This window comes from Hippopotamus amphibius, chromosome 1 (assembly GCF_030028045.1).
Source record: "Hippopotamus amphibius kiboko isolate mHipAmp2 chromosome 1, mHipAmp2.hap2, whole genome shotgun sequence".
In the NCBI taxonomy this organism is placed as follows: Eukaryota; Metazoa; Chordata; class Mammalia; order Artiodactyla; family Hippopotamidae; genus Hippopotamus; species Hippopotamus amphibius.
In genome coordinates, this window is record NC_080186.1 from 150,715,585 (window position 1) to 150,840,807 (window position 125,223).

The following is a 125,223-nucleotide window of genomic DNA, read 5'->3' on the forward strand; positions in this document are numbered from 1 at the left end:
TGCAACCAACACTGGAATGTTTGCCAGAGGTGGCATGGCTGGGACCAAAAATCCACAGTTATGAGACATTTACCAGGGCCCAGGGAGGAGACAAAGGTGTGGCCATGAAATCACAGACAATATTCAAGAGCCAAGGAAGAGGGGGTGACAGGTCCTGGGGAGCAAATGCTGACAATTCTGTTCCCTCCAGTAGAAGGTGTGAGGCTACTGTGCTTAGCCCAAGGCTGTACACTCTATATATCCAATGAAGGATGAAGACTCAGTGTGTGTGTTTCTCTTTTTCAGTGACTGTACCATCTGCGGAAGTCAGGAGTGTCATCCCCTTCTTAGAGGAAATGAAACTAAGGCTCAGAGAGAGGAAGGTCTGGACTAAGACAACAGAGTAAATTAGCACAAAGAAAGAAACCCAGGGCTTCTCCCTTTATTCTCTCTTGACCAGACATGTCCCCTGCAGCACCCCGCAGGCCCAGACAGGCGACCATCACTCAATGGACAGGCGGCTGGGAAATCCCAGCCATCTGGCTTCTGCCCCAGTGTGTCTCCAGCCTCTGCAGACAAGCACACCACTTGCAAGAAGGTTGGGTGCCACCATCTGCACAGAGCCTTAATGAGAGGCCTGTGGTTTCTTGGTGTCTTGGTCAAGCTGTTTGCTGGTCCCAGCAAGCAAGCACCTGTGGCCTAACTTAACAAAGAACTTTAGCCCCTGCACGGCCTAAATAAATCACCTGCACTCTTCTCATCTGCTCTGTAATGCATAGCTTCCTTGGTCCAGGAAAGACTTTTTAAAAGTCCTGGCAGCAGGAAAAGAGTGGAATAAACCCTTCAGGGTTTATGGGTTTGAAAGGAAAACAGTCGTATCTTGGTCTGTCTCCATACAAAACAAGATTTTTAAATGCCCAGTCTCCTGGGGTCCCTTTGCGGTGGAAGCTAGGGATGGTAACCCCACTCCAAGGGTCTGCGTTGAGATGTCCATGGGGAATGAGGAAAGCATTGAGGAAAGCAGAGAAGGAAAGCAATTCTTACGTCAGTGAAAGCCCACTAACAGTGAATGGCCTTTGTTCATGGAATGGGTTGGCTCCACAGGACAAAGAGTCAAAAGGAGGCTGAATCTGTTGGGGACCCTGCGGCAGATCCTCTGTGGCTAGAATTAAGTAGAAGCCTCAAAGACCCATCCAAATCTTGGATTCTGTTCCCTTGATTCTTGGAGGGCGGCAGTTCAAACAGCACAGATTTTAGAATCAGGACAATGCAGTTCAGTACTGGCTTTGCTATTTGGAGGCTGTGTGACCGTGGGGGAAGTGTTCCTCGTCTGTAAACCGTGGCTGAGCCTTCCTCTACCTCTCTGGGTTATCAGCGGGGGTGACAATGGGGGGAGGGTGTGCCTACAGCCTGCGGGCACACAGGTCCTCAGCAGATACTAGTTCTCTCCCTCCCTCTGAGGGAGCACACAGAATTGTAAGCTCCCCTGATCCTGACTCATAACATTTTGTAAAGTCTGATTCCAATAGAAATAGGACAAACAAAAGCACTCTCTCAATAGTACTAAGGCGATCTTCTCCCCAAACTTTGAGATAATGCCCATGTTGATTTTTGTTTCCAAACTTGTAACTTGGCATCTTGCTCCAAGCTTCCCCCCCGCCCCACTTTTTCTTCAAGTGACTTAGGCTGAGCTGTTACATGAGCCAAAAAAAAAAAAAAAAACAGGCTGAAGGCTGCACCCTTCCCTCCAGAAGATAAATTATGTTGGTTTTTGCAGTGAGTGAATTAGGGCAGGAGAGAGATTTCACTAGAATAAAACGTTCTGGCTGAAGAGGTGACGTGAAGTAGATCTGCTTTGTTTGCAGAGGTTCCCAGACCCCTCTTGATTTCCTGGGATTGCCACCCACCTGCAGGCTGTCCAGCAGGGCCTGGGGTGAGCCCTGAAGCCTTCGAGCATAGGTGGCCCTGGATGGAGGGGTCCCGAACATCGGCAGCTTGCCCCTGGCCTCTCCCCTCTCTTGGGAACAGAGCTGTAAGAGGAGACAGGAAGAAATAAACCGTCCTGTTTCTTTTCAGAAGGGAGATAGCTTTTAGCAGGATTGTCTAAGATACCACATCCGAGGGGAGAGAAGGCCTGCTTCCACTGATTCAGCATTTTCCAGTCAGTGCAACACTCGCTTTGCGGGGTGCAGGAGACGATGTTAGGTAAGACGCGCACACAACATTAAATCACACTGAGTCACTGAGCGAGGAAGGCATTTCCTCTCCAGCTCTCCTTAAAACCTTCTCATTATGGAGAAGAAAGCCTCCGTTTGGTACTAGTGTGTCTTTAACACTCTTCTACCACGTCTTAATCATCCTTTGCAAAACAAACAACAAAAAAAAAGCAGGCCCTGGCAGAGGTCCCTTAGGCAACAGTATCTGCAAGAATGTAATTACTTTTTCTATTTTCGTTATATTTACTTTCACATCACCTATTTTTTAAAGCAAGTGGTAATGGCTTCCCATTTATTGTAGTGTTATAAAGATCCTTGTAAAATAAATATATGTATGTTTTTTTAAAGGGGACTGCTTTTTAAAAAAATATTAAGTAAATAATAAAGCTGGTTCACAGATATGGCAACAATCATAAAGCTAGAATGCAAAACACTAAAATTGAAGAAATACATGCAGTACAACTTTTTTTCCTCCTTTCTCAAATTAAATAATATATCTTGTTGCCTTGTTTTTCCAGCTGAAATGAAATCTGGGGCTCTTCCACTTCCTTTTCCCTTTGTTTTCCCAAGGCTTCCTTAGCAGCAGAGGTATATGGAGAGAAATATGACTGTACCATCTTCCTTTCCCTCAGATTCTAGGTGAATGCCTTGAGCTGTATAAATACACATGGTACTCATCTATTTATTCATCCGTTTGATAAACATTTGCAGATGCTCACTCCCTTCAGTCCTGCACCCGATAGAGCAAAGAACAGGAAAGGCCAGGTCCCTGCCTTCCTCAGCCTTCTAGGCTAGATGGGGAGACGGACACTAACTACACAGGCAGCTGCCGTGCAGGATCGCAAGGACTGGGGTGGCGGGGGAACACCACGACACTCGAAGCACCAACAGGGTGTCACGGAGAGCTTGCTGGGCAAGGGGAGCTTGAACAACACGGGTTTGAACGGTGTGGGTCCGCTTATTTGCAGATTTTTTTTCGATAGTAAATACTACAGTACTACACAATCCAGGATTGGTTGAATCCATCAATATGGAACCCTGGATGCAGAGGAAACTGGTATATGAAGAGCTGTATATAATTTACACACAGATTTTCAACTGTGTAGAGGGTTAGCTCCCCTAACCCCATGTTCAAGGGTCAACTGTATATTGTTACTGTTCAATCTACCAGCTCTAGTGTAATCAGACATGGACACAAGTTCCAGCACCATCCCTTTCTTGCTAGGAGTTCGTGGGCAAGTGACTTCAACCTGAGTCCCAGTTTCCCAGTCTATTACATAGGGGTAATAATGTCATCTTCCTCTTAATACTATTGAGAGGATTAAATAAGACAATGAATGTAAAATCCTTTAGCATAGCACCCAGGATGCAGTAAATGCTCAATAAATGCCAAATAATTTCTTTCAGCATCTTTCATCCAAATACTATCTCTTATACACACACACACACACACAATTTTATGCAAATATCCCCACCTGAGCAAATTCTATGTGAAAAGGCAAAGAGAAGTTGAGAATGTTCTTAGAGCACACAGCAGATTTAGGATGATACCAAGTAGAAATAATTTCTTGCTTTGGATCTGATAGAATTTCTTCAAACACAGTTTGGTCTGGAGGAAGCATCCTGGGTTTGGGGTAGAGTTGATTGCAGTGGTCAAGATGAGGGAGTTCAAAAGAAAAAGCAGGGAGGGAGTGCTTCTTTGTTACAAGTGAGAGAGAAAAAAAACTGAAATAGTGGGAAAAGGAGAGATAATTAATAAATGTTAGAAGCAGAAAAAAAAAGAGAGAGGAGAGAAAATAATCTCTCCTTAGCTTAAAAATAGAAGACCTCCAGATTCCATTAGAAAGTATGAGGAACTGAAGCAGGTATTTATGAGTACACACTGCCTTTCATAAAAGTTAGAAATATTGAAGGAAATCAAAATGTCTCATTTGTATAGCGCTGTCATGTTTATGAAGTGGATTCACATGCATCCAATGCTCACAACAGCCCTAGGAGGTAGGTACTATCATTAGCTCTGTTTATAAATGGAAAACTGAATGTGGGAGAATGGGTTTGATTTGCCCAAGGTCACCCAGTGATTCAGTAGAAATGCCAGGGGTCCACGCCAGGTCTCCTGACTCTAGGCCTGGTGAGCCTCTAGAATGGGGGTCTGAGAACTTTTTCTGCAAAGTGCCAGACAGTAAACACTTTAGGCATGTGAGCTGTGCCATCTGTGTCACAAATGCTCAACGCTGCCCTTGTGGCGTGAAAGCAGCCATAGACTCAGCCACGTAAAAAAACAGGAGTGGCTGAGTTCACAATAGACCTGAAATGTGAATTTCACATAATTTTTGTGTGTCATGAAATACAATTCTTTTGATTTTTTTTCCCAACCTTTGAAAAAATGTAACAACCATTCCAAGCTGGTGGGCCACACAAAAGCACAGAGTGGATCAGATTTGGCCTAGGGATGGTAGCTTGCCAACTGCTGTCCTAGAATATCTCAGAGATGAATGAAGCATAACCCCTGCCCTCCCAGAATTGAGAGAAAGAGGAGGCATAACCAATTCTACTCCTACGGAATTAGTTTCAGTTACATTTCAATGAGTGTGGTACAACTTCCATGATACTTGCCTCATCTGCAAGGAACTTCTATTATTTAATCCTTTTTTTCTCCATCAACTCATTTTCCTTAATTCCCATATTACTGGCCAAAATTAGAAGATGAACCTAAGTAAAAACCATAGAATTGCTACTTCCCTGGTGGCTCAGTGGTTAAGAATCTGCCTGCCAATTCAGGGGACACAGGTTTGATCCCTGGTCCTGGAAGATCCCACCTGCCACAGCGCAACTAAGCCCATGCACCACAACTACTGAGCCCGAGAGCCACAGTTACTGAGCCTGTGTGCCACAACTACTGAAACCTGCATGCCTAGAGCCCATGCTTCGCAACAAGAGAAGCCACCACAATGAGAAGCCCACACACTGCAACAAAGAGTAGCCCCCACTCGCCACAACTAGAGGAAGCCCATGCACAGCAACTAAGACTGAAAAAAAAGAGCCAGGAAAAAAGAAATCCAAATAATTAAATGAGTCCTATTAAATTCTAGTTACTTACAACCACTCTGGGCCTGAGGCCTGCTCTGTCCTCTGCCCCTATTTGAAAAAAAAACTGGCAAGTGACAAAAAGGTGTTAAAGTCATAGTGGCACCAACAGGAGACCTTCTTCTTGGTATGGTCAGAAATAAGAGAAAACAACTTCCTCACCACATACTTCACTTCCACATCTTTGTCCATGTAACAGCGTCTTCCCAGATACCAGGCCCATCAGGCTGGCATTCTGGAAACTGCTGTAACACGAGCCAAGTCCCCTAGGTTCATACAAGCCAGAGAGAACCATCCAGACAGAATGCAGGAGCAACTGTAGAGAGGACATGGCCTTTTTCAGCAGGACTTTGAATAGTGTCTAGCGTTTCATTAGATATAAAATTCAGGATGACTATTTCAGACTTAATGGAGTGAATGGAGATGGGATGAAAAAGAGATGTGGTTTCTAAGTTGCAAAGGGCCTGGAACAGCACACCACAGCCTATAGATATAAGACTTCTCAATGTTCCCCAAGCAATGGATGCTCAAGGCTATATTTTTAGGTTCTTCTCTGAGAGGGAGATAAGGAGATGCAGGCCAGGGTCTCTAGAGAACGTCCATGGGGACAGAGAGAAAAATTCAGACTAGCAGCTCTTGACTTTTGTACCATTTCTCATTTACCCTCGTGAATTCCTGCCTTCAAAAATACCTCAGTGATTCAAGTCCTACATGATTTAGGTCTCAGTGATTGTCCTGTTTGCTTAAACAATGACATACATTCTTGCCAGTTACCATGACAGACTGGTATTGACCATACTCTAATTCCAGCCAAACTGGAGGGGAAGTTCTGACTGGGAATTAATTGGGGTGGTATCATTTGGGGGCTTGTACTGAGGAACTCTGTCTGGCTCCAAATGAAGTGGTCTCAACACTGGACCCCACTGTCCTGCTCTGAGCCCACATGCACAGTATGGATTTAGGGCCAGCTCTCCAGGGCCACCAAACGTATTACACCATACAGAACTGGCACGAAAATGGAACAGTGTTGATGGTAATTTTTAAAGAGAAAGAAAGAAGAGAGCATCATATGCTCAACTGCTTGCTCGCACTTTCATTTGGAAACCCATATATAAATATGGGAACTCTTCTCCTTTACAGACTGCAATGTAATCACAGAGAACCAAATGCAGTTTGCAGGAGCTGCCTCCCACCTGCAGGGCTCCCAAAATGTTCAATAACTCGATAACCTCACAATTGGCCAGTGGAATAACAGTGTAAGGCCATGTGTCTGCAGTGCAGCTGCAGAAAATGCCCAGCAGGGCCTCTCCCAGGAGCTCCCATGGAAGCAGCAGGACTGGCCCTCGGCAGGAGCATCAGAGAGACATGGACCTTCCTGCACCCCCTTAGAGATAGTCACCCCGCAGTGCACACTGGGCTTTGAGGCTTGTGGAGGGCTCCCCATATCTCATTCCATATGCACAATCTCTTGGGAGAGAAGTGGGGCAAGACAGCTGAGACCCAGAGTGTGATGTGAGACGACCCCAAACTCCCACTCCCGAAAATGACCCCTCCTGACTCTGCTCACCTACCTGACATTCAAAAATGGTTCATATTCCTCGTTGCCTTCCCACATTCTATCAAACACTTGCTGTGTATGCGAGCTCCCACCTTCCCAAGTCTGTATTAATTTCTAACTCAACTTTGCCTAGCTTACCTTCACCCTCCTTAAGCTGCTCGTCAGCATTTTTGCAGTTTGGTCTTCACTTTGCTCTTCACCTTTATTCCCCACTGCTATCCTCCAAACTCTCTGCTGAGACCCACAGGCCATCTCTCAAGGAAGTTCTGCCCCCACCCCTGGCCCCAGCTAAGCTTACTCTCTAGAACACCCTCCTCTCATTGATCTAACATTCACCCATCTCCAAAGTCTGAATTCCACCTCCTCCAGGAGACAACAAGTCCCTCTGGAGCACGCTCACAGCTCCCACTGCCCTCTTCATGGCCCTCATCCTCCCGCCCCATGTTATAAGAGTCGACTTCCCAGTGGATGAATTCCTTTTGGGCAGGGACTGTGCCATCTTTGCCACTACATTCCCAGAACTAGATCCAGTATCTCTCCCAGTGGAAATGTTGCTGGACTGAATGAATCACTCCTCAAATTAGAGAGCGAACACAGGCTTGGGAGGCAGGTATAACTGGCTTCAAACCTTGACTCTACTGGTCCACAGTCTTTAGGGTAGCCATATGTCAATGAAAGACTCAGACTCTCCAGACCTCAGCTTCATCATCTATAACATCTGTAAGAAAGCTAGAATACCCTCCTCATGGATAGTTGGAATATTAAATGACTTAATGCACACTAAACTCTTAGCACATGCCTGGAGCAAGAAAAGCATTTGATAGATGATACCCACAGACACAGACCTAGAACCTTAACTTTACACCAGGTCTGGAAAAAGGCACTGGAGATTCTATAGTTGTTGAAATAAGAATCCCTGCTTGGTATCTGAATTACTTTATGTGTAGGTCTTGTCTACCTAATCAATGGTGCTACTGTTTACTTCGCACTTACTGTTGCATTGTGCTCAACAGTTTATGTTAATTATCTCCTATGATCATCATCACCATAGCCCTATAAATTGGACACATTTACTCGATTAGGAAACAAGGCTGAAAAGACTTAACTAGCCTGCCTACGGTCACTCAGCTAACAAAGGGCCACGCAGACACTTGAACACACATTATCTGAGTCCAAAGACTGATCTCATAACCTCAACCTCAAGCTCTCTCCTTGTCTCTAAGAACTTGCTGTTGACATTCTTCTATCCTCACAGTGACCTCTTTTACATAGAGGTAACACTTTGGGTTATCATAAACTTAAATGTGTATCTATAAAACCCAATTATTTATGAGCTCTGAGGTCCCTGAGGGGTAGAATATGTACCAGTAAATAGGTTTGGGAAAGAAAAAAGAAGTGGGGAAATGAGAGGTAGAGCAGGATAACTGGTTTTCAGGTAAACTCTTCTCTCAGCAACTACCTGGCACACAATGTGTGGACTGAATGAATGACTAGGGAGGGGAGGCCCAAGGAAGCACCAGACTAGAGACCCCGAATGGTCAAAAGAAACTTAATGACTCAAGGGACTGGGAAATTGGGCAGAAGAAAATACAAAGCAGAGGAGAACCAGAGCTGAGTTTCGCGTAAGTGAGAAGAGCTGGCTCTAACCTGCCTTGCCTATTGGTCTCCTTGTCTGACATGAGGCAAACCTCCTGGCCTCAAGCCTGTTATTACCAAAACAGGGTATTGAAAGCCTGTCCTGCCAAGCTTGGTGGATCATGGCGAGATTCCACGAAGATTCCTTAAAGTGCTTTGGGAAAGCTAAAGAAGGTATAATTTGAGGGTGATTTTTAAAAACATTTCTTGGAGGGCTACAACTGTGATGTGATGGAAAACGCACCACCCAATGGTTTAGGAAGCAGTGTTTGCATCCTGCTTCGCTTCTTTGGGCTATTTTGCTACATTGAGCAAATTCCTTCACTTCCTGGAGTCTGCTTTTTCCTACCTATAAATCAAAGATATGAACATTGATGCCTTGGAGTTGGCCTGAGTGGTGAACATGAAGATGTATACATTAGCTCATTGTACGTTCATGTTATCATGTCTGAGGTTTCTACAACTGTGCTTTGTTAATTTGTTAAATTGATTATATAAATAATAAGTCCTCCCCTATAGCCCTAACAGAGACAGCATGATTCAGCAAAAATGATCCAAGTTTTGGGTGCCAGTCTTAGAGTCTCAACTCTATCCCTTACTAGTTGCACGGGATGAGTTACAGTGCCTCTGTGTTTCTTTATGTTTAAAGTAGAAGTGAAAACACTACCTCATTCTTCTTCTTTAAAATGGAGATGATATTTTGTAGATAAAACATTTATTAAGCACCTACCGTACATAATAATTTCTTATCAAGGAGCTTATATAAAAGTAGAATTATGTAAGAGAGTCTTTGAGTCAATTTTGTTCCACCCTTATTAAATCTCAAAACTCTCAGGACAGAGAATTACTCTGGGAGCAACTTTGCTCTCAACCAAAGGATGAGCTGGGGACCTGAAATCTCCTCTTGCCATTTTCTAAATAACCAAAGGACAAGAATGGATTTTCTAACCCCAGAGTACATGTTTTGTTGATGCATTAATAACCCAGGCACCAGAAATTCAGGTCAGGGATTTGGAGGGAAACTGAAGAAACTGCCATCAGCCTTTTGGGAACCCGATGCTAGACGCAAAGCTTTTAAAACAAAAGAAGGACACATTGCTTCTGAAATTCAGGAGAAAACTGCCTTTAATGAGTGACGGCAACAAGGATCCCAGGAGATAGTGGAGAAATATTGTTTTTATCTTACATTGTTGGCTTTGGAAAGCAGTTGGAGGCCTCAAAGCCTCAGATCTCCAGTCTCACAGTCAGCTGTCAACTGACTGCTCAGAGGCACAAGCTCTGGGGCTTCTGGGAACCCTGCCTGGACCTCTTCTGCCTGAAGCCTGAGATGCTACGAGGAGAAAGGATAGACGCAGCCCCCAGGAAGTGCAGGTCACACTCGCAGGCTAGGGATCATGAGAGAGGGAGAGTAGTGGTAATAATAATAATAATAATTGGGTACTTTCTCTGTGCCAGGCTAAGTGGTTTTTTATGCATGACTACACAATATTCCAATGAGGTCTGTATTATTATCACCACAATTTTACAGGTCAGGATACTGAGGTTCAGAGGTGTTAAGCAGATTTGCCAAGGTCACATGTTAGCAAGTAGCAAAGCCAGAATTTAAACCCCGAAGCCCACATTCCTAGTCATTGTGACTACTATCTACATGTGTGTCACATGAGTAAGGACTATGAGTGTAAGTTTTTCTCCCAAGAGCATTCCACAACCAACCACATTGAAGATCTCTTGAATACGACTATGTGAGTAGGAAGGAAGCCTACAAGCCCAGCCCCTGCTAGGATCCTGCAATGCCCTCTGCCCTATCCTTGTCATCACCCAATATCTGCTTTCATGCCTTCAATGGCATGCATTAACTACCTTATAAAACACACCCATCACCTTTCAAGAGTTTGGCTACAGAAAATACTATATTGAGCTGAAATCCTATATTGAGCTGAACATAGGGAAATCTTATGTTCTCCTGAAATGTTTACCCACTGGGCTTATTTCTGCTTGGGATGGCACAGAAAAATTCAACCCTCTTCCAACTAACACTCCTCCAGGTAATTTGGAAACAATATCCCTGCAGATATACCACCTTCCCTCCCGCCACCCTTACAAAAAAAAATTAAGGCATTTATTTATTTGTTCACACTCTCAATAAGCATTGCCTGAACACCCACCACATATCAAACACTCTGCTATCCATGTGCTGAGGGGAAAATGGAGGTTAAATTCTCAGAAAGAAGATAAAAATATAAACAAATGATTATATAACAAGGGAAAAACTTACAAAACCATAGGAATACCTGGAATATACTATTATATATATACATTATTAGATATAGATATGTACACTAGTAGACATATGTACACTATTGGACTACATATACACTGAGTACATATACACTATTAGACATATATATACACTATTAGACTATATATACACTATTGTATATACACCATATATATATAATACATATGTGTTGTATACATATGTATTGTACACATATATATTGTTGTGTACATGTGTGGTATACATATATATTGTTGTATACATATGTGTTGTATACACATATTGTTGTATACATGTGTTGTATGCATATATATTGTTGTATACATATATGTTGTGTACATATACGTCATATACATATATGTTGTGTACATATATGTTGTATACATATATATTGTTGTATACATATATGTTGTATACATATATATTGTATACATGGCTTCATCCTTTTTGTCTCCTTTTAACGGCGGTGGGGGCTGGTAAGAGGAGTAGGCTCTCCTATTTACATCCTCAAGGCATTAAGTCTAATTCACTGTGATCATGTAGATTTGGGTCATATGTTTATTCCTGAGCAAGTGGCTGCTCAGGGGCTGGAGTATTTTGATTATGCAGTCCTGTGTCAGGCCCTGCCACCCCTGGATCTTGGACTAACCCCACCCAAACCACCTAGAGTGACAGTGGGCGAGGTGAGGGGGTGTCCTCAAGTAAAATCCAGGTGCTGTTACCAGAAGAGTGATTAATGGATGCTGGTCAGGCAAAAACAACAGACACCTATTCTCAAAACTCCTCTGGTGCAAATCCACAACACAGCCATATTTTCGTCATCAAGGAAACTATTATTTAGTTGAGAGGAAGCTGCCACATGTAAAATTAATAGAACCCAATTGATTATAACAAATAACCTGAAGTGTACACTACAGATCAGAAGTCTCAAAAATGAAGTTAGGGGTTAAAAGTACAGGCTTGGGACCAAATTCTAGTACCACCAATCACCTGCTATAACTGAACAAGACACTGGATCCCTCTGTGCCTTAGACATTATTCCTCTATAAAATGGGGGCAGTAGAAGATTCTCTTCCATAGGGTTATTGTGATAATTTAATGACAGAGTTCGTCAGGAGAACAAGCACAGTGCATGTCATATAGTAAAGAAACCTTGTAGGTTTCCTCAATTCGTTTAATGCTTACTACTTGCCAAGAGCTACTATAGGCACAGTGGAGAAGAAGAAAGTTCCCACTATTGTGCTGCTTATATACTAAAATGAAAAAATAGATACATAAATGAGCAAAAAAATTAGATAAGGGTAATAACTATGAAGAAAACAATTAATGATGATGACAGGGGGCGGGGCTTCAGAGAGGATGGTCAGGGAGAGCTTTATTGAGAAGGTAACATTTTAACTGAGACACGAATGATGAAAAAAAACAAATTGTGTTAAGATCGGAGCTCAAAGACAAGTGGGAAAACATCGGTAGCTTGGTGAGATAAGGGGGAAAAGGCATGAGGTGCGGTCAGAGACAGAATTCAGGGCTGATCATATAAGTCTGTGGTGAGGAGCTGTGTTTCATTCTAAGAGCAAATCGGATTCAATCCAAAGATTTAATATTTTAAAGATTACTCCACTACTGTGTGAAGAATGGACTATGAGTTGGTTGTAAAAGTAGAAATGAGAGCTAGTAGAGAAAAACTGCTTGAGGGAAGAAAAGAAGTAGAAGAGTAACAGCTGATCCCTAAGGAAATCATCAGGTGAGAAAAGACAGGAAGATGGGCCAAAAGCCAGCCAGCGGAGGGAAGCCATGTACATGATGCAGAGCGGTTGTGGGAAGACGTCGGTGGCTCCCTATTGCCTCCTGGCTATGAAGAAATAATCTGTATCTGACAAACCCTCCTACTGAGAACAACTATAAACACTGCATCAAAAATAAAATCAGGAGTTTGAAGGCATTGGGGAGCAACAAGGCAGCCGTGACTTGAAGGGCCGGAGGAAAGGAAAATATATTGAAGTTGGTCCTAAATTGGTGCTTTCTCCCCTCAGGGTATTTTCTGATTCTCATTGCAGGACAAAAAGGCAAAACAGAAAACAGGGGCCTCACAGTTCCACCGGGCTGCAAGGACAAAAAAATTAGCTACAAGCAACCAGAAATTGAAGAGCCAACATCCTAGAGAAAAATGAACCACAGTAAAGTGAGCTTAATATTTTGCATGCAGTTTCTCAGTGCACTTGCCAAAGTCTCAGATACACAGGTATGTGGTGAGAGTCTGAGAGGCCAAACAAACCTAGCTGATAACCTCTTCTAGGAGGTGGACCTCACTTTCCAATCCTTGAGTAAGAGCTGGACTTAATGATTTACTTCCGAAGAACAAAGTATGGGCATGGAAAAATAGTAACTCTACAGTGGAGGAAGCTGCCAGACACTACCTTACTCAAATGCTCAAGGTTAACATCCACAGTGATAAATCATGGTGATATCATGAACCTGCTGATATCACGTGACAAGAAGGGCACTTCACCACTCTGATATTCTTCCAAAAGCTCATAACCTCAGTCTACACATGAGAAAAAAATCGATCAAATTCAAATTGAGTGACATTCTCCAAAATACCTGACCAGGACCCTTCAAAACTGTTAAAAGTCAGGAAAAACAAGGAAAGACTGAGAATCTGTCACAATTCAAAGGAAACTAAAGAGACGTGATGACTAAACGTGAAGTGGCATCCTGCATTGGCTCCTGGGACAGTAAATGGACAATCATGTGGGAAGACATTCAGGAGCCTTTCTGAAACCTTGAAAATGTTAAAGTATGCGGGCCGAGCGATGGGATTCAGAATGTCCTGCTTGAGCAGTGGAGGAGCTGAGGGTGCGGGGCGTGGAGACTAATATCACCCTGTTTGGTCCTGAAGGATGGCTGGTTAGCCAAAGATGGGTAAGATTCCTCAGAGGAGGAACAACCTAAGACAGGCACAGCCGCAGAGGGGCCAACAGGGGTGGTGCATAGAGCCTTCCTTATATCACCCTGTTTGGCCCTGGAGGATGACTGGTTAGCCAGAGACGGGTAAGATTCCTCAAGGGAGGAACAACCTAAGACAGGCACAGTCGCAGAGGGGCCAACAGGGGTGGGGCACAGACCCCCAATATCTGAGAGAGGTCTCCTGCCCCCAGGGCTGTTTTGCTCTCCACCCCCAGCTCAAATCCACACCTGCTCAACTCGGACCCAGGAAGTAAACAAAGATAATTGCCTCAGTCATGTGAGGCCTTTGATTGTTTATGAGTGTAACCTGAGAATGTTAGCCCACGAACTCAATAAAAGCAACCTGGGATGAGTCAGCAGGGCTCTTGATCCGAGAGGTCTTGAGCCCCCGGTCCCACTTTTCTCTTCAGTCTGTGTCTGTGTCTTCTTCAAGCTTGCGGCACCGTCACTCACCTCGAGTCACCGAGCTGGTCTCGGCACAATCAGGAGAGGAAAATTTTTTAAAAACTAGAGAAATCCAAATAAAGTCTATAGCTTGGTTAATAATACTGTACCAATATTTATTCCTTAGTTCTGACAAATGTACCATGATATGTAAGATGCTAACATTAGGGAAAACTGAGTAAAGGGTATATGGGAATTTTCTGTAAATTTTTTTTTTTATTTATTTTATTGGCTGTGTTGGGTCTTTGTTGCTGCACACGGGGCTTTCTCTAGTTGCTGCGAGCGGGGGCCACTCTTCATTGTGGTGCACGGGCTTCTCATTGCGGTGGCCTCTCATTGCAGAGCACGGGCTCTAGGTGCGTGGGCTTCAGTAGTTGCAGCACATGGGCTCAATAGTTGTCGCTCATAGGCTCTAAAGCGCAGGCTCAATAGTTGTGGCGCATGGGCTTAGTTGCTCCACGGCATGTGGGATCTTCCAAGAGCAGAGATCGAACCCGTGTCCCCTGCATTGGCAGGCGGCTTCTCAACCACTGCGCCACCTAGGAAGCCCTTTCTGTAAATCTTAAACATAAAACAAAATGAATGATAGTGATGGGGTTACTACAGGGAGGATGGTCAGGGAAGGCTTCATTACAAAATAAAATTAAAAGATTGTTTTTGAAAAAGCAGCTGCAAAGAGGTTTAAAAAAAAAAGCTAAGCAATATTTTTAGCAGTCCCATAGATTTGGGGAAACAAAAGTTGGAGTTTAAGTCCCACCAAAGAGAAGGTACTGGTTTTCAGTTGAGACCCTGATAGGTTATGCCCAAAGATAAAGGGAATCAAAAATAGGCACCCCTCACAAAGCCTGAAACATAGCTTCAAATCATCTCAACCCATGGCTGTATCAAGGTGAGCTGTCCATACTCTGCCAGCCACAGGAAATTTAATCCTTCCTAGAAGATAACATGATTCAAAGCCACTATAATTTTTCATAGACAATTTAAAGTGTTTACTGCAAAAATACCAGGCATGACAGTATACAGGCACAAATGACCTAAATCCAATTTTTAAAATATCAGGCAAGAGAAACAAAGCAATAGATAACCCAGATTCTAGAATTATCAGACAGGAACTGTAAAATAATTATGAGTAATAAGTTCTAGAAAATACATGAAAAGATGGAGAATTTCTTCAGAGAACTAGAATCCATTTTTTAAAAAGAAAAAAGAAGCAACTGGAAATGCCAACCTGAATAATAAAACAATTGAAATTAGTTCAATAGATGAGTGCAAAACCAGATTAAATACAGAAATGAGAAGATTAATCAAAAGAGTAGAAAATATCCAGATTGATACAGAGAGAAAGGGAAAAAGAATAGAAAATCCAGGGACTTCCTAGCTGGCACAGTGGTTAAGAATCCACCTGCCAATGCAAGGGACACGGGTTCGACCTCTGCTCCAGGAAGATCCCACATGCTGTGGAGCTACTAAGCCCGTGAGCCACAACTACTGAAGCCCACATACCTAGAGCCCGTGCTCCACAACAAAAGAAGCCACCGCAATGAGAAGCCCGTGCACCACAATGAACAGTAGCCCCTGATCGCTGCAACCAGAGAAAGCCCGTGTGTAGCAATGAAGACCCAATGCAGCCAATAAATAAATAAATTCATAAATTTAAAAAACATGCAGAGATAAGCATAAACAACATAAGGTACATAATGAAAAGGTCTAACCTGCGAAATTGGGATTCTAGATGGACAGGAGAGAGTAAAGAAGCAATAATTAAAGAAATATTGACTATTGATGAAATATATCAAGACACAAATTCAGAAAGCTCTGAGATCCAGGCCGTATATTCATAAAGAAAGCCTGGAGAGGATGTGGAGAAAAGGGAACCCTCCTATGCTGTTTGTGGAAGTATAAATTGGTACAGTCACTGTGGAAAACAATATGGAGGTTCTTTAAAAAACTAAATATATAACTACTATATAATCCAGCAATCCCAATCCTGGGCATATATCCAGACAAAACTGTAATTCGGAAAGATACTTGCCCCTCTATGTTCGTATCAGCACTGTTTACAGTAGCCAAGACATGGAAGCAACTAAATGTCCATTGGCAGAAGAATGGATAAAGAAGATGTGGTACATATACAGAATGGAACATTACTCAGCCATAAAAAGGAATGAAATAATGCTATTTACAACAACATGGATGGACCTGGAGATTATCATACTAAGTGAAAAAAGTCAGAAAAAGAAGGACAAATAGCATATATCACTTATATGTGTAATCTAAAATATGACACAAATGAACTTATTTATGAAACAGAAGCAGACTCATAGGCATAGAAAACAAACTTATGGTTACCAAGGGGGGAAGGGGGGAGAGATATATTAGGAGTATGGGATTAGTAGACATAAACTGCTATATATCAAACAGATAAACAAAAAGGTCCTATAAGCACAGGAAACTATATTCAATATCTTGTGATAAACCATAATGGAAAAGGATATGAAAAAGAATAAATAGCTATAGATATAGATACAGATATAGATAGAAATATGAATCACTTTGCTGTAAACCAGAAACTAACACAACATTGGAAATCAACTATAATTCGAGAGAGAGAGAGACAGACAGAGAGAGAGAGAGAAAGAGAAAGAAGAAAGAAAGAAAGAAAGAAAGAAAGAAAGAAAGAAAGAAAGAAAGCAAGCAAGCAAGCAAGCAAGCAAGCAAACATAGGCAGCCATTGTGGACGGAAGCAGATTGAGGCTACAGCAGAGGGAGATGCCGTCCCAGTATTACAAGGACAAGCTAGAGGGCAGCTTATGCCCAGGCATGATAAAGGACCTAGGCACATGTCTGCTTCAGTCAGACTGTGTGCTCAAGGAAAGGAAGTACCTTGGGAAGTACTTGGGAATTAACTTGTTTGAAGGAAGGAAACTGCAAAACTTGAAATATCCATTTTTCTAATGTAAATGATCAATTTTGGATGCCAAATCAAGATTCAGAGGAAGAAAATGATGTTGATACCATTGTATTGAAACTAAGATGAGTACAGCAAAGGATCTTCTCTGGTCATTAAAACAAAGAAGGCAAAATAGGAAACATAGTTATTGCTACAGCTATGTGGTTGGACCAGTTTTTTCCTCCATGGAGAACTGGAGAAAATGGATGAGTTCTGTTTTTTTAGTATGAATAAATTATTCTCTTGCTGTAAGTTATTTTTAGAAGAAAATTTTAATTGAACAGTTATGGGCTAGGAGCATAATAGGTGTGTTTTGAAAATTATTCTAAAGCACACAGAATAAAAAAGACAGTTATTTTCAAATCTGACTCTTCAACCAAATGACACAATTTATACATCCTTTGTGAATGTTATGATGGACACTGCTGGGACTGATACAATCAATAACCCTCAGCCTGGTGAGAAAATGTCTATTGGGAATGTTTAGGGTAAAATTTTCATTTAATCAATCTGTTCTATTTAGTTCTAAAATAAATTGTGTTTGGCTTTTCAGGAGAAATAAAAAGAAAACCAAATGTAGGCATGCCATATAAAACTAATAAAAACCTGGAGAAATCATGCTGCCTGACTTCAGACTATACTGCAAAGCTACAGTCTTCAAAACAGTATGGTACTGGCACAAACACAGACACATAGATCAGTGAAACAGAATAGAGAGCCCAGAAATAAACCTACACTCTTACTGTCAATTAATCTACAACAAAGGAAGGAGACAAAATATACAATGGAGAAAAGACAGTCTCTTCAATAGGTGGTGCTGGGTGAAAACTGGACAGCTACATGTAAAACAATAAGATTAGAACATCCTCTAACACCATATACAAAAATAAACTCAAAATGGATTAGAGACCTAAATGTAAGACCTGAAACTATAAAACTCCTAGAAGAAAACATAGGCAGTACACTGTGTGATATATTGTCTTAGCAATATATTTTTGGATTTGTCTCCTCAAGAAAGAGAAACAAAAGCAAAAGTAAATAAATGGAACTTCATTAAACTTAAGAGCTTTTGCATAGTAAAGGAAACCATCAATGAAATGAAAAGACATCCTCCTGATAGAAGAAAATATTTGCAAATGATATCACCAATAAGGGATTAATACCCAAAAGACATAAACAGCCCATACAACTCAACATCAAAAAACCAAACGACCCAATTTTAAAATGAGCAGAAGACCTGAACAGACATTTTCCCAAAGAATATTTACATATGGCCAACAGGCACATGAAAAGATGTTCAACATCAGTAATCATCAGAGAAATGTGAAGCAAAGCCACATAAAGGTATCACCTCACACCTGTCAGGATGGCCATCATCAAAAAGACTACAAATAATAAATTCTAGTGAGTTTATGGAGAAAAGGAAACCCTTGTACACTGGTGGTAGGAATGTAATTTGATGCAGCCACTGTGGAAAACAGTATGAAGTTTCTCAAAAAACTAAAAACAGAACTACTATAAGACCCAGAAATTCCACTCCTGGGTATATATATGAAAAAAAAAAAAAAGAAAGAAATGAAAACACTAATTCAAAAAGATACATGTACCCCAATGTTTATAGCAGCATTATTTACAATTGCAAAGATGTGGTATCAACCTAAGTGTCCACCAACAGGCGAATGGATAAATAAGATGTGGTATATATATTCAACTGAATACTACTCAGCCATAAAAAAGAATGAAATTTTGCCATATGTAACAACATGGATGGACTTGCAGGGTATTATGCTAAGTGAAATAAATCAAACAGAGAAAGACAAATACCATATGATATCACTTATATGTGGAATCTAAAAAATAAAACAAACTAATGAATATAATAAAAAAAAGAAAGACAGATATAGAAAATAAACTAGTGGTTACCAGTGAGGAGAGGAAAGGGGGGAGGGGCAAGATAGAAGTAAGAGATTAAGAAGTACAAACTGTTGTGTATAAATAAATAAGCCACAAGTAAGCCGTATGTTGTACAATACAGGGAATATAGCTAACATTTTATAATAACTATAAAAGGAGTATAACTCCTTTTCATAATTGAAAAATTATGAATCGCTATGTTGTACACTTGAAACATAATATTGTACATCAGCTATACCTCAATAAAAAAAGCTGATAAAAACCAAAGACAGTAGAATATTAAAAATCACCAGGAAAAAACTATGCATTATCTTTAAAGAATCAAAAATAAGAGTTTTAGCTGACTTTCCGAATACACAATATAAGGCAGAAAAAAAATGGAATGATATCATTGAACAGCACACTTCCAAATACTTCTAAGGATTTAATGTTTTAACTAGAAAATATTTTGAACTGAATAATATTGAAAATATAACAATTTGTGGGATGCATCTAAAGTAAAACTCAGGAGAAAATACAAAGTCATATATATATAGTTATATATATATATATAAATTAAAACCTTCCACTAAGAAACCATCAGGTCCAAATGGCCTCATCAATAAACACTTCCAAACATTTTAAAAAGAAATAACACCAATCTTATATGAACATTTCTAAAGAAGAGAAAAGAGGAAACATTCACAATTTGTTGATGAAGCCACCACAATCTTTACACCAAAACCTGAAGTCATTTTTAAAAAGGCAGGTTATAGGTCAAGCCTTCTTGTGAACACAGATGATTTTAATTAGACAAAAACAAGCAAATCAGAAGTAAATAGAAATTAGAATAGCAGATCTCTTTGGCAGATAATGACTGGGAGGGGATAGGAGGCAGGCTTCTAAAGGGCTGGTAATGGTCTCTGTCATGATATGGATAGTTTCCATTTTGTTAATAATTTATGTACTTTATATGTGTATATTTCTAATGTAAATGGTTTTTAAATATGCAGTACAAGAATCTCTTTCCATCACCTCCTCCCTTCAAGCAACACTGTTTAGGCTCTTCTTGTTTTACCATTTGCTATAGTTCCTAGCACTGAGAAGGTACTTAAATATTTGTTAAAAACAGAACAAATCTTTTGTTAGACATGTAAAACCTCAGCACAGTGTTAGACACACAGCCAGGATTCAAAACACATGTCCTTTGCAAACAAATGAATGAACCACTGAGTGAAAACTAAAATAAAAGAAAATAAGGTGTATCCTCTGCTGAACTTTCTTGATGTCAGAAGTCCTTTTAGAGACAGTAGAAGATGAGAGACCCAATAAGAGGACCAGACTGAATAAACATGAAATCAGAGTTAAGGGCAGACTGAGAAGAAAGCGGGAAAAAAAAGAGGCAGAGATGGCTTGAGGGAAAGAAGAAAATGAAGCACAAGGAGGTAATAAAAAGTCTCACGTGGATGTCAAGCTGCTAGAGCCCAGGGTACAAGTACAGACCTGGCAGAGAAAGTCCAGGAGTCTTCAGGCAGAAAGCCAGGGTCTGATTAGCCGTGATATAAAGCTTTTGTCCTCTCTCATCCTACCTTCTCTTCTTTTATTTTAGGTCTGTGAGTGAAGGGGTTGGGAGCCATAACTTGAGAGATAGGAATCCTGAGCTCTAGATTCAACTTTGGGGTGACACATTAAACCAGTCACGCTACTTTCCTGGCCCCTGGGTGACTAGTCTGTACAATGGGAGGAAAAGTCTCTCAGTATTTTATCATCTACTCCTTATGACAAAAATTCTCTGGTGCCACTGAGATTTCCTAAGTAGCTCTGAGTTTCCTTCTTTAAAGCACAAAGAATAGACTATTGCTTTGCAATTAAAAAAAAAAAAGTGCAAGTTCATTCTCTGAGTTGGGTTAGAAAAGGTTGGCAGTAAGCCACCAGCTCCTTGGAGGAAAGGCTTTTCCATAGTCCCATTTTCAGACCCATATTCATCATAATACTTCAGCACAACTAGGCAAGCTGCTTAGTTGCTCCAAATATCCATCTCTCTTTACAAAGTATCACCGCAGTCTGTCAAAGCAGTGTTGAAGCCTCCAGCACTCTCCTCTGTGAATGTCATTTTGGACAGAGGCTTGCCATTGTATTAATTACATTAGCTGGCTCAGGACAACACAGTCTCACCTGATTAACACTATTCCTTCCTCCTCTTTTCCTCCCTTCAGGCCCTCTGCTTGAATTTTTTTTGTTCTTCCTTCATTTATTCACTCATTTATCCTTGCAAGAAAGTTACTGAGCACCTGTTATTTGCCAGGCACTGTGCCAAGTGCTAGGTATATATCAGTAACAAGCCAGATAAAGCTCTTCCCATGTATATTTCTTTAACCTTCATCTTAGTTGGAACAAAAAACAGTGGAAAGATCTTTCAGCCATAATTACAGTACTAGTCTAAGGGGTAAGTTGCTTAACCTCTCTGGATATAATTTTCCTCTTTGGTATATAAAAGAGTGGAACAATAGCAGTCTCTAAGAATCTCACATGGACCTTTTTTTTCAGTAGTTCCTAACTAGTCTCCAGCTTTCCTTCTGCCCCTTTCTTCCCCATACATTTATTCTAAACACAGTAGCCAGACTAATCTTGTTTAAATGTTGTCAGATATTATTACTGCTTTGCTCAAAACCTTCCAATGGGTCTCATTCAAAATACAACCCAAAGTCCTTACTATGCCTTGGAGGTAGAACATGCTCTAGCTGCTAACTACTTCCTAATCTCTTTCCTGGCACTCTCTCTGTCACTCACTCCATCCAGGCACATTGGCCTCCTTGCTGTTTCTTTCACACTCTAAGCATACTCCCCCCTCAGGGACTTTGCATTTGCTTTTCTGCTGCCTGGAAAGCTCTTCCTCCCCTCCCTGAGGCTCACAAGCCTCATTCCCTCATTTCCTTCAGTCATTTTTTCAAACATCTCTTTTTCAGAAGGCATTCCCTGATCTGACCACCCTATATGAAATAGCATCTTTGTATTAGTCTCTGCTTTTTACCCTGATTTACCCTGCTTTTTTCTTTTTAATCCTTATGATTGCCTAATATACCATAATTTACTTGTTTATCTTCTGTCTCCATCTGCTAGAAGATATACTCCATTAGAAGAGGGAATTTTTGAACTTCCCTGGTGGCACAGTGGTTAGGAATTCACCTGCCAATGCAGGGTACACAGGTTCAATCCCTGCTCTGGGAAGATCCCATATGCCTCAGAGCAACTAAGCCCATGCGCCACAACTGCTGAGCCTGCATTCTAGAGCCTTCAAGCCACAACTACTGTGCCCGTGTGCCACAACTACTGAAGCCTGTGCGCCTAGAGCCCATGCTCCACAACAAGAGAAGCCACCGCAATGAGAAGCCTGCACACCCAAATGAAGAGTAGCCCCCGCTCGCCACAACTAGAGAAAGCCCATGTGCAGCAGTGAAGACCCAACACAGCCTAAATGAATAAATAAATAAAATTTTAAAAATAAATAAAAAATAAATAATTGTTAAAAAAAAAAAAAGGACAAAGAGGGATCTTTACCTGTTTTGTTCTCTGCTGTATCCCCAGTGCCTAGAGGAGTGCCTGACACATAGTAAATTTTCAATAAATGTTTGCTGATTAATGAAAGAATGAGTCTCCTCTAGTAATAAAATAAGTCTCAGTGCATGTCATAATTTAGTCATACTTAGGAATGTTCAAATCTGGCTACTGGGGCTTAGAAGGGACCTATCAAGTGTTGGAATTAGGCTACAAAGGATGCTTACCAATAGAAATGGACCACCAGCTGAAGCCAATCCGTTCCATTCCATTAAGAGTTCTGTTTCATAGCATGGTAGTCACCCTAAGATTAGACCTGAATGCCATTGCTTCTCTATAGCTTCTTGTGGGAAGAAGAGTGCACGTGACTGTCTTCATTTGACGTAGGCCAGAGAGGTTTGGTCATTTATTCAATGTCAGTCAGGCTTTTTGAGGCAGAGAGCAAATAAGAATATAAATCCCTGATCTCCAAGCCTATGGTTGTTTATTTTCAAAAGTGACCTACACAAGACAGGAAGACCTGGGTTTACTGTTTATAGGCATAGGAAACATGTGAGGTAAAATGTGAGAAACTTTTCCCACTGGATCTCTGAAGTGACCGCCTGCTCCAGAGGTTCAAAGTACTATTTATCTTATGTACTGTCATATCCCCAATACTTGGCACATGCTCAGTTCATGTGTGCTGGTTAAAAGTAGCAGATTAAATGCCTCATTAAATGTCTCAGATTAAATGCCTACTAGAAAACAGGTAATAATTACTCTCATCTCCTGCACAGGCCACAGCCTTAGAGCCATTCACATCCACAAACAGCACCACAAACACACACACACACACACACACACACACACTCGCAGCATCTCTTAAAGGAGAAGAAAAACTAACCCTACACACTGCATCCACACCTGCCTACACAGGTGCTTCCTACATAGACGCCTATATGGACAGAAACCCATTTACAAACCCAAATGTACGAATGTATATATGCACTTCACATTCACTGCAGAATTAGTCAGGTGTGGCAAGCCAATTTATACACACAGAAATGTGTCTGCTTGTCTTTCCCAAGCAAACTCACAAATGTGCACATACACAAGTATACAAACACATTCACAAAGATAATATTTACCTCAAGGTGTGACTGTAAGAAGTAAATGAGATTATATGAAGTGCACAATAGTGCCGGGTACATTGAAGACATGCTAATAAAGGTAAGTGATAGATAAATAGACAGATAATATCATCATTTATATTGACTATAAATTTGTATCAAACGCATGTGAAAATTCACCTTCAAAGCAAAATTTCCTTCTCAGTCACTATTCAGAATCTCACGGAAATTCTAAGCAACCCCTCACTGTTGTGGTGTGTGGGAGCCAATAAAAAAGGAAATAATGTGTAGGGTATGCCGTAGCATTGTGGGGGGTAGCAGGTGAATCCCTGCTGATAGGAGGTTAGTGAACAAATATTTCCAGACTTCTTTGCTGGAAAGAGAGCCTGGGCTTGGAGAGAACTGAGGTGTTAAGAACTAGTCAAGGGAGAACCAGACTCCAAAAACTCAAAAGAAGGAATTCATAAAGCTACTGGGTGAGAGGGATGGGTTATCCCCTTTCATTCGGCTGGGAGAGAGAGACCCCATTGTCCCAGTCAGTTCAAATCAGGCAGAAAATCCTGCAGAGGCTATTAATCCACTAAAGTCCAGTAGCTTGGAGGAAATCTGATTAACTTCACCTCCCCAGCTGGGCTCTAGAGTGAAACGTATAGCTGGTTTCTGAGATTCAAATAAGCTGGGAAAACAAGCAAGAAGAAGGAAAAACAGGGAGTGCGAGTGGTAAGTACTAGATACCTGTATGTAGAGCTTGGCACTACAATTATTTTGTAGCAAGCCACAGCTCTCTAAGGCTCTGTTTCCCAAGCTTATGAATGTACATAAAACTGTCTCCTGTCCAGTTAAAAGAGGGCATATCTTCCTTATCTTCCCAAAGGGTGCCAGCAGTGAGGCCAGGACTGCTCCCTCTTGACCCTGGAAACTGCTCAAGGAATTTCTCCTCTATTTGTCTGCCGCAGTGGCCCTGGGGAGGGAGAGGAGGGATCTTCCTTTATAGATCAGACTTCTTTTTGAAACCTCTCCCCTTGTTTTCTGGAGCCAAATATTACTACTTCAGAGATCTAAAGAAACTCAGGGATCTGGTCAATGCTTCTCTTTTAAGATGATAAACTGAGCCCAAAAGCATGTCTGAACTGGGACCTGTGGTGTTTATTTTATTCACATACAAACTACATTCTTTAATAATAAAGGCAATATTTTGAGACCTCGAGAGATTAGCTCCATAACCTCACCCACTCCGCCAGCTTGCAGTGGAGAGGGGAGACACGGATCTCATCCAGCACTCTAAGCGTTAAACTCAACCCAGAGTCTAATACTCGATTGGCCGAACACAGGGAAAAGATCTGGTTTTCGCAGCCGCGAGCCAATGAGCACCTCTAGTGGGAGGGTTTGAAGATACTAAGGAGTTTTTCCCCCCTTTTTTTCTCTCCACCCCCTCCCGTAGGCCATCGCCTGCCCCCGTCCCCCCTTAATCCCCCTCGCCGCCAGTTTGTTAAATTAATGCAGTAAGAAAGTCTGAAGATCTGAGGGAGTCCTGGCCAAAGGAAGACGGGCGAGCTCAGAAAACCGAGATGCATCTGAAGCCTTGGGCTCCTGAGCCCCGCGGGGTTGCCGTGGACCCCGGCAGCCCCTGAAACTTGCCCTGAGCTCTCTCACGCCTGCAGCCCCGAGCAATGGGACACGTTTCCTGCAGCGATCATAACTTATTCGGCGAGGACCAGAGAACAGGGATCGCAAGGCAACAGCAGACGGGTACGCAGGCAGGGGAATGAGATTCCGGGACTCGGTCGCGATGCGCCAGCCTGGCACATTCTCTGGGATTTAACTGAAGGCAGCACCGTCAATCGCTTCCCCTCGCCCGTAACCCCCTCAGGCCAGTCCAGGGGCATAAAGCCCTGCTCTCCCTACCCAGGATGCTCCCCCAATTTAACGGTCCGAGGCCAGCGCTCTGATCTCCACAGAAGATTTTTTTTTCCTTTCACGGGGCTGGCCGTTTAAACAGAAAAACAGGGATAATAAAGAAAATATACCCACCCCCAAACGTGCCTCCCCAGCGCCGCAGGGAGCCAACAGACACGCTGGAGTTTAAGAAACAGCAATACTCTTCGCGCTCCTGAAAAGCAGGGCTGGACGCTCTCCGTGGTGCTGAAACGTTTCGAGGCTGCCTCTGTCCGTTGTACCTAAAGCCCCTCGCTCCGATTTCCCCTGGGGCTCTCCCTTTGAGCCCCTGTTCCCCACCTCCCCTTCGGATCTGGATTATTTTTTTCAACAGCGTTCGTTTGTTTTGTAAGTGCCAATTTGAAACATTTTTGCCCCCATAACTCGTGGACTACAAAGCACAAGGACCTGAAAAATGTACAGCTTCAATACTCTTCGACTCTACCTTTGGGAGACCATTGTATTCTTCAGGTATGCAATTTTCTACTGACCACATCGCTCTGATGGAAATGGGGGAAAGGAGCACGGAGGCTGACTCCGTCCGTGATCCCCTCTTTTAGGGGGGAGGAGGGTGCTGTATACCGCTGCAATCGGGTCCTTCCATCCCCCGCTCCCTCTCGGCCCACCCCCCACCCCCCACCCCCACCCCCCCGCCGCCCGCAGGGTGTCTGGCTTGTGCGTGGAGGTCTGAGACAGTCTCTGCCCTGGCAGCTGTTTGCCTGTTTCTTGTGATTTGTTTGTCCTTCTGCCTGCTATGCCCCCACCCCATCACTGGCCCCCAACCCCCCCTGCATATTGGCTCTCACTCGGCTGAGGACTTTAAGGGGAAGCTTTAGGAGTTACTCAGTTTAATTAGGACTGCATTCTCTCTAACCGCAGTGCCGAAAACCTCAGCTTTCCCGTCTGGGAGCCAAGTGACAACTAGCGGTGACAGGGAAGGTTGCACTCCAACTCGCTGGACACAGAACATATCATTTTCTCTCCTTTTTTGTTGTTGTTTTCTTTTGCTGCGGGGTGGGGGTTGGGGGTGTTGCTGAGGCTCAGTGCTTGGAAACAATAGTGTTATGACCTCAGGTTGTAAAGCCCTGAACGTGGGTGGGCTACTGAGTGGATCTACTCAGAAACAGATTCCGGGAAACATTTCTCTTTTGAAACTTTGCCTCCATCCTCTCCCCCATTCTCCTTTCCAAACTCTACTTGCTAGCTGCAAATCCTGAACTGATGGACAAGTCTCGTTTGTTTTGTTTTTTAATTTATGTCTATCTCCAACTCAGTAACGGAGCTCCCCCACCCATGGTCTCCCAGGTTAAAATTTTCTGCCTATAGGCTTAGCATTCTTATGTTAGCACAAGTGAAAAGTGAAAAATCACCTCTTCAGGAAGTATTGAAATATACAGTCTTTTTGTAAGTGGGTGAATCATGCCATCTTCAGAGATTGTTATGATAAATTCCATTTACATGAATTGAAAAAATTAGTCTTCTTCTAAGACCTGCAGGGATCATTAATCTTCTTCATTGTAGATGTCTGACTCTCATGTTTTACCATGGCTTTGGATTAACATTCATTTGAAAAACTCACTCTAGGTTGTTTTTAAAAATAAGTAACCAAAAATAAATAAATAAATAAATAAATAACCAACAAATATTAGTCTCTCCCATCATAAACCAGCAAATAATTCTTCGGGTTTTTTTTCTTTCTTACATTATAGAGAACTCTGCATATGAATAGTTGGTTTAACTAATCCAGTGGTTGGTTTATTAAATGAATGACACCTCTCCAGATTGTAAGGGTCTATATGTGAGCCTTTCTTCATGTCTTTCTCTTGAGATGAAGAAAAGACCTTTCTCCTTCTCTGAGATACCCAATGCTAAAGCGTCTAATCTCCAGTTCAAACAATTCTTTGATAGGCCATAGTCCTGCCCACAGCTCAGAATACAAATAGTCAAGGAGTCAGATAGAATGAAAAAAGTGCAACAATCCAGGGCCTTGTGAAATGTAGCTATTTATGGGTGAAAGGGCAGGAAGTATCCTCTTAACAATATCAAATCTTTTCTCCTCTACATACATAGTAGAACAGTAAAATGCTGTGGAGGTGGGGGTACTTGGTAATATTTAGTATGCAAATTGATTCTCTGTTTGGCTTTCTGAGACAGAACTGAACCAGAGAGATTAAAGAGCAAATTAATAGGACCAAGCACATCCTCCCCTCCAACTCTTTTTTTCTTAATGAACAGTATGTAATGCTTGATTTTCTTCTCCCAGACATTGTCTTTTGCAGAAGGGAGACAGTCCAAAAGGTTTGCATTGTAATCATTTTGATAAGGTTATGAATCCACTGTGTTAATTCTTTAAGTTATTGTTGGTGGCCTATCAGGAAGCATCACTCCACATCTCCTTCCCCTATATGCGTCAAGGCAGACATGAGCTACAATGGATATGGGATATAATGCCATGTGTTTATAAGGAAAGAAGAGTCATGACTATGGAGAGCTCGAAAAGGAATGGTGCTATTGTACTTTCAAAATATAGAAATGGCTACATCATTTGGGGAATAAATGTTGTTTTAGAACATGAAACATAAAATAATAAAAATAAGAACTGAACTGGAGAAATACAATCAGCAATTTTTCAGAGATGAGAAAAAAAATGTCACAAGGAAGGAAAGTATTGCCTTTGTCTAATTGGCATTTTCATTACTAACTGTCTCATTTTTTTAAGTTTAGGTGAAAATATAGAAGCATTAAAAACTGGGGGCTCAATACAATGAGGGGTAAATGGAGACTGGCTCCCTAGAAAGTTCCACATGAATAATCCCTTCTCCCCCAAGGGACAGGCACCGTGTTGGAATAAGCCAATCCAATCATCTCAGGCACCCAGGTACTCCTTAGATTAAATGAGGCCAGCTGCTCACCTGGCTGGGGAAATCTGGGGGCTAGAAAGGGAAAGCCTCTCGATAACAGAAGTGCTGCTGCATCAGCACATAACCAGCAAAATGGCAATAATGACAGCAAAACAAACAAAACAACAATCCAAGTGAGTAAGGGAAAAACCTCATACAGTACCAACAAAGAGAATGAGTTGAGGCCTTAGAAACAGCTGAGGGGGAGAGAGAGAGGGTACTGGGGGACAAACAGCATTGCAGTGCTCACCAACTGTGTCCCCACAAGTAAAATGAGGTGACTTGGCTGAAGTTCTTGCTCTGATATTTTAAAAGCCTGTGTTTCTAAAACTCTATGAGTGATATTCAAGTATTCAATAAACTAAATTTTGTCCCTGTTTTCAATTAGGAATGGGGCTTTATATCCAGACTGGTCAAAAATAATAGGCAAAGATATGTTTTTTATGGAAGCATATTCCTTTCAAACCTCCTTTCTAGTCAAAGGGAACTTGATTTGATTCCCAGAGCCCTTACACTGGCTTATGGCTGGGAAGGGCCCAGGGTGACCCCCCCAAATTTTCTCACCTTCTGAGTAACTCAAATAGATCCATGGTATATAAGCATGTTTCTCAATCTTGGCACTACTGACATTTTGAACATTTTGGAAAATTCTGTGTTATGAGGGCTGAGCCATGCATTATAAGATGCTTATCAGAATCTTTGGCACCTGCCCCAAGTCAGGACAATCAAAAATGTCTCCAAACACTGTCAGAAATCGGAGGAGGGGTGGTGTACAAAATTGCCCATGGTTGGGAACCACTAGTATAGAATGACCAAATATTTAACCCAAGGTGCTGCTGAACCAATTGTAATGAGGAAGAAAGTCTTGTTTTCTTGAGAAAATGCCCCATGGAACACACAAAGCACCACAGTGAGGCAAACAGAGACCTAGCTTGTGCTTGAGAAGAGAATAATTCAGAGGAGATAAACCAAGTCTAACATACGGATGGTTTTCCCAAAAGATGATCTTTATGTGCTTTTCTTGATGTGTCATTTCCATCTGCCAACCTAGTAGATGTTTCCTTGCAGAGGGTTTTGTACTGAATATGGTAGTCACTTGCTAAGAAAGGTCATCAAAACCTTGAAGGAAAGATGTCTCTACCAGCACTAGGGTCAAAAGGAGCATGGCAAGTAGGTTGCTTCATATCTCTGTCCTGAAAAACCACCCAGTTGAAAGGTAAATGAGCTTCCTTCTGAGGTGACCCTCCAGCTTCCCATTCTCCAAGCTTGCCAAGAGGAGCAGATGACCATCTGGATCTATTCCTCCTGGTAGCACAGCTGTATTCTTCCTCAAATCTTACCCACTGCATTTTGGGCACTGCGGAGTGTCTAGGAGCTTCTGGAGTGGGCCAAGGACATTTTCCTAAGGAAAGATTCCCCCTGGGCAAGTTTGCATTAGGGCCAGTCAAAATGTCAGTCTACTATCTTTTGGGGGCTTAGGAAGCTTGAGAAAGAGGAAAGAAACCGTTTTTTTTTTTTTTTTTTTTGTTCCCAAGGGACATTTTGGACAAGAACCTTAGGCTGATAAATGGAGTTATGAATCAGCATGTAACTTCTGAATATTTGCAAAACTGGTAACGACCTATCAGGGGAAATGCAGGGAGTTTATTTTTGAGACCACTTTATGAAAGAGGTTGCGACCATGCGGTGTGGAAAGAGCGGTTAGGCTATGATCTGAGAACCTTCCTTGTGGAGTCAGCTCTGCTCTTATCCTGCAGCATGGCTTTGACGAATCTCTTTCCTTCATTGGGACTCAGTTTTCTTACCAATCAACTGAAACAACTGACTCCAACACCTCTAAGTTCCCTCCATCTCAGATAAGGTCTACATGAAAGACAGAGGCCCATACCCATGAAGGCTCAGGCTGAATTTACATCAGTGTTGATACTGCCTGCATTTCTATGCTGTGCGTTTATTTATCGTGTGTTTACATGTCCAGTCCAAAATTAGGCACTCTGCAGGGGAAACAGAGGTAACAGATGCCACAGTCTCTGTCCTTGCAGAAAGGGGAGACACTGCTCCCTTTAAAGTTCCATAATAAACCTTTCTCTTTCTTCAGAGGGCCCGCAGCGCTCCCCTCCAGTCTGTGTGCGCAGCCTGCGACAGCATCACATTTATGTGGGCGTCATTAACTTTATTTCCTTCATCAGCTGGCAGAAGCCAGAATGATTTTTAAGATGGATGGTGCTGTCTCCTGCCTGGCCATCTTGACACCATTCTGCAGGTTTTCTGCCGCTTTAGGCAAAGTGGCCTTGGCCCCAAGGGCAGAAGACCTAGGATCCAGAATTTAGCTAGTGGCGTGCCCTTGAGAGGGTCTCATGACCTTTCTGGCCTCAGTTTCCTCAGCTATAAAATAAAGCAAGTTGACAAATCACTGTCTCTAAAATCATTCTTACCTGTGCCAGTCAAGGATTATTGCCTCCCAATCTCCTTCATGACAGAACAGTTGTGGTTACAGCTATTGCAGTATATTTCAATTATTATAAGAATTATATTCAGGTTCAAAGATCTAAAAGAATTGAGGACTTCAATAAACAACTTCACTCCCTGGAGAGTTATCCCAGTCTGGACACAATTATGGACAGATCCCATAAATATGTCAGTTTCCCCAGGAAATGCTTTGTATGATGAGAAAACATATCTGGTCGTCACAATCCTCATAGATCTGAAGAGAGGCCTGAGAAAAAGACCAAAGGTTTCTATACTTTTATCAGTGATTCTGTTTGGTTTTTTCCTCCCCTATAAGGCTATGTTTTTAAAATTTTGTGTACCAAACCCCATTCATCATTAACTTGTTTTCCCCACCTTTATCAACCAAAGGCATACATAACTGTCAGAAATACTGAACATCATGGGATAAGTAATGTCCCCATACTGAGTTAACCTAAGAAAAAAACAAAAGAAAAAGGTGTGATGCTTTTTTGTTAATCCATAGGGTCTTGTCAGAAGTAAACATGCAATTTGTTAGTCTCTGAAGTGTTTAAAATGGATTCTGAATCCTCATTGCTATTTCACGAACCTCTAGGTAGCCAGGGACCCCATTTGGGAAACATTAGATTTGATTTATTCTATATGGCTCCAAGAGAAGAACTGGAGTAAATAGATAGGTATATTTTTAATGTGTACACACAACTTCTATTTTAATGTAATTCGGAACCTTCTGGCAGATCTGTCAAATGTGCACCGGCTGCCTCCGCGGTAGTGAGGGTCCCTGTCAGTGGAGGTGTGCAAGCAGACACTGGAAATCCACCTTCCAGGAAGCATGTAAAAGAAATTCAAGCTACTTTTGTGCACTGAGATTCGTAATTTGCTGCAGAAAAGTAAGTGAAATGCAGGTCAGAGAAAAATCTTCACGACACTTACATTCCCCCCTTTCCTGATCCCCAAATTACCATCTGATCTTTGTAAGCTCTCTGAGTCATGCCATAAACACACACTCACTCATGCCTTTTCCACCTCTAAAATGAGTTGGATAATAAACTGGGCAATGAACACGCACACAAACACACAAACTCACGATGCGACAAAGGATTATTAAAAGGAAATCACCTTGGTTATGTGAGAGTCTGGTTTTAAGAAATGAGAAGGGCCTCAGAATAAGAAAACATCAGAGCCAGAGAGACGACCAGGAAATGCACTGGTCCCCAGACAAGTCCTCAGGCACAGATGGTGTTCGCAGGACTGATGGCCTGTATGGCTAAAGGCCTCTCAGCCTTGAACTCCAGCTGTCTCTCCTGAACCAACTCCCTGTTAAGCCTAACACACAACTGAAAACACCATCGGGCCAGCCAGGGAATTCATTCAGAAAGCACATTAGAAGGGAACAATGCCCTACGATGCTGAGGAGAGGGCCTTATGCGCACAGTGCCTATGCTTTGTAATGTAAGCCCTAATGAGGGGTGCTGAGGCCCCAACGCTTTTGAAATGCCTTATAAAGGATCCCTTTGTGGTTTTCTGGAGTTGATATTGTCCAAGTCTCCCGAGGCTACTTCAGTGCAATTAGATTACCACTCTCTGCCTTTGAATTCGGCTGTTTTCCAGTGTCCGTTGCTAAACGAGTTTAGTGTCTTAACAGGGAGCTGCTGACAGTCATTAATCCCAGCTGTGAAATGGGCAGCGTTCTCTTGCCTCATATACTGGGCAACACCAGGCACCTACAGAACAAGTCTTGTCCCCTGCTCGCAAGGTCCATTCTCCATCTCCCAACCATTCACCCACAGAGAATCGCACTTTCCTTCAGGGGGTCTTAAGTACCAACAGAATCATGGAAATTTAGGGCAGTTCTATAATTCAACAGCTCTCAAATCTAGCTGTGAGGGGTTTGTCAAACGTATAGCTTCCCACATCATACTAGACTACTGAAACAGAATCTCTCAGGATGGTGACCCAGAAACCTCTACAGGTAACAAATCTCTAAGTCAGTGCTTTTCAGATTTCTTTGTCTGTATGAATCACCTGAGGATCTTAAAATGCTGATTCAGATTCAGAAGGTCTGGGGTGGAGCCTAAGAGTCTGCATTTCTAACAGCACCCAGGTGATACTGATGCTTCCATGGACCAAAGGTTTGGGTAACATGGCCCTAAATCATTCTGACTGGGGATCCCGGACATAGATCAACCTTTTCGTTTTGCAGATCAGGAGAGGATAAATGACTTCCTCAAGATTATAGAGTGAATGTCAGCGCTCTCAAAGCCCTACACAATTGTGTTCATCCCCCAAACTTATTCCCCCAGCCCACGTTCCCTGGACTCTGCCGCTGTGCTTTCCTTCCTTCAACACTTTCACAAACTGTGCTCCCTCATAAACACAAACACGCACCTCAGGAAAGGTTCCTCGGGGAGTTATCCCCGTCTCCAAACTGGGGGGAGTCCTAGTGCACCAGAAAGTTCTCCTTCACATAGCTGGGAACTACAGTTGTGTGACATCTGGATAAAGAGAAGAGGTACCTGAGGAAATGGCTTTGAATCCTGGCACCAAGGGGCCCTGGGACACAACAGTGAGAGTCTATAGGGATTGATGGAAGAGGTAGATCAAAGGTGATCAGAAGGAGGGAATCCGTGGTTTCTTTCTCCAAAGATGATCTCACTGACAAGTCTTCCTGTGCACACTGTACTATCAACTCTGCATAACTGGAGGCTTACTTAGGACTCCCAGATAGTCAGGGACTGCTGCCCCATTCTGCCATCTGTCTAACCTCAGAACCATGTCCTTCCTTCCTCTCTCCCCCTTTGACCTGTCATCCTTTCCAAAAAAGATATCAGTATCTTACACATCAAATAGAGTGACTGTCATGATCTTCAGCCTTTGAGAGCTGCATGTTTATTGCTGTGCGCTCAGTTCTACAACACTCCCCAGCTCCAGAGGAATGTGGCAAGGCTGCTGCAACCCTAGCTGCCAGGCGGACTTGCAGGATTCTCTTACAAGAGCACTTAACAGTTTACAGAGTGTTTCTCATCCGCAATCCCATGTGAGCTTCCCCGTCATCCTTAAAAAATAGATACAAGATATACTACCAACTGTAAAATAGTCAGTGGGAAGTTGTTGTATAACAAAGGGAGTCCAACTCGAGGATGGAAGATGCCTTAGAGGACTGGGGCAGGGAGGGTGGGGGGTAATCGAGGGGGGGGCGTCAAGGAAGGGAGGGAATATGGGGATATGTGTATAAAAACAGTTGATTGAACCTGGTGTACCCCCAAAAAAATAAAATAAAATAATAAAAAAAAAAAAAAATAGATACAAGGCAGTGGTTACTATCCCCATTTTAGAGTTGAGAAAACTGAAACCTGGAGAATAAATATATACTGCCTCCTTAGATATAGATATAGATATCAATATAGGTATTCCTTCTTTATATATTCCTCTCAAAATCACAGCCCCTGTGAGCTGATACAGATACCAGGCTAATAGCCCTCACCCTCTACCAGTGGGCCACAGGGGTAGAAAAAAGCCTCTGAGCTGGGAATTACCCATCAGGGTTTTGGTTTGACAGAGTCATAGTCTTCCGACTCTTAGCCAGAGAGGTATTTCTTTCTCTGTTCTTTATCATTTTTAATTATAGAATATATGCATACATTCTCTTTTTTAAAAACTCTAATACTAGACTTAAACTTAAAATCCCCTATGATGATGATCTCCAGGTCCCTCTCAGCTTTCATTTATTTAAGGGGTATCAATACACACACACACACACACACACACACGTGAAATGATAGTATATATATATTTCAATAGTTATACACATACATTGAAATATATATTGAAATCTATTGAATTATATATACTATCTATTGAAATATATATACTGTCATTTCATGGAATCAAATTGCCCATATGATTCTGCAACTTACTCTGTTAACATAGCAACATGTCTTGGAAAGCTTTATTTGTTGAGGCATACATCTCCACCTCATTCTTTTAACTACTGCAGCACATTTTATGGTATGGATATCCCGTTGTTTTCCAGCCATTCCCGTATTGGTGGGCATTTCTACTTGTTCCTGGTTTTTCCAGTGAAATCAGTGCTGCAATAATCACAGTACCTACATCTTTGTGAACGAACACAAGACATTTTTCCAGGCAGAAAACAAGAACAGAAATGGTACTGCTGGGGCACAGAGCATGCGTATCTTTTATGTTAACAGATACTGCAGGCAGACATTCCTTTCTTCCCTCCCTTTTTCCTTCCCTTATGATGCTCCCTCTCAGCCTTGACTGCAACAACTCGATAATAAAAATTGTTACTGTTTATTGAGTGTCTATTGAATGCTAGATACTGTACTAACATCACGTGTCACGTCTTAAATCCTTAGACTTAAGTACTATTATATTCCCATTTTACAGGTGACCAAACTGAGGCATAAATAGGTTGTGTAGTTTGCCCAAGGTAAGACAATTCATAAGAGGCAGAGCCAGGATTAAAAAATAAGTCTGACTGCAGAAAACATTCTTTTAACTACTGTACTGCCACTGTTATTCCAAGAATGAACCCGGGAAGGGGAGGAGAAGGAGGGAGGAGACTGAACTGGATGAGGAAGATGGAGGCAAAAAAGGGATGAGTTTGCCTCTTCAAATAACCAAGGACTCATCTCCTGCAGGTGGTTCTAGATAATAGTAAAGTTAACGTACATTCATAAATAGATGTGAGTTTTTGATCTCCATGCTTCACAGAGGAGGGATATTGCACTACCTTCCACCCCCAGCAGAGAGTATGTGGTTAGAGCTCTGTCTCCAGGTAGAGACGGGTCCCTGCAGCACATCTTTTCTTCTTTGTCCCCAAATGACTTCATTGAAAGAGCTATCAGGGAATATGGAAGAGAATGTCTATCTGAGTGGGTATGCAAGGAAGAAGGGCAGCATAATCTCTGGCCCATTTTTTAATTTTTTAATTTCTGGTCCCTAGTACTCAGACCATAGACCTTTCAAGCCTCACACTCTAACCCCCAAACACACAAGACTGAGGGTAAGAGTTTCCCTTCATCTTCTGTATGGAAGGTTGGAGAGGCAGCCTGATCTCCACATTCGGAGATCTCATCACAAGATCCAGATTTGCTGCTCCCAAAGCAGACCCAAAGGGCCTCTCAGAATACCTCTAGGCCAGGAAAACATACCTAGGCCAGGAAAACATACTCAGTCCAGATGAGGGCGGGGGAGCAGAACAGGGAGAAGCAGCAAGGACTGAGCTAGCTCTCCTTTATAACCAAGAGCATCACTCCAGACAAGGCCTGTGGGAAATCCAAACAATGCTGTCTCAGACACCTGTTTCCAATAGCTATCTGAGTGACACCAGAGACATTTCTGAATGTGTTGCTAGCAGGCCTGTTGCTAGTAGAAGAAGAAAATACAATAGAAATAAAGTCTCCCAATGTCAACTTTTGAAATAGACTTGCTGGTTTGTTTGTTTGCATTATAAACATTATACATTTGCCATAAAATATTTAAACCACATAGGGAGATGTGTTTAAAACTAAAAGGCACAGAAATCCTACTCCCTAAGGTAAATCACTTAACGATTCAATATTCATCTTTCCAAACAATTTTTTTATCTTTATTAGAGTATAATTGCTTCACGGTATTGTGTTAGTTTCTGTTGTACGACAAAGCGAACCAGCCATATGTATACATATATCCCCATATCCCCTCCCTCTTGAGCCTCCCTCCCAGCCTCCCTATTCCACTCCTTTAGGTTTTCACAAAGCATCAAGCTTATCTCCCTGTGCTCTGTAGCAGCTTCCCACTAGCTATCTGTTTTACATTTGGTAGTGAGTATATGTCAATACTACTCTCTCACTACTACGTCCCAGCTTCCCCTCCACCCCCCAGTGTCCTCAAGTCCATTCTCTACATCTGCATCTCTATTCCTGCCCTGCCACTAGGTTCATCAGTACCATTTTTCTAGATTCCATATATATGTGTTAGCATACGGTATTTGTTTTTCTCTTTCTGATTTACTTTACTCTGTATGACAGACTCTAGGTCCATCCACCTCACTACAAATAGCTTAATTTCATTCCTTTTTATGGCTGAGTAATATTCCACTGTATATATGCACCACATCTTCTTTATCCATTCATCTGTTGATGGGCATTTAGGTTGCTTCCATGACCTGGCTATTGCAAATAGTGCTACAATGAACATTGTGGTACATGTATCTTTTTGAATTATGGCTTTTCTCTGGGTTTATGCCCAGTAGTGGGATTACTGGGTCATATAGTAGCTCTATTTTTAGTTTTTTAAGGAACCTCCAAACTGTTTTCCATAGTGGCTGTATCAATTTACATTCCCACCAACAGTGCAGGAGGGTTCCCTTTCCTCCACACCCTCTCCAGCATTTATTCTTTCTAGATTTTTTGATGGTAGCCATTCTGACCAGTGTAAGGTGATACCTCATTGTGGCTTTGACTTGCATTTCTCTAATGATTAGTGATGTTGAGCATCTTTTCATGTGTTGGCAATCTGTATGTCTTCCTTGGAGAAATGTCTATTTAGGTCTTCTGCCCATTTTTGGATTGGGTTGTTTGGTTTTTTGATATTGATCTGCATGAGCTGCTTGTGTATTTTAGAGATTAATCCTTTGTCAGTTGCTTCATTTACAAATATTTTCTCCCATTCTGAGGGTTGTCTTTTTGTCTTGCTTATGGTTTCCTTTGCTGTGCAAAAGATTTTATGTTTCATTTGGTCCCATTTGTTTATTTTTGTTTTTATTTCCATTATTCTGGGAGGTGGGTCAAAAAGGATCTTGCTATGGTTTATGTCATAGAGTGTTCTGCCTATGTTTTCCTCTAGGAGTTTTATAGTGTCTGGCCTTACATTTAGGTCTTTAATCCATTTGGAGTTTATTTTTGTGTATGGTGTTAAGGAGTGTTCTAATTTCATTCTTTTACATGTAGCTGTCCAGTTTTCCCAGCACCACTTATTGAAGAGGCTGTCTTTTCTCCATTTTATGTTCTTGCCTCCTTTGTCATAAATTAGCTGATCATATGTGTGTGAGTTTATCTCTGGGCTTTCTATCCTGTACCAATGATCTATATTTCTGTTTTTGTGCCAGTACCATAATGTCTTGATTACTGTAGCTTTGTAGTATAGTCTGAAATTGGGAGGCCTGATTCCTCTGACTCTGTTTTTCTTTCTCAAGATTGCTTTGGCTATTCTGGGTCTTTTGTGTTTCCATTCAAATTGTAAAACTTTTTTGTTCTAATTCTGTGAAGAATGCCATTGCTAATTTGATAGGGATTGCATTGAATCTGCAGATTACTTTGGGTAGTATAGTCATTTTCACAATATTGATTCTTCCAATCCAAGAACATGACATGTTTCCCTATCTGTTCATGTCATCTTTAATCTCTTTCATCAGTGTTTTAAAGTTTTCTGAGTACAAGTCTTTTGTACCCTTTGGTAGGTTTATGCCTAGGTATTTTATTCTCTTTGTTGTGATGGTAAATGGGATTGTTTTCTTAACTTCTCTTTCTGATTTTCCATTGTTAGTGTACAGGAATGCAAGAGATTTCTGTGCATTAATTTTGTATCTTTCAACTTTCTCAAATTCATTGATGAGCTCTAGTAGTTTTCTGGTGGCATCTTTAGCATTTTCAATGCATAGTATCATATCATCTGCAAACAGTAACAGTTTTACTTCTTTTCCAATTCATATTCCTTTTATTTCTTTTTCTTCTCTGATTGCTGTGGCTAGGACTTCCAAAACTATGCTGGATAAGAATGGGGAGAGTGGACACCCTTGTCTTGTTCCTGACTTTAGTGGAAATGCTTTCAGTTTTTCACCATTGAGAATAATGTTTGCTGTGGATTTGCCATATATGGCCTTTATTATGTTGAGGTAGGTTCCCTGTATGCCCATTTTCTGGAGAGTTTTTATCATAAATGGGTGTTGAATTTTGTCAAAAGCTTTTTCTGCATCTATTGAGATGATCATATGGTTTTTATTCCTTAATTTGTTAATATGGTGTATTCCAAATAATTTTAATAACATAATAATGACAAGAATGCTTACTATGTGCCTGATGCCTTTCTAAAAGTTGAATATGTATTAACCCCTGTAATCTTTAGAACAGTCCTCTGAAGGCTATACCATTATTCATCCTATTGTATAGATGAGGAAACAGAGAAGTTAAATAGCTTTCCTAAGGTTACCCAGTTTGGAAATGGCAGTGCCAGATTGAAATCTAAGCAGTCCAGCTTCAGAGAGTCTTTAACTGCTGTGCTACAAATGCAAGCTATTTCTGTTTTACAAAAATGGGGTTATACTAAACACCATGCTCTGCAACATCCCTTTTTTCACTCAGCAATACTGTGTCAGTGCACATGCAGATCAATCTCATTCATTTGTGCCTTTACGCTGCCCTTCACTGAGAACACCAGACTTTAGTATGACCCCACTCTCAGCTTGCCACAATACAGCATGCACCTCCACTTTCAGCTCCTTCACATCACACAAATCAAATTTCACCTCAGATGAATTTCTCATTGATCTGTTACATGCCCATTGGTCTCATCTCTGTACTTTTCTCACACTGGTCCCTATCCCTGCATATATCTAGAAAAACCACCCCCCTCATTTCTGCCCTGAAAGGCACACATACCAATCCTGGATTCAAGCTCATTTGATTTGAATCCCACCTCTGTCACATCCTTGCTGTATTATCTTGGCAGTTTGCTCAACCTTTCTGAGCCTCAAGTTTCTCATCTTAAAAAAAATGCAGATAACTTTACCAAAAGATAAATGCAGTCACCTGTAAGCACTTTTTCTGAGCAGAGCACAAGCCCTCAGTAAATTCCCTCTCCCTTTTCTGAGATCCTATCCATGCCTCAAGAGCCACCTGTACCCACCTCTAGCTTCCTCCACGAAGCAACCCCAGACTGCTACTATCCCTACCCCCAAGCGGGAGTGGACTCTCCTTCCTAAATCCTCTTGGAAATGTAGGCATTACCCTCAGCACTCAGTTTGTTTAATGTGGCCTTACATATATTTGGGTGCCCTTCTAACTTTCCTGCTGGATTGTAAGACCTTCAAAGACTAGGAACTTAATAGATTTCTTGGTTCATATAAAAGGCCAACAAGAATACAGGGAACACATGCCCTGATGCTTCCCAGAGTTTTCAACTTTCTTCATTCCCCCTCATAGATAGTATCACCCCAGTGGTTCATGTATATTAGATATTCAGTGCTTGTTAAATTGAATTGTTTTGTCCTCATACGTCTACTCCCATCCTTCTCTTATTGGTTCTGCAGAAACCTAGTACCAGAAGGCTTCCAACCAGCCAACCCAAAGCACTGCTATGTCTCACCATGACCCCTTTTTGCTCCATGAAATGAGTCACAGTGAGAGTGAGCTAGACATGCAGCTCAACCCTGGCTCAGGAGCTGTTGCAGTGAGTTGTTCAACCTTAGCCTTGCTGTCTGGCCATGCATGTCCAAACGCTGAGCCTCTCAAAACATCTAAGCCATCGCAGATAAGGCTGCTTTCCACCATGACCCGGGTCTGCAGAAAGGCCCCTTCCATAGGACGAGGCAAACTTTCTAAAGTAGTTTCTAAGTATGCAGAAAGCACAGACCTTACGGAAGATAGTTTTCTTGATGTGACCTAAAACAGCTAGTAGAAAAGAAAAACTTCACAGGAGCCAAGAAAAGACTGCATCATGTGCAGAAAGAAGGGGCTTAGAGGAATTCGTTGAAAATGCCTAGGAACATGAAAAGCTACACTTCCTGACAAAGAGGGTGACAAGGTTCAGTAAAAGATTCAACCCCCATGCTACCTCAAAATTGGACAGCCTACAGATTAGGGGAAGATTTTCCTCCCCTTGTAAGCCCTGCTCTGACTTTGTAACTGAGTCTCAGTTCTTCCACCCCTAAAATAAGATTGGACTGCATAAAGACTTTAGGTCTTTCCAGCTGTCACTGAATAATTCTTAAATTAAGTTGACTCACAGAAGACTCAGCTGTTAAAAACTTTAGCCTGGGAATCAGTCAAACATGTTCCAGAATCCTGGTTATACCACTTGCTATGCTATACCACTCTATGCCTTGGAGCAAGATTGTTTTTAAGATGTCTAAGCTTCCATTTTCCTCATCTGTAAAATGGCAATGATAATTATCATCTTCTGACAAATCACCCTAATAACTCAATAGGAGAAGGCATGTAGAGTGTTAGCACTGCTTACGGCACATAGCAACCGTGCAAAGTGGGAAAACCATGATTACTATTATTAAAAAGGGACTGGTGCAAAGCATTATGGGAGCAAAAAGAACAGTCTGGCTAACTCTGCCTGGAGGTGGGGGAACAGTACCAAGTTAAAGACAATTTTAATAGGAGTCAGGACACTTAAACTGGGCTATAAAGAATGACTAATTCACCAGGTGGCAAAGAGTGCCAAGAGAGGATGATGCAGGCAGAGGAAAAGGACTTACAGAGCAGGCAAGCTGGATGATGTGGAGTTCAAGGACACTGAATAGGCCAGCTCTCTGCCATTACCTAGGCTCAGCCCAGTCCTGCTCTGCCCTCTTCTCTCTCAATGGGCCTTTTATCAATTGGAAGCCTGGCTAAGCATGGATAGTTTCTTTACTATCCAATAAATATTTATTGACTTTCTATAATAAGCCAATAATCTTTCTACGTTCTGGGGACAGATACGGTGATGGGCAGAAGAGACGTGGTCCTTGCTCTCATACAGCTTAACTTCTAGAGGTGGGTACAAACAAAGAAACAACTTGGGAATCTACAGAATTTCAGGCCACGGTCAGTGCTCCAAACCCAGTCAAACAGGAGAATGGGACAGAGAATAGTTCACTGGAGTCCATCAGAGGGTGCCTACACTTTCACACATGCCCACTATCTCCTTTAAAGCTTACATCACCGGGAGGTGGGCAGGTGGGAAAGGACGGTTTCCTTTTGCCAATGAGGAAACTGAAACCCTGAGAGGAGCAGTGATCCATCTAGTCTCACAGCCAATAAGCGCCATGCAGAAAAGTCAAAAATACTGAGGATGAAAGATTAAACAGGGGAAAAAAGCAAGTAGCCAAACAGTATGTATAGTAGGATCCTGTTTTTACTCTTTTAATGTTTTATTGTTCTCGTGTGGGGAAAAAAAGTCTAGAGAAATGGACCCAAACTGTTTATAGTTGTTACTATCTCTTGAGAATGAGACTATAGGGGACTTTTATTTCCTACATTAAATATTTTAGTAATGCTTGGGTGTTTTATAACAATATATATTACTTCTGAAAGCTGGAAAGTTTCTTTTCTTTTTTTTTTTTAAAGAGGATATCAGAAAGCATGGGCACAAAATCAAACTCGGAGCTCACTTTAATAAAAGACAACCTACACCAGGTAGGGAAAATAGACATCTGGAGAGATCAGAACCAGCGCCCATTTGATTGGTGTCCTCCAAGTAAAAATGAGCCTAGGGGCTGAGACTGTTTGGTGTTTTTGGAGGAATTTTCCAAGCAAATGGAAGTTGCTTTTCTCACTGAAGTCAGTGTGCTGGAAGCAAAACATCACTGGAAAATGGAAGCCAGAGTTACTTTAGAGACTTGGGTCTTTACAACAAGTGATAGATGGAATATATTTTCATCAGGGTGACTAGAGCCCTACCCAATTCTGTACGTAATTTCATAACATCCTCCTGGTCATTAAAAAAAAAAAAGTTAGACAGGGAAAGAATTATCTGACCCTACCCCTTCAATTCCCAGGGGGGAACTGAGGCCAGAGGGAAAAGTCTGCCATGAATTAATGCCCAGCCCAGACAAGGAGTGAGGCCTCTAAGTCTCTTATCACCAGGACAATTTTCCCTAAAATTTCATGACTGTTCCACTGATAGTACACAACATAAATTTCAATGATATAGGATAATTTTATTTTACTTATCATGAATTTTATTTTACTAGGTACTGAAATTTACCAATTTCATTATAATACTGAGAGTTTATTTTAAGCTAAAAAATCAAACTAAAAGTAAATTAAATAACGTATATGAATTGAGCAAAACTTGTCATATGATATGCAAGCGATCTGGGTTTGGAGAATACTGTACTCTACCATTCTATTCTTGTACATTGCCATTGTTTTAAAATGGAAAGTGCCAGAAAGACTTGTGCAACTGGGTCAGTTCTGAGCAAAGTCTAACTTTACCTTTAAGTTCCAAACAGCTTCTCAGTGTAAATCATAGACATGGGCTGCTATGTGAATTCAAATAGTTGGAAAAAGATGGCACATTTGGGTAAAAAGTAGGCATATTCAGCAGGCAGAGCAGAGCGGGAACAAGGTCACCAAGTATCTATTTAAGCTACATTCATAGTTTTCCATTCCCTTTGTTTGTTTTTGTTGTTGCTGTTTGTTTGTTTGTTTGTTTTGCCACACCACATGGCATGTGGGATCTTAGTTCCCTGACCAGGGATTGAACCTGTGCTCCCTGCAGTGGAAGCGCAGAGCACAGATTCTCAACCACTGGACCGCTGGGGAAGTCCCCTCCGTTCCCTTCTCATGTTAGAATATCTGTGACTCCCAACCCTGTGCCTGACAGACAGGAATTCCTCTAAATAATAACATTTTTATAAATAATAATATTAATTATATTTATTATTTATTAATATTATAATATTTATAATTAACATATATTTAGAACCTACTATATGCCAGGAACTTCTCTAAAAGCTCCATATGCATTAACTATTTAATCTTTACAGCAATCCTATGAAGTAGGGTTATCACCCCCATCTTGTGGATGGGGAAACTGAGACAGTGACCTTCCCAATCTGGGATACCTGTAGGCCACCCTGCCAATCCGACTCAAAGTCTTCATATGCAGAAAGACATTGTACAAACCTCTCCAAAGACATGGTGGCGGGGGGGAATAGAGTCTCTGAGGAAGAAAACTGAGAGGCGTACTTCAAACCACCATCTTTCCCAGTGAGAAAGGGAGGTAAGAAGAACCTAACAACATGCTTCACCTCAGTCCTGCTACCCAAGATCCTGATTTTTTTCCCATATATTACCATGGGATTTATGAAGAGATTAAAGAAAATAAGAAATAATTCTGGGCAAGAAATAAAAAGGGGGAAAAAACAAGAAGGGCGAGAAAAAGAGGGAGACGAGCAGAATAATAAAGAGGAAAGAGCAGCCAACTCAAGTCTACTTTGGGTTCAACCAAGAACTCACTGTGGGAGTCTCTTTCCCTCCCTGGACCACAGTATTCTCATCTGTAAAATGGATGAGTGGACTGTACTAGATGACTTTTAAGACCTCTCTCAGCTCCATCATTCTAAGATTTAGAAACAAAAGAAGGGAAAGGGAGAAGGTAAAGGACCAGACGGGGAGAGAAATGTTGGTGAGAAGAAGCAAATGCTGAGGAGGAATAATGAAAGGAGGAGGAAACGAGGAGGGAAAAGGAAGGCATTTCCCAAAGCAGGTATAATCTGCTTATTTTGTTGAAAGAGGAGAAGGAAGACTTTCAGATCAAGAATTACAACAATGAAAGCTTTATTCTCAGGCAGCCAACTCCATGTCTCCCGTTAGTGAGAGTCATGGCTGATGTTGGTGGGGGTCATGGTTGATACTGGTGGGGGCAAGGCTGATGCTGGTGAGGACCATGGCTGTTGTTGGTACGGGCATGACTGATGCTGGTGGGGGCATGGCTGATGCTGGTGGGGGCCATGGCTGATGCTGGTGGGGGCCATGGCTGATGCTGGTAGGGGCCATGGCTGATGCTGGTGGGGGCATGGCTGATGTTGGTAGGGGCCATGGCTGATGCTGGTAGGGGCCATGGCTGATGCTGGTGGGGGCATGGCTGATGTTGGTAGGGGCCATGGCTGATGCTGGTGGGGGCCATAGCTGATGCTGGTGGGGGCATGGCTGATGTTGGTAGGGGCCATGGCTGATGCTGGTGGGGGCATGGCTGATGCTGGTGGGGGCCATGGCTGATGTTGGTAGGGGCCATGGCTGATGCTGGTGGGGGCATGGCTGATGCTGGTGGGGGCCATGGCTGATGCTGGTGGGGGCATGGCTGATGTTGGTAGGGGCCATGGCTGATGTTGGTGAGGACCATGGCTAATGTTGGTAGGGGCCATGGCTGATGTTGGTAGGGGCCATGGCTGATGTTGGTACGGGCATGACTGATGCTGGTGGGGGCATGGCTGATGCTGGTGGGGGCCATGGCTGATGCTGGTGGGGGCATGGCTGATGCTGGTGGGGGCCATGGCTGATGTTGGTAGGGGCCATGGCTGATGTAGGTAGGGGCCATGGCTGATGTTGTTACGGGCATGACTGATGCTGGTGGGGGTCATGGCTGATGTTGGTAGGGGCCATGGCTGATGCTGGTAGGGGCCATGGCTGATGTAGGTAGGGGCCATGGCTGATGCTGGTAGGGGCCATGGCTGATGCTGGTAGGGGCCATGGCTGATGTTGGTAGGGGCCATGGCTGATGCTGGTGGGGGCCATGGCTGATGCTGGTGGGGGCCATGGCTGATGTTGGTAGGGGCCATGGCTGATGCTGGTGGGGGCCATGGCTGATGTTGGTGAGGACCATGGCTAATGTTGGTAGGGGCCATGGCTGATGTTGGTAGGGGCCATGGCTGATGCTGGTGGGGGCATGGCTGATGTTGGTGGGGAGCCATGGCTGACGTCTCAAGAATAAGGGCCTAAAGGGAGCCCTGGAAGGAGGGAGGATGTTGCCGTGTTCTCTGTGTCTAAGAAGGAGGACATCCCCTCCCTGACAATGGGCAACAATGATTAGCATATTCCCATGTTTTGGGAGATGTCTTAGGGAAATGACTAGAAAATATGCCCAAGGGAGCTACAACTGCAACATTACCACATTGTACCTGCAAGGATGCAATCCTGAGAACCATTAAACAGAAAAAATCGCAGGCCAGAAAGCGATCTTCCAAGGTCATTTCTTTCCAACCTCCTGCCTCTAAGCATCCTTTCCCTAACTGCCCTGTGCCAAAGGACTTAGCATAAAATGACACTCAGTCCTATTCTCTAAGCTTTTCATAATTTTCTGAGCCATCCCAGGCACTGAGGCCCTTGAAGACAGAGTGCCTCCAACTGATTAAATATACCCTTAATCCACATGGCGTATGCTAGGCACACAGTGGGCTCTTTTTTTTTTTAATAAATAAATAATTTATTTATTGGCTGCATTGGGTCTTCGTTGCTGCACATGGGCTTTCTCTAGTTGTGGTGAGTGGGGCCTACTCTTTGTTGTGGTGCATGGGCTTCTCATTGCGGTGGCTTCTCTTGCTGCAGAGCATGGGCTCTAGGCATGAAGGCTTCAGTAGTTGTGTCACGTGGGCTCAATAGTTGTGGCTCGCAGGTTCTAGAGCACAGGATCAGTAGTTGTGGTGCACGGGCTTGGTTGCTCTGCAGCCTGTTGGATCTTCCCAGCCCAGGGCTCAAACCCGTGTCCCCTGCATTAGCAGGTGGATTCTTAACCACTGTGCCACCAGGGAAGCCCACACAGTGGGCTCTTCACATCCATCTGATAACTGATCGAGGATAAAATGATTCTAATTTCTCACTCTCTCAGTAATATATATTCTGTTGCTTAACATTACAGTCTAAACATCCTTCCTTTCCTTTACACCACTGCCCCTGTTCCAAAGTCAACCTGTCATTTGCCTGAGGGGACAGAGCCTGGCAGATACCTGCCTCTGCAGAAGTGAGCTAGAATACCCACTCTGCAGGTGACATCTCCAAATCTTGAATTGACCTCAAGGAAGAAATGAATAGACAGGATCTCTCTATAAAATGAGAAGCGCAGGTGCAAATAAATTTTTTAAGTCATAGATAATTGTTCACTTAACATATAATGAACAACTTCGGTACACCAGGTTCTTGGCTAAGCAATTTATCTGAATTTTTTACTATTCCAACAAACCTAAAATTAGAAGTAAGTACTTCTAGTTTACAAAAGAAGAAACTAAGAGTCAGAGAGGTTAAGCAACTTTCAAGGTCAATTCATGATTCTAGTCTACTCCTCAGCTGATTCATCCTTATGATCTACTACTAAGAGTTCAGCCTATATGTGAACACTTCCAGAGACAATAAACTCACCATCTCCTTAGGCAGCCTCTTCCATTACCGGGTAGCTCTCATGGGAAAAATATTCTTTACTCACATGTATCAGGCAGTCACCTCCGTCTTTGAAAATCCCATCTGCCTTCCCCAGTCACTTGGAACAAGTCAGGGGACTATAGTTGGTACCTAAACTATGGAACCAGAAAGATCTGGTTCTATTCCTACCCTACCACCTACTAGCCATGTAACTTTCAACCAAGTCACTTCTGTCATCTGTGTCTTGGTTGCTTCATCTGGGTGATAGGAACACATGTATATACCTCATACGGTCTTTTGGAGAAGAAATAAATAATATTTGCAAAGGGCTTATTTCAGTGCCTGGCAAATAGTAAATATTTAAGAATATTATTTTACTAGGTTGAGTCCCTCTTCCCCAAGACAGCCTTACAGAGATTTGTAAAAAATGATCTCTCTATGTTTTCTCTGAGCCAAACACCCACAGAGTCTTTAATTATTCCTTACAGGTCAATTTCAAGTTTGTTTACCAGCCCAATTGTTCCTTTCTGGACCTGCTCCAACCTGTTAACTTCCCTCTTAAGATGCAGGACCTATGATGGAAAGTAACAAATTAGCCAAGATTTGGAGTACAGCCCACATCCAGTATTTCCTGTCATACCTGCTTCTTTTAGTCTTTAGGTTTTTCTGAAGTTCTTCAGAATTATCAGGTGTAGCCTAGACTAGCATAAAATTTTAGTAAAGGGACTTCCCTCGTGGCACAGTCGTTAAGAATCTGCCGGCCAGTGCAGGGGACACGGGTTCAAGCCCTGTTTTGGGAAGATACCACATGCCACGGAGCAACTAAGCCTGTGCACCACAACTACTGATCCTGCACTCTAGAGCCTGAGAGCCACAACTATTGAGCCCACGTGCCACAACTGCTGAAGCCCATGCACCTAGAGCCCATGCTCTGCAACAAGAGAAGCCACCACAATGAGAAGCCTGCACACCGCAAATAAGAGTAGCCCCCACTCACCGCAACTAGAAAAAGCCCACACACAGCAACGAAGACCCAACACAGCCAATAAATAAATTAATTAATTTATTAAAAATAAATAAATAAAATAAAATTTTAGTAAAGAATATTTAAATCTTACGAACAGAAATTTTTATTTTTACTTTTATTTGTAATAATGGCTAGGATGTTAAGTGGTTTCTATCTAGCACTGCATCAACACTTGATTTTCTCCTTTAACTCCAGCAATCCTAGGAGCACTATTATTACCCTTATTTTACTGATAAAAAAAATTAATAAAACAGATGTGAAGAGGTTAAGTGACTTGCCTAAGATCACATAACTATATGGCTGAATCAGATTTGAGTTCACCATGCTATCCTACCTCCTGTTTCAAGCGTTTATGGGATACTTATTATATATAAGTACTTTCAGGGATAAAAATGGAATATGACACAGGCAGAAGACGTAGGCAGGACAATTTAATAGGAAAGGAAATGTATGGCACCAAGCTATGTTGGACTTCCTAACTACATGGTCACAAAGATCTCTCCTTCTCTCCTCCAGCACATTCCAATGTCTATGGCTTCTTGGGCAATGTGAGTTAAAGGAGAAAAAGGGGGAAAAAGCAGTCACCTCTCTTCTTCAGCTTTCTCTTACTCACCACTGCCTTCAGCCCTGGCCCCTAGCAGACTTTGCCTTATGAAGGATTCATTTTCAAAAAGGAGCCTAGCTGCTTGTCCTGGGATGGGGCAGGGCCCCTTTACACTGGTAAAGCCTTTCTGCCTTAGAAATATCCAGACCCTCTGACTCAGCAATTTTACTTCCAGGGCATGGACAGAGGTTTGTGACCAAGGGGGCTTTTCACAGCGTAAATTATAATAGCTCAAAACTGGAAATAATATAAATGGCCATCAAAGAAGGACAGCTAAATGAATGCTAACACATCCACACGCTGACATATACAGTCATTTAAAATTGTGTTTCTAAAGGTTTAATAACAAGAGAAAATAAAATTCTCCTTTAGAATCTTCAGTAAAAAAGCAGGAAACAAAACTGATTATAATCTATAGAGGGAAAAAAAAACCTAAAGGAAATTTACTAACATGTTAACAGTAGGTATCTAGATAATAGGATTTCCAGGTGGGTTTTATTTTTTTCTTTGAATCACGTTGTATTTTTCCAATGTGCATTCATTGCTTTTATCATCAGAGGAAATTTTTTTTTTTTAAAGGATTGAAAGAATCTGGTCTGAGAGCTGCCAGCCAGCTTGTGAAGAACAGTTTTTGCCACTGGACAGTTTCCATCTGTGCAGTAGCAATTACTACTCAGTTACCATCAGATCATCTTAATCCTATTGATTGAAATGCCAAAGTAATTCTATTAATTTACTACTTAAGAGATAAATTACTAAGAACAGAGCAGAAGAATTACCAGAGAGTGCTATGGTACTCCTCTATGTGTGAATGTGGGTGGTCCTTGTAGATTCAAGCATAAAATGCAAAGAAGCCTCTAGAAGTTTATATATTCATTCCCTATCATAGAGCTTAGATCAACCAATGAAAATCTGAATCAATAAAAATTGTATTGAACATTTACAATGTTCCAGGCACCAAAGAAATCACCACAGCAGAATTATTCATCCTGTACCACAACCATGTGAGCAGCAAAAACTATTACCCATTTTACTGATGCAGAAACAGAGATGGACAGGATAAGCAACTTGTCCAAGTGCAAATAGCTAGTAAACAGCAGAGCCTGGATTTGAGGGCAGAATTCGTGTGCTTAACCCTGGACCATGCTCCTGTTTCAATCCAGAAATGAGTTCTTATTTGTGTAGCATCTTATGTTCTCTTCAACATGATATCTTTTTTTTTTTTTTTAATTTTTTTGGCCACACCGCACACAATGTGGGATCTTAGCTCCCCAACCAGGGATCAAACCCACGTACTGGACCTCCAGAGAAGTCCCACATGATTTCAAATAGTGATTTATAAGTTAGGACAGGAGGGATCTACACTCTATGGATGAGGAAAGTGATGCTTCAATATAATAAAGGACACACTCACGACCATAGAAGAAAGAATCGGAACAGGTAGTAGTCAAACCTAGGACTTCTGACTCTACACCCATAGCTTGTCCCATTTGCCTCTGAGCCATGAAACAAGAAACAGGGCAGTGGAATTTAGGGCCCCCGTTTGGTTCTCCTATGAGCTACAGGGAGGTGACCCTGCTGGAGGACCCTGAAGGTATGGGGTAGAAAGGAAGGAAATCCCAGAAGGAAAAGAAAGTCTCAGCAATGACCCTTGCCATCCTTTCACCATTCCTAAAACCAGGAAGAGACACTGGCCAAGGACACAGCACCTTGTCCTTCCCTTATCGTCCATCTACCTTGCTTTCAGCTCACTGAGTCCCTGAGGCTTCACTGACACGTCTTCTCCTGAACACTCCACAGTAAATATTCCTTATAGAAGCTTATACTAAACTACAGAGGAGTGGGAACGTAAAACAATGCATATTCAAGTTGAGTGAGCTGTGTTGGCCCATTTGAACAGCTGCTCCAAAACATATGGCAAAATTCCACTTCAATTAGATTCATACATCAACTCAGTCACCAAATTACCTTGATGACATCATTTAACCTTTCCAAGTCTCGGTTTCCTCAAGTGAAAACAAGAGACGATGGTATCCACCTCACAGAGTGGATGGGTGATTAGAAAGCATGTGCAGGGCACTTAGAAAGCGTATGATCATTGGTAGCCAATGCTATTATTGTTAATCTCTGAGTCAATTTCATCATCTGTAAATGAAGATGATCATCCCTACTGACATTGCAGAGCCGTAATATGCAGTCATTAATTTATAGCAGGTGCTAAAAAATATCTTTTTTTTTAATGCACAGGATGTCCCAGTCCCATAATTCTATGACTCTTCTACCCACTTCTTCCCTAAGACATTGGAACTTGCTAAGTGAGACAAAGAAGTTCCACCTCACTAAGCATAGCTGCAGCTCTCTGTCTTAAAGGATTCAGGGGAATCAAGGAGGGCTATTTAGAGCGTTATTAGAGCCGAGGAGCTTCCGTAAAACTCTGTATTTACATACAAATACCCACTCCAACTAAACCCTCTCAACTCACAATTAAGTGTTCTCTTTCTGCAGACCAGTCACTCAGTTTATTAAAAGCAGATGCAGATTTTAATCCAAGCTGCTTTTTCTACAATTTGTCATTTCTTTCTCAGTAGCCAATAAAGATTATTTATTATTTTCTCAACATCCTCCTTTGAATCACAGTCTCTTGGATGCTTGAAGACCACACACATCCAAGCTTCACTCTTATGAAAATCTGTTTTCTCTGGAACAAATAGACCTGATGCCTTTCCTATGGGTTCATTGCAATTTGGCTATTTTCTTCTATGGTTTTGAACTAGTATAAATCTGAGAGGGAAAAGTGATATATTTTCTAATAGGCTCAGATATTCAAGTACTTATTTGTCTTTATATAGGTTTCCCTCTATTAATTTGGGGGTTCTTGGAAAGCAAGGGCTATGGTATATCTATTACTGAGATACTTAAAAGAGAAGACTCTGGGGTCAGCTGTGCCTAGATAAGTTATTTGACCTCTATGCACCTCAGTTTCTTCATGAGTAAAACGGGGGTAATGATATCTAATCCAAAGGATTATATTCAGGATTAAATATTGCAAATAAACCTTTTTGTGTAAGGCCTGGTACTTGATAAACACTCAATCAGCGCTGTTATATTTTTATTATTTATATTCTGCTCAATCACCTAGTACAGTCTCTGACATGTAGTAGGTACTTCATAATTATTTTAGATAAATAAATAAATAAGCGAAGTAATAAATTAATGCCATGTCAAATGAGGTGATGATTATCTCAAAGTACCTAGTGAATGGAAAAAGTTCACTGACCTAAGGAGGGAAAGAGTTTATTCCCACAGCATCTTTAAGCACCATGACCTTTGCCATTCAAATGGCACCTGCAGCTGATAAAGGCAGGTGGTATTTTAAAGATGAGTGAACTGAGAGAGAAAAATAAAATGAAAGACAAGTTGACTACAGAGAAATTCTGAGTGACAATTTAATAAATAGTCAATAAGGGTTTATCCATCCCCTTCCTGTCTTTTGGGATTGGCCAAATAGTCAAGCAGAAGATGTCCCAGACCCTGGTCATGTTAGGTCTCTGCCATCTGAGACTCTGAGAAGGTCTCTTAACCTTTCAGTTGATCCTCAATGTCATCACCTGTACATGGAGATGCTGTCACGGGGTGGCATGAGGATCAAGTGAATTGGAAGTTCCAAGCAAACTGGAAGTGTTATTTGTGTAAAGGGGATCGTCATATTCCTCTCAACCCATAATTTCCAATTCCCAGAGCTCCATGAATTCTCATTCATAGTTCCAAAGAGTCATACAAACATTCCTATTATAAACCAGAGCAGCTCCTCAGAGCAAACCCTGCAAATCTCTATCACTTGGGAGAGTCAATAACATAGTGTGTGCTTTAGATAAAGACTGGAAACAATGATAAGGAGTATGAGACATTCCCCCAGCTGACTATTGGGCTCTGCCACTTACAAGCCACATGACATCTGCTACATTTCTGAAAATGCAAGCATCAATTTTCCCCATCTGTAAAATGAAGGTAACGCTGTCACCATCATAGGATTTTTGAGAAGATTAAGTACAGTAACATATGTAAAGTACCCAGCACATAGTAAGTACTTAGTGAGTAGTAGCGATTAGTATCATTAGCTAATATCACGTCCTTATCTGTTTTTATCATATTGCTATTTCTCCTCAATATTTACACTCCTGGGTCTTTGCAATATCAAATGACCATTACCTGCTGATCAATGCAACCTTTTTTCCCAAAACTTTTTGTCTAGAATCCCTAAGCTCCATTCTCTGCAAAGACATACTTTTCCAGTGAGGTGTATCTGATTAAAAAGAAAGCTGCACTGAAGGTAATGAGAGCCATTTGCTCTCCTGTCTGACTCGTGAGATGCATGCTGATTACCCAAGGCCTGCTAAGAGCTTTGATTCAGGCAGAGGAATCCCCACAGGCCTCAAGTCTCTGAAGAATCCCCCCACTGAATTCCTCACATTGTAACTCATCCGGGAGGCTGCTTGATGCCTACAGACCTAAACCAAGAATTCTTTAACCATGGAACCAGATTGTGGAATGACACTGAAGGTCAGAGGCACAGGAAAACTCCCCTAAGTGAGACACACAGGGACAGTCAGGGCAAAGTGAGATGGTTGCTATAGCATTATCATTAGTGACCTAAGGGAGGAGAAATGCACAGACATAGGTTTGACCCAGGACACTGATGTGAGTCATTCTGTGGGAGGGCTGTAGATGCTCCTAAAAGAAGAAGGGATGGCTTCTTCTATTTTCCTACACTGGATTTTCCAAGAGGACATCAGATGTTTCCCCAGAGGTTGATTAAAGATATCAGGGCCAGAATTCGGGGCTTTTTGACTCCAGTCAAATCACACCATTGATCCCAAGTACCTGCACAGCTAAATTCCACTTCTTCTGAAGTGCCAGGCGTACAATTATCCACTTAACAAATGTTGATTGAGCCCTGACCATGTGCCAGGCTCTGTACTTCATGAAAACCATGTGGAAGAAGCTTACCAAAGTCATGCTTTCAGGGTCTTGTCCACATAACACCTGATTGCCCCAATTCGGGAGAAAGGAGGGTTAGAGAGCTGAAGGTTGAGCTTGAACCAGAAAACACCAAGGGCTGGCATGACTCCAGCCTTGAAATCTGCACATGGGGTAAAAAGAAAGGAGGTGAGAAAAAAGAAAACATGGACATAGTTTAAACAAATGCAGTACAGCACACCAGAATTAGACAATCAAGCTGCACGCTCCTTAAGCCTTTATTTTCTTATTTGTATAATGGGGATAGTCATCCCTACCTCTCAGGCTGTTTAAAGGATAAATTGTGATAAAATATGTAATGTTGTTTTTTGCCACTGGACAAGAAAAATTAAAATGAAGCTTTCTGAAATTAAAATGAGATGCTGTGAGAGGTAGACACTCCTTCTCCAGGAGAACACACTGGATTATCTTCAGGACACTCTACCCTAGAGTAGAGTTTCTACTGGGTTTGAGGAGCTATGAGGCTCAAAGGGAACCAGGACTGGGGTGAAGAAAGTGAGGCACCCAGAGTAGAAAGTTTAAGGAGGCACTCACTCTTAGGGCTCTGCAAGTGCAGGGTTGGCACATACACAGCCCTGAGAGTGAGCTCCTCCTTAAATTTTGCCAGGAGCCTCATTCACCTCACCCTGCTCGTGGGGATACTTAAATAAAGCAGAAGAGTTTGGGGAGGGAAGGCTATCCAGAAGAACAGACTGGAAACAATGATAAGGAGTATGAGACATCCTTAGAGAATCAGACTTCTCTAGGGGCAGGGGAAGAACCAGATGGAATCTCGAGGTTCCTTTCAGCCAAGGATCCAAGATTTTATCTTACTGCAGAAAGAATCATGTTCAAATACTTGTACTTCTTACCCAGATAAGTTCCTTATAAGAGGCAGATACAGCTGTAGGAGGTGGGACAGGAAGGAGGAAGGGTGTCTTGTTCTGTAAGACCTTGGGGAGAAGTGGGTTCAGGGCCTGCCAACTGTGACATCCTGGTCCCAGGGGTGCTTAGCAGATCATGAAGAGAGACTAATAAAATGTCAGGCAATCCTGGGCCAGCCTAAGCCCCTTACTGCAATCAGATAAAATCGGACTGCACAGCTGGCCAGGGGAAGCCAGCTGTTGACCTGAGGATGCAACCCAGGCAAAGCTGACGGTGACCAGCAAGGCCCAAACCCCCTGTGTCAGAGCCACAAACAGGAAACCAGTTCAGCCCATAAGGCCAGAAAGCGCCAGCCTCACTCAGCCCTGCTCCTTCCCAGGAGCCTAGGACAGCCAGCCCTCCCACCTGCTCTCCATTCCTTTCCAAGGACAGCCCACAGGCAGAAGAAAACGTCCTCCCCCAAAATACACAACATGGATAATGACAAGTGTCAGGTCTGTCCAAAAACGCACAGAGGCACAAATTCATAAAACTCAGAAAAATTCTGATTCCTGTCCCCACCTGCCTTCAAATACTGCCTTTCTCCTCTGAATAATCATAGCACTCCAATTATGCCCCCTAGGCTGGGTGGCAGCCTCTTGTTTATACATACCTAGCCTAGTCTATCTGCTGAACTATAAACAACAAGAAGGCAAAAGCTACTCATCAACAAATGACTATTGGGAATTCCCTGGTGGTCCAAGTGTTAGGACTCTCCAGTGGTTAGGACAGAGCTTTCACTGCAGAAGGCCTGGGTTCATTCCCTGGTCAGGGAACTAAAATCCCACAAGCCGAGCAATGTGGTCAAGGGGGAAAAAAAAGATCATTGACTGCTACTACCTGCCAGGCACTGAACAGGACAGACACAAACCCAGTCCACATGGAGGGCTTTGTCTACAGGCAGTGACATATTTGTCTGCATTTCCCCTACAGTCCTTATTTATACAGTGGGTGCTTAATAGATTAGAAGGATCAGAGGACTGCAGAGCAAGAGGACCTGCAGAAATCAGACAAGCCCTCACTCCAAAATCTAGTCCCTTGACAGAGACTGATAATCCACTCTGCTACCTACCCTCCCCTGCTGCATCAGGACCCATCTCTTAGCAACCACTCAGAGTAAAACTGTACTCTTACCATTGGCTGATCTAGTCCAAAACTTCCATTTCAGAGAAGAAGAAACTGGAAACCATCTAAGAAAAAGAATTGGCCCAAGACCACAGAGAAAGTTAGAAAGTTAAGACTATACCAGGTTTCCCAGTTCCACCTTCATGTTTTTCCCTCTATTCCACTGTGACTTTTATAATTGTGTGTTAAGTAAACGCTCGCAGAAACAGAGACAGACCTTCAAACAACATCTGACTAGTTGACTTGGTACTTTCTGCACGAAATAAGTACCAGCTCATTAGATTACCACCCTGCCAAGGCAAAGGGATGTTCTGGCCCAAGTCAGAGGACACATTGCCTGAAAACCAAGTTGGACACCCCCCATTTGGAGGTGTCTTTGGAGAGTGCATTTCCCAAGCCTGGTCAGGCCACAATTCAATTTAACCAGAGAACAGCTGAGAAATCCGGGTGGATTATTTGTCCTGTAAAGGCATTGAGGAGGGGCAATCTTCCTTAACTTTCAGACGCACCATAAGGACACAGAACAGGGGGTCCAATCCTGGCTAATCCCAACCTTGGGGACTCAGGGTTCCATCATCAACTCTCTCTCTCCCTCTCTCTCTGTCCTTCTCTCCTTTTTCCTCTCTCTTCCCCTCTCTCTCCTTCAATCCCCCTTCACCCCCTCACACGCACACTAAACCTCTCTTAATTCTCCAAGTCTTCTCTGACCTCTAGACTTTACACATGCCATTTCTTCTACTCAAAACACTCGCCTGCCATATTTCTTTCAGGCCAATTCCATACCCCACCTTCAAGTTTTACTGTAAAAGCCACTTTCTCCACAAAGCCTCTTGGAAACCACCCCCCTCCCACCAAGTGCAGTTGGGCGCCCATCCTTTCTGCTGACTTCCTCAGTTATAGCACTGGCCACACCTCAGAAACCTGCACTTTCCTCTTCCTCTGTCCCTCCCACCTCCCTTCCCTTCTCAATCTCTACCTCCAGCTTCCTCCCCCAGCCCTATGCATCCCTCCCTTGGCTATCCTCAGTCTCTGAGTCCCTTTTCTGCCCCTTACTTTGTCCTTCCTCCCTTGTTCCCACCCCTGACCTCCTGACTTCTCTGCCTATGGTGAACTCAGGAGATGGAGTCTGCTGGGGGGACCCCGGCTGCTAACCCCCAGTGGTCCCTGGGTGTGTGGTGCCATGGAGGGTCTAACTGAAACTGTTTCTCCCCAGCCTCACTGCCAGCCCCAGCTCATTTGAAATTCAGATTGACAGCTGCATATTGATTCCCTATTTCCAATTGATGCTGCAACTAGAGAATGAGAATCTGAACATTGATCTGGCCTGTCTTCCAACAAATCCCTGAGAAATGAGCTGTTCCACTGAAGAGAAATGTGAAGACTGGATGGGGAGGAAGCAAGACACACATTCATCCTCCCCCAAAGCAGTCCAGACAAATTCAGGCCCCAAGACCAGATGTGTAAAGAAGAAAACAAAAAAAAAAAAAAAAAAAAAAAAAAGAGAGGGAATATTACAGATTTCTAAAATGATGGTTTAGAGCCAGAAGGACTCCTAGAGATTATTCTAATCTCCTCATTTCATAGCCTGGGAAACTGAAAGCTGAAAAGGGAAGTGATTCACCAAAGGTCACGAAGCCCCCACTCCACTGTCACCCTGCCTCCAACGCCACTGTGGAACCCACCCCTGGACCCTTCCATAGTCTTTGTCATTAGGAGTCAAAACTGATGGTCCTTTAAGTACCAAAGTCTCCTAGTATGACAAATGCCCCAACTAAAAGGCGATAGATAGGTCAAGGGCCTGTCCAGTCAGTGCAGCCATGGCCATAAGCCTTCTCAGCAAGGGACAGAAAGCTTGGTCCTGGGAGACCTTATGGTCTTCCTGAAAATGACTATTAATCAAATCTGTCTAAACCAAGTCTGATTCACCACATTACATTTCAGTAATCCCTGAAACAATGAGCCTCATTTCCAAATACTTTTATAGGGTCAGCAAATCCTAATAACCAAGTGCTTCATTTCTCGGACTCATTCCCAGCTCCTGTGTCCAGGACCTTACTGTCTATAAGCTAAGGCTTAATCTCACCAGAGGCAGTGGCTCCAAATGTGCATGAAGGGCCCCTGGATGAATATTTTCTCTGCACAGAGGCGCAAAGCACAGCTTTTCGTGGGGAGGCCCTAGAAATAATTCTGTGCAAAATGTGCTGTCTAAATACAGCCAGAAATGTGCAGTGATTATCACGTGGGAAGGTGTGGCTATTTTGACATTCAAATGAAGGATTTATTTGAAGAAGAATTAGAGAAATTTTGGACTAGGGCAGTAAGGCATGGGGGATAATTTTAGGTTGTTCGACACATAATAACATAGAATGATTATTTCAGTCCTTCTCATTATCTTGGGAGGAAAGTCTGAGTTAGGTGTTACTATGTCTCTAACGCCTTTCCTATACTTGCTGATCTTCCTTCGGAACTGAGGGCAGGCCTCAGGCTTAGGACTTCCACCAGAACAGTCTATAACTAGGATTTTTAAACACGTCTCTGTTTTGTTTTCATTGTGCTCACTGTTATTATGGCAAGTAATCCTGATTTTTTCATTTGTGAAAAGTGAAATAAGTTTCTTTTTTTAAAGAAGTGAGATAATTCAATGAAAACTTTTAAGTGACATGTAGAAGTGGTACAGAAACAGGGTGAAAATTGTGAACATGATATCCAAGAAACCACTAGTCCATGTTACATGGGAGAGGCTAGACTAGAGAATCTCAAAATTTCCAAGAATTCTGCTATGAATCACCTGACAAAACAGAGGACCATTTGACAAGTCACAACTATTTCTTCCCCATTTTTAAGTGTGGTAAATTGAGAGTTGTATGTCGGGATTGCCAGAAGTGAGACACATGTTTTGATTTTCTTGATAACAATACAACAAGCTTCAAAAACAAGTAGTAATAATAGCTACTATCATGATTTATACTCTTCAAGATTTATAAAAGTTTGGTCTATACATTGTAGCATTTGGATGAGGCAGGAGGTGAAAATTTGAGTTCTAATCCTTTCATTAAAGCCCTGTGTGACCTGAGGCCAGTTTCTTAACCTCTTGGAGTCTCCTTTCCCACCAGTTCAGCTCACCATGCAAGGATTGTTAGTGAGTCAATGGCCAGGTGATCAGACTGTAAACACCTTGCTGCAGACGTGCAAGCTAGAATAACCAGAGGTTACCTCAGTGTGGGGGAGGATTCAGAACTTAAATGGCACATTTTGCTAATAGCAAATGGTAGGGGATAATTTGGGGTGAATTCATGCTCTCAGTGTACCGCCTCATGGGACTCAGGCTTACGAGAGAGGCCTAAGGGCCAGAGAGGGCTGTGCTGCAGTAACTGCTGGGAGGGAGGACCACGTTCCCAAACCTTATTATCTGAGAGGAGGGGCTGGGGGAGAACAGAAGCTTATGAAAGCTTCATAACTGCCACTCCTAGAGTGGCTCGAGAAGTGAATCATAGCAACAGCAAAGTCGTAAATCACTGGTTGTGTGCCTGTGGTCCCCTTTGTCACACTAGAGCCGCACAGCAGCCATGGGTCTGGTGCTGAATGGAGAAAAGGCTGGGACTGTGGTACCAACTGTGGGCCATGGAAGGCATCTGGCAGGATTTCCCAGTCCTGTGGGGACTATGGTACAGTTGAAAGCAGCAGTGAGACAAGAAGAACCTCCAGACTGAATCTCAACTGCTACACACACACACACACACACACACACACACACACACACACGGTGAACCTTCCTTGGCATTTTTTACCTGTGCTATCTCAGTTACTCCTTGTACAAAACTTCTTTGACATATCAGGCAACTAAAGTTCAGAAAGGTTAGGTAACTTTCCCATGGTCACACAGTTAGTAAACGACTGAGACAGGATTGATTCCAAGTCATCTATTCTTTCCACTCTTTTTGAACTCTTCTATATTACATGTCACAGTACATTTTAGTAACACACATGCAATATACATACCACATACATACAGCCACAAAGGCATTTGACACTTTCACACCCTATACTCCATATCTACATATATGCCACATGTGCACACAAAGATGCCCATACTAAATACCACACTTAACAACACATTTTGACAAAAACATAGGTCTTCACATTTTTGCTTATCCAAATATATGTAATACAATCCACTGTACATCCCCAAGCGGCCGCATGCACACCCTAGTCCCCACACACATCCATACACATCCATCCATTGATACACATAACACGCATGTACAATCACACCCAGAAACCTACCCACATCACACAAACTGACAAACACCCATACTCACACCTGTAAAAGCAATACAATGCATTTGTCCTTCATTCTGTCCATCAGAATAAGCCCTTCAGGATATAAATAAGGAACCTTCAGATTACTAAGCATGAGTGTCTAAATCGTCCTGGAATACCTCTGAACCTTCAAAGGAATAACAGATTATTTTCACTAGTTTTCATTAGTGGGTATAATAATCTAATTATTTTAAAATTGTTAGTCCATATATGAATATTTATGAATACTTCCTACTAACCAGGATACTTGATTAATTAAAGTAGCATATTATTCGTCATGTATTCACTGTGCAATTACTGAGCATGTTATGTGGGAGACACACCAAAGTAGACACAGTAGGAGGTTAAATAAACAAACAAACAATACAGCCACCGCGATTGCTGGTCCTGGAACACAAACACAAGTAACTACCTGACAAGGTAGTGTGGCCACAACACATGCCTGACTGGAAAGGCCCCTGTGAGTGAGGGGCTATGAGAGGAGAGGGGACACAGAGACAAGACGGCTCTGAAGCGTCTAGCCCTAGAGAACAGGAAAACGTGGGTGCCACAACTGTGGTCTGAGGGGCAAGTTTGGGAAGGAAGCTGCAGCATTGGGTCTGGAATGAGCTTGAGGCCTGGCAGGACATCGAGATGGACATGCCCCTCAGGTGTTTGCAAATGAAGAAATGGGGCTTAAGGGAGAGGTCAGTGTGGAGACAGAGATTTGAGAGCCACCTATTAGAGGGGATCACTTAAACAGTTACAACTCTGAGATCAGAAAAGGAACCGAGAAAAAGAACAAGAAAGGCAGTACAGATCCTTGGGGAACACGACGTCCTGCTTGGCTAGGTAACAGAAGCTCTCATTTTATGCAACACACACAGCATCTCTATACATGCACTTCCTCCAGCGTACCAGCCCCACAGCACACACAGCGGGGTTGCACTAGCTTCCAGCCATCTCCTGGGTATAATTTCAGGACAGGGAAGCTCAGTTGCCCAAAGCAACAGAAACAATTGATCTTCAACCCTTAAGCTTCCAATCTTGACTGTTCTAGAAATCTGCATGCCTCTGAGAGTGTGGCAGGGGAAGGACCACTGTTCTTAGACATCAGCAATTCATACTATGTTACAAATGAAGACCTAAAACTACTTTGTTGTGGGGGAGGGGTGACAGAAACAATGTGAAGCATCCGCAGCAGTTTGATTTCAAATCCCCCAACTCTTGATACCCTGAGGCAAACTACCACTGATGTACCCTGAGGCTTATGTCAGTTCCTTCATTAGCTATGCCTCAATTTTCCCAACAGAGTGTTTTTGAAAGTATACGGGACAGTCCCCATAAGTACAGGATCTAAGCTTGTTGCACGTTTTGAGAAGACCCGCAGTAAAGACACCTGATTCAATTTGTGTTCCCAAATGCACTTGACTTTGGCATTTTTTTTTTTTAGAAAAATTAGTAACTGATTCTGAAGAGAAACTTTGGGGAAAGGCTGGACTATTTGATCTCTAAGATTCTTTCTGTCTGCACTATTGCACGGACTTGTGAACATGCAGGCACCCAAAGCACAGGGCTGGGCCTGGTGGGAGGTTAACCCTTCAGTCTGCTCTCCCAGGAAACCAGCAGCCAAGCACGATTGCCCTAAACCTTAGAAATGCAGCCTTAAAAGAGGCAGCAGCTTCTCAGCATCAATCAGACACTCGGCTGCCTGTCAGGGTCCCGTGCTGGCTGGGTAAACAAGGTAGCTTTGGCCTTACCTCATTAAGGACTCCTATTACCTATTTCTCTAGTGGTTTTAGGGCTGGGCAAGCAACAGGGGTGAGCAAGCCTGGGATCTGATCACAGTGTGAGAAAGGGCCGTCATTTACCCTCTGCTTTCTCTCTCTTCTCTTAGCCTTGCTGCTTCTAAGGAGGCTGAAGCCGCCCGCTCTGCATCCAAGCCTATGTCACCCTCGGATTTCCTGGATAAGCTAATGGGGAGGACCTCTGGATACGATGCCAGGATCAGGCCCAATTTTAAAGGTAGATAAACTTGCCTTCCAGAATCCCAGGGATCTGCTTTCCTAGATTGTGGCAGAGAGCAGCATGGAATTGTATGCAGATGGTAAACACAGGGCATGAATTTCATGATTCTTTCCTCTACCCAAGGTAGATACTGTTAGGCAATTCACCAAGACCAAACGAAGCCTCAGAGAGTCCAACTCAACAGTATCTCTGGTTGCCACAGTCAGTATGTGAATTAAATCTACTTGCTAGTCTGGTACAATGGACAAGAGATTAATGTGGAATGTGGAGAAATGGGTTCAGGTTTCACTTCAGGCATAAACTTACTCTCTGAGCTTAGATAAGCCTCTTCCTCTCTCTAGGCCTCAGTCCCCTCATCTCTGCAGGGATGGAGTTGGCTATCTCTGCGGTTTTTAAACTATGCTTCCTGGAGCTCTGGGGCTGCTACCCTGTGTCCCAAAAGGGAGAAACAGGGGACAGGATGAGCAAGCCCACCCTTACTTCTCCCCCAAGCAGCTGCACTTTTATTTGTCTTAGATGAGAAGCTTCCAACTACAATTCATCCAATGAAAGCTTCCCCTGAGTTAGCAAATAACTTTGGAACTCTCTTACCTAATCAGAGTCACAATTTCAAATGCCTAGTAAAGCTATAGGGAGTGGTAGAGACTATCGAGAAATAGAGGTGCAGGCCCCTTGAAAGTGGGCAGCCCCTCCTTAGCCCCAGCCCATAGTTACCCTACAGGAATGGGGGTACCATGCTGCCAGACCACCCAGGAGTCCAAGGAGAGCCAGAAATCAAGATTTACGAGAAACTTCTTGAATCCTAAAACCTGTAAACATGTTTGGGAGTCAGATATGCCCTGTGGGTAGCCAATTTACAAACCATAACTGAAGTGATCTGAGAAGTTTCTTTCAACTCACAGTCCTATGAGATCTTAATGTCTTACAACAAGAGGGGACCAGTTCCCTTTGTCCACTGATGCCTTAGGAGGCTCTAACCATCTCTAACTGCTGGACAGGTTTCTGCAGGCGCAGTCTTAAGGACCTCCTTGGGAGTCTGTGCACCCTGACCTTCCTCCCAGCACCCCTGCAAAAATCTTATTTCAAAGACCCACAGCCAACCTCCTAATCAATTCTTGATTCCAGATGCCCTTCCTCACTGTTGCTTTTGGCTCAAGTCCAAGACCAAACAAGGATGTGACAGCTGGTAATGGCTTCCTAATATCTGCTCACTCTGCCCCCCACCCTCCAAGCCCCCTTCTCAGAGCGTTCTGCAAACAGAAAACAGGCTGGGAGATGCACAGAGGTTTGGGGGGCCCACCTCCCACCCCTGTTTACCTCAAAGTGCTTTGTTCCCCCAGCACCTTGCTCCTGAGGCCATTATCTTCCGGGATCATAATTTTCTTCCCTCAAGGACAGATAAGTCAGCACCCAAGCCCTTCACCAGAGTCACAATCTCAAACAGAGGGGCCCAGCAGGTATTGTACGTGACTGAGGCAGGATGAGGATAAGCAGAGAGGACCAGAAAGCACAGGCTCCTCTAAGGGCTGCCACTTCTCAGCTCCTGCCCAGAGCTGCCAGGTAGGAATGCAGGCCTTGGGCACCGGGCCTTCCAAGATAAGAGTTAAGTCAGGGGGTTTATGTGAAATCTTCCAAGTTCACAGCTAAATCACATCTTTGAGAAACATCACTGACCAAATCAAACACATCAGAGAACTGACTGCGGGGTTGCATCCACAGCATTCAGGAATTCCATCCCACTGCGCCTCCTAGTGGGCTCTCTCAGAACTCCAGCCTGAGTAGAAGTGCCTTGGCCTTGCTCATTTACTGAACGTGGGTGCATCCAGGGTTCCTGTGTTTGTTGTCCTGTGTGCATATCACTGTATTCGGCATAAAGAAGGCCCTCAGTAAGCCCATCATAAATGAATGAATGAACAAATGAGCCCACAAATATGCTAAGGAGAGCTGTTTAATGACTTTCCCAAGTCACACTGCCAAGACTGGGGACTTTAGCTCACTGCTCTGATTCAATTCTCTGTCTAATGCTAGTGATTTCTTTATTTGCTTATTTCCTGATTCATTTATTTATTTACTTACTTAGCAGCGGATATTTTTAAGAAATAAAATTTCACCCAGACTATAAAACTGTTGAATCAGGGCCCTTCCCCTCCCCACTTTGAAAACCTTATTCCAACACTTGGGCCCAAAATAAACAGGAGTAGATAATCTCTTAGGCCTCTCCCAATCCTGCACTACCTCTAACCCTACAATCCCCTCTGACTTTGGCTTTGAGCAAGGTGCATCTTCTTGAAACCCTACCCCAGGAAATGGGGAGCAAATTTCTCTGCTCTTCCTTGTGGTGAGGGCTGAAACATTGGCTACAGGGGATCCCCTGCCCCTGAGCCCCATGGCCCCTTTCATGCCTCCACCCAGGCAAACATAAAATTCCCAAAAGACCCCTACAAACTACAGAGCTCCTGAAAAGGCCAGGCCAAGTAGGCCTCTGTGACCACCCCCCAATACACCAGGAAGAGGCCTGCCTTGCTTGAAAACTCCACAGAGTGATCAATCACTCAGTAGGTTCCTTCAAGCACCAGAAACTGTGCCTGCTCCTGACTCTCTTGAAGATAGGGGTGACGGGGACTTCAGGCTCAGTCTGCAGAACGCAGTGGCAATGCAAATCGTAATACTGAAGTAAGGAGCTCGAAAACTGGATTCTAACCCTCCCACTACTTACCTGATATCTGTGACCCAGAGTTAATCACTTGACATAGCTGGACCTCTGTTTCTGCATTTGTAAAATGATCCAGGAGGACCAGGCCCTGCCAGCTTTGGTATTCTGTATCTTTGCTAAGACTCTGTGTATCACAGTTGCTCCCAGGATCAGGGGCACAGCCCAATGCAAACATATACACAAAAACAAAATTAAACTTTAATATTTAATGAAATACATACATTATGCTGCTGCCAAAAGCAGCCAGATTGTAATTTTCTGGAGGATAATTTAATTTCAGATTTATTTCAACAAACCGCACTTCCCCATGGGGTCGTTTTGGCTGGTACCCTCTCACACACATAAATCAGGATCTAATTTATATGGGAGTCACAGCACCAGACACTTGCAGGGCCTGGGTGGGAACTCTGCACGTCATTTCAAGGCAAAGGCAGTAACTCTTTGGGGCATCTTAATGGTATGAGGCTAAATGAAAAGAAAAACCTGGATCTGAGTCTAAATGAGGGGGAAAAAACCCTAATGGGCCTTTGTTCAGATGAAAGTGACCAAGGAGGTGGGTTTCAGCTCAGCATAAGGAACAATTTTTTAGCAGGCAGAGCCATCCAACTAAGGAAAGGGCTGCTCGAGACGAAATGAGTTCCCCACTGCTGGAGGTGATCAAGCACTCAGCCTTGAATGGGTAGCAGCAGTTCCTAAGCCTGGCTCTCCATGAGGATCACTCAGGTCTCTCATTAAACAATAAACTCTGGGCTAATCCCCACAGATTTGGGTTCACTGGGTCTGGGGTTGAGCCGAGGAATCTGTGGTTTAACAACTTCCCCAGATGATTCTATGGCAGACAATCCTGTCTGCACCTCAGTTTGGGAAGCAATTGATTAGGTGACCTTTAAGAAACCTTCCAGCCCTGAAATCCTATACAGTAACCTCCTCATTCAAATGGGTAGCTTCCATAAGGGAATTCCAAACCCATGGAGCTGAGAATGACTGCCCAGATCAAGATCTACATTCCCAAATTGATGGGGAAATTGCAACCCAGGAAAAGGGAAGGGGCATGCTTCAGGGAAAACAGCCAGTGAGAACTTGGGGCTGTGTCTGAAACCCAGGCATCCTGGCAAGCCCTTGGAAGGAAAGCCTGGATTCTCACAACAGGATTGAGTTCCTTTCTATACACCAGGATTTCTGAAAAGAAGGAAATCTTGGCTGAGTTTGGGTGAAATGCTTGGGCTACTTTTTCAACAGGGACAGAGAGGGGTTGGTATCAGAAAACTTGGGTTCAAGTCCTGGCTCCACCACTTGCTGGGTAAATAAGCCCAGGTGAGTTACTAAAACTCTCTGTGTTCCACTTATAAAGCTGGCACAGTAAATGTGCCCCGCCTACCTCAGGACTTTATGGGGATCAACAAGAAAGTGGACCTGAAAAAATCCACAAATGGCATGTTGCAATCTCCAAGTGAAGGATTATGACCTATTATCCATATTATCCACGTCTTACCCACCTTCAAGGTCAGCTCAAGGTCATCACCTTCATGAGGTCTTCCCTAATGCCTCCCTCTTCAGAACCTCTCTCACACCTGGATGTCTACTGCTTCCATGACCCTTACCCACAGTCTCACATTCCTCCCTGGTCAAGTTATGCTGGCCCTCTTGTCAGCACATGTGGAAGCCTCGTGCTTAAAATTCTGGATTCTGCTACTGTGTGATCTTGAGCATGCCCCTTCCTTTCTCTGAACCTCTTTCCAAAAGTATAGCCATTAAAACCACTTAGCTTTGGAATTAGATCAATCTGAGCTCAAGCTTGACCATTTGCTGTGTGGCCATGGACAAATAACGTCTCTGAACCTGTTTCCTCATCTGTAAAATGAAGGGAATAACCATGTCTTCTTGTGGAGGTGCTGAGAGGATGGAATGAGACAATGTGAGTAATACTCTCAGCAAACCTTGCTCAGTAAATGGTAACTGCTCTAATTAACAGTAGAAAATGAAGAGACTGGGCTTCAATTGGATGGAGGGCCCTCCGGCAATGAGATTCTAAAGAGTAAATACTCCTCCACTTCTTTCCTAGCCTTGCAGTAGGATTCAAAAAGCTTGCCTGGAAAGTATTTAACAAAGACTTAGGGACTTCCCTTGAGGTTCCCTCTGGATGCCTCAGCTGGTAATTCCCATCAACGCCCTTTCAGACAATCATTCTTGGTTCATAAGTTCAAGGCAAGGAACTTGCTGTTCCTTGCAATTCCCAAGATGGCCTCCAAATGTTGTAGCTGTAAATACTTTTCGGCCACAAATTAGAAGGCAGCCGATGGGGTTTGGGGAAGGGATTTCAACCATATGGCAGGATGATGAATCATCCTGTGTTAATGAAAGTACATCTCGGCTCAGCCTCTGGTGTTCTGTACCTGGTGCTCACTTGGGAACCAGGGAATCTGGCATAGCAATGTGGCTGGGAGTCCCTGCTACTCGGGGGTGGGGTGGAGGGCAAGCAAAGGGCAAGCAAAAGTCTCCTCCACCAAGGGGCATCCATATCTGAAGTCAGAATCCCACAGGATCCCTGGGGGGATCTTCGTGGCCTAGGAACTAAGCAGGAGTCTCTCTTGATTGGCAGGTCCCCCGGTGAATGTCAGCTGCAACATTTTCATCAACAGCTTTGGTTCCATTGCTGAGACAACTATGGTGAGTGAGTCAAAACACAAGCTGCTGTTTCCTGTTCGGGATATCTCTCCCCCTGAAATATCTACCCTCTGCATTGGTCTTCCCCAAGGATGTGGAAAATCTGGTGTTTTTTCAGATCTCCAACGGTATACTATTGGATTTGGACATTTTTACTGTCCTAGTCAATGTTTTGGGTGAAGACATATATCTGAAAATGGCCAAAGAGCTAGCAGAGCTAGCACATACTAAACATGCAGGATTGCAAAAACAAAATTCTATCAAGAGGGGAAAGTTTTAAATTTAAAAAAAAAAATGTAAATACCCGCTTTTAAGTTAAAAATTCAACTGTGGAATAGCAGAAGACTGGTTATAGAAGACAAAATGGGTATATTGGGTTGATTCTTCCCTCTACTTTTGTGTGTATTTAAAAATTCCCACAGTAAAAAGTTTAAATCAGTTATTCTAGAAAAAAGACTAGAAGGAAAAATACCAAAATGTTAATAGCAGTTATCTCTGGATCATAGATTTATGGATGAATTCATACCCTTCAGTATTTTTATATTTTTCAAATTTCTACAAGGAGTAAATATTACATTTCTAATTATAAATAAATGTAATGCTACTTTAAATTTTTTTTCGATCCTTGAAAACAAAAAACCAATTGTATTTGTTTTGAAGGGAGCAATCTAGCTTGTGAGAAAATAGTTAAGGTAGCTTAAAGCATCTCTTTATGAGCAGAGCGAGAAGCAGCCAGTCAATCACCAAGCCCTGTAGCTGTTACTGCCTTGAAATCCTCTAAACCATCCATTCCCACCCCTAGTCCAGCTCAGGCTTCCACGTGCCTGGCTCACATCACTGCAAAGCGTCCCCCACCTGCATCTTGCCCGCCTCCAATCCATTCTTCCTTTCTAAGACACAAAGCTAACCAGGCCAGTCCCCTGCATTAATGCCTCCCCGTGGACCCTCTCCCCTTCAGCATTCAGCTTAGAAGTCCCCTCTGATTCTGCTCGGCTGTGTCTCTTCCCTCTCACCTCCTGTTCTGGATATGTGGAATTGCTTGGCGTTCTCCACACAGGTGGTCTTCACTCTCTGGTCTTCAGGCTTCTCTTGATGCTGCTGAGGCCACTGCCCAGAGTCCCCACTCCAGCCTCCTTTCCATTGCCAACCCCTAAGCTCCCTTAACTCTCTGCTTAGAATGACCTCCACAGGAAGCCTTCACACTCTAACACCTGTACACATGTGTGAGTTCATGTGTGCACCTGACCTATCCTGGGATAGGTCCCTTCTACCCATTCTCGTGACATGTGCTACAATTCCCATAAGAGCACTGACCACCTGCACTTACACTCTCACAGCCCATTCATGTGTCCCTCCTCTCACGATAATGTCCGTTCTCTGGGGGCCAGAATCTTGTCTCATTTCCTATGGTAACCTCAGCAGCTGGCACAGGGATCTAATAACAGGTACTCAGTCATTTTCTAAAATAAATAAGCCAAATCAGATGTATTGTCTGTTGATACAAACCATTATTTGGTCCTAAACATTTATGGAGATTAGATCTAACCTTTTAGTCCCAGGCTGGCAAAAATCACTGAGCTCTGTATGTCATGGGGCAAATTGTCCAAAATCTATCCTTTCACACAGAGGCCTGTCTTAACAGGTCAGATAGACCTTGCCCACATCCAAAGGACAAACAATCAGATTTCCTCAGACTCACAGACCTTTATCTCCATGTGGAGGTGGTCCCACCTGTCAACTAGGAACCCGCATGGCTGCTTTTCCCTGCGTCTGCAGGTCCAAAAGCCAAGTCTTTCCACTCCGTGAATGGATGTCTTATTAGAGTTCCTGATGAACTCCTCCGCTTTTCTTCTTCTCCCTCCCAAGTCAGAAGTGCATTGACATTTGCATTAGTCATAGTCTTTGTGCGGTGAGTATTGACACTTCAACTCTTCTTCCAAAGTGGTAGTTATTAAACCAAGTCAGGGGCCACCACATTATGTTAAAAAAAAAAAAAACTTGGTTGAGGACAGGTGTACATATATGCACTCCAACTCCACCCCCACCTGTTTACCTATAATGGTCACACAGAGATCTATTTCCTTGTTACAGATTACTGAAGACATAGCTGTTTGCCCTTATTTTGTGTAGTGGTTAAAAGCCAAGACTCTGAAGTCACAGAGACCTGAGTTCACTCACTATATGTAAGAAGCTGATTTGCCTTGTATCTTTAAGCCTCAGCTTCATTGTCTGTAAAATCCCAGGGGTGATTAACATCAAGGTACTTCACCAAGTTATTTTTTTTTACCTCCTCAAGTTACTACGGATGGAAATTTTGTGCAGGAAAGTATTTATCACAGTAAATGCTCTGTAAGTGCTCTTAATGTTGTCAGTGGTGACGATGGTGGCGGCAATGATGGAGGCTCTGGGCACTGAAGCTCCAGAGTCGCCACTGATGAGCTGTGTGATCCCGAGCGATTCCTAGACTTCTCTGAGCCTCAGTTTCCCCTTCTCCGGTATCTCCTGTCCACCTTTCCAGGCTTCCTTCCTGCTGCATACTGCTTTCTACAGAGACAGTATAGCAATCAGGACACATTCTTCCATGCCGAGACAAAATCTGAGGCTCAGCTCTCTGGCCTTGAACAAGATAGCCTAAGTTAGCCTCCTCATCTGCAGAGCAGGGGACCAATGGCATCCACCTTGTGACCTGTTGTGAGGATTAGAAGATAAGGCACAGAAGCACTAAGCACTTCTGTGGTTCTGACAAAGTACACTCACGATGAATGTCAGTTATTATTATTAAATACTACCTATAACGTTCAACATATTTTCACACTCATTCTCTCACTTGATTCCTTCACCAAATACTTATTCTACAGCCACTCTGTAACATAGACATGGCAGACACAATGTTCCCCAATTTACAGCTGAGGAAACCACGATCTGGAGACATCACATCCCAGAACTAGTTAGCGACCCTGCAGAGATTAAGTTCCAGTTCTTGTAAACTGCCAGAACGTTGAAGAGCACAGACAGGGGAAATGGAGGGACCTCAGGCCCACAAAGCACACTTAAGCGACAACCTAAGTGTTATAAAAAGTGCAAATCCAACCTCAAATCATGCCAGGCTCAGCATGCCTCAGGAGAAAACAGTAACTAATGAAAATGGAAATAACCAACAAGGGGAGCCCAGAGAGATGGCCCCCGGGGTGTAGATCAATAATGTTTAGACAGGGACTTCCCTGGTGGCACAGTAGTTAAGAATCTGCCTGCCAATGCAGGGGACTCGGGTTCCATCCCTTGGTCGGGAAGATCCCACATGCCATGGAGCAACTAAGCCTGTGCACCACAACTACTGAGCCTGTGCTCTAGAGCCCACGAACCACAACTACTAAAGCCTGCTCACTCTAAGGCCAGCATGTCACAACTACCAAGGCCACGTGCTGCAACTACTGAAGCCCATGCACCTAGAGCCTGTGTTCCGCAACAAGAGATGCCACCGGACTGAGTAGCCCCACTCTCCACAACTAGAGAAAGCCCAAGCGCAGCAGCAAAGACCCAATGCAGCCAAAAAATAAATTTTAAAAAAATAATAATAATGTTTAGACAGGACATGAAGGATTGGCGATGAGGTGCTTCTTTGGGAATGGTCCACAGCTGCCACAGTTTTCTCCTTATTAACTAAAGTTAATCCAAAACAGTGGCTGTCATTTTTCTGCTTCCATATCCCATAATACTGTGATTTTACCTACTGGGTTCTTAATTATCTACATGTGTTTAATTTACATTGCAGATGATTTAGAAAACAAAAACAAAAATCTCAAGAGCTAGGAAAAACCCTTAGGAAATTGTCTAAGTCAGCCTTTATTTTACTGAGAAGGAATCTGATGGCTAGAGGGGTGACATCACCTGAGCAAGGTCACACAGCATGGAGAGGGTATGACAGAAACCCAGGTCCAGTGCTCTTTGCAGTGGCCAAGAGTTCCCCTCCCCCTCAGCTTCTTTCTCCCTTAGATCCTACCAACCAAACCCTTTGGACCACTTTCCCATTCAAGTCTCTTCCCCGTCACTCAGAATATGCTTAGAGCGCAAGACTGGACTTGTATTAATATAGCAACAAGAGCAGCAACCACACAATAAATGCTGCCGTGTGCCAGGCAGCATGCAGAGCACTTCCACGGATGTCATCTCATTTAGACCTCACAACAACCCCCATGAGGCAAGACATGTTATCCCCATTTTACAGATAAGTAAACTGAGGCTCAGAAAGGTTAGGTCGCTTGCATAAGAACATATGGCTAATCAGTGGCAGAAATGGGATTTGAACTCAGATCTATATCACCCCAAACCCCATGTCTTCCTGAGCCAAATATAAATATTTAATTTCTGGGTGTTTGGGATTACCCAGCCCTTGCTTGTTTCTTTTCATCATAAGGAAGTTAGAGCTGAAAGGGAACTTCATTGAACAGACATGCCCAGGGCCCCAGACTTCCAGTCTGGGGCTCTGCCTCACCAACCACACAAAGAGCTGACCATGCACCCTGGGTCCATGGTAATATGGACATAGTCCCAGTGTCAGAAGCTTTCCAGGCTGTGTCTGTTCTCTAAGAGCGGCACGAGTGCAGAGCAGCTCTGTAAACAGCTGGAGTCCCCAGGCCTGACTGTCTGCCTCCTAGGGCCTGGCTTTATTCACCAGAGCTGAGAACAGAGAAGGCAGCCAGCAAAGCAAGAGGGGTCTCTATCCTTTCCCGACAAGGGGAGGGCTGAGGCTGGCTGGCCTTCATGTGACCTTTCTAGTGACTCTCTTTGAGTCTATGCAGCGAGATGGAGGTGGAAGTAGGGACAGGAATGGACAAGGGAGAAGAGGGAAGGGAGCCCTGGTCTAGAGCAGCACCTCTAGCACTCTGTAAGAGAAAGATTTGGAGCTAGGACCTAGAGGGAACCACCCAGCTTGTCTGGACACACGTGCTTACGAGTGCTATGTAGCATCTGTACGTCATAGAGTATGTGTGTGCATGTGTGTACTGCGGGACCATGTGTTTGTGCAAGTGTACACATAGGCCTGTATACACGTGTACTCTAGTTTGAATATATTTAGATAGGTAACCTCAGAGAGAAATGTGTCTGACCATGTAGAGGTATAAGTCTGTGTACTTCTGCGGTTATAAATGCATGTGTGAATGTGTGTAAGTGGGGATGTGCATGTATCTGCGTGTATATGCAAGAATGTGTGCAAGTACTTAACAGTGAAGGTACATGAGGGGTATTACTTTCAGTTATGTGGTTGTGTGTGGGTATCTGTGAATATAGAAGCACATATTTAAGTGTGTATCAGCATTTGAGCCAGCACTCAAACACATGTCTGTATGCATGTGCGTGTGAATGTATGTACATACAAAAACGTGAATAAGTGAAAGAATGTTTAAATGTGTGTCAGTATATGGGTATGAGTATGTCTATACAGTATGCAGGTGTACATGTGACTGTGCACACGAAGGGACACACAGACAGCTGGAATTCATGTGGAACTAAATGTCAACAGATGTGAGAGAGAGTGTGTGTGTGCATGTGTGTGTGTGTGTGTGTGTGCCTGTGTGTGTGCGTGCTGACGTCCTTTGGGCATGAATCCCAGCATTTCCATTACGAGGACATGTGCTCCAGCCTCTTTTGCCAAGGGCTGGGCTAGCTTGGCATAGAGACAGGCACACTGTGGCCAGGACCCCTGGCGACTGGTAATGGCCTATCCAACCACAGTTCACACATTTGGCCTTATTTGTAGATATTAGGGAGCAGTGAACAGAGCCCTGAGCAAGGAAACAAGAGACCAGGGTTTGAGCTCTAGCTTTTCCCAGTTTATATAGCACTGAGACTCAGTTCCCCCTTGGCACCGGGCTCTAAGAATGATATGTAAATATACGAGAAATGGGTATGAAAGCCCTTTATGAATGCTACAAAAATGTAAGGGATTATTAACTATTGAACTCATCAGCCAAGGACTCCAAAACATAAGCCTAAGGAAATGCCTTTCTGGTTTTTCTTTCTTCTGCTCCCTATTTATTCATTTATTGTTTCCATCCCCATTTTTAAGGCCCTATACTGTATGTGCTGAACACGGCATTATACAGGCTCTAGGGATATAGATCAGTTTTATTCATATAAGCCTAGGCTTTCCTGCAGCAAACAACTCCTGAAACCCCAGTGTCCTAAAACAACAAAGACTGATGTATCACTCATCCAAAGTCTGCGACAGATCTGGAGGACGCTCCACCCTCCAGGACTATTGTCCTCCAAGTCATGCCTGAGCTTTGCATTTCCACTTCAACACATGATTTCATACTTGCCGTGCAAGGAAGAAGGCACTGAAGGGTGGCATGCTGGCAAGTAAATGCTTTCCACCCAGAATTGATATCTACCAGTTCTGATCACATTTCGCTATCCAAAGGAAGCCACATGGCCCTATCTGAAGAAGAGTATAATCCTCCCGTGTCCCCAGAAGTAAACAGGAGCCAGACATCAGCGAACAGTAGGTCTCTGCTTTCAAGGAGTCCATTGGAGAAGGTGGACAAGGAAACCAAAAATAATGCCGCAATGTGATGAGTGAGATTACAGAGGTATGCACAGGACGCCATGGAACACAGAGAATAACAGTGACCAACGGCAACATCAGGTAACGCTCACTGAACATGTGTTACATGTCAGGGGCTATGAAAATGCTGTTGTGCGGTTTTGAGTACTTTTTCTAAAGTAGAAATCTGATCGTGGTTCTCTCCATGTTAAAACCTTTCAGGAGAGAATGGCATTGTAGAATGACCCAAAGAGGAGGGGTGATTTAAAAGCTGGTGTGTGTTCAATAGCGCTGAAAGAGGAGACAAGTCAAGTAAGAAAAGAGAATCGCATCCAATAGGTTTGGCAATGGGGGGTGGGGGAGGGGAGCGTGTAGAAAATTAGGAAATGCAATTCAAGGCCATGAAGAAAGTAAAAGACAAAACGAAGCGAAGACAGTGGGAAGATAATTCTTTCAAAAAGCTCTCCTATAAAGAGAAGGTGAGGTGGTGGTGGCATTGTTTGTCATTTATTCAGCACTTTTCTAAAAACCAGGCATCTGTGGTTAGCAAATGATGAGGATTATTTCATATAACACAACAATCCCATTTTATAGATGAGGAAACTGAAGCTCAGAGAGGCTTAATTCATCCCAAGCTTTTCCAGCCAATAAACGCCATCACCAGTTATTATCCCTAGGCTGCCTGAGTCCTGGTGCCCTGCTCTTGGCCTAGTCCACCTGCTGAGTGTGGGGCAAGAGGAGAGGCTGCAGAGCCAAGGGGATGGCAGGGTCATGGGAGGTCATGACCTTGTCCTGGTCTCCTGCACTCTGGTTTGGCTAACAAGTAGGATTTGTGCAATTCTATCAGAACCAGTATTTCGAGAAGCCCTTGGCTGTCCATCCCTGTGGATAACTGCAAATGAGATCTCAAGATCTATGAAAACAGCTACCATGTAAGGAGATTAAATGACCCTTATGTCCAACCATAAAAGTTAACATGTTGTTCAGGAAGCAGTCACTTCTGGATGCCAGCCTACTTCTGGGATCGATTGACTAAACTGAATCAATTGATTGAATGAATTGGGATCAGTTGATTGAATGAATTGATTTTTGAATCATAGAAGATAAAACTTAATTCCATCTCCTTCTTTCCAACTCTGCTGCTGTCAGCTCTAGTTCAACTTGGCATCATTTCTCTCCTGCTTGACTGAAACAGTCTCCTGACTGGCCTTCCTGCTTCCCTTCCTCCCATCCTCTACCACTTCCCATAGTGCCTAGAAGGAGCCTTTTAAACCCTAAATCAGATCACAGCATCCTCCTGCTTCAAATCCTGCAACAGCGTTCAGCATCTTCTGTCCAGAAAAATCTTTGTATGAATGGTCCCTTCTCATTCTTCAGGTCTCAGCTCAGATATCTCTTCAGAGGGTCCTTCCCTGACTCCCTATCTAAAAATATCCCCCCTTTCAGTCACTGTTGCATCATGTTCTATTATTTTCAGAGTAATATCTGAAAAGTAAAAGTGTGCTAATTTGCTTTGATTTTTTTTTACTGAGTGGGGACCCTTTCTCTCTCAATCATCCCTGTATTTCCAGTGCCCAATACTTTGCCTGGACCATAGGAGCTCAATCAATATTTGTGGAGAGAATTAACCTTGGAGTTCCACCAGTCGAACCCCCATCTGTTGTCAGAATCTCTGCCACAAATGTTGTATTTTCTGCTTGCACACCTCCAGTTATGGGAACCCCTGCACCTCCCAAGGCAGCCCATTTCATTTTGGGACACCTCTGACATCTCCATTTGCCCATGGCTTTCATTCTGATCCTGGAGCCACAGAGAACCAATCTCTGCACCTGACAGCCCTTCCAATAACTGAGGACAGAACTCTCGCTCCCTCCCCATGCCTGGCTCCCTCGGCCATTCTCCCCGGTTCTCAGTCCCTTTACCTCCGGGGTGCTCTCCGAGTACAGCCAGTGTTTCAATTTCCATCTTGAGCTGAAAGGCCAAGAAATGAACTCAGGCCCCAGGAGTGCTCAGAGCGGAGCACACTGGGGCCATGCCCATCCTTACCCTGGGTTAATGGGTTTCGAAGCATTGTTTTAGCAGCAGCCCCACCACCACAGTACATTTTTAAGTTGCATCTCATGTGGCATTTTAACAAACTGATTTTTGAGAATGGGCTGTTCTGGAGGAAGTGGAGCAGAGGCCAGGAATCTCAATCCCTTAGCCTCTTCATCAATCTGCCCCATCAAGGCAGCTCTGGGAACCTCCTCGGAACCGTAAAATCATTTCTACACATGCCACCTCAAAGATATTTCAGTTGAGATAAGTCACTATGCTTATGGACAGCAAAACTCTGAAACTTCTTTTAAAGTATATGAGTAACAGATAAAAACAAGCTTTTCTTTTTAAGCTCTTTATTGGAATATAATTGCTTTACACTGTTGTGCCAGCTTTTACTGTACGACAAAGTGAATCAGCTGTATTTATATATATATCTCCATATCCCCTCCTTCCCGCGACTCCTTCCCACCTTCCCTATCCCAGCCCTCTAAGTCATCTAGTAAGTCCAATAAAAAAGAGAAGAGAGACAGAAATGCCCCTGCTTCACCTTCTCCCCTTGTCCCATCCAAGTTAACCACTGCAGATAAACACTTTAGTGTACATCCTACTGGCTTCTTTCCCTTGAGTGTACAACCATATATGTATATTACACGTCTTCGTATAAGTAGGGTTGCACAATACAATTTGGTTTTTTCATTTCACCATGTCTTGGAATCTTTCCACATCACTACGTATAGGTCTACGTCATTCTTAATGCTCTACACACCCTCAGATTTGAAAACAGTACAAGTGGTTAATTATTATTACATTCAATATATGACAAAATGATTTTAATCAATATTTCCAGATTTACAGCCTGCCTGTAAAATTCCATGGTCTGGACATGACATCATTTCATGGTATTTAACCACTCTTCTCCTGATGGACCTGTAGGTTTATGCACCTTTCACTATTACAAACAAGTGCCACAGTGGTCAGCCTTGGACGTGACTCTTTCCGTGCTTGCCTAGGATATACCACAGACGAGGAATTACTTTATCAAAGGGCCTGCACCATTATGACAGATATTATTGCCCAACTTCAATGCCAAAGAAGCTTCAGTAATTGTCCCCAACAACAGTGTTTTTATCCTTGCCTGCTCAAGACATGATCAAGTTTTTAATTTTACTAAATGGAATTTTTTAAATGGTACTTCATTATCATTTTTAATTTTCACTCCATATTCCTAGTGAATCTGAGTATCTTTGCCTTTTTTTTTTTTTTTTTTTTTTTTGCACAGTGGGCATTTTGGCTAAGATTATAAGTTTCTTCTTTTACATGTACCTCTATAATCCATTTGGAGTTTAGTTTGCTGTAAAGTATTTGGTGATGGTTTAGCTCTGTTTTTCTCTGATTAGACAATAGTTTTTCCAGCATTATTCTTAAGTAGCCTTTATTTCTCCACTGAATAGAAATGCTACCTTTCTCATAAACTAAATCCACATATATATACACCTATTTCTAGTCTCAAGTTATTATCCCATTGCTGTTTATCTGTTTCCACACTATTTTAATTACTATGGCTTAACACTGTATTTCTATGTCTGGTAGAGAAAGTCCTCTGTTGTTCTTCTTTTATAAGGTTTTCTTGTCATTTCTAGTTCATTTTCTCTTCCTTATGAACTATAGAACCAGCTTGTTGAGGCCTATAAAAATTGCCTCAGATTTTGATTGGGATTGCACTGAATTTATAGATTCATTTGCAGAGAACTGACATCTTAACAATATTACATAAATGTGTTATGTCTCTCCATCTTTAGAGGTATTCCTTTACGCCTTTCAGTAAAGTTTTAGAGTCGTTTCATTGTTTTTTGTTTGTTTGTTTGTTTGTTTTTAATATATATATCAGTCACACATTTCTCATTAGGTTTACTCCTGAATATTGTGTGAGATTGGTTACTATTGTAGGTGAGATATTTGCTTCTTGTTGCTTTTTCCATTACATGTTCAGTCTGGCTACACAGCTAATGCTAGGTCACTTACACTCTAGGGTTTGGGAAATCCAAGAAAAAGCCTATTAAATATCACCTGGTTAGACATAGCTCAACACTCCACAAAGCCTTGGTAAAGGCTGAGAGGAAGCCAAGGAGAGAGCCCTCACACATGCCATAGAGTCTTTTACAAGCAGAAAGCGGGGTTATAGGCAGTCTTGGTATTGTCTGCAGGATGACTCCAATACACCACCAAGGGAGGCATCACAGCTGTGAATTTATGGCAGCCCAGAGTTGGCTCTCCATCAGATCACACTCGGGAAGGCTGACTAATGACAATCAAACCCACAAAAGACCGAAGCGGGTAAATAAGACCGTCAAGTTATTTTAATTTATGATGGGGCTTTCCATTCCAATAACAGCATGCTCGTGTCCTCCATGAAAGCACTCCCTTGTCACTCTGAATACCAGGGAAGCAAATCAAAAGCTGCTTTTGACATATCTAATTGGAGGAAAAGAAGGCAGACAGTCTTGAGGAAAATTGCATCCAGACTGGAGAGAGGTCTAAGAAACCATCCTTGGCTCACCACACAGAAACCCTCTTCTCAGAGACAAAACAGATTGGCACTCCCCTAACTGGTGTTCCCCTGTGATCCTGTCCTCCAGGTGATGCTAGTTACCAACTGCCAAGTTCCTGCTCCTCAAACTGCCTTTTCTTATATACTGAATGAATGTCTCCAATATATTTATAAAATAGCTCTCCAAACAAGACACGATAAAATAAATTAGGGTTCCACGTACTAAGTTACAGGCACAGGCCTGTTCTGAATCATTGGGATTACACCTGGGTCGCTGTGACTGATGCTGAGCCTTGCCACATTGCTCTGCTGCATGTTCATCTGTTAGTTTCGCTCTCAGAGATCAACCTTATTTTCCATATTGCCAAGTCTTCTAGTGGCACATTTCACTTTTATGCCCTATACTGCCAATACTGTCCTCTTTCCTCTTTTCAGGTTAATATCCACCCTTAAATTTGCATCCTTTGGCAACCAGTTACTAACCCATCTCAGCCTAGCATCACAATCCAAAGTTCTCCACCTGATACTGACTGTGAGGATGTGCATGAGCCAGTCTGTCACCTGGGCTCAGTGGGGCCCCAGCACACTCTGTCCAATGTGTTTCTTTCACTTCACCCATTTAGGAACTTGGTTTTCAAAAAAAGGAGATAGAGGGAATTCTCTGGGGTCCAGTGGTTAGGACTCCGCACTTCCACTGCAGGGAACACGGGTTCAGTTCCCAGCTGGGGAACAAAGATCCTGCATGCCTCACAATGTGGACAAAAAAAAAAAAAAAAGAGGAGATAGACAGGCAGCATGCAATTGTCAAAAGAATGTGAAATTGGGAGTTAGACAGTCCCGGATTCATATTCCTGCTCTAGCACCTACTAGCTATGGGACTCTGGGCAACACACTCAACCTCTGTTTAACCTCTCTGAATTTCAGTTTCCTCCCCCCTGTAAAATGAGTATAATAATACCCAGTGTGCGAGACTGAACGTTTAGAGATACAATGCATAGAAAGTTCTAGCAAATGTTAGATACCCAATAAAAGTGGCTGCATTGTTATGTAATTATTAAACTCACACTGGGCTTCAGTGATCCCGTAAAGACAAAGAGGCTCCGCTCCACTGGTCCAAACGATCTACAGTTCTTCACAACAAATGTAGCCCTGATTGTGTGCAATCCAAATGAGAATGCAACAGACAGGGTGGTGACCTAGGAGAGGATGAAGGCATGAAGCAGGCATCTGGATCCCAGGAGGCAATGGTCAGGATGTGGGGAGTCGGCTCTGGACTTGAGTGTAGAACAGACAATGGGTCAATGCAAGGGGCAAATCAGGAATGAGGTAAGAACGCTAGCCTGCTGGGCCTGGGGCAGAAGCTTTTTGTCCTTTGCCCTTTTTTAATACTTCCTCCTAATTGTGGGTATCTACAAACCCACAGGTACATAACAGCAGCCAGAGGCAGCAGTGGATGGCACTGAGGTATCACAAAATTGTCGCTCAATACAAGTCTGGGAGATTCCGTGTAGTGCAGACTAGTGGCTAAATGCCTGGGCTCTGGCATGCACATCTTGGATTCAAATCCCAGATTTGCCACCTACTAGCTGTGTGATGTCAGGAACAGTACTTTAACCTCTGTGTGCCTTGATTTATCTAACTGTAAAATGGGAATGATAGAACCTACATCACAGGATTACTGTGAATATAAAATAACACACATAAAGCACTTAGCATCATCCCTTACATCTGGTCCTCAATCTATTAGTATTATTTGCATTTTTATTATCATTGCTGCATCTGCCAGTAGCTAGTGATGGGAACTTGAGCTTTTAGGGTTTTAATGTCCAATGGGGATAAGAATCTTCCCTTTCACGCCAGACTTCATAGAACAAAACTAATGTGAGGGTGCTTTGTAAAGTAAAAAGCAGTTAATAAGTATGAGATGTTATTAATAAAAGGAACTAACACACACAAAAAAAAGAAAGGAGCAAACACAGTGTACTGTACTACTTAAAAGCACAGGACTCTGGAGTCAGCTGGTCGTGGATTCGAGCCTCAGCTAACTTTAGAAAAAGCATTAAGAGGACTTCCCTGGTGGTGCAGTGGATAAGACTCCATGCTCCCAATGCAGAGGGGCCAGGTTCGCTCCCTGGTCAGAGAACTAGATCCCACATGCATGCCGCAACTAAGAGTTTGCATGCCACAACTAAGGAGCCCACCTGCCGCAACTAAGACCTGGCGCAACCAAATACATATTTTTTTAAAAAAATAAAAAGCATTAAGTATCCCCAGGCACAGTTTATCCATAAAACGGTGTCCGTGAGAATTTTGGGAGAGGATTCATCAAAGCACCTAGCACTGTGCCTGGCAGTCAGTCAGGATTTAGTAATTCTCCGTGTACCAGTGAGACAGGTCCATACTCTCACACGACTGTGAGGAGACTGGGGCTGACTCTTCTCACATTTGGAGGCAACATCTATGATTCTGGTTCCACAGTGCATCTCAGAGGTCTGGGAAAGTGCTTGAGAAGAAGCAGCCACTCACCCCACCAAGCCTGGGGTCCTCTACTCTGAACGCTTCCTGGTCCCTGGCTCTCAGCAGACTGGTCCAGCTCTCACACATCTGGATCCCAAACCTTGCCAGAGCTGAGTCTAAGAGTTTCTCTAAGGAGAACAGATTCACCTTGGTTCTCCTCCTCCTGCCCTCAAAGGTGAACAAGCGATTAGGAAAAGTAGTGGGAAAGGGGTTGAGATTTCTGTATGCAAGTCCCACCTTAGTCACTGAATTGCTGTGTAGCCTGAGAAAAGTCTCCTTCCCTCGCTGGGCCGTGTGTAAAACGAAGGAGTTGAGACAGAAGTCTACCTGCAATATTTGATGATGAAAATGATGACGGATGAGATGATGACAGAGAACAATGCTGCTCTCCTCTGCCCACTCTCCCTGCCCACTACCTTAGTTTAGCTCCTCCTCATCTTTCACTGAACTGTCACAATGGCCTCAGAACAGACCTCCCTGATCCCGTTTTCTCTCACTTCAACACTTCATGGTCGTGCCTGCCACATTGACCTTCCCGAAGTCTAACTGTGAATATTGCTCCACTGCTTAAGACTTCAGTGGTGCCCCACTGGATCTTTGAATAAGATCCAAACACCTTGGTTTGGCAGCTAAGGGTACTCACAGTCTCAAATCAACCCATTCTACAGCCTCATCACAGCAGAGTGGTTGAGAGGATGCACTTTAAATAATCAGAAAACCAGATTTGAATTCCAACCCCAATGTTTACTGTATGGATCTGGGCAAATTACTTAATCTCCCTGAGGCTTCATCTACAAAATTAAGGTGAAAATACCTATAATCACAGGATTGTTTTAGAGACAAAAGGAGCTGAAGTTTGTGGCATGCTTAGCACTATGCCTAGTACATAGTAGGTCCTCAATAAGGGGGACCTTTTATTACTTATGCAGCTGATGTTTGAGCTAAACTGAACTGTGTGAATGCCCCTGCCTGCACACATTTGCTGGTGCTATTCCTTCCACGTGAAATTCCTTTGACACCCCACCCACTTACCCAACTCTATAAATCCGACTCCTAAATACACCAAGGCTGCAGCCCTGGTCCTCACATCCTGTCCGGCTCTACACCTGTACTCCTCACCTCTGTCTTTCCTCCTCACACATCACTGGCCTCCTTTTCAGCTGAAATCAGACATCATTCATATCTCAGAACAACACCAGATCTAGAGGTGTTCACTTCAGGACCATGCAACAGCCTGATAGGGGCCATTTCAAATGCCACCTTCTCCCCAAAATCACTCCCAAATTCACCTAAACTGCCTGGAAGTAATTTCAGTGACTTGAGAGCAATATCTAACAGTAGCCTGTTAGAACCTCCTCTGCCCTTACCACTTTCAGTTTCGTAAGTTAGATTTGTGTCCATACCTTGCCTTGTTTGCTAGATAATCTGAGCTCTGTGAAGGTAGAAACCAAGGGCTCTCATTGTTCTCCCACTGGGCCTCATACGTGTTTACACAGTTGAATAAAGTTTACAGAAGGAACCTCCCTTTGACAGCTGGAAGGCTGAGACTTAGGAAGGTAAAAGAATCTGGTTCTTGATCCTCCTCTTGGTCAAGGTCTCTTGGTTCTGACTGCAGTGGGCACACATCTGGCCCTCCACGTACCCTTCCCACCAGCACACCCACCAGGCTCTTAGCTCTTTCCTACTGAAGCACCTCAGGCTTCCTATTTCACCACAGTACTGAGTTTAGAGGAGTTTACTGGGAGAGGTTCGAGTCTGAAATTAGACATAATGGGGGGAGGGGGGCGGCATATAGGAAGCCTTCGATAAATGTTTGTTGAATAGCAGAATGAACAAAGGAATGAGTTAATGCTCTACCTTGGTCTCACGAGCATGGAAGCTGCCCAGTTTCCAGAAATCAGGCCATCAGGGAATCTCAGAGGCGGGACTGCAGAGTGGAAGCTAGAGCCTGTGATCCAGAGCTCCGGCAGTACCCCGCCCCACCCCCACTCAGACTGAGAGGATGGGCCACCTGGAGGGTCTGAGGCCCAGAAGCCAACCGCCGGAGGTGGGGCCTGAGGTGCTCGGGTGGAGAGCTCCAGTGCGGCTCCTGCAGCCCCTGAACCTGAGCGTGGACCCCCAGCATGTCAAACCCCAGCCAACGTGAGTACAGGGCCAAGTAAGCAAAACAGCACTTAATTCTCAGCCTATTACAAAAATTACACTGATCCCTTCAGAACAGCACTTCCCACTGCTGTTTACCAACCAGGGAGGAGAAGGGGGAGGAGAAAATCAATCGATGCCGGGGGTGGGGGGGGGGAGGGGGGGAGAAGCGGGCACCAGGAGAAGGAGATGAGCTGCCTGAGGACACCAGACACAGTCTCTGCATCTCTTACCCTCACCTCTCATGAATCATTTCAGAGTGAAACCCTACGGTTTTTATTTTGTTTCCCTTCTTTTAGGCAACATATGCTTCTATTTTTTTTATAATCAACATGCATGACTTCTGCAGTAAGAAAAATAAAATATTTTTAAATATCAGTGGTAAAATGCAACTGTAATAATGTCCTTCCCTACTTAAAATTCTTCAAAGACTCCACATTAGTCCCAGGATGGAGTCCACGTTCCCCAGGACAGCCTGTGCAGTGCTGTGTACTTCCTCCTGCTCCCACCCTTACTCCTCTTCGTGTGGTTCTTTCTGAAGCGCCATGCTCTCGCTTTGTCTCTAGGTCGTCTCAGGTGCAATTCCAACGGCCCAAAATGCTTTTGCTTTTTGGCTTTGCCATATTGGGTCTCACCTTAAATATCATGTCTTCCTGGCACCTTCCCTGACCCCCACCTCCAAGTCTAGATGGGGAGGCTGACTTCTATATCTCCCTAGTGCCCTCTACTTAATCCCCCGCAGAGCCCAGTCTCCATGTGTTGTAAGCATTACACCATAGGCTCTGTGACCACATAAACATGTCTTTCTTGTTCTCAGGGGATTCTCTGGTGCCTAGAAGAGTGCCTGGCACTTAGATGCTCCATTAAATGTTGCTGGGAAAAATCAAACTAATGATGATAACCTATTAGATTTGGAAGGTTCTTAAAGGCCATCTAGCCTAACTCCTTTTAACAGTGGGGCCCCAGAGAAGTAAATCCAGATTCTAATCCCAGGGCCTTTCTGAATTGCTACATGACCTTAGAAAATTCTTTCTCTCTCTGAATCTCAGTCTCTCCAGCTATAAAATGGGGAAAGGGACTTCCCTGGTGGTCCAGTGGTTAAAACTCTGCACTCTTACTGCAGGGGGCACAGATTTGATCCCTGGTCAGGGAACTAAGATCTCGAATGCCACAAGGTGCAGCCCCCAAAAAATAAATAAATAAAATGGGTAAAGTTCTTCCTACCCCAACTTTTTTTTTTTTTACCCCTTTTTTTTTTTATTTTTTTTTTATTTTTTTTTTGGGGGGGTACACCAGGTTCAATCAACTGTTTTTATACACATATCCCCATATTCCCTCCCTTCCTTGATGCCCCCCCCCTCAAGTCCCCCCCACCCTCCCTGCCCCAGTCCTCTAAGCTACCCCAACTTTTTCTGGCTATGCCTCCTCCTCCCCCCCCTCCTCCCCCTCCTGCTGGGTATTGGGTAGCTCATGGGTGCATGGACTGGGTGGGTAGGTAGGATGGTGCAAGAGAAATATAAGGTCAGGTTTTTCCTCTAAAATTATTGCCCATCACATTGAGGAGATAAGACACACACAGGGAGGTGGTGCTAAATTAAACATTTCTGGTGATTCAGTTTTGCTAGGAGATCAGAAAAGGAAGAAATCAGGGAAGCCTCGGGGCATCAAGGCTCCTGCAGGAGATAAGGCTTAAAGTGAGCAGGCAGTGGAGGTGATAGAAGAAGATCCCCAGCACAGAACTGGCCACCCATAGCCGAGGAACGTAACCAATGAGTTCTCACTAGAAGGCTGGGCTGATGTGCATTCAGATTCCAGCTCTGCTGCTTACTAGCTCTCAACCTTTCCAAACCTCAGTTTCCTTAACCTCATTATGAGAACCTAAATGTCTAGCTTGCAGGGTTTTGTGAGGATTAAGTGTATGTGACGGTATCTAGAACAGTGCCTCATGTCTAACAAGCCATTTTAAGAAATGCCACTTTCTTTTCTTCCTTCCAGCCACCTAAACTGCCTTGACATGTCACTGGCCAGAACATCAAAAGTGCAGCTGGGGTTTGGAGACTGAAGGCTTTTTCTGTCCATCCATTCATAGTCTGCTTGCTCTGACATGACTTGCCCAGTGCCTCATCTCTCTCTCTCTCATACACACACACACACACTTCATGTAAGATCCACAGGACAAAGAGAGGCCGTTTCTAATCCCTGATCAGATGGGGCCAGATTGGGAGCTGTCTATTACTGTGAGCAGGAAAAACGAAGAATCAACCTCCAGTCTGGCCTGAAGTGTTCCCTCCACCCCACAACTTATAAGATATGAAATTAGGAGGCCAAAAGGCATTTTCTATGGGGCTGGAGGGAGAGGCTTCAATTAAATTATAGAACAATCCCATAAAATATCTTGGAACATTTTATGAAGCTACTGATATTTCTGTAGGCAAACAGAATGAGGCATGCTGTGGGAGAAAGTGGCAGGGGTGAGGATGAGGATGGGGAACAGGGCTGTTTATTTCAGTTCCTTCCTGCTGATGACAGATCAGAGTGATTAGGATTTAGAGGTAGCACCCCAAAAGAAAATATAGCATAACCTCCTTTATCCTGCATCTTCAGAGAAAAAGCAGCAGCAGGTGCTTACGAGTGGAGATTCCTCCTTGAAGGAGAACATTCAAAGTTGGACTTGAACTGAGGTTATTAATCTTTTAGGGAATTATAAACCCTCTTGGGAATCCAGCAGAGAGAGCTATCCCATTCTTCATAGGAAAACACAAATACACCTCAAATTCTACTTGCAGTGGAATATTCATGGGCCCCAAGTTTACAATGTGTCTCTAACAAAATTTAAAACTTTTCTTAGTGGAAATATTTCTCAACTTCATTACCCAGTTTCCCACCATGGAGACCTACCACAGATTGCTTCTCAGATTGTGAATGGGAACTAAATGGATTCTTTAAGTTCCTCTAAGACCCGATAAACAAATCCTCAGCTAGGAATCAAGGCACCTGAGCTCCAAAATCAGCTCGCTCTGCCTTTTTGAAGAGACACTGGGCCAGTCTCAGTTCTCTCTGGATTTCAGTTTCCTCATCAGGAAAAAAAAAAAAAAAGGTGAGGAAGGGGGTAGTTTTGACTGGGACAGCGATGTCTAATCTACATTCTGTGGAAGATGAGCGTCAGGCATAAAATAAAAGTGTTCTATGGCCAAAATAAAGCAAGGCAATGTCGCATCGTCTATTCCCCTCTTGGAGGTACACACAACTCCTTAGCATACTGAGGTCTCTGAGAAGTCCTGCAATAAAGAAATCTGATACATTTGGTTTCATCAAACATTCCCCTACTTGGTTTAATCATGACTTTTTTTGTCCCATCAGAGAGCATTTAACTTAGTGCTGGGATTAGAACCCAGTAAGACGTGACATCTATTAATCTTCCCCAAACACAAAAGTCAACACATGTTATAGAAGGCCAGTATTAAAAGAGTGGTGTGACCCCTAGGGCCAGCAGAACACTATAAAATCCTTCCACCCAACCTTCCTTCACTGCTTGGGAATTAGGCAACATAGTGTGAATGCTCAGGCATCAGCTTTTAGCCTTTCCTTTTGTTCCGTCAATCTGTCTAGAATAGGGACTCTCAAACCTTAATGGGCATAAGAATTACTGCACTGATGGGGTTGATAAAAAAAAGGGGGGGACCTCAGCTTTATCTGTGATGTATTATTTCTCTGATCTAATAAAAACTGAAGCAAATATGAAAAAATGTTAACAGGATGAAAACAGGTGTTTATTACATCAGTATGAACTTCATTTTTTAAATTTTTCAAAAAAAAAAAAGAATAACCTTTAAATAATATCAGTTCAGAGTTGAATTTACTTATATAGGGCATCTAGAGAATTTTCAGGGATAATTATGACTCCCCTGATTTTTGCCTGATGCAGACTACGTCTCACCCCCACATAAGATGCAACCACACTCTGACAGCATCCTCCAGAAGGGGCTTTGGGGAGCACTGATCGAAAGCACCTGGGCCCTCCAAGATGCGACATCCCAGGGCCAAACTCTGAGTCCACCTCCTTTTCTCCTGGCTGTAGGACTATAGGGTCAACATCTTCCTGCGACAGCAGTGGAATGACCCCCGGCTGGCCTACAACGAATACCCAGATGACTCTCTGGACCTGGACCCATCCATGTTGGACTCCATCTGGAAACCTGACCTGTTCTTTGCCAACGAGAAGGGGGCCCACTTCCACGAGATCACAACAGACAACAAACTGCTGAGGATCTCCCGGAATGGGAATGTCCTCTACAGCATCAGGTGAGTTCTGTACAGGTTCATCCCCTCCATCCTCAGAAAATGCCCTCTGGGAGCAGACACTAAGAGGAGGGTCAAACAGAGGTGAGCAGGCCCTGGCAACCCAACATCTTTACAGAATAGGCAGAGCCAGCTCTGCAGCTTACACTCAGCAAGGTAAAATAAAATACCATGGGAACTCCTAGAAGCGAGTGGTTCATTATAATCAGGGGGACCAAGGAAGCATCCTAGAGAGGGAAGGTTAAAGTTAGGCCCCAAAACTTACCCAGAATTTCAATAAAACAAGATGGGGAAAGAATATTCAAAGACAATGCTGACCCCAGGAACATTCGGTTACTCAACATGAATAAACTGCAGAGAGCTGCTGTACGATGGTGTGCCTATAGTTAACCATATCTACTGTACATGTAAACATTTTTTAAGAGGGTGGATCTCATGTTAAATATTTTTATCATAATTTTTAAAAACAGCCAAGCAAAGGCACAACGCCTGAAAAATCACAGCAACTTCAACATAAATGGCCTGCCAGTGGACGGGGCTGCTCACAGGTATAAGCCAGGGCTGCTCCGACCCTTCTATAAAAGCTTTCTATGCTCTGTTCCTTGCATTGAGTCTAAGAAGCTGGGATTCCCTTCCCCAGTTGGAGGATATCCTGCATATACTGGTATGGGCAAACTTTCAGAGTTTCCTCCCACACTCTGCACTCCCAACCCACCTAATTCCCAGTCTCCTCCCCCAAGGCATAGAGAGAAGGACCAATGTCCATGTTACATTCTCACTATGTACCATTCACTGGAAATTTACCCATTAGGCTCAGGACCTTACATGTATTATTTATACCAATCCTCCTAACAACCCTATGAAGCAAGTTTTATTATGCCCATTTTGCAGATTAAACAAGTGAGGATCTGAAAGTTTAAGCAACTCCTCAAGTTCCCACAACTACGTAGTAGCAGAACCTAGATTTTAATCTGTTAGTATGGATCTAAGCCCACTCAGAGCCTAGAAGAACAGTGCAGAGCATTCAATAGGCACTCAAATAGTTGATGAATGAATGAATATGTTTTTATTTCAAAGAGCTTAAAGGGACACTGGTCCTACTACTACTGTGTAGCACAGGGAACTCTGCTAAATGTTACGTGGCAGCCTGGGTGGGAGGGTAGTTTAGGGGGAGTGAATACATGCATACGTATGGCCAAGCCGCTTTGCTGTGCACCTGAAAATATCACAACATTGTTAACCAGCTATACCTCAATATAAAATAAAAAGCTTTTTTAAAAAAAAGGTGGGGGGGGGGTCCTAAATGACTCCCCTCCCCCTCCAGTCCTTCAAGGGAATGTATCTTTTTATTTCCGTTAGGAGATGAGTTTTAAGCATCCAGGCCCATAGGAGAGGCCACACAGATCCTAATCCCCAAATGTGACTGGACACAGAGTCTCCCCTGAGAGCAGGCTGGGTGGGAAAGAGGACTCAGGGACCTCAGCAGGGAATGGAGGCACCACGGAAGGATAGACTGGGAGGAATGAATCAGAGGCCAACATGGCCTTGCTTACCCACTGCCCACCCCACCCAGTGCACATCCAGACTGGAAGGGTGACGGGCTCAGGATGGCCAGCAAGGCCCTGGCTGGCTTGGATTTTGCTGTAGCCAGGCTAGTTTCATGTCTCTGGGAAGCTAAGCCCCAGTGCAGCATGACAGAAGGAAAAATCAGCAGAAAGTGATGTTCCAAGGTCATTCAACTTCAGGAAATTAACCCAGTGTGACAGCTGCCCCACTTTGGAGCTTTTATCTTCAGAAATTCAACTGCATGCACTTTCCCTTCACTTCCCCCTCCTTCTCCCACTCCCTCTTTTCCCTCTTCTTCGCCTCCCCTTCCCTTCCCTTTCCCTCCCTTGCTTCTGCCTTTGCTTAGAAGGCCCACAGCCACAGCCGTAGGTGAAAGCTGGAGGGGGAGGTTAGCTCCGAGCCGTGTGCCTCACCACGTAGGGCCAAGGTGCCAGCAGCTAAGCCCCACAAGACTACCAGTTAGGGGTCTATGGGTATTGAGGTTGGCTTTTCAGGATAGCAGTGCTAAAAAAAACCTGCCAACAAATACATGAACTCAAAATCCAAAGGCCAGGAGATGTTTTGAACCCTGGCTGAGCCCTCAGCTTTCTGTGTGAACTGACACGCGTCTCTACCTAACTGCCTCTGCACCCCAGTTTTCTCACTTGTCAAATGTGGGAGTTGGCCTGGTGATCTAAGTCTCTTTGGCCTCCATGGGTCTTTCTTCTCTGTTCCCTGCAGCAGGGGCTCAGATGCTGGCAAAGCCTTTCAAGCTGAAGCCTTGCATCTCAGCTGAGCTGCAGAGCTCAGATTCTGTTAAGGGGACTCCCTCTGGTTCTGAGGCTGCAGCCACTGCCAGGGGTGAACAACCCAAAATAAACAGGCAGCCCAGAAGCCGGAAGCAACCACCAATTCCCAACTGATTCCAGCAGGAGTCCACAGATGTAAGTCAGCTGTGTTTGGACACCCAGAAGGCAGGGGGCCTCTGGGAAATCACTTTTGATGAGCCCAGTGTGTGAAGGGAGAAGCCAAGAACCACCTACACGTGGGGATGCCTGAGGCCTGGCGGTGCTCAATTTAAAATTCAAGCTCTGCTCTACCTGAGGGCTCTGCAGAAAAGAAGGGATGGAGGTAGCCCGTGGCCAACAGGCCTTCAGGCAGCTTGCTAAAGGCAGGTTTCTAGAAGCCAGACAGATGCCAAAGAAGCCCAAAAGTTCCAGTGACTCTGTGTGACTTTAGGCAACTGACTTTATCTCTCTGATGTGGAAATATACATATATTATTTCAATAAAAACTGGTTCCCTGGCCTCCCTGGCCTTTCCTAGATTTTCCAGTAGTAACTAGAATGAAGGCACAGCTCCTCTGGTCTGTGGATCCAGCATCATTCAACTCCTTTCTCTTCCCAGAATCACCCTGACACTGGCCTGCCCCATGGACTTGAAGAATTTCCCCATGGACGTCCAGACATGCATTATGCAACTGGAAAGCTGTGAGTCCTTTGCATGAGACCTCTAAAAGAACCAGATTCCCCTATCCCCATGGGACCAGCAGAAATTCCCACACAGCTGCTCCTAATCACTGGACCCCAGGAGATTACTATAATAGCCTAAAATATCAGATGAGGAGATTTGCTCTTAGAAAATGCATTAGAAATATAACTTCCCTAACATTGTCTGACTGAGGTTCAGCTCTGGAGCCAGCAGCGTTCTCCAAAGAAGCACTGTTCCATGTCCCCTGTGAACATGCTCGCCAGGAATGGAGGAGCAATAGCTTGAATAAATCATGGTCCTTGAACTCACAAGGATGCTCACTCCAGCAGGGGCGAGAAACATCTGTCCGCACAAATAACTCTAACACAGGGCAGCAAGTGGTAAGTGTGTGGTTACACAGACATACAAAATGCTGTGGCCTCAAGGCAGAAAGTGCACTGCCTTCTGATGGGGAAGGAGACAGGGTACGTAGAAGGCTTTATGGAGGAGATCGGGGGGAGCCAAGAGTTTAACAGATGGGGTACCTCACTTCTTTGACTGTAAACACAGAAACCAATCTAATTTAAAGACTGGAATTAAGTGGAAGGACACAGGAGTTCCTCGTGGAGTAGAAGGAAAAGCTAAAGTAACAGAACCAGGCCAGAACATTTAGGCAACAGGAACTAACAGAGCATCCCATTGGAGCATCCCCTCTGAGGGGAGTCAGCAGCAGCCAACACCGAACCCTTCGTCACTTTACTCAAGGGTCAAAGTCTGAGGGCAGGGAGTCTCGCTGAGTCACCATCTACGATAGCCCCTGTACAGTTACTCCCCAAAGGAAAATCTGCTGGGAGCACAAGAGAGGGCTTGCAAGAATGGTGCACAGGCAAAAACAGCAGAGGTCCGCTGAATTTGACCATGGGACTGAGGGGTGGGGGCAACAGGACAAGCTAAAGTGGGATGCTGGGAGGGGTTGAAGAGGTGGAAGAGCTGTGGGGTAGATGTAAACAATTAAACCAGCTTTAACCTCCCCTGTGCGTGTGTGTGTTGCAGGGGGTGGGGGGGAGGGCAACATAGTTTCATGAGTTCCACTGAGTATCTGATGCCTCTCTACCTCTAACCCTACCCACCCATGACATGCTTCAAATAAGAGCTTCCGGGTGGTGACTGCTCCTTCTTCTGATCCCATCCCAGTTGGATACACCATGAATGACCTCATCTTTGAGTGGCAGGAGCAGGGGGCTGTGCAGGTGGCAGATGGACTCACCCTGCCCCAGTTCATCCTGAAAGAGGAGAAGGACTTGAGATACTGCACCAAGCATTACAACACAGGTAGGTGCGAGGGCCCACCCGCCTCAGATTCCACCCAAGCCAGGGCCAGAGGTCATTGCAAACATTCATTCAATCACTGATTCAACTGATCTTATGAGGTACCCATGGTGGATCTAGCTCTGTATTTGTTACTCAGTGGTTAACAGAATGCCCCTTGAAACCAAAAAGTGGCTCCCACCCTTTCTTCCCCGGTGTCCTGGGGCAATAGCTTGAGCTTGGGCCACATCTCATTACAAGGGAAGCTGGGAGATACGGTCTTTATTCCAGGTGTATGCTCAGCTCAGAATGGACACTGTTCCTAATGCAGAAGGAAGAGCTGACAGTGGGAGGACATCTAACAGTGTCTGTCACAGAGGCACTGGCATTTCTGAAAGGGCAAAACACAGAGGATGTTCACATTGCATCTTGGGAGGGAGCTGCGAGGTGGCACTGAGTAAAGGTGGAAAGGGTCCCCTAGACTGTGAGCTACAACAGGTATGGAGGGAACCCTGCTTTTTAGCTCAGCTCTCTATCTCCCATGCCTAGCCCAGCCTATGTTGGAAGGTAGAAGGTTGAACACAGGAATGAACTGAGACTGGATCAAGACTGGCTTTGCCTGCCCTGTTTCAGGCTGGGAAGGAGTTCACGGAGTATTGTGGACAAAAAGCCGTCAGTTAGTATGCCAGCTTGGGGGGGCAATGCTGTCTGAATGCAGCTGAGTGGAGTGGAAGCACGTGATAGGCTGTGACACGGGCCAAGGAGAGGAGGAGGTGAAAGTGAGGGGTTGAGAGAAACTATTGTGGGTTCTGATGCAAGTAGAAGGCCCAGAAATAAAAGCAGGCAGCCTCAGTGCTAGTCTGTTTGGGACAGCTGTCCCTTTCCAGTGACCTCGGAGATATCTTAGAATCTTCAAAAATACTCTCTTCATCCCTGGACAAGCTGAGACTCAGGGAGAGAACAGTCCAGTCATCCCTCAGTATCCAAGTTCCAGGACCCCCTGAATTACCAAAATCCAGGGATGCTCAAGACCATAGTCGGCCTTCCTCACCGGAGGATGCAGGGTCCACGGATACAGAGGGCCAACTGTACTCTCATTAGCAGTGAGTCCCCATGAATCAAACAGTCACGACGGACTCTCACATACCACAGCCCTTTACTGTTTACACAGCTTTTTCTCATTCATCATCTCAGTTGCCCTTCACTATTCACATTTAAGTGAGTGCTGAGTTCTGGGCTAGCTCTGTGGATTCAAGGAGAGAGGACGGGCAAGGCCCTGACCACATGGAAGGTGCAGTCCAGGGAGCTGTAGGAAGTCACCTGGTAACTGTGCATCAGTGGACTGGAGCTGAGACCCCACCATGGGACGGCCTGGCCCAGCTCCAGGGATACACAGATTGGGAAGAGACGAAGCTGTCCACAGTCTGGTGCAGAGGGCAGAGAGAGAAAAAGAGAGACTGACTTGCCTACTCACTCAATGTACTATGCCTTAAAGGCTCTGATGTGCATGTGAACAGAGCTGAAGGGACACAGGAGAAAAAGAGGTGCTCTGCCTAGGGGAGACTTCACAGTTAACCTGCCACAAAGGAGAGGGAGGATTTCTTTGGCTGGTTGTGGGGCAGAAGAAGGGCATTCCAGGCAGAGGGATTATCAGGCTCAAAAACTCAGAAGTGTGAAAGTACAGAGGATGCTCAAGGCAAGGGGTGGAGTGTAAGGGGTCATGAGCAGGGTGAAGAAACAAGGTAAATGGGGTGGAAACAGGCTAGAGCTCGACTGCGAAGGGCAGACTAAAGAGTCTGAACTTTTCCCTGTAGGAAACGGGGACTTTCTGTATGGGAAGAGATGGAAGGAAAGAAACGTTTTGCAAGAGGTAGTAACAGGAATGAGTTACTTTTTGGGAACATAACTGGCAGGATAGAGAGTGATCCACTTAGGCCCACTCTTAGCAACAAAACAGTAGTGATGGAGATGATGGTGAGTGACATTCTGAGCATTACTGGTTTGGGAGGACTGTGCTAAGTCCTTTATAGGCATCATCTCATCTTACCGTCACAGTAACCATGAGCAACCAGGGAGGCTGGCATTATTATTATTACTACTCTTGTCACCATTATCCTCAATTTACCAGAGATGAGGAAACCGAGACACAGAAAGATTCAAACACTCACCTAAGGACACAGCTAAGTGTGAGGCTGAACCAGACTCCAGCTGAAGTTGCTCTGACCTCAAAGCCTTGTTCCTATCCACTAGCACTATAATTTCTTGCAGGCAAATTCACGTGCATCGAGGCCCGATTCCACCTGGAGCGACAGATGGGCTACTATCTGATCCAGATGTACATCCCCAGCCTGCTCATCGTCATCCTCTCGTGGATCTCCTTCTGGATCAACATGGATGCTGCCCCAGCCCGTGTGGGCCTGGGCATCACCACCGTGCTCACCATGACCACCCAGAGCTCAGGCTCCCGAGCATCCCTGCCCAAGGTAAGTCCTACTGTCCAAGAGCACGGAACACCCAGACAGATAAGGAGGACACACATCTCCCTTCCCTGCCTAAGGCAAGCACAAGGAATTAGTTGCTATTTCTTTATCTTGTAAACTCGACAGGATCCAGCATTCTGGTCCATCAAACCTTTCCTCCAGGCTTAACATTATGTTCTATACAGTTGCCAGATACCACATGGTGCTCCCTCTCTACCAACACTAGACACACTCTGCTTCGTCTACTATTAATACTCAGCTCCACCTCGACCATTCGCTTCACGTTGGTGCTGAGTACAGCATTCCACTCCTTTCACCAATTTGTGAAATGGTGACTTTGTGTCGGGGGTCTCCAAGACCATGCCATGTACAAAGATTTGATAGGACTCACAGACTCAGCGTATGGTTGAACTCACAGCTGAGACTCCTTACAGTGATATATTAAGGATATACAGCTCGATGATAAGGAAAAAAGACACAGAGTCTGGAGGGATCCGTGTGCAAACTTCCTTATTCTTTCCATCCCGTGAGGGACCACACAGAGCTCACTCTTACCCCAGCAATAAAAACAGTGTGAAATGTTGCTGCCCAGAGAGACAAGTTGTTTTGAGTTTCATTTAAGATTCAGTATGGAAGGTTTTTATTGTGTTCTCGTCACAAAGGTACCCTCTGCCTACCACATCCCCAAATTCCAAACACCAAAGAGAAACGCAGATGTTCAGCATAAACCACATTGTTTACACAAGAAGTCAAGGCACAGTGAGGCACCCTTCTCAGTCAGGGAAAGTGGGAACAGTCCCAAAATCCAAGTTCCAGATGTCAACCAAGGGCCAACCTTGCAAACAGGTCCATTGTAAGACGGCAGCCTGATGCCTGCTATGTTGATCCTTTGCTGCACATACCTCAATCTGATTCTGACATTTCTAATGTTAAACTCCACATTCTGTTATACTCACTATTAACTCTTGAACCATATTCTGCTCCATTCACTAACACTAGCACAACATTTCACTCCATGCACTATTAATGCCAGATACAGAGTCTGCTCCCTTCACTCCCTGCTAGACCCAACATCCTGTTCCGCTCTCCTCACACCCGACACAGCATTCCACAGCATTCACACCAACACCAGACCCTAATCCTCCTCCAGTCAACCTTACGATAAATGCAACATTCAGTTCCTTTCACTGTTAACACTAGACCTCACATTCTGTTTAATTCACTTTTAATACGAGACAGAATGTTCTGCTCCATTTAGTGTTAATGCCAGACACCACACGCTCCTCCACTCACCCATACGTGGGGTAAAACACTCTGCTCCATTCACTGCAAGCACTTAGTGCAGCATCCTGCTTTACTCTGCTTTAACGCTAGGCGCTGCATCCCACTGCATTCATTCCGTTCCACGTTACTCACTCAACACTGGACACAACGTGCCGCTCTACTGCTAATGCCAGACGCCACTCTGCTCCCTTCAGCCTTTTGTCAAACTCAACATTCTGCACCATTTCTGATGCAATACTGCACTTAACATTGTTTTGATACAGAAAAAGTTCAAAGAATATACAATGAACACCCTAATAGCCATGACCTCGATGCCAATTGTTACCACTTTGCCACATTTACTTTATCTCTATTTATAGGTAGGTAGGTAGGTAAGTAGGTAGATAGATGCAATTTTTGCTGAATCATTTGAGGGTTACAGACATCATGACAATTTGCCTCTAAGTAAGGAATAAGAATCACAATGATATCACATCTAAAAAATTAACAATTGAATGTGTTACTGAATTAGAAATAATTCCATAATTTCATCTAATATAGAACCTTTAAATTTTCCCAATTGTCCAAACACTGTCATCAATGGACACGGTAAACAATCCAATCAAGGATCCAATGAACATTCATATTGCATACAGTTGCTCTTTTCATCTAGAACAGCCTCCGCACTGTTTGTTTTTCACAACACTGACTCTTCCATTAACTTTTACTGTGAGACATGACATTCTACTCCATTTGCCATCCACACTAGACACCACTCTCTCCTCTATTTGCCCTCACAAGAAAACTCAACAATCTGCCCTTCGCACTATTCACACTAGACTCAGCATTCTGCTACATTTACTATAAAAGCTTGAAGCCAAATTCTGTTTACTGCTACCAACAGACAACACACTCGGCTCCGATCATTTGCAACAGCAGGAGTAATATTCTGCTTCCTGTCCCTTATGTCAGGCTCAACATGCTGCTCCACTCTCTATTAATAGTTGATGCCACATTCTCCTCCACTAGGCTTAACATTCTGCTCCACTCACTGTTAACACTAGGCTTGATACTGGGCTTCGCTTGCGATTACACTCAACCTGACATTCTTCCCCCTTCACCTCCTTTAAAGCATAAATTCAGTGGCATCTAATGTATTCACAAAGTTGTATACCCTCAGCGCGATCTAATTTCAGAACATTTTCATCACCCCAGAAAGAAACCCCCGTATTCATCAACAGTCACTCCTTGGTTCCCCCTCCTACCAACCTCTGGCAAGCACTCATCTACTTTCTACCTCTATGAATTTGCCTATCCGAGACGTTTCAGCCAAGTGGAATCACACAATATACGTGCTTTTATGGCTGGCTTCTTTCATTTCGCATAATATTTTCAAGATTCATTTTTGTTGTAGAATGTATCACTACTTCATTTCTTTGTATGGCTGAATAATATTCTATTGTATGATATTTCTCATTTTGTTTACCTATTCATCAGATGCACATTTGGGTTATGTCCACTTTTTGCCTATTTTAAATAATGCTGCTATGAACATCTGTGTACAAGTTTTCATGTGGACATATGTTTTCAACTCTTATAAGTATATACCTAAGAGTGGAACTGTTGGGTCATATGTAATTATATGCTTAACTTTTTGAGGAACTGCCAAACTATTTTCCAAAGTGGCTATGCCATTTTATAATCCTGCCAAAGTTCCAATGTCTCCACATTCTTGTTAACGCTTGTTATTCTATCTTTTTGATTATAAACATCTTAATAGATGTGAAGTGGTGTCTCGTCATAGTTTTGATTTGCATTTTCCAAATAACTAATAATGCTGAGCATCTTTTCGTGTGCTTATTGACCATTTCTGTATCTTCAGCTTCGGGGAACCTATACCAATCTCTTGCCCCACTTGTTAATTGGGGTATTTCTCTTTCTCCTGTTGTGTTGCAATAGTTCTTTGTGTATTGTGGATTTTAAACCCTTATGAGACATGTGATGTGTGTGTATTTTCTCCCATTCTATGGGTTGTCTTTTCACTTGATTGATAATGTTCTTTATGCACAAAAGTTTAGAATTTTGATGCAGTCTAATTTATATTTTCTGTTGTTGCTTGTGCTTTTGGTATCATGCTTAAGAAACTAAAAAAAAAGATACACTAATTATTTAATAGATTTTATTTTCCTACATACAAATTGGAATTCCAACAGGGCAAATGACTGATGCTAACAGGTGAAACTTCCCAAACAGTTAAAAAACTCTTGTACATCTACTGCATTAATTTATAAGCATAGTAAAACACACGACAAGCATGAAGACATTCTCTGAAACGTTCCAGTATTATTCAACATGTTTTGAAAAATTCTCTTAATCCTTTCAAAACATTCTAAAAGTATTTACACATTTTATGTTGGAATCACAAAGCACAATAACCTGTCAAAATCCCTAATACACCAAATTCTCTTAAAAATACTTTAATACCAGATGCATACTGATTGTCCTAATGGTAAAATTTTTCCTGAATATAACACAAAATTGTTAAAAAAAAAAAAAAAGAAAGAAATTAATGCCTAACACAAAATCATGAAGATTTACACGTACATTTTTTTCTGTGAGTTTTATAGTTTAGCTCTAAACATAGGGTTTCAATCCATTTTGTTTATTTTTGTATATGGTATGAGGGAAGGATATCATTCTTTTGCATGTGGTTATCCAGTTATCCCAGCACCATTTGTTGAAAAGACTATTCTTTCCCTCCATTGATTTTATATCCTTCTCAAAAACCAATTGGCCATAGATGTATGGGTTTACTTCTGGACGCACAATTCTATTCCACTCATATGTATATTTATCCTTAGGCCAAGTATCACACTCCTGATTACCATAGCTCTATAGTAAGTTGTGAAGTTGGAGAGTGTGAGTCCTCCAACTTTGCTCTTTTTAAAGATTTTTTTGGCTATTCTGGGTCCCTTGCATTTCCATATGAACATGAATATAAATTTTAAGATCAGCTTGTCAATTTCTGCAACACCAATAAAAAGGAATTTTAGTTTAAAATGCATTGAATCTATATAGGAATTTGGGGAATACTGCCATCTTAGCAACATTAAGTCTTCCAACCCATGAACACAGGATGTCTTCCCACTTATTTAGGTATCTTTAATTTCATCCCACTGCTTTCTGGACCCCGTGGTTTCTAACAAGAAATCAGCTGTTAATCTTATTGAGGATACCTTGTACATGAGTTGCTTCTCTCTTTCTGCTTTCAAGATTCTTTTTCTTTGGCTTCTGACAATTTGCTTATGGTGTGTCTAGGTGTGGATCTCTTTGAGCTTATATTGCTTAGTGTTTTTCATCAAATTTGGGGACATTTTGGCCATTATTTTTTTGAATATTGTTTCTGCCTCTTTCTCCTCTTCTCCAGAAATACTCATCAAACATACACTAACACACTTGGTGGTTCCCCACGTCTCTGAGGCTCTGTTCATTTTTCTTCATTCTGTTCCTCAGACAGGATAACCTCAAGTTCACTGATTCTTCTTCAGTTTCACTGGTTCTTTATTCTGTCTACTCAGATATGCTTTTAATCCTGTCTAGTGAAATTTTCAGTTCAGTTATTTTACTTTTTAACTCTAGAATTTCTATTTGATTCTTCTTTATAACTTCTAGCTCATGCTCTACTCGGTGAGATTTTGTTCTCATGCTTTTCTTTAGTTGTGTAGACAAGGTTTCTTTTAGTTCTTTGAACATATTAAAAATATAACTGATTTAAAGTCTTAGTCTATTAAGTCCAACACCTCTGCTTCCTCGGCATGGCTTCTTGTGACTGTTTTTTCTCCCTATGTATGGGCCTGACTTAGTCAATCCAGGCTTCTACAACAAAGTACCATAGACTGAGTGGCTTATAAACAACGTAAGTTTATTTCTCACAGTTCTAGAGGCTGGAAGTCTGAGGTCAGGGTGCCAGCATAGCCTGTTCTGGTGAGGACCCTCTTCCAGTTGCAAACTGCTGACTTACTGTTGATCCTTGCATGGCAGAAAGAGAGTAAGCTAGCTCTCGGGACTCTTTTTATAAAGGCATTCATCCCATTCATGAGGGCTCCACTCTCACGACCTCATTACTTTCCAATGGCTTCATGGCCAAATACCATCACATTGGGATTACAATTTCAACATAGGAATTATGGGAGGACACAAACATTCAGTCCATTGCATATGCCATACTTTCTTGTTTCTTTGTATATCTTAAATTTGTTGTTAAAAATGACACATTTTACATAATACAATGTGGCATCTCTGGAAATCAGATTCTCCTCCCTCCTCAGGATTTGTTGTTGTTTGCTTGTTTAATAACTTTATGGAACTAATTCTGTAATGTTGTATTCTTTGGTATGTGGGGCCACTGAAGTCTCTACAGTTAGCTCAGTGGTTAGCTAAGAATGTAAGAGATTTCCTTAAATGCCTGGACCCTATAAATCTCCCAGCCTTTGCCTAGGGGCTCTGTGTGTGTTAGGATATACTTTCAACACTCAGCCAAGCAGTTTACAACTTGGTCTTCAACTTTGCTTCCTGTTTATTCAGAGTTGAGTGCTCAGAGCCTTCTCAGGTCTTCCCTGGGCATACACATAGATTCCCAGGAATATATCATCGCTTCCTAAAGCCCTCTATGAACAGCTCATTCCCCAGGTTTTCTTTTGATACTTTTTGATCAACCTATTGTTTGCCTCAACTGTTACTGAGACTGATGTAATGTTCAACACTTGCCAATGATTGTTTTCAACAAATGCCCTCAAGGAAAAAGCGTTCACATGGGGCCAGCTCAAGTCAGGTCAAATACAGACAGCTTTGTGAGTGTGACCTTTCAGAGAACCACAAAACAGGTCAAATAACAATCCCCTGCGAATGCAGCTTTAAAGAAGCTCCTACTCTGTTCTGCCCCATGCAGCGGCTGTCAGGATACTGGTGCTTGCCAAGCTTGCAGGCTGTTGGCTTCCCAGGCTAGCAGAGAGCTGGGGATGAGAAGATGGGAATAGGGCAACTTAAAATACCACAAAGCCCCAAGGGAAATAAAAACATACATCCGCACAAAAACTTATACACGGATGTCCACAGCAGCATTATTCATAATAACCAAAAGGTAGAAACAGCCCAAATGTCCATCAATTGATGAATGGATCAACAATATGTGTTATATCCATACAATGGGACATTATTTGTCCATAAAAAATAAAATACTGACACATGCTACAATATGGCTGAATCTTGAAAACATTATGCTAAGTGAAAGAACCCAGTCATAAAGGGCCACTTATTGCATGATTCCATTTATATGTAATGTCCAGGACTGGAGGAAGAGAATTGGGGGAATAAGGAAATGATAGCTAAAGGTAGCAGGTGTCTTTTTGAGGTGATAAAAATGTTCTAAAATTGACTGTGATAATGATTGCACATATCTGCGAATATATAAAATTGTCGATTTCTATACATTAAATGTGTATGATATGTGAATTTTACCTCAGTAAAGCTGAGTTTTGGGGGTTTTTTTTTTATGATATGAAGCTTGCTATTCTTACTAAGATCCAGCTGATTTTCTTAAATAAATGCTTACAGGATTGCTGTTAGACTTTGATTGAGTTCTGAAAAAAGCTGGTCCGGACCATTTTTGATAGTATTCTTGTTGCTTTTATGGGGGGAGAGAGTTTTTGAAGATCTTACTCTGCCATTCTCACTGACATCCTCCATTTACTTTTAATGCTAGGTACAAATTCTGTTCCCATTTAGACCTTTAGTCTAAATACCACATTCTGTTCCACTAAATGATAATGCTAGACACACCATCCCCTTCTCTTTAGTGTTCTTCTGGGTACCATGTTCTTTTTGCTCCCATATTCTGTCCAGTCTTTTTTTTTTTTTTTTTTAATTTATTGGTTGTGTTGGGTCCTTGTCACTGCCCACAGGCTTTGTCTAGTTGCGGCGAGCAGGGGGCTACTCTTCGTTGTGCTGCGCGGGCTCCTCATTGCCATGGCTTCTTTTGTTGTGGAGCACGGGCTCTAGGCACATGGGCTTCAGTAGCTGCGGCACACAGGCTCAATAGTTGTGGCTTACAGGCTTAGTTGGCTCCACAGCATGCGGGATCTTCCTGGAGCAGGGCTCGAACCTGTGTCCCCTGCATTGGCAGGCAAGTACTTAACCACTGAAGCCCCTGTCCAGTCTTCTTCATGCATTTCTCTTCTGTTTCCCTCTGCATCCTCCACCCTAATATCCCAGCTGAGAGGGGACAGAGGGGACAGCAGTGAGTGATGGGGAGGGGGATCCTGAGGAGCATAAAACATTCCTCGTACCCAATAATTTACTCTGCTCTCTCCTCACTTCCCTGTGCTCTTCTCCTCACCTCCACTCCAGGTGTCCTATGTGAAAGCCATTGACATTTGGATGGCTGTGTGCCTGCTCTTCGTGTTCTCAGCCCTGCTTGAGTACGCCGCTGTCAACTTTGTGTCTCGGCAGCACAAAGAGCTGCTCCGATTCAGGAGGAAGCGAAGGCATCACAAGGTAGGCCTTTGGCTCACTGCTGGTGGTAAACAGAAGAGTTCCAGGCAGCCTTGTCTTAGATACTTGTTTCACTGGACCATCCTCCTCAGTGGGAAAATCAGGCACAAAATAGGGATCAAAGTCCTAGAAGTCCTAGCTTCCCCTCTCAGAAGTAATGCCCTGATTGGATCTATAGGCAGTCACTCTTCTAACCATAACAACACTAATTATCAGGTTGCACCTGAAGACATAACTGATAGAGCAAACACTGTCGGGGGCAAGACAGAAACTAGCTATGAACTGAAAGTATGGCAGGCTGAGGGTGTTTTCTACCCAGGTGGAAAACATTTCAATTATTTCAATGGGCCTGATTCCAGAAAGGATTTGCACCTCAAAAGGTGAGATCTTAGAGTAGAATGTCCAGTTTCCAGGCCTTTGTTTCCTACTTCCAAGAGACGGGCATCCAGCAAGATTCTCCCCCCAAGTGGATTCTCTCTCTTTATGAGGGATTGAGTAAAGAAATACTTGGCAGACCACCTCTGAAAAGTCACCAACCTCTGTTAACTCAGAGGTGGTAGTTCCAACCAACAAACGCCATTGAGGAGCATGCAGCCTGTGGAAGCAAACTGGCTCTACATCCTGGTCCATGACTACTTCCCCAGGAGACCTTTCTCCTGGGGATCAGAGAACCTGCTTTTCTCTCCAGCCTCATCTTCACGTCTCTTTCTCCTTTGCTCTCTGAGCACCAACCACACTGGCTTTTCTCATAGTTCCTCAAACATACACACAGGACTTTAGGCATCTTGTTCTCTCCTCCTGGGTTGCTCTTCCAGTGCACTTTGCTTGGGATGAACCCACACATTTTCCAGTTCTTGGCTGAGGCATCTTTCCTTGATATCCTAGTCAAGGTTAGGTCCTGAACTGAGGTGCTTATGCTGGGCTGTTAAGTATGGTCATGCAGGTTGTATCCTACAAGGGCCCCCAGCCAAGGAGGTGCTCTGCTCTAAGTCCTGCCCTGGCATGGACTGTATCAGCCAGAGGGAGGGATCTCGATTCATACACCCCAAGACGGGGATGCCTTTCGTCTAATTTTCACCAAGACACTGTTTATGCCAGTGAAGACCATACTCTAGCTGAACTTGGTTCCCTTCCTTCTGAACATTTATCTTGAGTTATAATTATAATTATTATAATCATAATCATATGATTATTCAATGTGCATCACCCACTGAATGATAAGTTCCCTCAGGGCAGAGACCACGTCTCCTCCTGCTTAGTGCTACATCCCTGGTGCTTAACACAAGGCCTGATAGGTAGTGAACATGCAATAGGCATGTGTTGAACAAATGGACACAGGGATTTAAAAAAACTAATAAAAGGGGAGACCGGCCAGTCAGAGAGGCTGTCTGCAAGTGTTTCCAGCAATGGATTAGGACAACCAAGGGCTCATACACTCTGACCTGTCAGGACACACTACATACCTGCCACACACCAAGGCCCTAGCTGCTTTAGACTGACCTACTGAAAACAGCTGTCTACCCAGTTACAAGGTGCTATATAACAAAGGACTCTGCCTCTTTGGTATGTGATTTTCAGTTAGGCTCTTTTGGGGCCCAGCTGCTCCATCTATAAAATGGACTAAGTGGGTATAATGGGGGACTGTGGTGAAGATGAAATCAGATGCCAAAGTAGCTTTAAGTTTTGTTCCTGCCACACAAATGCCAGGGATTAAAATGATTCCATAGGCACAGATTTCCCTCAGTACATTTTCTTAAACATTAGCAATCTGATTCAATTAACTTCTAGCCGTTTACCGCAGGCGGCAGGCAGACGTTCCGGGACAGAAGATGTCCATGGAAGTTAGGATATAACCTGCACTGGAAGAGGAAACCATCTTGGGTGCAGCAAGCCACACAGGACTTCATGAAAGACCCTAGTTTTAGTCCTTCCATTACTATCCACTGGATACCTAGCCTTTGACTCTTAACATAATCTAAGCAAGGAACTGACCAAACACAACTACCTCTGGGATTTACTTTTTATTTTCCTTTTTTCCCCCATGGGCTAGCAGTTTTCTGCATTTCCCTGAAAGAAGGGTCAAATTTTTGCTAAAAGAAGGTCAAAATTGTGTTGCAGAGACACTTATTTGGGAAGACTATGTCCAAGATATTTGACTGGCACTAAGCCAATAGACTGTACCCTGCACAGCTCCACAGGGCATAGACAAAAATGTGAATGGAGCTCCTTGCAGATGTGATATGTAATATGCAGGGCCTACAGTACTTAAAAAGGCTGCCTCCACCCTTGTCAAATGCCTACCAGTTTCACACGCTAGAGGAAAACAAAAGCTTTGTCTCTGGTCAGGTAAAGTGAGCGTAAGGCCACTATGCAGATTTGATCAGCTTCCTCTGCTCGGTCCGTCCTCATTCTCTCACAGCACACCGCTGCTGGAAGAGCTCTCAGAGAGCATCCCAGACATTCCCCTGTGAGGTGCTGACAAAGAGGAGGGGCAAGTCACCAGGATCATGGAGACACTGATGGCAGAGGCAAGGAGGCCCTCCAAGACCCGTGGCTGTTCTCAAAACACGGACCATACACCACCAGCTGCTTATCTGTTCATCAATGTTTCCATCTTGAGGCAGATAAAAATAGTCTTGCATTTATTAGATCTTAAATAGGAACTAAGATTTATCCCAAAACAGAGGTCAAAAACTAGTAGGTAGAAGGTCAAATTCACCATACAAATATCTTTAAGTTCACCAGCAATGTCTTTAAAATGTGGAATAAAGTGCCAGCATTTAAAAGTTGCACTTCTCACTTCACTCAAAACATCACAGCCTCTGGTCCTACTGGATCCACACCCCACATGGTACAGGCGCATTGCAAAAGCCCTTAGGTAGGGAATGCACTCCACAGCCCCCACTCGCTTCATCACTCATTCTTCCTGCCTGGCCCCTGGTGTCCCTTTGAATTAGTGTGACCCTGTGCCTGAGGGCTCTGAACTTGGCACAAATGTCAGAAGCTAAAAGGACGCAGAATCGGGCTCACCATACAGAAGAGCTTCCTCGGAGTAAGGCCCTCTGGATGCAGCGTGTACACTGGTGGTGTACAAGATTGGGCTGCAGAAACCTCCTTAGCAGGACGTTTGCAGAGGGGGTTTTAAGCCCCATATGGTGAGTGAAGAGGAACTAGCTACACGCCTGAGTTTCTCGAAGCTTGTGATCTTGGCCGCGCTCCTCAACTCCCACCATCCTCCCATGTTACCTCATTTGCTGGGCAGAAAGCATCTGGTCCTCGAATTCCCCAGCCAGCCTCATTAGTCAGATTATTAGGAAAGCTCCGTGAGCCCAACTGGGCAGGCACACTACCAACCTCCCTGGGCTCTATCAGATTTCCCCCGCTCCAGCCCCACGCAGCTCCAGGTGCAGTTGGGCATTCATTTCCTGCCATCTGCTGGCTTGAATAGGAATAGCAAGCTTTTGTCCAGTCATTCCTAGGGAATTTCCTTTCTCCTGGATACAATGTGAAATTGATAACCTTCTAACCAGATGAGGCCTCCACACCTCCATCCCATCCCCTCTCATGTTTAACAAATGAGGAAGGCAGAGAATAATTTGCCCAAAGCTAAATGGAAAGTTAATTCTGTGCCTCCCTCTGCATAACTACAGCCCAGCGAAAAAACATTTCCAAGCACACCCCGTTCCACCTGCCCCACTGCAGCAAGGACAGATTTATATTGATAAGCAACAGAGTCAGACCAAGCCCCCCTTCCAGGCACAGGGTCACTAGGCCAGGTCCCCCAACTTCTCTCCTCAGCCCTGGCACAAACCTTCTACTGTCGTCCTCCACATAGACAAATGTTTGTTAGCACCGACCTGCCAGGCACTGGAGCCCATCTTTTTTTTTTTTTTTTTTTTTTTTAATTTTATTTATTTATTTATTATTTTGGGGGGGGGTACACCAAGTTCAATCATCTGTTTTTATACACATATCCCCGTATTCCCTCCCTCCCTGACTCCCCTCCCACCCTCCCTCGAGTCCCCCCCACCCTCCCCATCCCAGTCCTCTAAGGTGGAGCCCATCTTCTTTCCCACCCTTCTGAAGCAAGGGTGTTGGACCGGATTCAGTCATTTGTGAAAGGTTTCTTAAGCATTCATCATATGTGTCATATCTTTCTGGTGCTAGGAATACAACCCCATTTAAATTTAGAAGAAAAAAAAGGGAAGCTGGGACTAGATATACAAGTAAATATTTGGTCAACAAACATTTGCAGAGTTCTGAGCTTCTGCCCAGGAAATATATTCATATGTCTGGTGTTGCAGGTGCAATGAACTCGATAGAATTTGCCTCTGCCTTCATGAAACTTACAGTCTAACAGGAGAGACAGACATTAATCAAGGAAAACAAGGTGATAATAAGGGCTTTAATTTAAAAAAGGAAAAGTAAAAAGAGGAAGAGATGTAAAGGGAGCTTACAGAGCACAGAGCAGGGACACCTAGCCTATCTATCCTTGGGCTCAGGGAAAGCCTCTGAGTAGGAATTATTTCAGGGAAACAGAAGGAGATGGAAGCAGGGGTGGGGTTGGGAGAGTGTTCCAGCAGAGAGACCCACCTGCCAAAGACCCAGACTAAAAGAGGAGTGTGGCACTTTCCAATAGATGGAAATACCACAAGGCGGCTGGATCACAGAATGCCAGACGGAGAACACACAGATGAGACTGTCCAAATCACCTAAGGCCTTGTCACCATATAAAGGTTGTAATTATCCTCAATCACTGGCAGCCTATTAAAAAGTTCAAAGCAAAAGATGACCAATAAGATGTTTACTGTAAAAACCTAGATGGGGGCTTCCTAGGTGGCGCAGTGGTTAAGAATCGGCCTGCCAATGCAGAGGTCACGGGTTCGATCCCAGCTCCAGGAAGATCCCACATGCCGCGGAGCAACTAAGCCTGTGCGCCAAAAAAAAAAAACCTAGATGGGTTGGAGGGGGCGGGGTAGTGGACTTGCGGGGACAGGAGGGAAACTAGGCTAAACATTGTGGATGGACCTAGAGACTGTCATACAGAGTGAAGTAAGTCAGAAAGAGAAAAACAAATATTGTATATTAACGCATATATGTGGAATCTAGAAAAATGGTACAGATGAACCCGTATGTGAGGCAGAAATAAAGACACAGATGTAGAGAACAAAACATATGGACACCCGGGGGGTGATGAATTAGGAGATTGGGATTTACATATATACACCAATATGTATAAAATAGATAACTAATAAGAAACTGCTGTATAGCACAGGGAACTCCACTTCACTGTACAGTAGAAACTAACACAACATTGTAAAACAACTATACCCCAATAAAAAAAAAAAAAAAACATTAAAAACCCAAATGGGTTGGAGGGGGCAGGGTGGGGGGGGTTAGGGGGACAGGAGGGAAACTAAGCTAGACATCATTCTCATCACAAACTCAGATGGGGGCCCAGGCTGGGGTGGCAGAAGCAGAGCTGGACGGGCACTGGGGCCCCTGGTCTCCATTTCCTGTTCTCTGCTGGCCCAGCCCCTCACAGGAACAAGCAGAAGCCAGCGTGGCTACCCAGAAAGCTTTCACTCTCTAGGATGGCAGTGTGAGCTGATAAAACCCCCCAGAGCCACACACTGTATCAGCGGCTCAGCTGAGACTCTCAGTGCTGCCTCAGAGCTCACAAGGGAGGACCACAAAGCCAGATATGATGAGAGCAGACAAGTGTGTCTCCATGATCCAGATGAGGAAAGGGAGACGTGGGGAGGGTCAGGGTAGCAGGCACCCGGGCGGTGAGCATGAGGCAGGGAGCTGGGAACATGCAACACCACGGGCAGGTGTGCAAAGCACAGGGTGGGGGGAGGTGGAGGTCTGTCAGTTGGAGCGGGAGTTGCAGCCAAATGATGAAGCACTTGAATGATAACTTGATAAAAATCCAGAGGTATGTCTGAGGTCACACCTGCCAGGGATACAGGAACACGGAGGTAAGAAGCAGCTGTGGTTCCCCGGCTTGCAAACGGGGGTGAGGCCCACGGCCCTTGCTCCCTCCTGGGCCACTCACTCCCTCTCCCAACCTACGCACGGAAGACATGAACTGGGGAATGGGGTGGGGGAAGAGGGCAAGGAGGAAACAGAGGCAAAGCAGGGGATCTCTCCAAATTGTCCCCTGGATTTCTAACAAAACAGCATTCAGAGCATCTGCTCATCTATAACCTCTGATGGTCGAAAAACATCTTGAAGCAGTGGAGTGACTCTCACCACCACTTAAAGGAAAAAACGAAATTAAAAAACTCTGAGAGTCACAGAAGGAAGTCTTCTGAGGAAGTGACTTGCCCAAGGTCACACAGCCAGCAAGTGATGGAGCAGAGACTTGAACACAGGTCTCCAGACTCCATGCGGCACTCCTATCCCCTGGTTTGCATCTGTTTCAGCACGCCAGTGGCGCCCCTCTATAAGGCATAACTCCCCAGCCAGCCAGAGTCTTCAGGAGCCTGGAGTGGTGCCGTCCAGGAGGCAGGGAGAGCCAGATGGGCATGGCCTGGCCCCCAGGGGAGTGCCTTGCAGGGAGGGTGCCCAGCCCCTGTCTTATTTTAAGTAGAGCCCCATGTTGAATCTATTCCAGGAGGATGAAGCTGGAGAGGGCCGCTTCAACTTCTCTGCCTATGGGATGGGCCCGGCCTGCCTTCAGGCCAAGGATGGCATCTCGGTCAAGGGCGCCAACAACAACACCGCCACCAACCCCCCTCCTGCACCATCCAAGTCCCCAGAGGAGATGCGAAAACTCTTCATCCAAAGGGCCAAGAAGATAGACAAAATCTCCCGCATCGGCTTCCCCATGGCCTTCCTCATCTTCAACATGTTCTACTGGATCATCTACAAGATCGTCCGCAGGGAGGATGTCCACAACCAGTGACGGGTCTGGGGCAGGGGGAGGCTGGGAGAGGGCAAAGTGGGAAGAGCACAGGAATCTGAGGGCCGAAGCAAGAGGAGGGGAAGCCAGGGAGGGGGCGCGCACATACAACCCTCTCCTTCTCCGCAATGTGTGCAATCCCAAATGCAGCGATGCATGACTCTTAGAATGTGGCACTATCTATTTAACCTCGGGTGGCTGGGGGGAGGGGGGAGGGAGGGGCTTTTCTAATATAGGAACTGAGGGGCCGGGGAGGAAAGGGAGGGTTCGGGGTGGGTGGGGGAGTGGGAGAAAACAGCTTTCAAAAATTTGAGTCCGTGGGCCGTGCAGTTTTCCTGTTTGGAAGGAGAGTGCCGTCTGTCCCAGAGCAGAAGGGAAGCAATGTAATATATGATATATATTCATGCTTAATATTAATGCAAAACCACAAGAACAAAAGATTTGTTTAACATATCAGCCTAGGAACTGCTTAAATTTTTAAAGTCACAGAGGTGATGGACAATTTTTCCCAGAGTGGTAACAGTCACAAATAAGCTTGCCCTGGTGTGTGTCCCACATCACACCCCTCTAAACGCCATACTTATCTTCAAACTGGCCCAGGTGGACTCATGCCAAAAAGCCATTCTGCCTCTGCTTCAAGAGGGTCATGCGGCCCAGGCATGGGTAGTGGAAATGGGGAAAAGTGGAGAGAAGAGAAGGGAATGACTAGAGATGGGACATTTCAGAGCCCCGAGGGTTGACAATCCATCCTCACGTCTCCAGGCTGAGGACCTCTCTCTGAGCTGCCCCTCTCTGAGCCCTCATGCTTCTGTGCTTCACCACCCCCCCAACTTACCCTCCACTACCACCCAGAAATGGCCGCCATGGTTTTTCTCATCATATTGCCAATATGCAATCTTTTTTACGGTTAAAAAAAAAGTAATAATCTCAAGAAATAATATGCAGATAGACTGAGTATAAACAGATGCACTTTTTTCAGATGTCTATTTTTGTGGAAAGTCTCTGGAATTGCAGTGGGTGTATGTTTGGGAAGGTGGTGTCCACAGGATGAAACAGATGTATTATATTGCGGTTCTACGAGTGACGTTTCACAAGGTGAAAGGGTAGCGGTAAGGTTGCTGCCGCTCAGATGTATGTATGCGGGTGGAAAGAGGCAGTAATGTTTATAAAGTTTGTTCATTGTATTCTGACATTTCATATACCACAAAGAATGTGGGAAGCTTGGGGAGGGGGGAGACCCCATTATATTTTTATAAGTCTTTTTTTGTTTTCCTTTTCGGTGCTTTGTTTAGCTTTAACATTTAGGAAAGTTAGACAAACATTTCTCTTTCCTTCTAACTCTGAAGTGCCAGAACTATACCACGTTAGCTATGGTACAGCTATGGTACTCTGGAGGAAAGGGAGAGGGACTGAGAAGTGAACTGTGGGGAGTAGGGGAGCCTGCTCAAGGACATGGATGTTCACAGAGGGCAGGTCTGCAAGGTGGGCTGTGGAATTAGAGGGGAGCTGTGTCCAGCAGCCTCTGCCCTCCCTCTGTCAACACCACTGCACCTGAAACGATAGCACTATTGCTTGTGGCGTCCTCCCTGCTATGGCCCGTGACCAGAATACGAGGGTTACATTTCTTTCTTTGCACTTTAGTGGAATTAAAAGTAGCAGGGAGCTGGTGAGACACAGCTGACAATCAGTCTGCACTGAGGCTTGGGTTCCACTTGTGTCTTTAGAGTATCCCAAACTTAGAGCAGGACAGAGGAAACACTGGGAACTTAACTCTTCCCTAAAGCACCTTTCCCAGGGGAAACATCTCCCATTTCCTATGGCACAATAGCTAATGCCCATAGAGGCCAAAAAAGCAGGTCAAGACAAGGAGCCAGAAGTGATTTAGGTAAAGAAAATGCACTATGCAGCCAAAAAAGGATTCAGCTTTGTGGCTTTAATGAAAAAGCTGTTTACATCCAAGTTCCAAGGTCAGTGAATCATTGCCTTCCCTTCCCTTGGCCTGTGTAGACCAGAAAACTAAACTGTACTCTAGCTTTGGAGGATGTGGGATGGAACCCGGAGCCCTTTTTTCTAAGAAGCATTGAGGGATGGGAGCCAAGGGAGTAGGAGCCTCTCACCTAAGACCATCCTTTTCCCACCACTAACGTGTTTAGAGGAGGGACATGAATAAATACTACCAGTTCAAGACTAGAATATCAGCCTTTGAACTGCTATTAGCACCTTTCATGAGCACTATATTCACTTTATTTAAGGGAGGGGGAAAACACCCTCAATTCTTAAGTAGTACATGGGTCTCTGGAGAGCTTATCAGCCCCTTTCACTAGCACTTTATTCACTTTATTTAAAGGGGAAATCATTTTTTAATTTAAAAAAATTAAAGAACCCTTTCTCCCTACTTTACTCATTATTAGACTAAATTCAGAATGTCTGAAGTGTAGGTGAATCAGGCAACAAAGGTACTAGGCCACCATCAGGAACTAAAGACAGTACCAATTGTTCTAAGATATTCTTTCTCCACTCAAACAGCAAAATCACACTGGGCTCCTTGTATGAGGTGTCTGGAATCTCCTCGAGACAGAGGAATCACTAGGCCATTTGCCCAGCCTCTGCTGGGTCCTTGAACTTCTGCCACAATAGTCAACTTGTCTGCCCACTGGGCGCTGCCAGGTCTAGCTGATAGTATCCAACAGACAACAAAATCATCTCTCTGAGACACAGAGGGGATGAATTCTTCTCTCAGACTATTCCAAACACCATATCCCTCATAGAAAATAAATATGAGTGGATGCATGATAGCAGTGAGAAGAAGAATGTGAATTTTAGTCCTGCCACTAACATGCTGGGTGACCTTGGGTAAATCACTAAGCTTTGGTTTCTCTAAATACACAATGGAGAGAGTGGTGCAGGTGATTTCTAACCCCCTCCTAGCACTGACTGTTCTATGTGCTTGAACTGGTCTGTCTACAGGAAGTTCACACAACAGAAAGCTTAATGTCACTTTGATTTCTGAACTCTCCAGATGGCCATGAACATACACATGCACACATTATATGGACACACACAATTCTTGTTGCCTTTCTTCTCTGGACAATTTGCAGATCTGTTTTTCCTTTTGCTCCACTTTATCAAAGGTAAGCAATAGTGGGGAAAGGACATCAATCATTACAATGTCAAAAATCCCATCATGAGTTAGGAATGGAGCATTCTCAAGGAGAAGACATGATCATTACTGTATAATGCAGTAAGGATTTAGCAATTAGTTACAATTAGTTATTTCATCATTATAGAAAATCAAAGTAGGTAATTTAAGCCAAATATTTTTTTAGGTGGCTCTAACAAAAGGACAATACTTTCTTAATTTCCTCTTCAGTTTGTGCAGAGAGGACATCATGCCTTGGGACTATACATGCCAAGTGCTACGGTACAGGGAAAACTGATTTAGGTATAATGAGTGGTTTACTGATCTTCAAACCCTTTACATGTATAGACCAGTATTTCTGCATGGAGGAAAAACTGGATACTGGCATAGATGAATGGGTGATTTCACCCACCTTCAAAACTGCAGCTATTCCTAGGAGCCAAATTTAGGAGGTAGCAATTAAGCAGATAATAATACCAATAACATCTCACCTATTAGTTTACAACATGTCTCATTTGTTTCCAGAGCTGCCAAAATAAGTGGCTTAGCTCTGCCATCCTCTGGTCCTTTCAAATATTCAAGAGTCCATTCTTGACTTACACTACAGGGAGTGACCAAGGACAGGCATGAATAGAACAATGTGTGCATGTGTGTGTGTGTATGAGAGATACCTTGAACTTAACTATTTTTAGTTCATCTACAAAGACAAAAGCTCATTTGATTCAAATAATTTCTTCTAAGCTATCAATAGATAAGAAATGTATCCCTCTAAAAAGTTCCCCAATATTTTTCATAGGCTACTTTTTTCATACTGGGGAGAAAACATATATACTTTCTTTGAAAGTATTCACTTTTATAAACATCATTAAAAGGAGATGAGATGGTGTTTTGCAAGACTCGATATTAGATTGCACAGTAGATTGGTGCTCCAGCTAAGCTGGTACCATCACTGATAACAGTCTTGTGAAAATTAGATTCCTTAGTTAATTGCAACACACCAAGACTGAAAGGAGTTATCACCATGTCTGCAGTAACTGCCTCCTCAGGAGAAGCTGGCAAGCAGCGGGTACAATCTACACCAGCTTTAGGACTGGGGTGGAGATCTGAGATGTACAGATATTCCCTAGTCTGGCTAGAAGCCCAGCCCAGGAACGATGAATACCACACTCTGGAAGCTCTCACACTTACTCAACGAGCACCTTCTGCACATTCAGAAGGCTGCCCTCTACCCCAACTCTGAAGAAGCAGGCAAGATCAGGTTTCCTCTGTGAGCTATGGTTCTCAGGTTGACCGGAAGGCTTGCACTCTGAGGGGCTGGTAAGGCCTATTAAGAAAGGGAGAGTGTATCTCTCCCCCTGGTATTAAGTATCTTTAATGAACCAACCAGACCAAAAATTCTCTAATCAGGGAACATGTTCTTAAAATACAGTTTAACTTTTTTTTTTTCTTCCACTAAGTCCTTTCTCTCAGAAACCAAGCCCTGAAATGTGAATGAAGACCCTCCTCTCTTCCTGCAGCTCTGGGAAGCCACAAACAGGAGGTTATCCTGACTCAACTACTTTTGGCGTGTAAGGCAAGGCGTAAACTGCAAAGGCTTTGGTCTCACCATATCCTGAAATCCCACTGGATAGGAAGGTCCTCTGTGAATGGGCTGAAATTCCTGTAGTAATTAGGGACTTTTAAACAATCCCGAAATGCTGCCTTCCCCCACCCCAGCCCAATGGTAAGAGAATGAGAGCAATGACTTCTTTCTGGCTGTCCCAGTTAAAGATATCAGGAGGTCAAGGAGGATGAGGGCAACCTGCCAACATCTCTCCCAGGCCTGAGTAATCTAGAATCTTGAGGGCCCAGGCTATATGATGCCTCTATCAAGTTATTATCCGGTTGCTTCCTTAAGGATTTCTCAGACTGTAAACAGCAATGGCAGTAGATAAGTTTGCTCATACGTGGGTGCTACTTCATTCATGCTGTTTTGATGGAGCCGTGTGGTTATTTAAAGCAATAATTAACATGCTTTATCATTCTTTGGAACAGCAAAATGAGTTCCGAAGTAGAAATTATTGCCCAATAATTTTTAGGATCATTAAAGCTTCTTCAGCTAGCATCCAGACCATTACTTCTCCCTCTTTTGCTCTCCACCCCACCCGTGCCTCCTCCCGCTGCCTCCATCAACATTTCCTGTTTCATCAATTTGTGCATCTTGTTTTCTGAAACCCAACTCTGCCAGAAGATGCTGATGTATTTCTGAGGGGGTGGGGAATGGGGTGCTGGAGTGGGGACTAGAATGAACTGGCAGTTCCTGCCTCATTTGTTTTAAGGCTGTGATTTCTATTCTTCCTCTTGCTCTTGCATTTTGAAATTTCAATGCTCTGGAAAATTTCCATTGGAACACTGGGTTGAAAAGTCAGACTATAGAGAATGGCAAGCCAAAAATATACCCTTTAGAGAGCCCAGTGATGAAAACTATATTCTACATAAGACCACTAACCAGTTATAGAGCAGCACCAGCTATCTAACTGGGGATGAAAGAGTCTGCTGGCCACATACAGATTCCAAGCACAATGGGTCTCCCATTTCCACAATTGCCCTGCTTCCCAATTCCCCGCATTGCCTATGTTTAAGGCCTGCCTTTCTTCATATTCAACTGTTTTCTTATGCAACTTCAGAAACCCAGTGTTCTATTTAAACACACTTGCCTCCTGAAGTGGACAGAGGTCAATGGGAAGTGGGTCCTCGTTCTGGCTCAGGCTCACCATGGAAACATAGGTAAGCTACTCCCCCTTTTTTGGCCCAACAACCTCCCTGTAAAAAGAGGGAGTTGAAGGAGATTTATCAAAGCCAAATTCTGGATACTTTGATGGGTTGAAGAAAAGAGTATATTGTGTTTTGTAAAAGGTTTCATTGTTTCCAAATTTCAGTGTCAGGCTTGGAACCCCATCCCGGGTCTTCTTCAGTGGGCAGGTAGGGAGAAATTAAGAAAGAGGAGAGTCTTGGTCCTCAAGGAGATTACAATCAATTTTCTGGAGATGAAAGTCTAGGTATTTCACAGTACTGATAAACTAGCTTCTCACCTGAGAATCCCATCCAACATCAGGACAACATTCCACTCTGGTATTTTATCATGTATGTCCTGTGAAGGCTGTACCCCATTTCCCATCACAGCTGTTTGAATTCTCTCTGCCAGAGACTCTGGAAGAATCAAAGAGAAATGCATCAGAGCAGAACTTGTGAAATATCCCTGGGAAATAACTGCAATGACTCCAAGTCCCCTCCCAGCCTGTCCCCACACACCGTTTAATCATAACAAGAAAATTCCAGCAAGACTTAAGAATATTTTCCTCTGTTCCTGTTACTCAGGGTGCTGTTACAGGCAGGAAAAAAAAAAAAAAATGGAACTGCTCCACACCATTGAGGAGGTTCATCTAAATTCATACAACTATATCACTAGCTGGGTTACACTAATAAAGAAAAAAGAAAACATTATAGCAACTATGGCTGGAATTGAGCCTGTTCTTTCCAACCCATGCCCCCGCTCCCCAAACAAACCTCACCCTCGCAATGATGTTCCTGAATTGCTTCCACACTCCTGTAGCTCCAACAAACACTCCTTATAATCAGAAAACACTGCTCCTGTCTTTCCCAACAGGGATGTATTTATGCTTTATAGCAATAGAATCTCTTCAAAATATTTATAGGGTGACATTATATGACAAATGATCTTCACTCTCCCTTCATCTGGCCCTGAAATTAATGAGAATATTGCAGATTGAACTTTTTTCTGGTTCCAAAGTTAAATAAATTAATAGACTTTTTAAATAACCACTATTTTAGATTTCACATAGGATAAACTAGAAACCATAATGTTTCCATTAGGAAACCAACTGTTTCCTATCCCTGCTCCCCATCACCATATAGCCATTTCCTTCTCTGCCCCTTAAAGATTCAAGCCAGGGATATTTTAAAAGACCTCTAGAACGGACAGATGTGTGATAAAACAAATACAGCGAAATGGCAGCTGTATAGTCTAGGTGGTTAATATAGAGTCACTGTAAAATTCTTTCCTATTTTCCCCTCAGTTTTCCTATCTGTAAAACAGAAGTATTGAATTAGTTGAGCCTGAAGAGTTTTCCCAGCTGTAAAGTTTTGTGGGGTTTTTTTGTTTTTTTAAAGGCCACTTCTCCAGTTGTCTTTTAGTTGCATAAAAAATGTGAGGATTTCCCCAGACTCTAAGGTGATCTCACTCTTTCTCTTCTCCTCTCAGCTTTCCTCTCTAAACCCACTCATGGTTTTCCTAGTGCAGTGGAAAAGCCACAAGCCTCGAGTTAGAAGGCTGAAACGCAAGTAGGCGAGTGATCTTGAGTAAGACCATCACCTCTCCAACCCTCAGTTTACTTATTGGGGGATAATGTCCACATCATAGACCCACCGGCTCAATAAAGTAACATTGTCAATGCTAACTCCACCTGCTTGATGTCAACCTAGAGCATTTTCATTATCTCAATTTCTCTGAAACTCCTTATCACTTCCTGTTTGCCAGAAGTGGTCATCAAAAAGCTTTTTCAGAATTGAGGCTGGCTCCCAAAGGGCTAAATCCACCCGCCCTCCAGAGCAGCTGATTCAGTGACATTTCATGACTAGCCCCAAGGATTCTCTCACTGGTGAATTACTTGATGCTTGCCCCAGAGCCTGTACACACACAGAGAGACCTAAATTCTAGAACTGATTCCACCTACCAAGCACCTACTCCCTTTTTCCCAGATACCATTTGAGCACCCCCTAAACAGAAGCACCACATTAAGCTCTGTGCATAGTGGTCACTCATATGTAGACTATTAAAAGATTGTGAATAAACCCTGAATATCACAATATTGAGCACCTACTGTATGTCAGTCTCTTTATATTATATAACTTAATTCCCACAATGGCCCTAATCCTATTTCTCCTTTTTATAGATGAGGAAACTGAGGCTCAGAAAGCTTACGTTACTAGCCCAAGTCACAGCCTTGCCGAAGTTTGACATCATTACACAGACAATAGGAAGCCCAAGTTTTGGAATAGGCGTGACATGTTTACCTCTTCTACTTATCTGTTTTTGACTTCAACAAATTATTTCACTGTGACCTTAGTCACCTGCCTATAAAAAGCTCTTATCTTCCCAAAATGAGCATAAAATCAAGTAATTGATGTGGTAGTTTACTTTGTCATTAAAAAGCAGTATATCAATGAGATTTATTAAATTCATCTTCTGATAAATTACATGGTTCCTTTTGCCTACATACATTCCAATATACATAAATTTAACCTCCTTATAATCTGTTACATGCCAAGGCATACTATCTTGTACTAGACTGAAAATCAAACATCTTCTAGATCAAGAACCAACCAAGGCAATTCTTGGCCTTCCTCTTCTCAGAACTTGGCAATGAACGATAAATATAAATCAGCCCACCTTAAAAGGTTGAGAGCCTACTAATTCGGTTTTTGGTACATGAAGGATTTGGAAGTGATATGGGGCCATTTTCTGGCTACAGAATTGTGGAAGAGAACAAAATGAGTAAACAATAGGGCAGAGTAGGAATAAACGGCATTTGGAGGACAGTGAGAACACCTTGTTTGTAGTTCTGTGTGAGAACTTTTCTGGAAATCTTTCCAAAGTCAAGAACCCCTCTAAAACACTCACTTAACCAAGAACCTAATACAAACAATACAAGGCATAGGAACTGAAGATAAGCGCCATCCCTAACTACAGAACTTAATTTAGTGAAGTGAGATGTGATGTGGATATGAATAATTCAAGAGAAGATTGGATAACAGATGAGGCAGAGAAAGAATGGAGGATGGGACATCTTGAGCTCAGACTCTCAACAAAAAACTGCTATTTTCCATAGCAGTTTACTTTTTAGATTTATATAATTGTGGTCTCACCCCCCTTTCAAAGTGTTAAAACACAAGGTAACCACTTCCCCCAAGCAGCTACGGAGGAAAAGAGGGAGCAACTCTTTATATGAGGTACCACTGAAACAAGAGTATTACAAGTGGCAGTTTACTGACCAATGTTCCAGTAAAGGAGGGCCTTCTAACAGCTGACTCCTAGCCAGGCTCTGGAAATTAAGTTGGAAAATAGAATTATAGGGAAATATGTAGATGTAACCCTCCCCTACACACTCAAAAAAAATTTTTAATAAGCTACTCCTTGTCTCCTGACTTAACAATCACCTAGGTAACTTGATGTGTACAAACTAGCCAGACCAGTTCACGGGGATAGGCTTCTTCTTACTACATTTCCGAGGTTCCCTTTGGCCTCATTCATGACTCTTCAGATGCACCAATTTTGGCCTTTGGCATAACAGAACCATGAGCTACCAGCAGTGACGCCAGAAACGTCTTAGCTACTGCTCTGAGGACCAGTGTAGCTCTGGATGCTGATGAGCAAAGTGGCACTCTGCATGGACCCTTGTTTAGTGACCACAAGTCAGGTTCAGCAGGTCTCCGGGCAACTATTAAGTACCTGCCTTTGCATGATTTTTCAAAATGTCCCAGCCTAGAGAAAGCAGCTTAGCCCTTCAACGTTTGAGTTGGAAGCTCAAGGAGGAGGTTTCAAAAGAAAGTGTCATAACCAGGACTAGAAGGTACATAGTCTGTCCAGTTTTTCTGTCAGCTTTGTTTTTAACCTCCCTACACCTGCCTGTCTCCACCTACCTGCTATTTATTTAATCTACTGTGGCAAGGCAGTGTACCATGAAAGCAGAGCATCAGAATAAAACAGAGCTTTTCTTACAACACAGGAGGGGCTAATAGAAGTACCAAAATAATTACTAATGTAGAATACAGGAAATATGTGACAAAGGAAGGTGCCACGGACCATGCAGAAAACAAAATGTGCAACGTTTCATGGCTTAACAGCCATTTGAGCAGTAGTAACCTTAAAAAACACGTGAGATTTTGACAGACGGGAAAAGAGTATTCTAGCAGATGGAACGTGAGTAAAACTATGGAGGTAAAGAACAAGGGGCAAAATATAAGGCATAGTGATTACCCATTTGGCTGAAGTCTAATGAATGGCAGGCATGTTTGGAAAGACAGATTTGGAGTACATCGGGGCAACCTTATATGTAGGATAAAGGGTCAGGACTCTACTTAGTATAGCAGTTCTCAAAGACAGATCAATAGGGTATTTCCTCATGGTTTGCAAAGCAATTCATTCTGTCCCCTCTCTCCATTAACTGATACTTCCAGCCTAATTCAAATTTACCTGTACTTTGTTACGGGAAAACTTACCTCTTCCTTCATCTCAGCAGCAGATATAGTTAGTACCCACTAGAAATTCACATCTTCAAGGACATCAATTCAAGCCAACAAGTATTAAGCATTTAGTTTGTGATAGTAGGCACTAGAAAGGGGACAATAAAGGCACGGTAAAGTCATGGTTCTACATTCAGCTCACTATTCTACAGTGATTCTGAAAAAAGTTACTTCTAGAGTTTTATCTTTTGTCAAATATCAAGCCAAGCCAATTCTTCATACAATGCAGGTATTTGTAAAGGAGAGGTTGTGGTCCTAATACTATTATTTTTTTCTGAAATATTAAACAGAGATGACCTAGAAGAAAAGTATAGTCTAGCATGTCCTTTTTATTTTCAGCTGTAACTAAAATGATTCTCCCAAATCAGAAAGCACCTCTCTATTCAAAGCACGAAATCATGACTGTAAAGTGAATGGGTATGGAGGGGGAAAAAGTCAAATATGAATAGGAAAAAAAAAGACAAAATGTAACTGGTTTTTAATAAGTCATTGCTTGTGGAAGTATGTATAAAGAATAATTTCTTTCAGAATGATCTACCTTTCTTTAGAAAGAATATTTTGGGGAAAGATAAGGTTAGTATTACCTACCCTAGTAAATGAAAGAATGTCCCAAATCTTTAGAAGTGGTGCTTATGTATGAAATAATCAGTTTGCTAAACTCAGTTTTTTCCACATTAGACATATATTTCTACCTCACTTAAAGGTGTACCATGTTCAACATGCCATTTAGCCAGAATAGCATCCAAAAGACCAAAAAAATTGGACATTCCCACAATGCATTTCAGAGCATTTAAAATTCAGACTATTTCGTATTTTAATGGTTCGATCCTCCAATACGTGATCCATTATAATATTTTCAGCACTAACAACAGTTAAAATGAGTGAATTAAATCTCAAAGGGGTGTATCTTGCCACTTAGTATACTGGACAAAGATAAAATACCTACTCAATGTGATTCTTGCACATATTGAACAAAAGTACAACGCTCCCCACCCCCCCCCCCCAAATTTCTTAAAGCAAGTTAAATAGCCAAGTTCTACTTTTCAAGACAAACATACCAAGGACCTCAGCAGCCTCCAAGTAAGTTTGAAAAACGACACAATACACACCTTCACTGCTGTAATTAGACTTGACGTATACAATATGAACCACAAACTGTCCAAGACAAAACACTTCATGCTTTTAAGCCTCTAAATAAGGTTGCCTCATTATCTGGATCGGTCCAAAATCGCTTTACCTAGAACTGATGCAAATTACTGCAATGTTCGTAACTAGTGTCATTCTGGGTGAAGCACAGTTGGAAAGGATAGTGACCACTCACTTTCTAAGTGTTCAAACATGAACACTAAAGTGCTTCCAAATCACACATTATTTGGTCCTCTCCCAGGACAGGCCATTTCCAGAGACCTCATTCTCAAACTTGACTGACCCAGGGAACCCATAGGAGGAGACAAATTACCTTGCAGCCACAGTTGTGAACACACTGGGGCCCTACTTGGAAACTGGCCCATAAAGAATTGGGGATGAACAGGACTACGTGATATCCAATTCATAGCTAAGACAACATTAATGAAAAAGCAGTGTTAGATTGATCTAAAACACTCCGAAATGAGTGATAACACTATCAAAGGCTCAAAGTCAGTCGCTGTATCTTATTTACATAATATATCTTAGATCTAGTTAACTTTTTTTTTTCAGACAATTCACCCACTAAGATGGGCCAGTCTCAAGAGTCTCCCCCCAACCTTGCCAAAGCAAATGACTTCTGCATAACTGGAAGTCATCTCCAAAGGACTGGCCCTTCATGTTTTCCACATTTCACTCATTTAGATATTTGCACAAAAGATCTGTCCTTTGTCTTAAAAGTGGCCTGACTTGATGTTTAGGCAGAAGAGCAAATCCCGTATCATGATACTTCTGCAAGTGATTTTACGTTTCCATTTTTCTAAAAAGGTAGCTGCCAACTTAAATGTGTGACATAACCGGGGATAAAAGTTGATTATTAACTCTCAACGACTCCAGGGGTTGTTACCTGAAACTTCACACTTTGGTTCATTACACTTTAGCTACTCAAAAATTTATCTTAACCTCAAAGAACAGAAAGGCACTGTGTAGTTCTTCAGGTCACAATGCCATCATTGGCTGTAGAGTCCATCTGTTACAGGTAAGACAAACGCAAATTACAATTCTGTAATTACAATACTTCTGGGAGATGTAAAAACTATGCTTGAAAGTGCTTGATCACCCATGATGGAAGAGGTTCAAGATGATTCATACTTCTCTGTAAGAGACTACAAAAGTCACAAGTTCACACAGCAGTAACTGAACAGCTCGCTGAAGTAGAAGACATCTCTAAGTAGCCTGGGAACATCTTAAACAATTAACTGGCCTGGAAAATTGGGTCGGGATTACTCACAAAGCTCCTCATCCTTTCCTGGGAGAAAATGTGATAGTATGTCTTTTATATGGAAATTTCTTTGTATATATGTATAAACTTGGTATGGCCTTAATGCTGCAGTTAAGGATTTGTTTGGCTACTACCTTAAGCAGCGTGTTAAGCAACCGCTTCCTCGTTGTACATTTGTACTTCTCACTGGACTCTTAACCTTGAACAACCAATTAATTCCTCTTTGTCCCTTGTTCTTCCCCATTTTTTTGCATGAAGTCATAAATGTTATGGCAGTTATTTTGGGGCTTGTAAAAAAAATCTATTTCTGCAGTTTGAAGATGGAATGTAAAATTTCTGTGATACATGTATATAAAAATATATTTATTGACCCATCCATATACACATATTCATGCTGATTCCAATGGAAAAAAAATTAAAGTTTTCTGAAATTTTCCCTCTGGTTAATTCATAGTTGTTACTACTTAACCGACTTTATATTAGGAGAACTTTTAAAATCTCTCAATTACCCAAGAGAAACCTACATATCATCTGGAAAACATCATTTCACTTACAACAAGGCTTTATGCTGTTCATTCAAGATATATTTATTGATAGGTGCTATGGGAGATACAAAGATGACTCAGACACAGATCCTGCCCATAAGGAGCTTACAGTCTAGTAGGGAAGATAGAACACATACATGGGATACATGGTCAGAGCTAGGTTTCAGTAAGATGAATCTAACATCATGTAGAAAGTAGGCTGGGAGTAAGAAGAGGTAAAGGAAGATGAGAGGCCACTGAATATTATCTAAGTGAAGAGAAAAGATATGAAAGACTGTTGAGGTAGAACTGACAGGACTTAGCTGGAGACTAGATATAAGGAGTAAGGAAACATGACTAAGGTGACTTAGACTCGTGGCATGAGTGATGACAAACTAAACAAGCGTAGGTTTGTGAAAAGAAATGAACTTGGCACATACAATTCTTGTGCATAAACACAACAAAGTGGCCAGGGCACAATCAGAAATAAACAGCTAATTGCCCAGACCAGGGATGGAAGTACTTCAAAATGACCAGTGACTTCCTCCCTCCTCTACCCACCCCTCAAAATTTCCCAACAATCCCCTCCACTATGAAATGCACAGTGCCTGTAATTTACTGAATTAAATCTGATCTCTAGGCATGCCTCCCTTGTGAGAAAGAAAACAGAAATACATTATTCAACTGAGTCATCATTTGATGCTTTTATGTACCTCCTGGAGGAATACAGAGATTAATCCTCCAGTCCTTGTCCTCCAGAAGATTATGGTCTCAAAAAGTAGGTCTGTTCTAATTCTAGATTGAAGGGGTAAGTTATGAGCTAACAGAAAGGTATAAAGTATTCTAGGAACACATTTTAAAATGAAGGCTGGGATAGAACTGGAATAGAAACAGGAGGGATAATGTAGAAGGAAAGTAGATGATAATATATTTGTTCCTCACTTCAAATTCTGGACAAATCAGCCCCCAAAAGGGGGCTACCCTCTCCTGTAAGACAGTAGGTCTTGAAAAAAAAAGTTTGATGGTAAGAGATTTGGGGTTAAGGGAGTGGCAGGGAGAATGCAGACATAAGTCTATCTTCAGGGAAGTGGAGGCACTTGAAGCCACAGAATCAGCAATACCTGGCTTGTTAGAGGAATCGTAAGTAGTTCAGCATGGCTGGAGCATCCTTCCGTGAAGAACAGGGAAAATCATTGGAAAGGAAAATCAGCACCCTGATTCAAACATGGTGCTGCCAGGCACTAAAGAGGATACATGCCTAAGACCAAATTGCTGCCCCTTAGGAGCTTACAGTTATAACAATACAAGGTGGAAAAAGCACCACAATGTACAGAATGCAAAATGCTGAAGGATTTAGGAGAAAATTACAGCTGAGTTTCAGCTATTAACACATTAGGATACCCAATAGCTTTCTGACAGCTAGTAGTAAACCCATCCCTGAGGGGAACACAAGTTAATGTCCTTATCGACAAAAGGTTCTGGTAGAATTGGGCATTAAAACAGTTCCAAGAAAACAGAAAACCTGGGTATGAAAACTGAGTTAATGAAGCAACTGGGTAAGCATATAAAATGTGCCTCCTTCCCTTTTCTCCCCATATCCTACCCTTTAATAGCTCTGGCTTACTAGAGCGAACATAGGGCAGGATTAGCAATTCCTAAACATGCTTTAAGCTCATCTGGAAACCCTGTACTAGTAATCTGGCCATCTATCTCTTGAAAACTGAAGGGGTTATACAAATCACCTTAGTGCTTTTCAGCACTAACATTCTAAGAATTTTAGAAGTTTCCTCCTGTTTCTTGTGGTAACCATCAGTATGGAAGAAAAAACTTTACGGAAATATTCTGATGTTTCTCACTTAAAATTATTATTTTTTTCTTTTATGTAAACCATAAACGATCCTTATCTCATCAGCTAAGTTCCACCCCTACCCCACTCTTCTTCAAAACCAACATCTACATCTACCTATATGAATTTATTTTTAACATGATGTGTTCTACATTATCTAAAGTGTACACTGAATCTTTAAAAAAAGGAAGTCCCTTCTTCTTTCCTACCTCCTTATGTCTTCATTTAAAAGGGCCAAATCAGTGTTCATATACTCCTCTTAAGAATATTTAAGCATTTAAACCAAACAGGTGATAACAAAGCTTATGCAGAGTCTCGGTAACCAGTGTGGCTAATTATAGCAATAGTTAAAACTGTTTATATCCATATTAAATGATATAATCATCCCTCTAATTACTACCAAAAACATGGGCAAACTTCCCATAAGTTGGTTTCTGAGAAATACTTTCTAAAGTAATTCAATAGTGAATTTTTGGTAAGCATCACTTAATTTACTTATGTAAAAAACAAAGACATGTTAGATGAATGCAAGTCCCTTAGGACTCTGTGACATTGGACACATTTTAAAGCAATAAAAATGTATGGATTTCTGTAACTAGCCAGGTCACATGGTTTATGGAAGTAACAGGGGAACTGATTTCCAATACTATTTTCCACTCACTGGGAACTAAAAAAAAGTTCCAAGTGGAAACTGGAAGAGGGGAGACTTCAAAAGTCATGCAATAAAAAGACAAACAACTTTGATTCTAAGCCAGTATGTAAGCATAATCAAAACCACAACTGGTTAAGGGTTGTAGGCCACTTTTTAATCAACTTTTCACTCATGCAGGCCATTATGAAAGACTGCTTCATGAAAAAAGCATGAGCAAAGTAGTCTGATTTTAGCATC

At 43.2% G+C, this 125,223-nt stretch overlaps 1 protein-coding gene and 1 long non-coding RNA gene across 3 annotated transcripts; one reads left to right on the forward strand and one right to left on the reverse strand.

Annotated features, from left to right (window-relative positions):
* The first annotated feature begins 25,794 nt into the window (after positions 1-25,794).
* Positions 25,795-109,293, forward strand: GLRA1 (glycine receptor alpha 1). Of its 2 annotated transcripts, none has more exons than XM_057730485.1 (9): positions 25,795-26,077; positions 61,998-62,125; positions 67,441-67,508; positions 87,375-87,598; positions 90,547-90,629; positions 91,804-91,941; positions 94,186-94,400; positions 102,066-102,212; positions 108,805-109,293. In XM_057730485.1, exons 1-9 carry the CDS (start codon positions 26,022-26,024, stop codon positions 109,117-109,119), a joined length of 1,374 nt encoding a protein of 457 aa, XP_057586468.1. In that variant the 5' UTR covers positions 25,795-26,021; the 3' UTR covers positions 109,120-109,293. The 2 variants fall into 2 exon arrangements, with proteins under 2 accessions (XP_057586468.1, XP_057586477.1); XM_057730494.1 differs by having other exon boundaries at positions 26,022-26,077; positions 108,829-109,119.
* A 6,004-nt stretch (positions 109,294-115,297) lies between these two features.
* On the reverse strand, positions 115,298-120,551 carry LOC130850960 (uncharacterized). Its single transcript, XR_009053084.1, has 3 exons — positions 119,534-120,551; positions 115,807-115,996; positions 115,298-115,444 (listed from the first exon to the last, which is right to left on the reverse strand). It is a non-coding gene; the product is annotated as an uncharacterized LOC130850960 (long non-coding RNA).
* Between the last annotated feature and the right edge of the window lie 4,672 nt (positions 120,552-125,223).

Bases quoted from the DNA above. Each gene is read 5' to 3' on its own strand.
- GLRA1 (XM_057730485.1), top strand. From the start codon at position 26,022: ATGTACAGCTTCAATACTCTTCGACTCTACCTTTGGGAGACCATTGTA. The intron at 62,126-67,440 runs GTAGATAAACTT...CTTGATTGGCAG, and splicing joins GATCAGGCCCAATTTTAAAG to GTCCCCCGGTGAATGTCAGC. The intron at 91,942-94,185 runs GTAGGTGCGAGG...AATTTCTTGCAG, and splicing joins CACCAAGCATTACAACACAG to GCAAATTCACGTGCATCGAG.